At 41.1% G+C, this 117620-nt stretch overlaps 2 protein-coding genes across 7 annotated transcripts; both read right to left on the bottom strand.

The window, feature by feature from the left end:
• Positions 1 to 395: 395 nt before the first annotated feature.
• On the bottom strand, positions 396 to 18853 carry LOC118781745 (src substrate cortactin-like). Of its 4 annotated transcripts, XM_036534778.1 has the most exons (17): positions 18712 to 18853; positions 17042 to 17125; positions 16494 to 16567; positions 15685 to 15814; positions 13196 to 13306; positions 12629 to 12683; positions 11869 to 11979; positions 11063 to 11173; positions 9440 to 9550; positions 8287 to 8397; positions 7316 to 7371; positions 6813 to 6882; positions 5522 to 5670; positions 3546 to 3641; positions 2924 to 3104; positions 2713 to 2784; positions 396 to 2233 (listed from the first exon to the last, which is right to left on the bottom strand). In XM_036534778.1, exons 2-17 carry the CDS (start codon positions 17123 to 17125, stop codon positions 2097 to 2099), a joined length of 1659 nt encoding a protein of 552 aa, XP_036390671.1. In that variant the 5' UTR covers positions 18712 to 18853; the 3' UTR covers positions 396 to 2096. The 4 variants fall into 4 exon arrangements, with proteins under 4 accessions (XP_036390671.1, XP_036390667.1, XP_036390668.1 ...); XM_036534774.1 differs by lacking the exon at positions 8287 to 8397; XM_036534775.1 differs by lacking the exons at positions 8287 to 8397; positions 11869 to 11979.
• A 1266-nt stretch (positions 18854 to 20119) lies between these two features.
• On the bottom strand, positions 20120 to 69945 carry LOC118781616 (liprin-alpha-1-like). 3 transcript variants are annotated; one of them, XM_036534624.1, is made up of 32 exons: positions 68974 to 69945; positions 66150 to 66413; positions 48127 to 48228; positions 45978 to 46142; positions 45688 to 45762; positions 44708 to 44809; positions 41934 to 42155; positions 41503 to 41649; positions 39363 to 39497; positions 37407 to 37490; positions 36704 to 36835; positions 36544 to 36606; positions 35962 to 36044; positions 35719 to 35869; positions 35003 to 35226; positions 34039 to 34255; positions 32180 to 32209; positions 31340 to 31464; positions 30967 to 31139; positions 30395 to 30488; positions 28774 to 28855; positions 28156 to 28356; positions 27003 to 27065; positions 26315 to 26341; positions 24825 to 25000; positions 24004 to 24101; positions 23507 to 23682; positions 22703 to 22771; positions 22146 to 22311; positions 21654 to 21722; positions 21377 to 21422; positions 20120 to 20900 (listed from the first exon to the last, which is right to left on the bottom strand). In XM_036534624.1, exons 2-30 carry the CDS (start codon positions 66411 to 66413, stop codon positions 21664 to 21666), a joined length of 3705 nt encoding a protein of 1234 aa, XP_036390517.1. In that variant the 5' UTR covers positions 68974 to 69945; the 3' UTR covers positions 20120 to 20900; positions 21377 to 21422; positions 21654 to 21663. The 3 variants fall into 3 exon arrangements, with proteins under 3 accessions (XP_036390517.1, XP_036390515.1, XP_036390516.1); XM_036534622.1 differs by lacking the exons at positions 20120 to 20900; positions 26315 to 26341; positions 27003 to 27065; positions 32180 to 32209 and adding exons at positions 29829 to 29840; positions 35492 to 35497 and having other exon boundaries at positions 21216 to 21422; XM_036534623.1 differs by lacking the exons at positions 20120 to 20900; positions 26315 to 26341; positions 27003 to 27065; positions 32180 to 32209 and having other exon boundaries at positions 21216 to 21422.
• Positions 69946 to 117620: the final 47675 nt, after the last annotated feature.

Raw genomic sequence — 117620 nt, 5'->3', positions numbered from 1 at the left:
CAGGCTTTAAGGACTTAGATCAGATTAGCTCTGTCTCGCTACACCGACCTTGTGCTCAGCTTCAGCACTATCTGCTTGTATGACCTGTACACATCTTGCCCTTGTGCCTGTTTGCCTACTATATGCACTTTTGTATGTCGCTTTGGATAAAAGCATCTGCTTAATGAATAAATGTAAATGTAAGGACTATTCACAAGTTTGAATAATTTCTTCAAAGAAATTTCTTCACCATTGAATACACCTACAAAATGCTAAATATGTGAGTTTCTCTTCCACAGAAAAGAATAACCCTCTGCATATGCAGCATTCAGTCTTAATAAAAACAAATACATACATTCACACATATTGTTTACTGAAAACTTTATTTAATTACATAAAAAAGAAACAAGCAGGTAATGTGGTGAATTATGCAAGCTGATACAAAGATATCTGAAAAAAATAAGATATCTGAAAAGGTCACTTTATTATAAAACCCCAACCCAACAATTTAACAGCTACAATTTTCTCTGCGGACATATCAATACTATTACATCATGAGACAGGTGAGATTTTTAAGATTGTCTTCATCCAAAACCTCTCAAAGTAATCTGCATATTAATATTAACCATCCCCAGTTCCTCCTTTAAATGTTATGTTTTATTTATTTCTTAATACACAATGTTCATCATGATAATGACAGTTATGTGGCCCCAATTAGCACACCATGTTCCAAAAAAGATGAAATGCAATGAAATCAAAAAAGCCAGCATGGCATGCCCATGATCAAATATACATATTTTACTTTAACAAGGAACAGGAATTTTAGTGATACTTCTTAATATACATTTTGAATACACATCATGACAATGTATTTCATTTATATAATTTAATTCTAAAATTGGATTATTTTTATTTATTTATTTTTTTAACCAGTACAATGAAGGGGAGATTAAAGCCTAATGCAATGTTTAGCCACATGGATACCCAAAAACATATTTGTTTGAAAAATGTGTAAGTTGCAATAAGTGAAGAGTTAAATCCAATTCCAAAATACAGCCCCCTAAACCTACCTATAGGTCCTGTTATAAAGTAGGAGTGGCCCTCTCATTTAAAATGTATGATATAACCATCTTCAACTGCAAGACATGTCTCTCTTTTTCCCATTTGTCCCCTCCCAGTCTCCACAAGCAAAAATCCATTTTCATCAGCACCCAAATAAGCAATAATAAGAAACTAGCTGTAGCAAGCCACCAACATAAATACTCCATGATGCAGTGTGGCAACGTTACATGTGCAAGTAAATAAGCAAGCAGCAGTCCTCTCCCAGTGGCACAGGCCTTTTTAGACAAACACATGATGCTTCAAAGGTCTGCTCAGCTATCAGCCAAACTACCCTATGACTGCAATAACCACTGCACGTCGTGTTCATGCCAAACCACAGGCTTGAGATTGCACTCGTCTTTGGTGGTCCTAATTTCAGAACTAGCCGACAAGCAACAAGGTTTTAATGCCTGATTAATACCTTGGGGTTTATTAAGTCAGAGTATATGCACTTAGAAAAATAGAAAGGTGATCTTAAAACAATAAAGGAGGCGATACAAGGCGAGTAAAACACTAGAACCCACTGGGAATCATCTTCTGATTCTTTTGTTTGCAGAGAAACTCCACCTCATGTTGTATTAGTTTCACTCAAAGAAAAAAAATCAAAAAAAGAAACTTAAATCCTTTCAGAGGAAAAAGAGTCGGTTCATGATTTACAGTCTAAGCCAAAGAAAAGCCTGACAAGCCTGTTTCTATTTCATCTGCTCTCACTGAAGTAGATCAGGAAACACTTTACCCTTAATATAGCTAAACCTGTCTCCCTGTACGGGGAGTTAGGACTTAGAAGCAGCTTTCAAAAATCTTGCAATGGGGATCAGGGCCTTAAATCTTAAGGACAGAGTGGGGAAGACAAAGGTAAAGTAGAGCCGAAAGACCTGAGAATAGACATAAACTGGAAATACAAGTGGCACAATCAGGACAGACACAAAGGGGGGTGACCTCCTCTCTCCTTCCAGAGGGAAGGGGGGGCATGTGCGTGGGCGCGATTAAGGCAGGGCCAGTGATAAGTGGGAGTTTCACTGCCTGACCTCCACGTAGTTAGCAGGGAACAGCCCGTAGGCCCCTTTGCACACGCCCCTCCACCAGCCCTCATCGATCATTTCGATGTTGGTGATGATGTCATCAGGGTCAAAGGAGATCTCGTCATCACCGGCTGGAACATACAAGTGAACATTTTATAGGCGGTGCACTCTATTTCAATTTTGCTATAAAATTTGTTTTTGTTTTCCACTCATTTTCTCACCTGTATTTTTTGACTTGTAACTGACCAAACTAACCTTCAAGATGCACATAGGCATAGTATTCAAAAAATATGATGTTTTCTAGATACAAAACTGGGGAGCACAGAGAGAAGACAATGAGAAAAACCAAAGCACCCTATCTCTCTGTGGCAGTATGGCTCAGGGCCATGAGGCCAGTGGAATGTGCTGGAGCACTGCTGCCCGGGCAACTCTGCATGTGGATGCAGGGAGCTGACACATTGAGCACAAAACAGCCACACTCCTAATACAGCATACACTACAATACACCAGCAGCTCATACCCATCTTTCCAACATTTTCCTTCTCACACAGGGGCTGTCCGCCCCCACTGGGCCCAATGGCCCTGTTACAGGGATGACTCTTTCACTCACCGGCCTGGTAATCATACAGAGCCACTGCAGTCACGCCCAGGTCCTCCCCATACTCTGCATAGTTCTGGCCATCTGAAGAAAAACACATTAGAGTTGGGTGCTGTTTCTATAAATATCCAGCTGCGTAACAGGAGAATACTGTATGTGGAAATTAGTAGTATAGATTGCCCTGGATAAATAGGCCATGAATTGATATATGAGGCATTTTCACCTCCTTGGTACTGGGCATCATCGTCGGTGCTCTGGTAGAGTGGCTCTTCCTGGGCAGGCTGCTCTGGCTCCACCTCGTACACTTGGTCCTGGGCCTTTGGGACAGTGGGCTCTGCCTCATACAGATCAGCTCCGTTCTCCACTGCACCCTCATAGGTAGGCTCTTCATACACAGCAGTGTCCTGCAGGACAAGCATGCCATTCTCATGTTATAGAGTACCTATAGGGTGTGCAGAGCTCTGCTGCTTAGCTGGGGATTGGGTCCCAGGACAGACATAAGCTACCTTCTCATTCACCCTGGCAATTTTGAAGCATGTGTTATTATACTGTCTGTCAGGTCCCATATCAAACTGAGCATTAGTCCAGTTTTATTTGTCAACATTTACAGTATCTGTCATTCTGTGCCATTGAAAGGAAACCCAACACAGAATTGACCTTCATCTGCAACCTAAAACAACAACCATATGTGGCCAGAACCCCTTAAGAACTGCTGATGTTCCATGAACCTTCACTGCTACTATTTACCAGTTCCTCAAGTGGACTGTGACCCTGAAGAACCAGGGTTGCCAGTGGCTGAAGTTCACATCCATAGTATGATGTCACCTGCTTGGTTTGACGCTCACCTCATACACAGGGCTGGCGGGCTTCTCCTCTTGTGGGGGCTCAGCAGCTGCGGCTGCGGTGGGTTCTGGGGAGGGAGGCTTCGCTTTGGCCTGCTCCTGTGTCAAAGCAGAGAGACCATGACTTTCCAGAGAAACACACACAGCCTCAAAGGGCAAAATAGGTCTATGCTACCCATAAAATGAAAAACAGCCCTTCCTTCTGCCACATGCAGAAGGTGACACTCAGGCCTCTTTTCCACCAATGCGAACTACGTGCTAGTTCTGGGCTGGTGCTAGTGCCAGTTCAGAGTTGCTTCAACTCGCACACCTTCTAAGAACGGGTTTGCTTTTCCATGGGCTTTCCATGGGCCACGTCATTACGTCACTGTATATGTCTGTATACGTCTCCGCTGTCCCGCTTGCACCAAGCTAGCAGTGGTGGCTGGTGAGCTGGAAACAGCTTGGGAAAGCCCAAACACTACCTTTAAATCTATCATTACTTTCAAACTGTTCCCCTTTATCCTCCTTGATTAAGAATAAAACAAATAATTAACGGAATAATCGACACCAATGGCGTAATTGGAATAAATGATTATGCTCGCGAAACACCACAGATTGTTTGTGGTTTGTGCGCTTGCGAAAGCTACAACGTGAGATCGTTTAATTAACGAGGATGGCATTTATCATTTTAAATTACGTTAAATTCTCATGACACATCACAGCTTTTGTGAGGTCTGTGTTCTAAACGTTATTGTTCATTGCACCCAACCTAATCTAAAAGTTTATTCTCAGTAATTTAAATCGATCTAACTAAATTTAGCTCTGTTTTGTAATTTGAATTTTGTAACACAAGCAAGCTATAATGTGAAACATTTAAGAGAAAGCTTTGCGATTACTTGCCACTTAATTATTCAAATTCCCATCCTTGTTAATTTAAACAGTCTCATGCTGTAGTTTTCGCAATAGCACATAAATTTCAGACAATCTGCAGTGTTTCGTAATCATAGTGTTTCGCTAGCTTGCAGCTGCCATTGCAAGCTAGCGGGAACAAACAACAAAAGCAAGAGAACAGTGCTTTAAAAAACAAACTTGTCCACTACACTTTATACAATGTTAGCCTTTTGTGAAGCCAAATGTTAAGTGACGTTGGTAGGTGAGTCAATGGCAATGTTAAAAAGTAGCATGCTAACGTTAGCTACTGTTACCAAGGTTATGGTAGCTGGCTAGCAAGCTGTTGGTCAGCTAACATTACCCAAGCAAGCAAAGCTACCAATTTCTCACATCAATGATACAAACGTCGAACATAACATTGATGTGAGAAATTAGTAGCTATGCTTGCTTGGGTAATGTTAGCTGACCAACAGCTAGCTAGCTAGCCATCAATGTTACCTTCATAACATTGATGTGAGAAATTAGTAACTCGGTAAACAGCTAAGAAATACACAGTTGGGTCGCAACAAGGTGAAACATTTGAAAAAGAAAACTGGTTTTTCTTCTTCTTTTTAGGCAGACTAGACGCTACACTAGCTCTGATTTTTTTAAAAAATGGCGGTCACAAAGTTTTATTTGGTCTTATTGATCACGATAATCCCACCCCCAGCCCCTGAAGTAGCCGTTCTTTGTTCTAGACCAGCAAAGTGTTGGTGCCACTCTCGAACCAGTTTTCCTGGCCGAGAGCCGGTTCTTTGGCTGTCGAAATGCGAAGAACTGGTTCAAGATTAGGCACTGGCTCCGAGGCGGCCCTCGAACTGCCTTGGTGGAAAAGGGGGATCAAAAGAAAACACCAACTCTCATTATCAACTCTTTATTGTAATGCAAATGCCTCATTCACAGTTTGCAAGTTCACAGACCAACCTACCTTGTAATACCAGTTTCAACCATCTGAGAGAACTGCCTCAATTTTAACCCATGGTCTTGGGGAGAGGGGACACATATCCCACTGGTACAGTGACATCCAAGTGACAGTGGAGTTTAGGGGGCATTCCCTTTCCCTGTACCTCTATCTTTCTGCGGGCGTCCTCCTGCTCCTCCTTCTCCTTGGCTTGTCTGCGCAGCCTCTGCTCCTCTGCTCTCTTGCGATCCTCCTCCTCCTTCTGCTTGGCAATGTTCTCAAACCGTGCCTTAATACTGCCAGTGCTGGTGCCCGCTACATGGGATCCAATCAGAGGAGAATGCCCAATTAGATAATCAATGCCAAGTCAGATAACACTGAAAGGAGACCGTCCTCTACTGTTTACCTTTCCATTATCATATACAGATTGCAGTTCTAAGTGCATCTTAAAATGGCTTTCAAGGTTTCATTTTGTGGAAAACACCCCAAGTAATTTCATGTTACAATGAAAATTAATCAATGCGTCGAATGTCCAACCAAATACTTTTCTTTTAGGACCCTAAGTGAAATTACATGCCCTTGACATCATATAAACTTGAAAAACTTAAAACCATTTTTTGGGCTCCTGGAGCTTCGGTAGTAATCATCAGCGAATATACGAAGCTTCGGCCCGGGGGGGGGGGGGGGGGGCGCTGAGCATGACTCGGGAAGGACTCAGGCAGACATTTCTCCGTTCTCGGCTCAGATGGACGGCATTGCGCTGCAACACGTGTCTTTCGGTTTAATTAAAGGCTAGGGGTTGGTTGAAACCATTATGCCCTCTGTTTGAGTCCCAAAGTAGGAACCAGGCGATCACCGGCTCCTTTTCATTTCCCATCACCGTCTCTGCTGATGGAGCTGTGATATTTGAAAATGGTCTCAAGCCCCTCCGGAAGCAAAGAGAAGCATGGCATCGCTGCAGCTAGCATCCTTCCAGGGTGACAAACTTAGCTAGGGGTTGGTGGAAACACTTAGACCCTCCGTTCGAGTCCCAAAGCATGAGCTCGGCGATCGCCGGCTACTTTCTCATCACAGTGATGTTCACTGCTGTGAGTGAGTGGGATGTCAGGTGCCCAAGCTGAGGTGGTATATATTTCCACATTTTAATAGTGCAATTAAAAAGTATAAATATAGTACAAGAATGTGCTGACAAAATGTATTTTGCATTTCACCTTTATTGATAGCCTAAAAAAAATGAATATCTGAATCCCAAAATTGAAAACCGAACAGCTACCCAACGAATATCCGAATAGTCAAATATTCGGGTCCAGCCCTATTTGATAACTATGCAAATTCAAAATTTTCTGTGTGAGAGTATCTGACAAGCAAGTACATAATGTAATGCAATATCATGCAATGTAATGATCACTGGTATTCTTGCCATTATTTGAGGACACTGAACAATGTGTGTAACCTACCTGCTTCTACAGGTTTAGTTCTCTGATAAGCAGGGCTTGGCTTTTCAACCTCTTCAAAAGTACCTGCACTCTGCAAAGCAAACAGAAGAAATAAGCTTAACTAAGAACAACTGAAACAAAGTAACTGAAGTTATTTCTGAGCGTCTTCCTTAACAAAGTTGCATAAACAGTTTATACCAATGAAGTATAAATGTATTACCAATGCTTTATAGTTATAAAATGTAATTGTAATATCACAGTCCATATAAATTCATTAAAGCATCTTCAAAACCTTTAGTCACAATTTCGAAACATTTACTAAAACAAGTAAATGTAATTTTATCAGCTAACTGAACACGTGCTGTCTTTATGCAAAAATTCCAAAAAAGGTAATTATGCTGAAAATGTCCCTTGATTAAATCTTCATTCATTTCCAATAACAATGCTTTAAGTTACCAACATGCATTATATTTAAGATCAAAGGGAGCCTGGGGGATCAAATTAAGTAGAACACATTTAAGTACCTTATCCATTCTGTCTTTCTGGATTCCGTATTTTCCGCCAAACCCTTTGGAGTAGTCTAAAACAGCACACAATTTCACCATTATCACCAGGAAGAAGACATGTACATTCTCTCAATAAAAGGTAGAAAGATAATGAGCAACTCATGCAAATCTTAAAGAGCCGAGCCAAAAAAATATTGAGTAAAAACAAATTGTAACAAAGTACAATTCTAACAAAACAGACAAATGAACATTTCCTGCTGCCTGCTAAATGGCTCATGGCACCATTGTGGCTCAAGCAATGCATCAGAAGCCTTGTTTTGCAGACAGGCAACTGGCAGGATGTGACTATGCAAGCATGCATATGGCATTCTTATAGCATGGTCCAGAAGCAGATGAGGGCTGTAATAAGGTCATGAGTCATCACATTCAAAAAGGCAGGGACAAGAGAAAGGGGGAGAAAGTAAAATGAAGAAGGAGACTTCCAAATCTGCAGCCCTCTGCTAGCACAGACTGGGACACTTACAATCTCTACAGACAAAGAGCCAAAAAATTCGGGACTACAAAATTCCAAGAATGTCTATGATGGCAGACAAATTATTGTTTTTTTTTTTTTTACTGGAATCTGTACATTTCTTTTCATAATGTGTTGCTAACAATACATGACATGTTTAACAACATCATAAAGCACAAGACAGTATGTAAACATGTGTCACTATATGGAATGTAATGCAGAGACAATCTAATAGTGGAATTGTGAACCACTGTCAAGAGTATCACACATACTGTACACTTGCCAGTAGTAACACCCACTGGCCAGCTGGTGGCTGTAAACCCAGGGCTCAAGGTGATTTAAATGTGTCTGTGTGGAGTAAGGATGATGTTTCTGTTACATCTGTGATATGAATGTGTTTGTGGGCAAGGGTAGGCCTTAGCCCTGGCTCTGTGCTGTAGAGAGCTGCAGGTCTGCCTTGTAGTGAGTGGGACTGTGCCTTGCTGAGACTGGTGTTTGGCCAGTTTCTCCTTGTGCTCAAAGCCCAGGGCACATTTGTCCTGCTTCTCCACCTCTACCCCGTATTTCCCTCCGAACCCCCGCTTATAATCTGAAAAAGTCCATGGAGCCACAGGGGAGGGGAGAAGAACATCAAACTCCGACAAACACACACATAACACAGGACAAACTAAACAGTGTTAACCAACAGGTAGTTAGGACAGCACACACTTATGTATTAACAGCCATTTCCCTTCCATGAGAATTTCTCTGATAGTGTGAAACAATGGAGAGGGAAAATTGAATACACAAGCTTATGTATGTAACCCTGTATAAAATACTGCTTCAACACTTTCTGACAAGGCAGTTAACCTAAATTGCCCTTGCTGTAGAAATGGGTACAGCATTTACCGTGAAGTGAGTGAAGGGATGCTATGTAATGGCCATAGCCACCTCACCTTGTTAATAACATACTGGTACTGGAAAAGCATTTGCCTTTGATCAAATCTTAAAAATAGTTTTCATCCAATTTTGTGAGAACACAGCACAGCAGCTTGTACAAAACATACATATCTGGCCTTTGATCTTAATACTCCTGAAATATCAACAAAGAATTATGCTTAAAGTAACAACTGTTGTGTACCAAACAGTCAGCAAGCTTTTATTAGACATCTTTAAGGAGAATGAGATTTCCTCTGTTGCTGCCACGCTTTTAACTGTGAGACCTTGTAGCATCGGAGTACTTTCATGGAAGTGAAACTATAGCAAAACATCACACAGAACCTTTTCACCTATTTATACCAAATCACATTCTCAGTTCTCCAAACCTTTCAATGACCAAAACCACCAGTGGACATCAAAACAGTTATACTATAAAGGTGCTCCACACATTCTTTGAGCGTGGGCAAGAAACACAAACGCAGACATGAGGGACAGTCTGAATGTATACACAGGTCCTGAAGAGCCACCAACAGGACTCCATGTCATCCTTGATCCACTGCAACTCTCAGCAAAGAAATTAACTCAGATTAATGACTTGACCAAGGTGGATCTGTTTGGCATGAACAAACCAGGGCCATGACCATGACCGTGCTTCATGTGCTCATATGTAGAGCCTGTGTATTTGGGGAGGAGTGACAGATGGACTCTGGTACCTTTCTGGGACTCGTGAAGCTGCAGTTTCTCCTGGTGGTCCCAGCCCATGGCCGATTTGTCCTGTCTGTCAGTCTGCACTCCAAACTTCCCTCCAAAGCCCTTCACATAATCTGAACACACACACACACACATTATAATGATACAACAACACTGGTTCATACACTAATTATAAAGTGGGCTGCTATTAATCACATTCGACAATGAAAAAATAAAGAACGCCAATGTGGGAATTCATAGGTGCCATGTGCCAATGGAGGATGTTACAAAGGAAAAACAAGGAAACCCTCAATGTCCTACAAAACTCTATACCCTGGTGGAACAAGGCCAATTTGTTCCACCACTATGGACTCTCAAAAATCACTGGCAGATGACATAGCTGGCTTCCAAACTGGGCCATAGGGCTCAGCATGTACCTGAGACAAGTACTTTTACTGGCTGAGCTACTCAGGAGCCCCAGTTACCCTTTTTAAAGAAACATGATATTCCCAAAAGAAAGAAACATGATATTCCCAAAAAAAATATACATTTTAAAAATGTCCTATACTCGAGGATAAGTCAAAATTGCTAATGCTAATGATGCGGTATAAAGGGTGGGGGTGAGGGTCAAATTAAGCCATAGAGCAACAGGCAAATGGGTGACCCTACTTGATGTGACAATGTTGAAAAAAGTGGATCAAATGCTGGGCAGGTATCCAAGGGACTGAGATGAAGCTGTAAGGCCAATTTTAAGGTCATGACAGCTAATGCGTCCAAAGTACCAAGCAATTGCCATTCTGCTAAAAACTGTCAGTGAATATAATGTGGTAAGGTGATGCAGGCAAATAAAATACACTCTCCAGAAGAAATCAATTTTCAGGCCTAAATGAGATTTGATTTACAGAGATGGATTCACATTATAGAAAGAAAATGAGAGGATACCAACTACCAAGGTAATAATGTTAAATCCTTACAACTGGATTACAAAAATAAGCTTTACCAGAATGCTGACAGCCTTTTTGGAAAGGAAGAAAAAAATACTCCTCTTTAAGAGGAGGTGGCAATCCACTTATAATTAGAACTACCTTAGATTTGGGCCAATACGATGCCCAATGGTAGAGGTCTCTTACAAGTGCATGCACCCCCAACCAACTCAGAGTCTCTTGACCTGTGTTGGTTGAGGGTGCAGGGGGTAAAGGTAACTACCTTACTAATAAAGCACTTCAGTACACAGTTTCTGACCATGTGACCAAGCCTAAGAAACACAGCATCACTGCATCATGGGATATGCAAAAAAACACACTCTCCTAATATCACCTAACAATGTCAACTTCTCTTCCTCTTACAAATACTGAAGTGGAGAAGCTACTCCATTATACATCTGTCAAACCGTTTTCATTGAAATCTTCTGAAGGAATGCTCTTGCCTCACAGACATGCCTGGACAACACAAAGAATGAGCTGATTGCATTCTTCTGATACTTAACACACACCCAGGCAATCCTATGATTTTCTACAAAAATAACAATTGAGAAAAACAAAAAAATGCAGGAATGGATATTAATCCTACTGATTGTCTGACTGACAAAAAGTCCCCGTTAAAAGCCATTTCCCTTTAGCTGAGCAGAAGTGAAATGGTTGACAAACCTTTCTGGGACTCGTGCTTTTCCGTTTTCCCCTGGTACTCAAAGCCCACTGCACTCTTGTCCACCTTGTCTGTTTCCACGCCGAACTTTCCACCAAAACCTTTCGCATAATCTAATAAACCAGAAGAAAGTAAGTCACACAGAGCAGGCCATGATGCTAGTAATCCACAGAAGAATGGCATTACAATTAAGACTGCAGACTGACGAAACTAACATGCTGGCTAACATAATTTTTCCTTAAATGAACTGAGTTTCCTGAATTGAGTGATATTTCTGTTGTGAAGCTGTCACATAAATACAAATTAGGGTGTCGTTACAGTAGCCAGGAGAAGCTCAGCAAACCTCCGATGGGGAAATAATGCACAAAAATTGAGACTGTGATAACTTTCCACCAAAGCAGAGAACTGAAAATTATTCTATCTACTAATGCATGAAACAAAAATGTACTGTTTGGAGCATCGTGTATGAAACTGGAACTTTATTATTTACAGTAAATCAATTAAAATGGTTCAGTAATCAACAAATGCAAAACATGCATTAAGTAGACAGCATTAATAAGTGCAAAACTGTGGAGATTCTCCTGATATTGAAACAGCACCTGTGGTGCTACCTTTTTCACACTCCTGAAAATGCAATATAGCACCACCTGAGAGAATAAAATGATGGAGCAAATGACTTTTGCAATTAAAGACACGCTTGCTCAGGCAGGAAACATGTAAAGCAAAAAAATCTTACACTGTTCTTGCATAAGCTTGAACCAACCTGGAAGGGGAAGGTTTTAAACCACTGCAAAAAAGGGAAACAAACCTTTCTGGGACTCGTGTTTTTCTGTTTTGCCCTGGTAATCGAAGCCTACTGCACTCTGGTCAACGCGGTCCGCTTGGACCCCGTATCTCCCCCCAAACCCTGTAGTGTAGTCTATGTGATTTGAAACAGTGAAAGCGATCAAGCAGGTGGCAGCTACAGCAACTGCAAAGCCACACAGTGGTGCAGTCTGCATGGGAGACATCAATGGGCGACAGTTTAATCACAGCAAAAGAAATCAAGAACATGGTTTCAAGCAGAAAACAAAAGGGATGGAGAGGCATTTGCAGTGTTAAGGTCCAGCTCCAGGTTCAAAGAAACTTTAGGGAAAAATATGAGAAACTTCTGCACAGTACCTGGTACAGATTTAGCAGTGCTGGAAAACTAGAAACTATTTAGCAGTTATGAAGCCTGCCTTCTCAATGAAAAAAACACAGCTGAATCAAAGGTGTAGCATTTTAGCAAAGTGTGACATAATACAAAAATGCCAACCTGCAACACATTGAGCAACATAAGCTGAAAGACAGGGTGGCATGTCTGCTAGATGAGCTGCTCTAGTTACTGCAGGGCAGCAGGCAGGTCAGCAGTGTCCCTTATGGTCAAGTAACATTTCAAACATTGATTACATTCATCCATGTTTGTCAACTTTGATTTTGACTCATTATAGATTTAGGTTTGTTTCCATAGGGGAGAGCTGCAGCAAAGGGAAATGCAGTCCTATCCCCTAACTACAATTGAGCTTTAGCGTAAGAATATGTGGCACCTTTCTGCGATGCATGTTTCTCAGTTTTGCCAGTGTACTCGAACCCCACCGCCGACTGCAAGAGGACAGGAAGGTGAAATATACTTGATTAGAAGAGTCATGACCTACAGCAAAGCAAACATTTAGCACTCAAAGTTCTAAGTTTGTTTTCCTGAAGGATATGCAGATAACAGTTAAGTGAGCTCACAAGATATGAATTTATATTCCTCACTTCCCAGAAAAGTGCTAATTAAAACACTACCTATCTTGTTCATATCACAAACAAATATTTCTAGAGACACTTCCTCTTCATAAACAGGTCTGATTGGATCATGTATTTTGTTACCTATTCACTCAATTATGGTCTGTTAATTACCGATATAACCTTCACATCTCCACAAAGGGGTACAAGTTCAACAAAAAATGCATAAATAATAAAGTAAAGATTAAGACCATATACTAACTCCATTAAGAGTTTGTTTTAAAGCATCCGAAACCCATAAACTGGTGGTCATCTCAGAATAAGAATGCAAACGTCATTTCCTTCTGTGTTCTTAGGGTTTTGTTAATGTGAATGTTTGACCTTACCTGGTCAACACGATCCGCCTGCACTCCGAACTTGCCCCCAAAGCCTTTTGAGGTGTCTGTCTGGGAGCAGTGCTTGGACAGTTTGCTCTGATACTCATGGCCTACAGCAGACTGAGAAGGGAGGCTTGGTCAGATAAGAGAGACAAAATGAGGTTCACATGCTGTCTGACAGCCTTCTAATATAGGAAAAAACAAACAACTTGAGCACTAGTACTCAGCTGATTTGATCCCATCTTTCCCTTCTTAGAAGAGACCTAATGGGCCACTCTTGCAAGCATGCAATTATACTCTTTCATGGCTTGATTCATTTCAGCAAAAGGAGGACAAGGAGGGATAAAGTGGTATTAAAAAGGGCTCAGAAAAAAGGGCATGTGGTGATAAATCCCAAACATGTTACCAACTGCACAAAACAACATAAAGCATCTGCTGAGTCCAACAATAAAATCCCAAACTGAGGTATTCTGTGTTGTGAACTGCAGGTGTGAAAAGCCTACTCCCTTTGAGCACACACTGATCGCCCGGTTTGAGGGTTGACCTATGGGCCACCGCAAAGCCACAGACCCTGACCACTAACACCACAGACGCACTGAACTGTGCGCTAATCCTTTCACGCTGCCACTGACCTGGAGGCCAGTACTATAATGTGTGCTCCCTCATTAGGATGGTGCTAGCTCATCACATTGGACTCTAACTGCAGGGGTGGTGACAGACGGGCCTGAACCCTAGCCTCACTGAGTGTGTGAACTGTGAAGTCCCCATGGGTGTTGTCCCCTTCATGCAGCAGACTGCCGGATGCCTCATTCTGTTGGTGTTGGCGGTGGCTTGCTGACCCAGGAGATCGGGTGGCGCGTGCACACACACATGGTGAAAGCAGGTGGATTGTTCCACCAGGAAATAACACCATAATTAATGAGTGTTAGAGGCAGGACAGTGCCAGCAACCAGGGAACATAATGGGCCTCAAACGGTGAGGATTACATCAGCTATGGCTGCCAGGAGTTCTGGCTTCACAGAGCAAGAGAGCCTGAGCTCATTTCCTGTTAGTCAGCGAGTGACGGACTCATTCATGCAGGCCAATAAATTCTAAGAGCATTAAACCGTAATCAGAACTGTAATACTTTGATGTTAAATTAAATATTGCACACTGGACTAATCCAAACCATTGACCCATCTCTGCAAACTTCAATGCTGCAATACTTTTTTATTTTGGAACAGTTTGATGTGATCAACATTGTGATCATTTCTATATGTTTTCAAATCTCTCACTTAACAAGGTGAGGAGAGTCACAGAGCCTGATAATTTGCCAGGCTGAAAACACAGTGGAGAATTCAAAAGGCAAAACATTTTAGAGAATTTCACTAAAGTGCTGATGGAAAATGAAACCCCAAGACAGTGCAAAAGTATCCCAGTTCCTCGGAAAAAGGACTTTACCTCTCATGAGTATCACTGCTGGACATCTGAGGTTCAAGCAAAACCCAGGTCTGAGACAAAAGTATATTGGCTTTTATCTAACTGTATGCTCAAAGCTAAACAAAACCATTTAAAACATTTTATATTACACTCAGCATGTTTAAAGAGGTCAGGCCACTGAGTCTTCAGAAAGGTCAGCGAGTGCATTGACAATGAATATTGTCTCTAAGCTGCTACCACAGAAGCCACTGTTGCCGATACCTGGATACCAATATGATGCTCTTTTCCCTGGCTGACACTTGATCATCAACTGTAAGGTTTTCTTTCTTTATGGACTTATTGCAGGAGCTCTATAGTATCTTCTGTTTTCCACTCTGTTAGTATGTAACAACTCATGCAGTATATGTGTATATGCCTCAGAGTGAAATATTTAAATGCAAAGTGTGGTGTTTGTAACTCCAGTTTTGTTCCAGAAAATAAAATTGTCAATATGCCACTGAATACTGCACACACTCTGCTGTCACTGTCAAGAAGTCAAGAAGCTGTGTATTTCAACTCCTCATTAAAGGATTTATCAACCTCCTCAACAATTCACTTGCTTGAAAGAAATCCAGACACAATCTAAGTCTAATGTTGCTCATCAGCATCAGTTCTATGGGTAAAAGTAGGTGTTTTTACCAGGGTTACATCACTCAAAATTCACTGTATACACATGTATAGACTGCAATAATAATAGTAACATAACAGAAGATGTCAGTTACCAGTGAAGAAAACTAGAAAGAATTTATGACTGTCCAGGTCCTTACATAATCATGTCTTCAGCTGTAATGTATTTGTGGAGTCATCTTTCCCCCAAAGTATAAGCTGAAAAACATCACTTAATTTCAAGCTGTGATCTATCATTATTGCTGAGGTTGCAATTGATTTGTTGTTTCTGCCAGGGTTTTCAGTAAGTGTTTGGCAAATCACGCAAGACATTCACATTGAATTTTATGGAAGTATTTCCTGACACTGACCACCATCAGGCATGCATTTTTCCAGAATGTTGTAGGGAAATACTCACATGACATAATGCTCACCTTGTCCATGCGGTCCTGCTGCACCCCAAACTTGCCCCCATATCCATGGGAGGCCTTGGGCATGTTCTCCAGCTCTTTCTGTTTCAGCTGGATGTGCTCCGTTGACACATTCTCACGCAGTTTGTGGATGCTGGGGAAAGGAAGCCACAGTCAATGTCTTGCAGTCAGCAGCCTCCCTCTACACGTAAATGGCACTGGAGCCATGGGGCATTTTGGAAACACACTTTACAACTGTACTTTGGCTGGCAGAGATTTGTTTTCTGTAGGGAAGCTATTTCAGTTTGATGTATGCCCCCTCCCATTTACGTTACATTTACACATTGTCATTTTAGCAGATGCTTTTATCCAGAGCAACTTCCAATGTGGCTTCCATTTAACAACTTCCATTTAACAAAACAGCACAAAATGTTGTACAAAATAAGGACATGTACATAATTCATCATGTAGAGTGCAATATTTCCATTATGATTAGATTGAAAAACAAAACTACAATATAATAAAATTATTTAAAAGTACATAAAAGGGGAACACAATGCTGAACGACACAAACACTAGCTCACCTGTCCATTTTAACAAGGCTAAGGATAAGTTTTCATATTATGACTGCAATGGTACTAGAGGTGTGTTTTATAGATGTGGTCTCACTACAGAGTTCCAAATTTTATTTGCCTTGCTCTGTCATTGCCCAGCTGAAATCAAACGTCAGCATAATTCTTGCAAATGTGTCATTAAATCTGTATCAAAGGGACGTACATTGAGGGGATGGTTTTACAATGAAAATAAGACCATGACAGCAAACAGTTACCCACTTTATGTGTTCCTGATGTCCTGAACCCTCCACAGTCTTGGCACCCCAACGCTGTTCCTTCTCTGTTATATCATTCTGTTTAAAACAGAGACGAAGTCATTCCAGCAGGAGAACATGTAAGTTGCGAATCCTGGTGTCAGTTTGTGGCATTATGAAACCAGAATTGAAAGAGGATTGTTCTAGTTGTGGCAATGTTTTTAGCCCCTGACAAGATCTCATTAACATGGTCTTCATGGCCTAAGGTTGCTGTCAGAGTGTAAAAAATAGCCTAAATGATTACCAGCCATTATTGACCATACATTTTTAGACATACAGATGGGACTCAATATAAACATCTAGAGATGGTCACAAATGTTAAGTCGCCAAGTTCTTCCTGACCTCCCCAAACCCTGTTGAACAAGACTGGAATGACAAAGACACTCACTATCCAAAAACCAAATAGGAAGCAATCAATATTGAAACTCTTCTCAACACTATAACATGTCAACTCAGCATAACACTGAATCAGCTTTAACATAGAACCTCTTGGGTGTCAAGCTTGTTCCTCACCTCAAAGTCTGGGTCTGTCTCCCAGTCATCTCCACCATCATTTTCTTGAAGGGTGACAGACTGGCCAGCTGCTGCTCTCCACATCTGAGGAAGCAAGTTGAAAACAGTGCAACTAGCCTTTCAACACAGCCACACCTGACTGGCGCATTTTATAGTTAACAAACTGACATTCAAACACAAACAAAACAACGATACAATTAGCTACTGTTGCATGTGTAGCTAATGTATTTTTTCCTTGCCTTACCATGTTACCAAGATACTGGTCAAAAACACCCTAAGCACCAGGTAACTAAACCTTACCCTGAAAAGCTCGCCTTTTAATTCCGTATGAATTAAATCAGTTTGAACGAATAATGCAGAAAAAAGAGAATTCACAGCACAGTGAGGTAAAAGAATTTGCGTGATAAGTTATCATCTGCTTTGGACAGTGCTGTGGCCCTGATCGGGCAGTGGATGACTACTCTCACTAAGTGAACACTTATCCCTTCATACAAGAGTGCTTCCTGACTCAGCGGGAACAACCCTGGCAATAAAAGTAGCATCCGTCTCCAATGCCCGGGCTGGGAGAGCTTCTACGTGGCCGCTCTTATCCCGTGGGGATGAAAAACCCACGCCGTTTTTTGGTCTGCCGCTCCCTCTGCTGTAGCGTAATGTTGCGGTATGTACCAAGGTCGGTGTTATGGGACACGAACACCTTCCGCCAAACAAAGTTGCTCAACACCACACCCTGTTCCAACTTGCTCTACACTGTGTCTCATTTCGGTACCAGATTAGAATGCTGCAACTGAGCAAAGAGTGTAAATACACACCCGCATCTGGGGTTAACGTTAGCTAACTTGCGAACAAGGGACCCAGACCAAAATGTGTTTGAGCTGATAGGAGATTTTTCTACCACTGTTCAATATAGAACTTACAAGGAAACAAAAACACTGTTCTTGAGCTATGACATCCACTTACAAATATACCTAGCGAACTAGCTATATAACTAGTTACATATAAAAGCGCGGCCTATTTAATTATGTAAATCTAATATATATTAGCTATATATTGGCGACAACCACTAACTGAATTAACGTAACAACCTATGTCAAAATGTTAAAAGTAGGCCATCAGGTTATATCAGTCATCGACTTGCAAATCTGATTACCGCAATGCAAATTGCATGTAAGTGTCACTTATTCAACTAACGTTAGCTAGTAGGCTAGCTAAATTATACAATAATCCAGATTCCATCAACACTGTCTATGCTATCGCGTTAAGAAACAGTGTTAAGAAAAAGTTAAGAAATTTATTGATGCATGTCATTCTTTCCCAGTCGTTTTGGTGGCTAGCTAGCTGTGGTTTACTGAATTCCACCCATTGCATACTCAACAGCATTATAAGGAAAAAGGCCATACACCATAGCAAGCCAACATCAGTTGAGACAACTGCCTTCCACAGGGCGATGGTCAGACATTCAAAAGGCGATCTTTAAACAAAGCTCTCACACACGAAATGCATAGAGAACATTCATCGACACATTTCCTGCTGGACATTCCATCCCCTCTCTCGCTCTTTCCCCTTCATGATACTGCTCAATGGAATTTTCTGGCTGCATATTCTATCGAAAAGCGCACGAACTCGTCAAGTGCAGGTTCTTGGCTCACGGCGGGACGACTGCACACACTTACGTTTTCAGCAGGTTCTCCTATTCAGAAATTTAGACAAAATTGTTGATAAAAAATACGTCAACGCAACCTCTGCTCCCTCTGTCTCTGAGGTGAAACGGGTATAGCTTTTTTCCTTACAACTACTCTTCCGGCTCTCCCAACATTCCAACTTCCTGCTTTAAACTCAACAGCACCACCTGGGATCGAAAAAGGGGAAGTGATTGTTGCTCATTGGAGCAGCACCAGTTACGTTTGGAGTAGCCCCGTTTACAAGCAGCACGTCACTAAACTGAATTGTCTAAATGCTTAAAACTAACAATGAGGGAATTCATACTATAAAGGTTCGCTAATATATATGTCCAGCATGTGCATAAAATAGTGTAAACTATTCAAGTAATTTAACGATTTAAACCATGCGTGTCTACTTTGTTTAAAATTGTAAGTATAAAATAATGTAATTTTAACTGAAGCATTCCCATGCATGTTATTCTCATACTGCTTTTCCGATGTTATAACATAGAAAATAATAGGCTGGAGAGGTGTATGCGTGTTCGTTACGACCGCTGACTCGCACCATGGAGCATGTTGATTGTTGTCCACAAAGACATTCAGACGCCCATATCAAATTTCAACACATCTGTTTTCAGCACTGGCTGCTCTAAGCCGAGCTATTGTGGGGTTAACGCGGCAGGCAGTTTGCAAACTTGCAAACGTCATGTCCTTAACTGGCGGCTGATTTTGCTGTGACTTCAGCTGCGCGGGTTTCGTGCCGAGCGAATTCTTTTACGTCATCGAATGTAGCAGAGCAGCAGAGTGGCTTCAGCAGTGACGTCACTCAATTAGACTTGGATAGCTAGCGCTGTTGCCGATGGAACAAAGGGGCAAATTGACTTTAGTTCAGCTGGTAACAATGTTGGACATTAGAATTTAGTTGTGCGATGAGAACAGAGGTTCGGATCTTCGGATCCCATTCAGTGGCCTATCTGGGCAGATTGTTTAAATCGCACACATTCGTTATCCTTGCCCATTGCTCTCTATGCAAGGAATCAAGAGGCATCCAAGTCTATTCTCCACAATGGCTCTGTTTGGTCTTACATGGCATGATGTACCTTAAATATAAGCTATTACAACACAACTCAAAGGAGCTAAGCTTACAAAAAACAAAAATTTTCAATAAAATCCTTTTGTTAGTTACTTTTGTGTAGGGTTTTACAGAATATTGAGGACAGATCGATTTTTATTGGGATAAAAGACAAATGCAGTAAGTTTTTACTAACAAAGACTTAATCTTTTTATTGGCAGTGGAAAATTTAAGTTTCAGTATTTTATTAAACACAGGCAATAAATAATACTGTGAAAAATAGTTCAAAAGTATAAGGAAGGCTTTACATAATTTGTGTTACAAAATTATGATTTAGGAGCAGAAAGGACAGAACATGACAGTAACAGAATCTGAATTGTGCATAAATGTCTAAATCACAAATTATTCAAACATTCAAAGAGGTAATATAATTGAGTACACAGGGGTTAAAAGCAACCTTTAGTTTAAACGTGTCTCTGATTTCTCAATACCATTCATTAACCTATACACTGAGAAATCTGTTTCATGACAACTGAATAAATTTCAGAGACACTCCAGCCGTCACGATGTGAGAAAATGGTAACTGCTATACAAATAATGTCATAGACAAAAATGAATAAATAAAACCAAAGCAAGGCTTTGACTAGGCTTTAACTAAGTCATCCAGCAATGCATTTGAAGGTTTCTGAAGAAATTCTGCCACCTTCTGACTCAACATTTGAAATGAGGCCACAGTGGGATTGGTCCTTCTAACAAAGAAAGCCATTGCATCAGCTCCTTTCCACATGTGTTTTCAATGAAGAGGGTACAAGGAATGGAGAGTTACTGTACAGCGTCTATGCTCACCAGAAATACTTTTCTCTTTGAGGACCTGGTAGCCCAACAGTGCATCCGAAAGGACTGATCATCCTCACTGTGTTTATGGCTTTTTCAAGGGTTTCTTTTGGTATTACAGTAAGAAAAGCAAATTTTACAGAGGTGCCAAGTTGACACAAATCTGGGGGGCCTAGTTGCGTCTGGTACTGTTTTAATTTTCCATTCTCACAATCTCCCCCCACATGCTCGCTCATGTGAAAAACTGTCAGTTAAAGGGATTCAATGGTTCTGATATGCAGGAAATGACATTGACCTAAAAAACAAAATTCATATAATTTAAAAACAAATGGATAAGGGAGTGAACAAAACACATTAAAGAACATGTTAAAAACACTTTTGCTGAATTTCCAAGATTACAGATAAAAGGGAAAATAATTATGTGGTCAATTCACAATCAGGAGTATAAAAACATTGATGCCTGTAGATAAATATACAAACCTCAGATTTGTAATACATTCAGTTACATACAATAAGGGCACAGGAGAATTTAAAAAGAAAAAACTGACAAAAAGATTCTTAATGAATAAACAGGCAAAATGATATACATTAGCTCTAAATAAATGAAATGTCCCATTTGTTTACATAAATATAACAAAATGTTCAATTGAAAATATTTTCTCTAGGGTATTTAAGAGAAATAACATTACTAATCAAACTCTGTAATAAAATATATAGTGTCCACATATGTCCAATATTCAGTCCAGACTCTGTGAAGGCTGAGTTCATCACCTGGATTTAAGTTGCATATATCACGTATAGAAATAGTCGGGGTAAACTGGAAACAGAGGAAAAAGGACAACCATTATTTTATGGATCTCACTGAAAAGACTAACACAGCTTCTTGGAGGTCAGTAGTTCCACCCGCAGTTTTAAACTAAGTTTTAAACTAACACATTCAATCATATTCATTAAACAGAGCTGTGATTCTGTGAGCTGTGAGTTCGTATTTGATACCAAAAGTCATCTACAGATACAGGAACTGAGATTTAGTTCACTTTAAACTTACCAGGGAAGGGTTAACAGGAGTAAGTCCTTACTGTAGCAGAGTCCAATCTTTGAGTCCCAGATACACTTCCTGTTTCACGGTATCCATAAAGACAACATGCACAACATGCAGTTAGTCAAATCCTACTGGTTAGTGAAACAAAGCAACACAGCTGATTAGTCCTCCACTGCTAAAAGCTGACAGTTTGCAATTCTCTAAGAAATACACAAGCAGTATGAGTAGTTTGGCTCAACAGTACCATCTTGCACTCAAACTCATTAGACACTGAGTATGTTCACAATGGCTGCATCCTACACTCTGCTCACTCTAATGATTTCTATGTAAAGAGATAGGAACTTGACTTAAAGATGAAGTGAGCAGGCTGCATTCTCAGGTTCTCCCCTCCTTCCCAAGTCTGGACTACTCTTGCAGGTTGCATCAGGGTAGTAAACACTTGATAACCAATGAGTTGTAACTCGTGCAGTTAGCCATTCTGGCACAAACTCATCTTACCGTCCATTTGCATGTTCTTTGGCTGCATACATGGCGAAGACATATTGTTTGTGACCCTGAAGTTGGCTGGAAGTGTTTCGGCGGACCCTGGTGACATCCCCCTCACATCTTTGGGTCGAAACTTCTTCCTCCAAGAGGGGGCCCTCCTGAGATTTTTGTCATCATCCTGAAAGTAAAGCGTATGGTCGCATCAACACATGCGAAAGGACAGTACTGGTCACAGCCTACTTAAAAAAAAATGTAAATGCTACAACCCATGCTAAACCAATCAAGTAAGCAAAGGGTAAACACCAAGCTACGAGGATGCTATGCTACAAAACACTAATGGCCTGTTCCATCTGAAAATATTTCAATTTCATATTTCAAGTCAATATTATGTACATCATAAGAGTTTAGGTCAGCTGTAAAGAATAATAACTGAAATAATGACTATGAATTAATGACTATGAACAATTGTGAATGCTGTGACTGTAAAAGACAAAGCCACCTAGGTTCTAGAAGCATATTCATAATAAGAAATGGTTCACCTTGAAGACAGGTCTATCTTTTAATCTCACCTCCTCTAGTCTCCTTTCTGTTCCTAGTGATAGAAGACAGTTGTACTCCTGCTCCAGAATGGCTCTTGCCTGCATTGGAGGAACAAGTTGAAATATGAAAGTTTATATTTCACTCTGCACTGGGGAACCTGAACTGCAACAGCTCTGTTCCATTCCACATGTCTGAGGCCAGGCAGAAATGTGGAATTGTGTTACTTCTCAGTTATCAAAAAGATCAATTCCCATGGCAGGCAGGGGAACATGGGAACCCAAAAACCCCGTTACCCAAAAACACCACAGTGAATACTGGATTTTATTCTGTATGACCAAACATTCAGTATCGCAAGGCTTGTAGTCATACTGAAACAAATGGGCTTTTTGCTTTGTCAGTGCAGAAGTGAACATATATTACTACAGAGGACTTTGGGGTTGGACTTCAGGGTTTAAACCCATCATTTCAGTGCCTATATTAGTTGGCTGGGCCACAGTGATCTTTTGCACAATAAGGCTAGATTGACTGTGACTACCAACAACTACACACCTTCAAAAGATGCACTACCTGGAATTCCAGAGCCCAAATATTGCCACCTGCTGGCTACAGAACTCTTCATTTATATGATAGCACTTTCTCTGGAGGACTTCAAAGGAAGTCAAAGGACTTCTCTGTCATCTTAAAACACATTATGGGTTGTTTTCTCTTATTTGTCCTGCACAACGGTTCACATTGTTGTCATCTGTAATAATACAGCAACCCACTGCCAAGGCTGCTGGAAGTGAAGTGCTGAACTGGGAAAGAGTGGATTACTATGCTTCATGTCTTTGTACCTGTGTGTTCTGGGTAGGGATTTGCAAGAGCAAGGCCAGTGCATTGTGGTCAAAGCTTTCATCTAAGGCAAGTAGGCCACCATGAACCCCACTCTCCAGCAGGCTGTTTGCATAGTCCTTCAGTCCAATGGACTGCACCCAGTTTATGACCCGCTCATTGCTCCACACCATTACATCTGAAATGACAAGGACAACCACACACTTTTTAAACCTTTTTAAACAGATTTAACAGAGTGCTCATCTGTCATAAACAGGGCAAAAAATCTGCCATGCTGTGGCTGAGGAGCTAACCTCTGAGCCCAGGGGCTCTAGGACACTACTGTTTCTTAGCAGCCAAACATGGATTATTTCAGAAAAAACACCAGTTTGTACCAGTGCATCAATGTCAACATTGTGTAAACACTGTTTTCCACATGACATACAGAGCTCCTCCTGTATCTTACAGTACAACATAGGCATTTTATCATCATCAAAAGCAAAAGGAACCAGTTTTCTACCTTTGACTTCCATCTGGGATTCCTCTCGCCTTCGCTCCAGCTCTTTTCTGTCGTAATTCAGACGTCGTAAACACATCACACCACACTGGAAACTATTTCTGTTGTGAAACAATACAACAGCAGATGATGTCTTCATAAATAGCACAAAGCTGTGTTTATACACCATTATCCAAGTCAGAATATTCATCTAAGGGGGGACTGGTACTGATTTTATTACCTAAACATTGTTTTGGTAGGTTACTTCTATTGATGCTTACATTGAATGAACTTATTACTATATTCCTCAAAGCAATCCCCTTATGCCTTCTGGGAACAGTACTCTAACAAAGGGGCTATCAGGATTCCAAGCCTCATCACAGTTTCAATTGACTTTTACTGTATGGGCTTTTTGTGTTGCCAAACAAGAAATGAACATAAAATACCTCAGAGGACTTTGGGGTTGGACTTCAGGTCTTAAAACCCTCTTTTCAGCACATATATTAGTTGGCTGGGGCCACAGTGGTCTTTGCCCAATAAAGCTAGATTTACTGTGACTACAGACAACTGCACACCTTCAAAAGGTGCACTATCTGGAATTACTGGCATTCCAGAGCCCACACACTGCCACCTACTGGCTACAGAACTCTTTGCTTGTCTGACAGCTCTTTTCAATGAGAAGGATTTCTAGTTGTAACTTTCTTATAAATTTTAGTGTTAAAACCCTCTCAAATTTATTTTTCTCCTCTAAATACGATACACGTTGGTTTGCTCATGGAAAAAAAGACAAAAAATTCCAGTAGTCCGTTTTGGAAAAAAGGATAACAATTTGCGAACTTGCTTACCTGTGAAAGCTATCGACCATTTTGAGCTGACCACGCAGATCCTTCTTGGTGAGGTGGTCCAGCATGCGGGCATCCACCAGGCACTCCATGAAGTAGCTGCGGTACTGAGGCAGGCCAAGACTGGGCAGCCATTCATTACCGATCCACTCATGGTTCATGTCTCCATACGCCAGTGTCTGCATACAGCCCATTGTCATGGAGGAATTCATATTACCATAATGTGCATCACTGCAATAATGTTTTATTTCACTACAGATATGACTACTATTCTTTTAAATAAGCATTTAACATCATAAGTGCTGCATTTTGTGGACCAAATGAGAAATTCTGGTGTGTAAATCAAAAACATCCTCATGAATAAAGATGACTAACAACTCATTTTTACAGTAAGATAAGCATGGAGAAAACACTTATGTGTAATGACAGGGTACGACTTTTAGATGTGCATTTTAACTGAGGAACAGTTAGTGGATGTAAACTGATGCGCCGATTTTCTGCATTTACTCTGACGCACTGCAAAAAATGCCTGTATATGCCGATTAGTCGCAAAGCAGAGGAATCTATTGACAGCTCTTCAAGGGAGCAAAGCAACCCCACGTAACAGGATCAGACAGAGTACTTCTGGGTTTTTAGGTATCAAGTGGTCCCAAAAAATAATATGGCAAGATTTTTTTGCCATTTTTGTGCTAATTAGCCTTGAAAACATATTTACAGCACTCTTAAGATGTTAAAAAGCAATGGCACAGATAATTTTAATGTAGAAATGACAATCACTGTAATGAGAAACACACTACCACGTTAGCCATACAGTGTCTTTGCCCCCTTTCTACACACTGTGGTATTCAGCATCTGCTGTGTTCAGATGGTGCTTTGGTTACTAGCCAGATCTCATGTATGGGCGCCGGGGTGGAGGCTGCAGCTCATGGGGAGGAATTGGCAGACCACTTACGGGCCTGTTCATCCATCACAAAGGAGCCAAACATTCCAACACTGTTGGCAAGAAGCCCAGGGAGCAGAGCATCTCCAGTATTGAGAAATCCCCTTCAGCCTCAGCAGATAAGAGCTTTAGAGAGGGCATCGCCAGGAGTGGAGAGAAAGCCAGCCTCTTGGGTGGAGTGCAGCGCATATGGACAGCAGCTCTCTCAGAAAACCACTCATCAGGTCTCTCTCATTACTGAAAAGTCAGGCTTTGGCTCAGAGTCTAGAGCAGGGGTCTCCTGAGCTTCCAACAACCAAAAATACTACTGTGATGGTCCCTGTATATTACTTGCTGTCAATGTAGAATTTGTTATGTTGGCACTTTTCAGGTGTTCAACAACCAAATCAGATATCAGATCCTTCGAAAACTCTAGTCACTCAGCACAATCCAACTCATATACATTTCATTGTATCAGGCTAAGCTTAGGGACACATGCACTTATCCTGGAGCCCTATGGTTATAACAGGGTTTCTGTTTATGGAGAAAAAGAGATAGAGAGAGAAGGTCAAACCTGGGCCCAGCTGCCCTCCTCATCCTCCTGATGTAAGCATGTGTTACAGGTACAAAGAGAAAAGAAACGTTAGTATCTGAGAAGTGGTTAGGGGGTACAGAGAGCATTGTGTTAGTTTCTGAGGCTATTTGCTGCAACTGGCCGATACCTTAGCAATCACACACACAAGTACACATACACAAACAATTCAACTAATTAAGAAGCAGGGGTCAAAGTTTCCTTTTGTAATAGCAGAAAGTTCAGGTCAATAAAGTACGTATCCGTGAAAACATATTTCTGGTATCTGAAGTCCACTTTCATATATTTTATCACACCCTTTCGTTAAATTTGGCTGCAGTATCAGTTACTTTGCTGTAGAGACTGTCAGTGAGATAAAGGCCTAGCTACAACAAACTCAGGGCTCATTCATGATTCAATCAGATTCGTGATTGTATGTGTGTATGTTCCTAAACTTAGGTGCAAACAGCAAAACACTTTCATTTTCAATTTAAAGGAAGTATCTCTAGTGGATCCATTAACTTAAGATACAAAGAAAATATGCATTGCCCACCTCATTTTCCAAGGCTGCATTGTACTGAGTCACTGTGACAGGGCATGAACAAGGGTGCACACAGAAACACACACATACGCAGATTACTAGAGAAGATTACTGGAGGCCACACTGGCAAGGTTCAAACAGGTGACTAACCATTTGAGGCGTGGCAGCGAGACTCTCCATCTCTTCGTGCGTGACCCACACATTGCCAGTGGACTAATCACATAACCCCCAGAGTGAGTGACAAAGCACAATCCAGTGTGAGTAGAATGGGGGAATAAAACAAAGGAAAGGTGGCAGAAAATCAAAGCACAAAGAAGTTACTGAGCAGCAAGCACTTGCAACCAGCAAAATCTGTGCACATCTTATTAGAAAAGACTTACATGTAACCATAGAATTAACCAATTGTGAGTTGCAGGCGTGTCATGCTGATTCGTGGTGGATTAAGTGCATTTCCCAATGTTAGTATGAAAAAGCATGCATTGATCAGGGAGTGAGAGCCCTAGGGCAGTGCTTTCAGATCAAAAAAAAATTAAAATGCATTTGCTGTAATTCAGATCAGATAAGACCTTATCTGTTGCCATGTATACATGTAATGCACTATCATTATAGTAGGTTAAATATGGACTACAAAATACCGATCTCGCTTATTATGAGGTTCAAATCCAAACTACTACCCTACATTGATAAAACTATCATTTAACAGAACAGAAGACGTTTCAGAAGGTAATCAGGTGGATCCTCACATCAGTAACTTGCCATCTGACATTAAAATGCAGACACACAGTCTGTTACCCAGGGGAAGACAGCCTTTCATTCAGTGGTTAAGTGAAAGATTGGGGGGCAAGATTTCTATAGATACACAGGTTCCTTCAGATACATACTACACCCATATGTGATACGTATATTGCTTAAACTGTGTTACCATGTGAGAATGAGGAACAGCCTGCAGCTGTAAAGTGGAGCATGACTGCTGTTAATGCTTACAAATGAGTGTTCTGAAAAACTAGGGATGAGTCAGAACTTGACATTCCTGAGCTGTTATCAAGAGATCTTAACAGGTGTGGGATAGATCAAAATCTAGCTGAGTACAGGAAAAATGACCATGAAAACCACCCATACTCTATCTAAGGCTAGAAATCAACAGCAACCACCCACAAACCATCAAGAATACGTAGCACAAACAGCCAAGATTTTGGCATTGTGGGGAGTCAAATATGCTAATTGCTGTTGTTATATATTCAGGTGGGTCTTAGCTTTGACATTATCTGGAATCCCTATGGGACTGCAACCACTGCAGGCATACCGTTCGCGAGGTGGGTGGGGCAGAGGGGCTGGTCAGAGACATGATCTCCTGGATGGCAAGCCGCAGTTTAAGCCGGTGCAGCGGGTTGCTGATGCCGATCTCCCGCTGGATCTCCGTGTCCGACAATGCCGACATGATGGCGCCGCTCTTCACGTTAGCTCGGCAGGCTGCTACGTACCAGGCCGGCATTCCCACCCACAGCTGACAGGAGAATAACACACAGTCCATTACTCACCAGCATACAACTGCAGTTTATAACAAATATATGACTGTGGCACCAGATGAGCCCCATCCTAATCATGGAGGGCTGTGATAGCTGCTGGGTCTGTTCAACTGAAGTACTGAACCACATACTTCAAAAGCAGTCTTTCCTACATCATTGCCATTTTACATCATTTCATTCACCCAATACTTATATGCATGAATGGAAAAAAGCACAGGACAGTAGTCTTCAGGAAAGCAAATGGTGGCTCATGATTTTACACACTGCACTTCCACGGATAAATATGTGATATGTCGTAACTACTCATGGTGATGCAACTTTTATGCGACTAGTCAGGTTACAATCTAGAGGAGCTACAGAGTGCTATGTAAGCTGTGATGTATGCACTGTCTTACCTCCAGCCAGACCACCACCGTAGGCCCGTCCCACTGAGCAAAGGGTAGACCCTGCCGCCGTGCCTCCTCCAGCAGCTCATGCCTGCCAAAACACGTCATTACCAGTGCTATCTCCACATGCACGCCCATGTACATTTGTACATATTCAGGTGCACACAAAAGTACTGCAATAGACATTAACATTGTTTAACACCTGACCACAGACAAAAGCCCTCAGCAAAAAAAAAACCTGTAAATATTTATAAAATATAGACAGACTCATGTTAATAAGGAGCAGGAACACAGTCTGATCTCAGTGGAAAGACAGAGAGGAATTAGTTAGCATCACATTTACAGGACTTGACTGAGCAAACCATTAAACTCAATGGAAAATGAAGCTTTCTCCTAAGCACAGCCATAAGGGGATTATTCAGAGCTGGTGTTAGTAGAGGTTAAGATACGTGTATATTACTTATGAGATACATTTATTTTACATGCATATGCCAAAGCCATTTTTGGGCCACATTTTTCAAGAAAATTCAAAACTTCACAGAGCTTTCAGCGAAATTCAGGCTGAAAAGTTACCACCAGATTTTTTTTCTTCAAATTTAAAATCACACTCTAAAGTGATATGTGTATGTTCAGACATATTCTCTTTGGTGAGATTTGGAATATTATGAATGTGTGGGGAAAAAAATGACAAATGGTACTGCCTCAGCAGAAGAACTAAAAACCATTAGAATAAACAGCACCCAATAATCTTAAGACAAACACAAAGCAGCTTGTTTTCATGTTATCCACCTGCCTTTTTAAAAGCATTTTTCCACTTCACCAAATTTCTTTCTCTGAACAACAAAGCAGAACGCTAAAAATGTGGTCCATTCACATTTAAGATTTAATATTAAAACCTACACAGAAATAGAAACATACTTGCTAGTTTCCACTAAAGATTGAAAAACTTATTCAGGCACTGAAAGCAGGTGAAGCAATGCATGGCCAAACAAAGACTAAGGCATACAGAACGGAGATGAGATGGAATGAATGTAGATCAAAGAAAAGGCAACGCATGAACTTACCCTGTTTTTGGACTACATGAAATGAGAAGGAAGGGGTGACACAAAAAGGAAAAAAAATCAGCAAAATAAAATGGGGAAAATGGCTCTAGCAAATTAGGCAGATTAGAACTAAAATGATTACATGAAGTGTTTTTGCTAAAACAATCAGTTTTCTTCTATGTCAAGATATATAGTAAAGCAGTCTATTGTCTAATAGTCTAAATAATTCAAACTGAAAAGGTAAAGGGATTAAAAGCATATGAAAAAAACAGTCAATGTTAAACTGATAAAATAAAAATGGAGTATTAAGTAGATTACAACATAAATCATCAGGTATCATTTGTTACAAAGAGTAAAAAGGTAAACAAAAAGAAGAAAAATTAAAGCAAGGTGAAAGAGGCTTGGTAAATTAATTAAAACTTCAGTTAAGTAGCAAGGTGAATCGTTCCTTATGCATACACACGCTTCCAAGAAAATTAATTCACTATTCAGCACTGGTAGCTGGCCAAAGGCCTAAACGTGCTCCACTCTGGTACTACACTTATGGTGTCTAAGGCATATTCCATGGCAGGAAGTTAAGCACTTACTTTTTCTGCAGCTTCCTGTTCTTTTCCCCTTGGCCTCCCAGTTTGCTGAGTCCTAAGGCATCCTGAGGGAAGTTCTCTGCTTCAGGAGTACCCACTGTGAGGGGACACAAATGTTAACTCAATACAACTGAGATATCAGGCACACCAGAAACAAAATGAGCATATTTACAGTAAATGATGGTCAGTGGTGAATAAAATTTCTTTGCTTAATGTTCAGATATGCCTTTGTCCTTCTATTATGAGAGAAATTACCCGACGATAACTGATTATTTTAAAAGAAGAAAGCCTAAAAGTTCATTATCAATTACATTCAAGGCATGTGCTTTCCCAGTTAAACCTACATCATGGTTTCTTTATTAAACTGCTTGATTAAAATAGTTACACCTTTTATATGATCTAGGCTTCCCACACAGTCCGGTTTTCGATATTTGAGACAGTCAGATGGCTGGACTGCTTCTCTCCAGGAAAAGGACTGGGCAGCCCTCCTTTAGATGTAGGCATGGGGTAGCCCACTCCGACCAAGCATATTATCCTTGTAAACATAAAAGGAGAGGAAGTCTGTATGAGCCCACCTTGACTGAAAGAGTCCTTGCCAGGGGGGCCAGGCCTCCCCTTCTCCTTCTTGCCGAAAAGCCTGCCAATGGAGGACTTGATGCTCTTCTTTTTGGCTGCCTTGTTCAGAGAGTCCTGGCTGCTGTTACTGCTGCTGGGGTTGCTGCCCTGGCCGTCCTGGAAGGCTGCATTGCTGTGCAGAGGTGGGGCACTCAAGGTCAGAGCTCTCTCTCACCTCCAACGCGGAGGCAGTTGCACAACCCATTTCCCCTCATTGCAAGACAGGTGACACCTAATTACAAAAATCTGAGTAGCTGCCGACCATCTGCAAACCTGTGCTTCCTTTGTGCATATGCACACAACCTTTGCCTACACAGCTGTGAGCTCACTTACCTCCTGATATCCCTGATATCTTCGTGACTCACTGCATGAACGGCGCCCTTGTTGAGCCGCATGGAACGTGGAGTCGTGGGAGGTGAAGTCTCACACTTTATTGTAGCTTTGTCGTCTTGTGGAGACTAAATGGGGAAAAGAGAGGGGACGGAAACATTAATTCAATGCCAGGGCACAGCCATTACATACGGCTTCTCACCAGAAACATTAATTCAACATTTTATCAAAGTGAATGCAACAAGCTTATTTTTGGTCATTTTTTTGTTGTATGGTTCTAAAAGCTGCCTTTTCACAAGCTCTCTTCACAATCTCAAATGCAAAGGCAATGTATTTCTAAGACTGTAATTTCAACCTTTCCTACCACACCTGGTCTAAAAGGTCACCTGGTCTATCACAAAATGTATAGCACACCTAATACCACAGTAACCTAAGCATGAGACCCGAAAAACTGATGAAGGAACAAAGTGATAATATGGCCCACAGTTCAGTATTTACATGGGTAGTGCAGTACTTATTATTCTTCACCAAAACCTTAAAACCACAAGGTGCTTTTTGAGTGACTAAAAATATTTTAAAAATACTTTTAAAAAGTCATAACATCACTGTAAAAGGTTAAGTACAATACAAATAAGAACCAAAGATTTACTGATTAATTGGACTTGGCATCTGCATCTCCATCCACACAATGCTAATCATAGACTTTTTATGTTTTGTGCTACTTATAAATACATGTAGCTGTAGGTTACACATAGAATTCAAACAACCCTGACCAGCTAAATTCCATCAAACTGGGATGGAAGCCTGTTGGTCTAGCCCTGACTGAACATCTCCAAAAATTACCTTCTTACGAAGCTTCCGTAAATCGCTAGGCTGTTGGAAGCATGAAAAGTAGGAAAGGGAAAAAGAAGCATTAGCTCATTTAAATACGAGGGGTCTGGCCAAGCCAACTCAAAGGAGAGAGAGAGAGGGAAAGAGGGGGACACACTCCATCAGTTTGCAATTTCAAGGCTGCAAAGTGGGTGATATTTTGAGTGCAGTAAATCTGGTTCGGTGCATCTGATATGTCATGCTAAGGCTGTAATGTAGAGTAATGTTGGTATGAAGAAGAGGGTGGTGGCACACAGAACACACAGTGAGAGAGGAGCAGCTTTATCTGAGATTAGCAACGGCTCCAACTCTGGTAACACATTCACACAGTGCTACAGTCAGGGTGGGTGCACTCAAACTGCAAAACTGCAAATGCACCACTGTTTGAAAAGCATCTAAAAATGATAAACATTCAAGGGAAAAAAATCCCCAATACACGTTTAGCCACTTTAGTCCTGGTATTTCCAATGTAAACGTTTGGGGTTGTGCCTTTTACAAGCTGCAAAGCGTAATTATGTGCTTCCGCTTTGACAAAAGATGAAGGCAGGAAAGCCTTGGGGATGAATGCCACAGACGTCTCTCAAGATTGAGAAATACAAGTTTACAATCTAGCAAGAATATGGGAGTGCATTTTTGTTATTTGGCAATACTGGGTTTGCAAACAACAGCCCAGCTCATGTCCAAGTCCAGCAAGGCCATGTTTGACTTTGATAGTCTGATAAGCAGGCAGATCCCTGAAATAGCCTCAGTGTGAATATGACCTCAGGACTGAGCATAGCATGCAGGGGTGGGCTGTACCTGGGTATAGCCCGGAGAATAGCTACATGGAGGAGTGGAGCTAGCAGAGGGGCATGATGAGTAAGCAAGTGTCTGATGAGATAGGGAGCTCTGCATAACAAAGGGGTCATACAGGGCGCGCTGAGGGACACAAACAGGCATAAAAACAAAATGGGCCCCAAAAAAGCAAACATTACAACAAAAACACGGATGCATCCATTCATAAGCATCACAGACCAGATGGCTACAAACTCTACAAAACAGAAACCAAAATGCATTTCAAGAGATATAATTCAACAAAATATTAACGGATAAGACAAATTAAAACAAGAGCACTACCATCCAAACATAGGGCTAGAACGGTGCAGACAATTCATGAGTTAAAAAATCATTTCAAGAACCAGTGTGAAGAACATTCACATGATGCATTTGTAACTGCTGATTGGTAAGCTGATAAAACTTTCAAACACATTCCAAGTGTTTTGACACTAACAGACCAATCAATTCTGGAAAAGTACAGGTTAACAACAGTAATTTTAATGCCAACTGGTTTTAATGGACTGTGATTGGGTGTCCAGACCACAACATGACCTTGTGCTCAATATAACTGATTTGCTTGGCCTTCTTTGTACATATTTCAATTAGATGTAAATTTTAATATTTATTTTTCACCTCATTCATGAAAGTCTCATATGCAGCATTACACAATACATACATTTATATACATACACACACCTGGATGTGATTACTTAAAGTCACTTAAGCCCCTATTACCTAAAGCCCACTAGTTCCGATAACAGGGCTGCCCAGACCTCACCATGGATGTCACGCAGACTCAGTAGGAGGGCCAGCCAAAACTGTTAATGTAGTATGCCCATTCTCAAAAAAATCTTTTTCCTTTAAGAACTTAGTGTCCACATGCTCTGGTTTTGGTGTCAGACACCAAGGTCTGGGCTCCATCACTGCTGCCACAGACAGAGGAAGAGAGAGAGAGAGAGACAGAGAGACAATGAAAGAAAGAGAGCCCTCCATAGGCCAAGGATTGGGGTGCTCACCAGAGTCATGACGCCCATGCGGTCCACTTCTCGGTTGGGGCTGCGGGGTACACGCCGGGGGGTGGAGTGGCCAGACCCGGGGGGTGAGGAACTAGCGTAGAAGGGAGGGATGGAGCTCATGGACAGGAAACGCCCACCTAGGCTATCCCCGCTGCCCACTCGGCTCTCAATCTCCTCTGCCCGCTGAGTTGTGCTCTCCTTCTCTTCCTGGATCATCCTAAAGGGGGCGCCAAATCGAACATGTCAAACACGAGCAACATTGTGATGAATGCCTCACAGATGAACCTGGCTGCTATGCATTTTAATACAAGCGTCCAAAAAGGTAACAATTTTACATAATATTTAAAGTTGAAAATCCACCCCGCTGAAGGAAAATGAACCGAAAATAAAAGTGTTGTCAGTTGACCATTTGCTACAGTTGCTCTTTAAATGAACTGCCACTTTCCATTTTTCACTTTCAAGTTTTAACTATTAATATTTGCTGGATGCACTTCCCCTGATGATTACAACTGATCCCAAACCCTGAGTTTAGAATTATGTTTGCAGAAATGACACCACATACATTGTAAGATCGGGGCAACAGTGTAGCATAACGGTACAGAGCAGTGCTTGTAAATATCCAGCTGTATAAATGGATAACATTGTAAAGAACTGTAACCTATGTAAGTCACTTTGGATAAAAGCGTCTGCTAAATGAATAAATGTAAATGTAAATGTAAATGAAAGGCTTATGGCTCAATTCTCTGCTGAGGCACTGCTGCTGTACCCTTGAGCCAGGTACTCAACCCACAATTGCCTCAGTAAATATGTGTAAAAATGTCACCTATAAGTCACTCTGGATAAGAGCGTCTGCTAAATGCCAATAATGTAATGTAATGTAATGTAAAAGTCAGTGCAAGTAAAAGTTAGTACTGTAAAATGACAGTAGACCCTTGTCAGTGAAGCACAATGCCACAAGCCCTGCCTGATCTCATTGTTGATAGCGTCCAGCTGCTCCTGTAGCATCATGGCCAGGGTCTGGGCATCTGCCTGGCCAGCAGGCGACAGCAGGTCCACTGAGCTGAAGATGGTCTCCCGATCATCTTCCATGTCTGACATATCCACGTCACTCTCAAAGGCATGTGCCACGTTAGCCAACACATTGGCTTGTTGTACACGCTCCCACTCCTGCTCATTCAGCGTCTGAACCTGGCAGTGACCAGAGGGTTCAAGGATTTAGTGTGGAGCAGGTCATTCTAGCAGGTCTCTAAATCTGGACTGCTCCAGTATACATGTGTCACAATGATAAGCAATTAAAGCTGTCTTCTAAGCAAATTATACTGCAATACAAAGCAGCAGAGATGCAGCTCCAGTGACTGCTCTTTCATAACACTAGCCTGAAAAGTATGAAGCATGTGCCTTCACTATTACATCAATCAGTGATGTCCAGGTGTAACATCTCACACTGACTTACATGTTTCTGATGTCCCGTGATGAGGCAAGAAAAGAGGAGACAGGAGAGTGAAAATCAGACACTAGCTTAGCTTCAGCTTATGTTGTGAGACAACCCAAATAACTGAGGTGCTAACGGTCTGTAATTCACACCAAGATACTGTTTTTCTAACAAGATTATTTAACATGCCTTTAAACATCCAGAAGAATTCAAGATAAGTTTAAAAAAAGGCAAGGGCAGTCCTTCACCTTGGAGGGTTCCTCTCGGAGTGCGGCAACCCGCCCTCTCTGTGGCCTCCTCAGAACCAGCGCACTGTTGTAGTGGTCCGGGTGGCTGTCCATCACTGAGGACGCTGAGACTGGGTACCTGAAGTCTGGGGTGCTGCCCAGATGGGAGCGCCTAGAACAGAGCAATCACAGAGACCAATGACAACAGACCAAGGGGGGTTCACTAAGCCACAGAATAACAAAACAACTTGAATAGCCACTTACCCATGATGCAGCATTGAATTGCTTCTGCTCCTTCCCTGTTCGTTCTCTGCCCTCAATGTCTCAATCTCAATAAGAAGTTGTTCCTATAGAATGAAAAAATTCACTAAGTATTGAAATTTTATCTTTCAACCCTTCCCTTGAACATCCTACAAAATACGTGAAGTTGCAGCACAGAAAATGGGCTTAGGAACTTGGCTTAATCACAAGGCTGCAAGTGTGAATCCACAATGGGGTGCTGTATCAAGCAAAGACTGGTACTTGCATTTACATTTAATTGCTTAGCAGACGTTCTTACTCACGACTTACATAGGATACAATTCTTCTATATTATATATTTATACAGCAGGTTATTTACTGAGACAATTCTTTGCTACCTCACAAAAGGGAACAACAGCAATTACTTAACCATAGCTATTTCAGAAAATATCCATTTGACTATATATATCAAATGTAATCTCTATAAATCACCCTGGAAAGAGCACTCCCTATGATGAATTAATATTTAAATTTGTTCACGCTATATCAAAGTTTGATCATAAATATAAACATCTATAAGAAGAAAGAAAGAACAGGAACACTGACCTTCTCATGGTGAGCTTCTTCGATGAGCTTCTTTGTGTGCTCCAGATCTCGGATTAGGGCATTCTTTTTAGAAATTAGAATAGATGTTTACTGCAGTGAAAAGGCACTGTTGATAACATGCATCTAGGCTTCATGGATTTACAATTTAGCAGATTCTTACCTTGTCCTCTAGTGCAGCCATTCTCTCCTTTAGGTGGAGCTGTAGCCTCTCATTGGACTCAGAGAGCAGTTTGTCTACTGTCTCTGAGAGCCGCTTGTTGTGCTCCTCATTCATCTTCTCCCGCTGCCGCACCTTTGAAACATCACCAAGCTTTTAATTCATACTATCCCAGCCAGGAGAATGCACAAGTTCACCATAGCTGCACTCTCACGGATTGTGCTTTCACAATATGGACTGGGTGAACTGTATACATTACAGAAGTGTATCCATTCAAGTTATATGAGCAACATTGCCCGACCTGGTTAACAGCACTCTCAGACCAGCGAGCGAATGCACAACACCATTCAAGCATCAACACAAGTTAACCTATGCTAGTCTGAAACCAAGACAAGCAAGAAACTGTCGAAAGTCATCAAAAACATACAATAGTATAAATCACACATAATGTAAATAAATTTCAATATTTTATTAACTCATGGTAATAATACATAGGGCAGCAAAATAATGGGGAAAGACCTGTTTACCAGAAATACAATGAAAAAACCGTCTTGTGGCAGAATAAAGAGTACAGAGGGGTATTAAAGCTGACTGTCTATCACACACCTGACCAATTGCTCAAACAGACTGATCTATAAGGCAACAGACCAACAGACTGGATGACAGGCCACTTGATTGGATGATGGACTGACAGCTAAGCCCTCACCCTCTGCAGCTCCTGATTCTTCTCTTCTAGCTGAGCCTCCATCTGCCGCAGTCGCTCCTCAATGTTGCCATGCCTCTCCTCTGCCTGTGGGGAGACCAGTGCTGTCAGACACCTCAGCTGCCCCCACTCTCACCCCTTACACCCATGCCTACAAACTTAACTGCAACAGCATGTGCCAAGAAGCAGGACTTGATGCTGCAACACAATGAAGAAGCACACAATATGAAGCGCAATGGGGCTGGCTCCAGACAACACAGGACTACAGACTGAGAGGAGCTTGGGACATTGAGTTTTAGAAGACACAGACGTACTGTGAAACATGGAACAGAGGTAAAGGAAGACTGAATCTTTCTGGTCCGATAATTCATGGAAAGTTTCACTGAACTGACAGGTGCCTGTTCAGCTAATTGTCTATTCCTTGCCAAGCCAGCTGGCTCAACTTAATTCTGAGCAAAAACAGAAAAATTCCCTTAGATGCCTTGAAACAACTTTAGCTGTTTTGTACCCCATACATGGGAAGCCATTTCCTGGACCTCTGTGTAAACACACTTCCTGTTTTGGATGGGTTACAAACATTGGGAGGGCAAAAAAAAGAGAGAACACGAAGAAAATGGAACTATTAGCAGCAAGCAGGAGATAGGCATGGCACTGGTATTGGCATTCTTGGCTGTGAACTACCTTCCTCAGGCTGGAGTGGATGTACACAGAGCGCTCAGTCTACAGTGACCAGGGAGGCGCACCGGACAAGTGATGCACAGGAGAGAGTGCAGGGAGAGGAGTTTAGTTGCATTACAGCTAGGCACAGGGCCAAGAGAAGGTGGGTGGGGATGGCCCCACAAAAATCCAACCGCTGGACTGCTTGTTCTTCAGTTTTTATGCAAGGTGTCATGGGACTGAAGTAGGTTTGAGGGAAATGGGTAAAAGGCTGACAATGTCCTGTATGGAAACTATACACTTATTAAAATTAATGGTGTTTTTCTAGTGATTCATGATAGTAACCCCTGGGGGTAACCGCTGCAAAACCCAGTGCATACGGACAGAGAGAGCGGTGTGGAGCACTCTTTGAAGATGACTTTAACTGGCAAATACCAGATGGACTGTGCTCAAAAAAATATACATCACATATTGTAATTAAAGAAAAACAACCGTAGCTCAGACGCTTCTTGCCAAAGGCCAGTCTGAATCAGCAGTCTCATTCAGCAGACGGAATAATAAATGTTTAATAAGGAAACCAGAAGCGTTACTGTTTTACTAGTAGAGCATTTTTACTGTTTGCTTCCTCCATCAGCAGTCAGGCTGCAATTGGGTGCAGTATAAGGAAGTGATCCCTCTGACATGTGTGCTGACTCTGAAGCAAGATGCTGTCTGTGTTTGGTATTTATGTTTTGCTTCAAGTCAACACTGCGAGTGCCAGACAGCCAATTGAGGAGGCAGAATAAAGAGATTCAAAATGGGATGGGAAATGTTTCAGACCATAATGCTCATTTCACTCTTTGGATAGCAAGTGAATAATGTTAAAAATTGAGCACTGAAAGACTTGAACTAATGACTGCTCCATTCTTTGTAGTGTACAAAATGTTCAGTTTTGTTGCACTTCCTCTTTCAAGAGCATTCATCCAATGAGTGGCTACTGTATATATCTGATTATGCTTAGCACAACAGCCTGTGTATGTTTAATTTTGATTGTTGCAGAAAAAAAATGTTGCTTAGTATGTCATTTATGGCGGTATTCTGAGCTTTGTCAACTCAGAATACAGAACAAACATGAGGTTTTTTGGATGCAGTGACTATTCCACTTCAATTGTGACGATACTTAAGTCAGTCTGAACATAATGAAAGAATACGAATGAATGTGTGCTGTCATCATAAAGATAAGTGGTTGTAATGGGAGTGGAAAGCATGAATCACGGTCCCTCCAGAGAAGGAGGGGCTGAGTGGAAGAACAGGTGCGCTCACCTTGGTAAGCGCTGCCACTCTCTGAGCCAGCTGGGCCTCCACCTCGGGCAGAGTCTCCGCTTTCCTCATGGTCTGCTGCAGCTTCTGCTCTGCCATCTCCAGCCTCTCCTGCAGCTGCCGGTTCTTCTCTTCAGTCTGTCAGAGGGATGCAACAGTTCACCATGCTGGAAATTTATCTCATAGTAAGGGCATGCTTTTCTACACTTTTTCTGAACTGCCAAGGCTGCCTACTTACCTCTGGTAACCTATGCGGCTGAGCCGGCTGATCAGAAGCAAGCATGCAGTGTGTGTAAGGAGAAAGCAATTCTTTCAATCTCCAGACACACACATACACACAGACACACCTCAACTGTAAACCACCCATGAGAAATGACAAGGCTACAGTGAAGTACTTTTTCAGGGGCATAAATTAAATTTCAAGACTAAACTGGCCCAGACCCAGCCAGGTCCTGTCTGAGTGCAGGCAGAAATCAACCTGCATAGTCTTCGTAATCAAACTGACCCAACAACAGAGAGAGATCATATTATGACTCTGTTAATACAATGACTGCTGAATAACTCATATTTATTCTAACAACTCTTCATTCTTCCCAGTACAATATGTTTTAGAACAAATCATGCCCTCTGTCAGTCTTTCCAACAGCATATAACCATCTACTCTTGTTTAAGACAATTACGTATTGTGAAAAAAGAATAATGTTGAGAGAGATGGACCTCATTTTTAACAGTGCAGTGACAACAGCAACAAAGCTCTTCAAAAACCTTTGCCATATTCAGTTTGTAATGCAGCATTTTTTTTAACATGGTTTTGTTTCAGAAGTGAATGTGCACTGGATGCAGTTATGGATCTCTAAAACAGGTTTGTGCTTCAGCCAGAATTGACTGGTGTTAATTTTTCCCAGGATAAGTAAACCAATCAAATTCAAAACCAATCATACAATAGCAGACTGGTGTGATTAGCCCTTTCGCGCATATGGTCAAACCGGTGTGATTAGAATACTAGATTGGAAAAATTCTAGTTAACGTTAGCTTTGAGGAAACAGTGATTTAACATTACAAAGAATAGCAAATGCGGCAGTGAAAACTATGAGAAGCTTAATAACGCTAATGAAATCATAATGAACTATGTAACGCACACTAGATGGCATAAAATAAATCATGTACGAAGGGGTTAACAGTGGTCTTTGCCACAGTTCTAGAGTGGAGCAGTGGTTGCACTGTGGAAGGTAATCGTTTCATTTCACAATGCAACTCTAGGACCCATTTAAACTGGGATTTATCAAAAGAAATCACTCACACTAAACAATGGAGAGGGCACTGGTGGGTAAGCACCGGTATCAGCCACACAAAAATAACATTCACACAAAGCCAGCTGTTTGATTCAAATCAACTGCTGTTTTTTTTTTTTACTGACCAACGTGTTTGAATGCAAAACATATTTTCACAGCAGGATGCTGCTCTGTTTATTGTCTTTTTTGGTTGAAAACAGAAAGACAATATTTTCTTAAGATTTTTTGTCAAGAAAATGCTGCTCACAATGCCCTCTTTACTGCAAGTGAGGGGGGAAAGGACCACACAGCTCTGTGGTCCAGGCGACAGCGACTTCGAGCATGTCTTGAAAAACAAGCATGGCTTTGAGCTGTCCCATTAAGGCATGCTGCTTTCATGGCTGTTGTGAGGCTGTGTGGATCCATTAAATGGGCTTGGACATGCAGTGCTACCGCCAAAGCACAGCAGGCTCTTCCTGCTGTTAAAAGAAACTGTCACACAATCTTCCATGGCCCTGGCACCACTTTCCTACCACTGAGGAAGGACAACACAGATTTACCACTGAAGGGAAAAAAGGATATGATCCAACAGAACAGTTGCCTTTGCTCGTGAAAGCAAAACCACACAAATCACTTTTTGGGACAAACCTCCACAACGTACACATCACCCCTTAGTCTGTTTTCATGTGAGAACATGAAAGATCATTCAGCTCCACAGGACTGGGCTCAACAGACACATGTTAAGCAGTGTTTTCTAACAATGCAGACACTAGATCATGACTTTGGAAGCCATCTGCATCTCTGAAAAATAACTGAAATCCCCCAAGAGCAGCGAGAAAGAGGAAAGAGGAGAGGGTAAAGACAATGCTGACCTGTCTAAACATGGCCTCTTTGTTGGCAATTTCATTTTCAAGTTTGTCGTTGAGATCATGTACAGACGTGGCTTCACGCTGTGCGGCAAGATAACGTTTTTCAAGGGTGGTGATCCTCTCCTCCATGTCATCTTTCTGGGCCATGGACTGGGGGACATTAAAAAAGCACATTACACCCAAAACACACTTCTACACAGCAAAAAGAGAGAACACCTTGAACAGCAACATATTCAAGACATCACAATGTGGTGACACATTTCAGTAACAAGCTTTTAGAGTGCTCAATAGGTTTTACATCTCAGGTTTTATCAAGAACACATTATCTTAAGGGGAACCCCTCTTCTCAAATGAAAGCTTGTAGTGACAAACATCCCCAGATATGAGATGAACAAGTATGAGCATGTCCAACTGTGTTTCAAGGCATACCATACCTCCCGGAGGTCCCTCTGGAGGCGGGTGTTCATGTCCTCGGACTTGATAAGGTCCTTGCGTGCGGTGTCCAGGTCCTCCTCCAGCTCTGCCACACGACTGGACAGCGTGCCCAGGCGCTCTTTCATCTGACCTAGGTCCTTGTTCTGGTGGTCTATGACCTCCTGTAGCTCTAGCACTTTTGTTACGTCCTCCTCATGGCTCAGAGACCCATCCGACAACCGCTGGAGGATGACAAAGCAGGCATCCCGGATGTGAGCTCTCCATTATATTAGGCAGAGGGCTGGATGCATTTGTTTTTTCTGCTTTTTTCCATAATTTAACATATTTGAGGATTTTGTATGTTATTCAGTGAGAGTAGATTTGAACAATCACTGACTGCTGACTGAAGCCAGCTGCTCATTTAGCTACCAACAAAATCAAAACCATTCAGGAACCATTTTTTATAACAGAATACAGTGTCCATCCCTCCACCTCTGAGTTATGGGCCATTCCTTCTTTCTCTGAGCCATCACCTTTACGTCATTCTAGGCTCTGCGATACAGTTTAATGTAAAGTAGAAAGAAGAATTCAAACTGTCCATCCAAGAAGCTCACATATACACAAAACTGAAGTCTTGGCACAGGAGCTGGCAATGCAATGTTGAAGTCTGAAAAGTCTGAAAAAGTGTACTAGTAACTGCATGTATTACACACCCGGAAAACCTGCCAGATCCCAGAATGCTCCTTGACTAAAAATGTAGATTTCATGACTGCACTGCCTCCACTAGGTGGAGTCATGCATAAATTAGGCCTTCTTGGACAAACAACAAGTACATGTTCTCTTCAGGATGCTATGTGCTTAGACTTGAGGGCTCTTTTTCAGCACAAATAGTAAAAATCCTATTGTGTAATGTATAGCGTATTTCTGCTCTTCAAGCCTGGCCTAAAGGCTTCAATTAACACTTCTATCTACTTTGGTTCTTCAAAATTAAACAACATCTAATGAGCAAAGACAAACTGAAAGGTACATGAAAAGGAGTTATGATGACATGCTCTGTGATACAAAAGGGACTAGATCGAAGTAGCTTAAAAGACCCCACTGAGAGATAACCTACAGTAGACATGAATTGCAGTGCAATTTTTTTCTGAGGCATGTAGCGCTCTGCAAGAAGTCAAAAAGCAACCAAGCCCAATTACTCATTTCTTCCTAAATCTCTGCTGTGGAGCCTCATAGCAGAACATGATTTTGTCAGCACTGATAAATTTGTACAGCCAGCGAACCAAAAATCACAGGACAGTAACCTACATTAAGAGTTTTCTGTAACCAAAGAGGCTGGGTTCTCCACCCATTCCATTTACCTCATATGGATTACAGTTTATAGAGGGCAGCCTGTGGCTTTTCACAGTCGGCTGGCTAATCACACTCAGTGTCCATCACACAGTTATTGCCTGAATGGCAGCACACGTGTAGGGTGCCTGTACTTGTTGCTGTATTCAGCTCAATTTGAACCATCCAACCCCTGCAGGTTTTAAGACCTTCCTGGGCATGGTGCCTTTCAAATGTTCACATCCTCCAAGAAAAATGCAAAATCAGCATCGCAAAATTAAGTATTTACTTTTTATAGGTACTGTATAAAACCAGAATAAAACAATAAATGTTTCAACAAATACAGCTTTTGTGTACTGAATAACATTTGCTTTGCTTTCCTGAGAACAAGAGCTAGCTTGCTACCCGTACAGTGCTGGGGCCTTACAATTACAGGATTTTAGTGAGAGTGAAGGTAGTGTATTCTGACCATTCAAGTAATACATAACTATGCATTCCCACAGCTCAAGGAAATGCCTTAATTTCCTGTTTGCCATTTTTCATCATTTTTAAAAGGTCTCTATTCTGCATAAAAAAAGAGTGGCCTTATAATCTAGGAACTTCATATTGGGACCAATATGATACTCTATTAACTTATAGGTTAAACTCTGTCATTAACATTTAAATTTTTGTCAGTGTCATTGTTGAAGCCAAGATATGATGCTGCCTTGTTATAAATATTCAGGCGGGATGAAAACCTAGTCAAAGGTGGCATCCCTAGCTACAGCATCACACCAGCACGGATAGCACCAGAGCTCCCATTACCAACTACAGCAATGCAGACATACATAAAAAAACTCATCACTCATCTATCACTCCACTTTCCATATAACGGTTATATAATAAATTCTAGTTTTGTCATTCTTTCAGGTTTAACAAGAATACAAAACAAGGTATCCTATTGCTTTATTTTCAACATTGCTGAAATAACGTGAAAATGAAATAAGTGAAAGATACTAATCAGTTGATTTTAGCACATTTATACTTCGGGAAGCATGTGTGTCTAATCAATTGATTAACACAATTTATGTTATTATTCCTAATCTCAGGATCATCAAACATATGTATAAAAGCATCACGAGACAAGATTTTTCAGTGGATGCTAACAGGATATCTCTCAGGGAAACTCGAGTCAGCCTCCGAGGAGGCCCACCCTGAAAGGCCTACCACCCACAGACCAAAAACATTTCACCTCACTGAATGCACAGGAATAAGCTATATATTCACTAAAATAAAAGCTAAAATATTCACACTGTTACAAAAAGGACCAATCCAACCATTCATCCAGGTAGATAGTGAGGTAAAGCAAAACTCAGGATTTGGGGGCGTTCAGTCTGCTTTAGACACTGTTGTGATTTACAAAGCAGCTGAAAAGTGCAAAAATGTGTTAGAAAACAACCAACTGCTGAGCAGAGTGTGATGCTCCCACCTTGCCATTAGTACTTGGTGCATTTTCAGAGTTGTGGTTGATTTCAACTGTTCCATCAACAGGTACCTTTTTTTGGTTGTTTTGCTCTCTCAAAAATGTCAGCTGCAATGAGAATAAAAAACAAACAAGAAAGTGCATTTAGCTTAAAAAATCAGGTAGAGTACATTGTTTCTAAAGATCAACATAGAAATGTATGATGTTTTCATGTCAAATGTTTCACTATTTCAATGTCTAGCTGCATTGCCATAAAACATCCACTACAAAAAATGTTAAGTTTCTTAAAACAGTCAATGGATGTCCACAGCTATACTTGTGACGCCATTGCACAAATCATTATTAAACCTCGACCAGCAGCACGATCTCCTCTTGGCAGAGTTCCACGGCAGAGGGATGGCACTGACTCTGATACTGTGGCTTTGCCTGTGGCTCCACAACACATATAATCCAGCTCAGAGCAACTGCTAGCGTGAGCCTCTTTCCAACTTATCTCCATCTCTGTATTGACAAAGGAATCTGGAACATCACACAATCTGCCTCTGATCTTCTGATCCCCTGTCAGTCTAAATCCCATCGCTGGTCAGTGACTTCCATAACATGAGGGTGTTTGTAGTGTTTGACTATACCAATTCCATACATTTTTTCCCTTCTGATTCTGTCTTGTAAACTAACCCGAGAACTCTTCATGGAGAGAAACTGACAACTGGCAGAATTTACTACTTAAAGCTTAATGCATACTTTGCTGAATTTAAATTTCCCATATCTTTATCAAAGCATAATTCCGTTGAATCTGAAGATTCCCTAAACTGAAAAGATACAATTTCCTTGTCATTCAAGGATGTTTATGAACTTTAAAGACAGCACTCATCAACCAGTTTATAAATACCTAGGAAAGACAACAATCATTGTTCCTTCCAAGAGGTGACAGAGGAGAGACGCTGACAGATCACACAAGAAGCAAGGGATGCTGGGATAGCACAAACCTCTTTATGAGAAGACGTGAGCTGCTCCTCCAGTGCACTGCACCGTTCCAGGGCAACCCGCAGTCTCTCTCTCACCTGAGACAGCAAGAAGGGTGATGCCATGGTTAAATGTGTTAATTAATGTGCATAATTTATGGAATGCACAGAAGTAGTGTTACTATTGTAAATATCATAACTATTTCATCATTAATAGTTATTGTACACATCCCAATTTACCAAAACAAGGAAGATGTACAAGATTTATATCACACTGCATAGAAAGGGCGGCACTTGATGTTCTGGCACATTACCTTTTCATCCAGGGCTTTGTGGTGCTCAAATAAAGACTTGAGTGCTTTGAGGACTTCCACCTCACTAGACACACCGGCTGGAGACTGTGCCTGCCTCTTCACCACTGTCATGCGCAGCGAGCGTTCATGCCTGGAGACCAGACACTCCAAGTGCTCCAAGAGCAGCTGTACATACACACAAAGGGCAGACAGGGGCCACCGTGAATGCACATTCATACTGCAAGAGGGAGTGCATACTGCAGTGGCATGCTGGTACCAAAGCTTCCATTAAAACTACCTCTTGAAGCACAGGGTGGGGGAAAGAGTGAAAGTAACTGGGGAATAAAGGCAAAATGAAAATGAGGAAATGAGATGAAAACCACAGAACTGTGAATGAAACTCTATTGCAACATATTGGTTATACACTATATGGACAAAAGTATTTGGCCACACCTGTTTTTCAGGGTTTGGGCTAGGCCCCTTATCACCAGTGAAGGGAAATCTTAATGCTTCAGCATACCAAGACATTCTGGACAATGCTATGCTTCCAACTTTGTGGCAACAGTTTGGGAAGGCCCTTTTCTATTCCAACATGACTGTGCCCCAGTGCACAAAGCAAGGACTATAAAGACATGGTTTGATGAGTTCGGTGTGGAAGAACTTGACTGGCCAGCACAGAGCCCTGACCTCAACCCCATCGAGCACCTTTGGGATGAACTGGAACGGAGATTGCGAGCCAGGCCTTCTTGTCCAACATCAGTGCCTGACCTCATAAATCCTCTACAGAATGAATGGGCACAAATTCCCACAGAAACACACAGAAATCTTGTGGAAAGCCTTCCAAGAAGCCTTCTAAGAAGAGTAGAAGCTGTTACAGCTGCAAAAGGGGGACCAACTCCATATTAAAGAATATATATTTGAATACAATGTCATTAAAATGTAATGGTCAGGCGTCCGAATACTTTTGTCCATACAGTGTATATAAGACCATGACTGGCTCAATCCAATTTTTTCATGCAGCTCAATAAGATCCCAAAGATCAGGGCTGGCAAAGTCCAACCTCTTCCTCCTTAGGTCTACACTAATCCCCCAAAACCTGAACTCTTAACAGCTACTCCCCAATTAGCCAACCCCTGACATGCTGCCCCATAGAACTAGCTTGTTAGGGTGAAGGAGATGGGAAGACCAGGAGAGAGTAGTCACCCACCCCAGGAAGTTTGAGCAGCACAGGGATTAACACCTTACAACTTCTGACGTCTCTCTGACACCTTCTTATAAAGAAAACAGCCTGATTGTCAGCAAATCAGAGAAGGCTTTGAGTGCCAAACTCTAAATCAAACAGCTCAAAACATTAATACAACACAAATAGAAGGCAGAATCAATGCCCTAAAGAGTACTTAATAATGCAACAGCTAATCATTGCTGTTTGAAGTAAGCATGTTAAATACTACCGATAAATGCATTTTGAAGATGGCCTCATTGTTGCATTTCACCTAAATGATGAGCAAATGATGTACATTTCACTAGTAGTCATTGAAAACATGACCCATAATAAATGATACAATTACCCAATGTGCTATTAAGCGGAGCTAAGGAAAACAACACTATGAAGTGAACAACCCTGGCGTTATCCATGTTCTCAGTCATGCTTCAAGGATGTGCCTATTTTCTGAGGGTAGGCACAAGCACAAAAGGGGGTATGAGCGACAGTTCACATGAATTTGCATCAGAAGACTTTTTCCAGCATTAGATATATAAAACAGGACAATGAAATGAAGTGTGACCTTGTGAACGATGATGAGCACATATTTGCCCTGACAGATCAGGTATATGAGTGAAAATATAAAATGTTAACATTCTAACAAAGGCAATAATTTCACCTAAATGAGGTAAACCAATCAAGGTGCTACTTCAAACAGCACAGGGCTCTTAGAGTAGTTTAAATTAAACCTAAAGTAGATAAAAGACTTAAGTAGATACAACTTAACTGTGCAGTGCTGTACCTGCTTGTCTATCAATAGATTTTAGAGTGGCATTCACTGCTTATTTTAAATTTCTATAACCAACTCCTTTCCAGAGTTGACTGCAGTGATCTGTGATGATCTCAGGATATGAGGGTGTAACGTTTCTGTTGGAGAAACAAGGTTTCACTGTGGTTCAGCACCCTCACCCTTGTGTTGTTCCTCTCTGCCTTCAGCTCGGCGATCTCCTCCTCTCGCTCCAGCAGCTGCTCTCTGCATAAGTTGACTTCTTTAGTAAGAGCTGCAAACTCCTGTAGAGAGAAAACAGTAAGAAAGATGTTGAGTGAAACCTGTTCTACATGGGGTCCTTGTGCCGCATAATCATAAAGCCCTCTTTCTAACACCAGGAAGCCTAATCTTTGTTGCTAGTCCAACCAATTTGTCCTTCAAAATCTCTCAACTACCCTTACCAATGCTATTATGTTCCAATGTAAACTATGCCCACCTGAGGTGACAAGAGGACTTCTACTTCAGCACTAGGCAGGCGAAACAAAAAAAGTCATAAAATGTCTTCTCTCTCACACACACACACACACACACACACAGCGTTGTCTACACACCTCATATCTAAATCCCCTACTACCAATAACATTAGACAGGACCACATGGACACATTCAGAATCGCCAGGGGATGACAGACCTACCAGGGGTTGTTAAAAGCCAGATAAGAACGTTTCAAGGGTTACTACAATAAAAACCATCTCAGTGAGAGCACCTCTCACTGGGGAAAATACAGAGAGCAGTCTAATCTTTCAGACATTTTCCCAGCTGGCACCAAGGTACCCAGATGTCCAAGGCGACTTCAAATTTAATTCACCTCTGCTTTTTAATTTATTTTCTGGAGAAATACAGGTTAAACATTGTATGAGTGTTGTGTCTTGTTTTAATTTCATTTAACAGAGATATCCAGTTTCAAAAATATGACCCCCTACGTTGTCAATGTCATGAATTATTAAGAGGCCACTTAGTAAACACATTTTTACATTACCATGGGCTACAGTCTGTAAAGTAGATGCATACTTTTTTTCAAAATCTCATAATTAAGTAGGCGGGTCATTTGGAATGGTTTGAAATTAAAGAGTGAGCCTCTGCCATTCCTGAAATACATGGCAGCTACCTGCACCTGCAGTTTTATTCAGCTGACAGCCAATAACCCCTCTGTATGCTGGAAGAGATTATATTCAATTTTTCCCCTACACACAGCAAAGTCCAAGTAGCACGGACAAAAGCAGAACAGAGGGTGATGCATGTGTGTCAGTACATCCACATCAGGGCCCATTGCAGCAGAGACCTGCAGGGCCCCATCCTGAGTTCAACAGAGATTACATCTACATTCTTCTAGTTTCTGATGTGGTGTATTTAATGTATTAATACCATACCCTTCTTTTAAGTCACTCTGGATAAGAATGTCTTTCAGAAAAAATAACAAAAATCACTTAATTGAAAACCCACTGAAGTTCTGGCCACTACCATCAATGCTGAATTCTTCAGTACAATGTGCAATGTCCTTTCACACCTAAAACCTGCTTAATACATACACAGGGACTGACAGACAGAAATTTGTACCTTGATACACTCCAGAAACCTCTCCTAAGAGCCAATGTTCCTACAAAACTGTAATTGTTCTTCAGTACCCATTAGGTCATCTTACGCTGTAGACAAAATGAATAATAAAGACCAAAGCATTACATAAAAGCCTATTTTTGATGTTAACGTGAGAGTTGCACATCACAGAGGGAAATCATTGGCAACTCAGATCACCTTTTCTGTCCTGAGGATTCTTAAGGATAGCCGAAAAGGAACTGACCTTTTGTGTACCAGTGATTGCAGTTAGGAAGATTACAGAATTTGACATCAATTTGCGAGCACTGTACTGATGGGTACATCACTCAATGAAAGGCTGAAAATTTATCTGAAATAGTTATACATTTCATATATCCATATTTAGATCTGAACTTTCATTGAATCAGAGCTACATTCTTCTGAGCTAATACCAGCAATGATGTTATACAGATTAAGCCAACCGTTCACTGGTACAGAACCAGATGCGGATGGATGATGGAATGACTTCCATTGCTTTAGAGATCACAAATTGACAAGATTAGGTGCAGGTTGAATAGGAAAATAAAGAACAGGAAAAATCCAATCTATGGCAGATCCATGTGTGTTATGTGCATGAATCCAATGTGGCATTCTATATCGAGGAATGCATTTAATCTCATTGGGGAGATGTGTGGCTCCCACAGTCCAGGATTATGGTAATTACTGAGCTGTAATGAGGAGGAATCTGTGGGAGCGGACTGAGGGACAGTGAAGACAGCGGGGCAGTTCACACCGCATTTCTGGGCCCACGCCAACAGGGCGGGGGGAAACTGAACAACTATTCATGGCATCTCCTAGTGTAAACGTGGCTGCTTTTTAAGATGAACAGCAAAAACCCTGGGGACATTTCAAAGGTGGGCCACAGTCATCCCAGAACTGGAAAACAGTTTCTGGATTAAATAGTAAAAAAGAATAATTCTTTCTTCTTGATCCTTTTTCTGGCCCTCATGTAATGAAGTTATTTACATGAACAATAGAACTTTAAACAATGTTCAGTCAGAAGAAAACTGTAAGACATACTTGTTCCTGCAATGTTTTCTGTTCCCTCATAATAAGAGGGATGAACACATACAGACAACACTGCATTTACACAAACAGGCATATATAAATAGAGGCTGAGACCAGGGCTTGAAAGCAAAGTTGAATTTCAGTATTAACTCAACTAATCTAGCTTGTGCAGCACCTACTCCATAAACCCAAGGTGTTACACTTGTGTCAACAATTAAAGTCCTTTTCATTAGTTCTGCTAACATATTCGCTGAAATCAGACACCGTTTGCCTGTTAACACCTCGTCTTTGTTCTGTCTCGGTGGTAGTAAGAGACTCATTTACAGGGCACGGCTTAAACTCATTAAAGATGGCTATGGCTTTCACCTCGGCTTAATTGGGAAATCCGGTCAGATGCCTCCACACAACCATGAGAATGAAGAAAAAAGGGAGGGAGGGGCCCGGTCCTGAAATAATTAATAATGAATCAGTCACGCAAGCTAAGATGATGGGTCATGGAAAATTTAATGACATCAGGCAAAAGCAGGTGATGGGAGAGTGTATTTATTTAAACAGAGACAGCAAACTCTACCTACTTAATGCTGCTGCACTGAATGACTCACTTCTGTGTGATTTTTATAGCCAGACAGACGCTTTTCTGATCATTACAAAGCACCAAGAAATGCTCAACACAATATTACTGAAATTCAATCACTTTGTCATGCAATTTGCATAAAACACCACACTGCACCTAAACCCATTGCTGCCTGTACCCAAAGTTTTCAACTCAACTTGTAGATAAATCCCTCTCTCAAACACAGTGCTGCTAAAATTGCAGCCAGTCAGTCAGAGGTAATGTCCACAGACAGATGACCATGGTGAAGCAGGATTTTACACTGTCCCTTCTGAGTGGATTGAGTTCACAGCTGTGTGCAGACAGATGTCACCCTGCTTGATGCTCCATTTCCCTGGGGGTGCACAGATCCCTTTCAGGTGCCTGGGGTAGGTTCGGTGTCCCCCCCCCCCATCACCACCTATATCCATCAAATCCTTTCACCCAGGTCTCCACCGCCTACTCTTCCCTACATGTGTATGCTCACTCATCATCGTACTGCATTGCTGGCGAACAGGTATAGAGTGACTTTGGTTTTATTTAGTAACTGTGAATAGAACGCATCTAAAAGATAGATGAATTATAATAGCTCACCCCAGCTTTGGCTATCTTCCCGGGTATCTCTGACCATCATACTGTGAAGGGCATACAACAGAACACAGAGGTCCCTCATGAAATATGCAATACAGTGCATAAAGGGTTGCCGACATGTGTTTGTGCTGTTTCCCTGCACGCTTTGCAGATGTTGCACAGATCTGGCTTACCCATGTTCTGCATGCCTGACAGTTTGGCCTCTCACCTGGGGTCACACTGCAATTATGGGTTTCCAGCAACAGGACATGGCAAAAGTGGAGCTACACATAACTTTGTTTATGGAAAGAGATTGTATTCTGGGTGTAATCGGTTGTCACTGGCATTCAGTTAGTTACTCAACTCAGTGTTGATACCTGGTGGATTGATATAAATGGAGATTAATATATTAAGGCATCTAAGCAGCCAGAGGCTGCCTGAGTGAACACAGGTATGCTTAGGTAGGACCTACTGCTGGCACATGTTTCAGAATCCCACTCTCAGGCCTCTGAGGGGAGTGTGGCTGCCACCACATGCATCTGCTTCCTTTTAAGCCAGATATTTAAATACAAATCTGCCACTGGACAGCACTGAAACTGCTGGGCCACCTGGAACAAGCTAGTCTTCGTCTCCTCCTGTATGTTTAAGTGAAATTCTGCAGTTCTTTTAATGCAAATCCTGCCAGTTTAGAAAAATTACTATGCAAAATAATTTTTCCATATAAGTGAACATAGATAGGCAAAAAAATGTCAGCGCTAAGTCTGAATGATAGGTCTAATTGCATTTCAAATTTGGCATTCCATCATAATTGCATTCAAAACAGGGGGCAAAACAGAGGGGGTACTTTGATTGGAAGCCTGGAATGTGTGCAGTCTGAGGGGTGGAGAGAATTACAGTTGAATTACAAAGAATTATAGTATTTATTAAGGTCTCTGTTCCCTGCCATCAATTAAATCTAATAGGGCCAGCCTCTGTAATTAGTTAAAATCAGTTACAGCTCATGCATAGTCTAGCATGTAGGTATACACCTGATAAATCAACAGATAAGAGTAACTATGTGATCATGTATGTTAAACACACACATATATGCAAACAAAGCAGGACATGTGGAAAAGAAACATTAACTGAAATAATCACATCCAGCATTAGCAAAGTACATAATGCCCTAAATAAAACTGTGCTAATGTTGACTGGCCCAAACTGCCATTGCAGCCTAATTTGTATAATACTGAACATGTACAAAAAAAATCTACATAATTGAGGTGATTATGTGGCAACTCTTTGTACCTTTCATAGTAGCTGGGATACCATGAAGAGAGAGCACTTAAGCCTTTACACTTATGGTGTACTCACACTAGGCAATCCGTACCGTGCCTGAGCATGTTTGACCCCCAAAGTGTGCTTCGTTTGACTAGTGTGATCGCTGCGAACAGGGCCCGGGCACGGTTCAGCATACCATGTCCGGGCATGGTTCGCAGCGACGAGGTGGGCTCAAGTAGGGATGTCACGAGAACCGATACTTCGGTACCAAGTCGATGCCAAAATTCTGAAAACGTGACGCTACTTGTTTTTCTACAGTACTGTAGGTATCGGGGATGTTACTTGTTGCTTTTATTACTCATTTTACTTAGTGATGTATTTGTATGGAGCACTACCATACAAAAAAATTCCTTGTTGGGGCAACCTACTTGGCAATAAACTAAATTCTGAAGTGCTCTAGTCTGCCGTTAAAATGCCAAAGGAAGAACACTTGGAAGATGATGACAAGTGCAGTCGCAGCGACAGCAACAGTAAGAGTCGTGTATGGAAGTACTTCGCGTTCGAGGCGGATCATCATGGATTAATAATAAATTCGCAAAACCAGTATGCAAACGGTGACATCGAACTTTTCAGACGAAAGGAGGAAGCACTTCCAACTTAGCGAAGCACCTCAAAGGCAGGCATCCAGATTTATTCAAAGAATTCAAGGTGAGTCAGTTTCAATTCATGTTAACGTTACATTAACGTTATCCAAAGTGTTGTCCTTGCTATCCTGAAATATACGTTACCATTATTTTTGTTGAGACCGCTGGCATTGCTGTGTAGCCAGCTATGTTCTATACGACGTTTGCAATGGCTAAACGCTAAGGCCAACGTAATGTAGCCTAACCATAGCTTGTAATAGTAGGCTACCGTCCTTACCGTCCAGTCTGTGTCATCTGTCATCAAAATATAACGTTAGCGTTTTAAATAAATATTTCTGGACTAATGGTCTGTCACCATGTCCGTAAATTTAAACTACTGCTTGCACTCTGAGTATATAGAGAGGTGTGTGTGTGTGTTTCTGGTATCTGGTTTCTGGTATCGTGAGATGCCTAGGCTCGGGCATGGTTCAGTTGGACATGGGCACAGTACGTATCAGTGTGATCGCTAACCGTGCCCGAGCACGGAACTCAAACAAGACGTCAATTATGCGACTTTCCCATTTAAGAAATATATCAGTTATAGCAGCAGTTAGCTGGATATCGGTTAGTTACATGCCCAGTCATAATAATTCCTTTAAACCATCATTTGATTAGCCAGCTGACTTCCTTAAATATAACAAGCTGGCAACCTCCAAAATTCGATTGGTTAGTTCTGCAGATCTCTACCTAAAAATAACTCTGTGGATCCCCACATTAGCTTGATTACTAGCAAGCGAAATAAAACTAACCATACTTTACGTGGCGATGTAAGCATTGCTGTTATCAGGGGCTTAGAGTATCACAAAGGACGCAACCTGTTTAAGTAGCTAGTCTTCAACAATCATTCAGATAGGTAGCCTGTTAGCTAACTAGCTACGTTTGTCAAATCTATCGCTAGATAGCTATACGTTAACTCCTCAGCCAGCTAGCATCGATTATGCAACGCAGAAATTTTCAGTTAATCGTGCTGCACGTATAAGAAGATTTTTACGGAGGCAGCTTACATTGAGGGAGGGATTTGGAGATGCTTTACTCGCAGACTACAATTCACGGTGATACAATACAAGGTGAGAACCAGGCCCGTTATTAACCCAAATATTCTCGAATGAATTGAAAAGTGTACTATCCAAGCAGTAATAGAAGATGCTTGTTGTTGTAATGATGACAGTAGCGCACACACAAGTAGTAGCCCTAACTGGTTAACATTAGCTAACATTATCGTGATTAGGCTACTGTAATCTGACACAAAATATCAGTCTGTCCCTTAGCATAATGACTGAAATGTCTCCATAAAAATCTTCTAATACGTGCATCACGATTAAATGAAAATCGCTGCGTTACATAATCGATAAATCTATAAGGCATGTGAGAGGGCCGTGGGTCATTCCAAATAAGCCACAAAGTAAGTGTGCTGTGCGAGAGCGCTTTTCTTCAACACAAAAAAATTGCATCTTGATGACGTAAGCATGCTCGGGCCCGGAACGTTAAGCGCAATGTGAGCGCAGGCCAGCGGGGGAGTGGGGAGGGGGGACAATCGTGCTCGGGCGCGGTACAAGGCAACCGGGCCTAGTGTGAGTACGCCCTTAAAGTAAAGTAACTGGCTTTACTATCCTTTAGACGGCAAGAGTAAACACAAGTACAGACCAGGGTTTCCGTTACCCGGTAATTACCGGTTTTTGCCTGATAAAATTTATTTTAAAAAAAAACCGATAAATTGAAAACTTGCCGGTCAAAATGTCTGGTAATAATGCTCATACAAAACGTAGCCATAATGAAGGCTATCCCTAAACAGGACATTTGCGTTTTGACAGCGAGTGATGACGGCGCTCCACGGTTGTGGGGGTTTAACTTTTGCAACAGCTTGCAAAGTGCTTATTTATGAGTTCAGTGAGCTGTACCCCGACTGGGCTACACTGGCTAAAATTGCCTGTGTTCTGCCCTTGTCAAACGTGCCAGCAGAGAAGGGCTTCTCTCTGCAGAACTGAATTAAGGCAGCACTGCGAAGTCATCTGGAGGAGGAGAGAGTGACGCGGTTTATGCCCAATGCAAGCTGCAAAGACACATTGGACACATTTGATTTCAAGTCGGCAGCAGAGGACATTGCTGCAATAAAAAAAGGAGAAAATAAAATGATACCTGGTAGCCTATAGGCTACATTCGATGCCATGTAGGCCTAGCCTTTTTTTAAACAGGATACAGATGTTACAGGTTACAGATGTTTCGTAATAGCCAACATCTTAGCAGCTAATGTTGAGGTTTTGCTCAGTCGTTACTGTTTGTTTTGCTTGATTGTTACTGTTCATTAAATAGTCAAACTGATTTTAGGTCATTGCCATTCTTTCGTCAACCAAGGTATACATTATATTTGCGTTTGTAACTGTTATTGAAACGTGACCAGTGTCCGGTAAAATAAATTCTTTCTGGACACCGGACTGGCAAGAAAAAATCCTAGTGGAAACTTATCCATTGCAATCTGGTGAAAGATCAAAATGAATCAGTGCAATCGCTTTGACTTTCCAGCCCACTGCCTCATACAGTCCATCTGTCCCTATATGGCTATGGGGATAATGAGAAAAACATGAGCAGGCCATGGAAAAAGCACTGCTCTCTCCTCTTCTGCTGCCAGTTTGGGCAGCCGCATTTCATCGAGAGCGAACTCAGAGAACTGAGCATATACAGCCTGCCAGTACAGCCCAGGTTGGACAGTGCAGCCAGACATCCTTTAAGAGCAGACATCAGTAGAGCAACAGAATGCTTCCAGGGATGTGCTGCTTCGCAGAATGCAAAGCAGATCCCACTGCTTTAACTGTCAGAGACCCTGTTCACACCTGGCATTAACATGTGTCTTGGGTGATCCAATCACAAGTGGACAGCTCTAAATACTTCAGTTTACACCTGGCATTAGAATGTGCCTCCACATGCGTCTCGAGTGACCATCAGATCTCACTTCCCTGTTTTATATGCAAATAAATACATACATCATTTCCATTTGCAGATGTAAGTTTACGCACCATTTAAAGGTCTGTTTGAACGAATCTTGTTATGACTGTCACTATGAAATAATGCGTGTTGTATCTGTAAATGAAAACCTAGTTGACTAGCAAGCTAGATTCCGTTCATCACTGAAATTAAATACCCTTAACTCAGCTGCAGCTGATCTTTTGTTCAATTCTGTTTATCGTTGGAAAAAGCAGAAACACTAGATTAGAACATTTTGAACTTCACCGTATTTGTCTGACACCTTGCCAGTATGGTTGAAAATTAAATAGGCTAAGCAAGATATTATGTTTTCAAAGTTTCTTACGTTATTCACTGCAATGAAAATGTTTCATAATGTAGTTTAATATCAAAAGGGTGTTTGCTGGATTGCTAGTATTGTGAATACATTTATGAATTACTTTTCTAAAACTGAAGTGTGCTTGTTATGGAAAAACATATTCGAAGAAAGAAGTGCATGCATTACCTAAAGAGCGACCTGTTCAGAGTTAAGAGTCTACATAACCAGATATTCATGATATCTTATGACTCCCATAATAGTCTACTCACATTTATTTGTAGAACTACAACACTTCACATATTATTCATAATACCATTTTTCCATGTAATATATTGCATTACACGTTTGGGGCTTGGAAATATTTGAGGTAGCTTGCGAACTCTAGTTGTTGTTGTTGCCTGTTGTGGCACTTTAATATGACACCATTGGTACACGAATGAGTATGTACTTCCACTTGTGGACGTCAGTTGAGTAGGCAGTACTTCAATGTGGCCCAGGACACATTCGCGTACACACTGCTAAAAGAATGTGGCCATATGCAGTCCAGACCACCTCCGAATGTGGTCTGAGCATTCGGATCTCAATGCATCTTGGGTGCGTTCATACCTGTACTTAGAGCTGTCCACTTGTGATTGGATCACCCAAGATACGATGATCCATGTTAATGCCAGGTGTGAACAGGGCCAGAGTTGCCACCCATAGCCCCCTACCGGGTTAGGCTACAGCCCCCTCACCTCATTATTGCAAAAGGGCTTTCACCATTTAACTACTTGGCCTCAGAATGATGTCCAACGATTTTACAAAGAAAAAAATGTGAAAGAAAATGAAAAATGTGAAAGAAAATGTTCTGAGCTTCACTGATTATCCAACTACCACAAACTGTATGGTAGCTTAACAATAGTATTCATGACCTTTGCTGCTATTATGCAATGTGTTTTCCAACACTTTATTTGAAGTATACTTCAAGCAGATGTCTGGGACAGGAACCTCTATCCTTACCACCAAGTTACCAGAAATCATGCCCTGAGAACATGGAAGGAGCTCACCCGAACACTTCATTTATCAGAAGATTTGCACATTTGAGGCAGAGGGTGATGAAACACACTCAGGGTTTGTCTTATCATCATAGTTACTCATAAGTGGTGAAAATGCTCTATTAAGTACGGTTATTAGTTTTTCAGCCAAAGAACAGCTACCTCCAAAGGAAGTTCAGATAGTTAGGTTTCAGATCAGCTTTCCATTTCTCACTGCCCAGACTTCCAAACCCCAACCAATTATTCAGGTGGACATCTCAAAAGGCAGAACAACCATTTCTTTTGATTCACCTATAATAATGCTCATACTAATAAGACTGTCAACAAGACAGCTGCTGAAGAGGAGCAGGATTGGTGAAGTATGGCTGTAGATGATTTATACATGCTTTCTCTTTGAAAAGAAATGTGCATCCTCTACATAAAAAGAACTACTTAAAGTTCTAAAAGGGACTCTATTTACAGCACACAGCTGTTGAGTTGAGAAGTAGTCCACATATTCAGCTGATTAACAGGGGCTCAGCTGGAACACAAGACTGGAATATTACATAGAGAAGGGGCAGCAGGACACAAGGTTGCAAAGTCTCTGAGTTCCACCAGACCCATACTGTCTTCACCATGTCCCAAAAGAAAGAGGAACTTCAGACTTTCCATGACATATAAAGAGTGAATCAACACACGTTACCTCTCAAGCTCACACTAAAAGGTTCCTTACAATCATAGATACACACTTCAGAAAAATTCTGATTAAATTAAGGCAAGTGAAAAAATTCAAGCTGGAACATTAAGGGGAGAGTAAGTGGAAGAGCTGGGGGGGGGGGGGGGGGGGGGGGGTTTACTCAATGGGATCTATCTGAAAAACTCTTTTTCCCTTCCTAAGCCCCTCAGTCTTCTTCAGTTCGCATGACAAGACCAATAAGCCTGTTCCCTCTTCTGATTAAAAAACGAGGGGGGTGCATGAAACAGGCTGCATTTTCCCACCAGCACAAAGTGCCCACTGTACTGCAGAAATATAAATGCCATAAAACTCGTCACTAAGCCAAGATGGGGTTCCATTCAGTACTGTAATAGCTGGGAACCAGGGAGATTTGACACTAGAGGCTTCAGCTTATGATAAACCAAACCAAAAGCAGAGCTTAAGTGGCCAACTTACAACAGGCATGCAACTACAATGTTGGTGAAAAAATTCACTTTGTGATGAAAGCACAGCAATACCATTCTGTAGACTTGAAATGTGTTTTGGTTGTTTTGTTTTAAACACAACATAGAGACCACCATGCATTTTATGAATGAGGTACAGCTCAAAAAGGACTAAGACTCAAATGCCAGTGTGGCACGCCTCCTCAAAACCTTTAGTGCATTCTGCGCATGGAGCACTCACTCAAAGGAGAGGGAGACCAGGAGGAACGGAAAGAGGTCATTGTGTGCTTTTAAGGAGGGTGGGTGGGCCCAGTGGCAACACTCTCAGAGGAGAGGGTGATAAAGTTATCTATTTAAAAGCTCTTATAGCAGGAAGGAAGGAGGGGATGGAGGGAGTTTGCTGGTTTCCTCTATTACCTCAGACATTACCAGACCACTGCAGGGGCAAGCTCTTCTACATACCACAGGCCACAGCTAGATAGAAGCTCATCTGAGAGCAAAGCAGTATGGCAGCAGCTAGGGATGTGGAAGGCTGTGATATGAAGGACAAGACCAAACTAAACCAGACTATGAAAAATGTTCAAAGAATGAGATCCTTATCTTCAGACAAAAATAAATGTTTCTCACAGCTCTGGAAACCTTCAAACCATGTAAGTGCAAAATGAGATAAACATTCACAGTTTGCCAACCTCTGAGCCAGACTGCTCACAAATGCATACAAACACAGCATGGCAGGGGAGAATATTAGACTTTTTGAACCTGCCATACCTGCCACAAAAGTAAAAGGGAAGAGAGTATACATCATTAAAGTTTTTCCCGTTGATGTGGTGTATTCCTTTTTGCAATATATCTATTGCATAAATATTGCCCACCAGTAGTACGAGGAAGAGCTGTTTGTTGAGACCTCACTTTTAAGATAGAGACTGTCGACACTGATGGAAACCACATAGCAGAGATGGATCCTGGGGACTGCACACTTCCCTGCTACATTTACAACATGTGTGCGGTGCCAACTGTTGGCCTGACCTTCCAGGTAACACAGACAACTACAAGCAGCTTCAATACACGTCGAGGAAATTCTCAAGGGGTCACTCTGCCAGCCTCATCATCCAGTGGCCATGCACTCCTGCACAGACCCAGAGCACTTTGGTACTAAATTTATTAGTCTGAGCACAGGACTTCCTGTCCCCTGAGAATCGATGAGCAATTAAAGCGATGCAGTTCACATTTGGAAAGGAGTGGGCCAGCCCACATAAACCATGGCACAGTGTGAATGGCTCCATGGATAAATCATATTGTCTTAATATTCTAAATCATTAGTCTTCCACCACAGACATTGCTTGAACACACCCCTTTCAGTCCAATGGTGTGGAATAAAACAAAACACAACCAAACAAATCTACTTAAAAACATGCTTAACACCAAATGATACAGTAATGGATGGAGCCCCACTGTTACAAGCTAATTAATATTTGAATATGAAACGGGTGTCGCATTTTGGGATTGCTTGTAACCACGACTTTAATTACATTTCAGTGTACTTCAAAATGAGAAACACATTAAACTGATTCTTTCACATAATAGAGACATGAAGTGAGAAAAAAACCCAATAATGTCTTGTTTTAAGAGCAGCTGCTAGACAGATCATAATTTGTATGGTGTGTATCCTTTTGCCTCAGGTGATTCCAAGAGGTGAGTTTCATGGTTAACAGTCTTAACTGTAGAATACAGTCTCAGGGCAGATATTACACACATCTGTGTACTTTCACAGGGAGCAGTATGTCCTTTAAATAGCTTTCACCAGTGTCATTTCAATAAGCATTTCAATTACACTTGTGCATCATGATATTAAATGGGTGTAGGATCTCAAACGTCATTCACAAAGAGCAAATCTCCAAACATCAAACACTGATGTTGGAGATTTTGTTGAAGCTGCTTACTGTCGCATCAATGAAACAGGCTAATGAGTCATTGCCCTTTTCATTCCAAAACAGCCAGCCTTTCCTACTTAAACATCCACTACCACACAATTTTACAGGGCTATTGTTTTAGCAATGGTGTTAAATAAAAAAAAATTCTACACATTTCACATTTCTATTTGCAAGAGTGAAATTAAACAGCTACAGCTGAAAATGTGCACTTTAAGTGATTCATGATGCTGACTACTTCTCCTATACAGTACATACAGAGAGGTTCTATATCATATCACAGAAAGGCATTCTATTACTGAATCAAATTAATTGAACACTGTCTTGAACCAATAATAATGGCTAATTTCATTTCTAATATGTAGCTGCACTCATAATTTGGCAAAAAATATTTACAAGCAAAGGAGGATACATACATCTGTGTGATAAACCTACATCTTATTTTCAGAGGGTATCTACATGCGATCTACTTTCATACATGACTGACAGTAGGGAATCAGGTCTACAGTGTCCGTGCTTAGACTAAGAATGGATAACACAATGTTGTAAAAAATGGTCAACAATGTGAAATGTCTTCTGTTTTCACAGTGGAAATTTACAGAGGTCACAAGCACACCATCTGAAAAGGCATCCAGCACTGGTGGCAACATTCTTACATGTTGTCCCTCTGCAGTGAAGCAGCACACACAACAGGCTTGTCAGACACCTGTTCTTTTCTAGAAGAAAATTCCACTCCATGCATTAACAATATGGGAAGCAAGTTTTGTATATATTCAGATAAACCTCCATTTCTTGTTTGGCTCAGTTGTGCTTCTCTGACACATTTGTAGTGAAGAGTGAGAACAGTCACCCCACCTCGCCTCAAACCTGGGTCTATGGGATACCAAACTGCAGCCATGACGGCGACACCAAAGAGCCAGGCTCATTGGTATGGCAGTCAGAGCGCATACTCAATAGTGACAGCACTACTAGCATTATTATTTTTGTGCCCCATTTTTGTGCTTTTCTGCCAAAGATAATAAATATTGACATAGACCTATAAATAACATTATTTTAAGCCCATATCACCTCTACACACTAGATGCACTTGCTGTTATTTTCACCTCATATACAGTACTTTCAACTGTACCTGTGGTTGGGGGTACACCGGTCTCTGACAGTTCACTTTCTGGTATGATACTCAGCATGGTCAAAGCAGGCCAAATGGAAGTAGGCTTTTTTTGTGATTTTGTCAAACCTTAGTGTAAACATATTCCACTTGCTCAGTCTTTTCCAATCCTTTAATAAGTCGATGGGATAGTGTGAACTCCAAAAATAGTTTCTATGAATGTCCATAAAATGAAAAAACTTGCACGCTATGGCACATACAGAAACAATTCCTATGTCTGTGGTATTTTATGTTCACCATACAGGAAACCAATGAGAGATCCTTATGAATCAGATAACTATTACCATTACAAATCTCAGTTAGGTTATCTACAGCAGTAAAGGCAACTCATCCATTAGAAGTGTATGCTTTAAAAATTAGAGGAATAGCTGTTATAACAATAGCCATGCTCATTTCCATATTTAGTAGTTGCATGTACTCAAGTAGTTTCTTTTTTGAGAACAAAATGTGAAAACCCAACTGTTATGCAGTATCAGCTGGCATAGAGGGGCAAGACACTTGCTCTGATTCAGCAAAAACCCCAAGAACGACTGAATGATTCCAAGCTTACATGGTGCCTACCACATACATTTGAACATGGCTAGTAAGAACATGGCTAGAACACAGTCTAGAGGCAGGTGTGATGGAAGAATTTACTACTGTAGCCTGAAGTATACTCTCACTAATAGGTAGCTGTTATTATTAATTTAAAATGTCAGTTTCAACAATACTTTTCATTCTGCTATCAGGCTATGAAACACAGACACAAACTTATAAACAATCATCAGTATCTCTAAGATATGGTAGCAATCATAGTGGTTGGGACTGATAAGGCTTTACATGCTGTCTGAGGGCTGACATTACACTTGAACCACAATCCAATGCTCTTCACTGAGATGTATTCAATGTGACAGGTCTACAAAATACATAAATATGAATCTTTAAAGTTCTGTCATGGACAACCCTCTTTAGCCCTCAGGTTGTTAAGTGAAACTGCAAAGCAGCTAACTTTAATTGTTACAGAGCTACTCTTCTCAAAACTTTTTCCTCTTTTTCACTCTACTTTTGGAATCACCGTTTGTACACAGTGAGCTTGCCTCACCAAAACATCCTCTACATTAGTGCAGGAGCACTGAAGCACAACAAGTGTATTCCTAAAAAAGAAAACACAGTTAACCCTTGGCCAATATTCCACTAGTCCCAGAGTTCACCATAGAAGGGCAAGTTCCAAATGGAGGATAAGCACACACACCCCTCCACTCATTTCATATGCATAACACACAGGTCGCTCATGACTCACTGAAGGGGCAGAACAGAGCTGATCACATTTCATCACCGCAGATAATGTCTAATTCCAGAGCCCAGACTCAGAAATGGACTTACTCTGTAGTGCTCAGTCTAAGCTTGTCGATGGGGCTATCCTTGCCTATATTAGCTAACTAACCAAGCAAGCTAGTGATCCACAGTACTAACTAGGAAATACAAAAATACTTCCATGAAAAGTAATGGATTATGGTGGCGGAGTCACATGTATCCTGACATTTACATTTACCATTTACAGCTGGACACCTCTCTCACTGTGGTACTACTTTCCCTCCAGGGGGCCCTAATTGCAATCCTTTAGTGACAGACCAAGCCCAATGAATCTCTTTGTGTGCATGGCGTACCTTTAATTACTGCATTTCTGCTGCGTTGCCCCTGTTAACCAGCTTGGGCCCAGGCAGAGGCCTTCTATGGGGCACCTTCCCTTACAAAAAGCCAGCTTATACAAGCCAATTCAAGAGTCACTGCTATAAGGCTTGCTAACTCACTAGCCAGCAACCACCACTGTTTCTGGGCCCTTTACCAATCCTTACTCTTCACTATAGCTTGTATAGAATGTGACAGGCTATATTTGGGAGACTTATACCATTGACTCTAGCCAAAGGAAACAGCAGGCCTTCCAAACCACAATCATCCTCAAGAAAGAGACATTTTTGCAGCATGAAAGCACTTGTCTCCCCAATTGCATCCAGACTGTCCAGTACATGAAAGGCTATCCATTACATAAGGAGGCTAAAGTTGCTGATTTCATAAGATTATTTTAATGAATATGGAAACATATTTTGTAGCGCATCTCCAGCCCATAACCAATAGTACATTTTAGTATTAAAGAGCTTTGCACTGAGAACTGAAGTTTTCATGCTTCATTTATCTGACATTTGATTCTGCATGAACTGGTAGAGATAACCTCTGCCTCTATCATATTACCTTACCAAAACCTAGTAACATTAGTACATCCACCAACCACTCTGTGTCTTACAATGGCACTCATAGTGATGTTAAACATGAATTTTGTAACCCAAAGCAATATTTGGGGTCAACTGTACAAATGACCAGTGCCATTACCAACCCAACTGTTACACCCTAACTCTTTACTGAGGCCCTCAGAACTTCTCTCACCTTTGATTACATAACTGGCTCCATTTATCTTCTAACATGTCATCCCACACGAGGGGCCTTCAAAGAGCAGACATGCCTGCCTGTATGGTCATGCAGGCAGGACCATCACCCAACAGACAAGGAGGACATACTTCCAGGCCCACACACACAGACAGGGGAGGGGGCATCATACTTCTACATGCAATACTAGTAAACTTCACACAACACAAAACCAAAAGCAGAGCTGCTTCAAGGTATCTGGGTATAATATAGTTCTTCCAAAAAAAAGAAATTTTCAAATAAAAAATAAAAAAATGAAATTTCTTGCTCTCCATCAAAAACAGATTGAAGCAAGTAAACAAAGAAAACATTCTGAGCACCGAGCTAAAAGCCCTTTATCTATTTTTTCACTGAATAAAATAAAAACACATCTAAAATGAAGTTTGGATTATGAAAATATTTACGTTTGGATTTAAGCCATGCAAATGTTAAACATTAAAGTCAAACTGATCACCAAATTCATAAAATACGCTGACAGAGAAAACAAATTCCCTCTAAAAAGTAGGTAAGATTTTTTTTTCCTTTTAGCTGGGGCTAAGATTGGCTATGAAATTATTATAAGTAGGGGCTGCTCACCATCCCTCACATTCTGAACTGTCCAGATGAAGACATAATTCTTCACTGGTTACTGTTAAGAAATGAAATGGCACTTGACTGTGACAGTCAAAGCTAGAATGCCCCTCATCATATTGAACAGGACATAGGGCTAATCTAATCCACACAGTTAAGGCCCTTTGTTATTCTCTTAGGTCATTTGTCAAGGGGAATATACTTAATATTTCAGTAGACAATTTGTGAGATGACAATTTAAACCTCAAAATAAAGTCTTGTTCAACCTTAGGGAACACTGTATAAAGCATGACAGCCAATAAAAACCAAACTTCACAATCAATGCTTGTGTTAACAGTTCTAAAAAAACATGAAGTTTACTACCATCCTGCAGTGCATCAATTTTAACATAGATGGGACTGAAATACTCAAATGTTTCAGCATTTTGCCTTTAATTAATATTGTTCTTTTTAAATACTTTTTAAAAAACACTAATATACCACTACAGGTACACAAGGTAAGAGAGAAATTACCAAGAGTTGCTCTCAATATTACCTGAACTCTTGACAACAAAGCCATAAAAGCAGACTAAAATCATGAGAAATAAATTGACTAAGGTCATTTTCAGCCTTAAGTCAAAACAGTGGTGCCACCTGGCTAAAAAAAAGATTCAAAGACCAAATCATGAAAATCATTATGTTTTTTCAATGAATCTCCCAGCCTTGTCTTTATTACAAAAATCATTAAATGCAAGTCTTTTTCATGAAACATCTTGAATTTTCTGAATTTATGTACCTGTGTTTTTACTTTAAGACTTATAACAACAGCACAATCCATTTACCAATATCCTAATAAGATAGGCTGATCAGCTTGATTTCAACAATATACACTGAGGCTCATTTACCTGGGGCAAGGCAGTGTTGAGCTGTCTCTGCAGGGAGTCTCGCTCGTGGCTGACTTCGTGGAGCTTGCTCTGTGTCAAGCCCAGGTTCTCCTGTGTCTCTCTCAGTGTATCCAACAGGCGGTCACGCTCCTCCAGCATGGACACCATCAGTGACTCAAAGTGGCCATCTGAGTCCGACTGCAGCGGGGAGCCCGAGCCCCGCTGCCCATTGCCCCCAGATGGGATCTCCGCCTCGCTGATCGTCGGCATCACCTCGCACATCATCTGGGGAGAAGAAACACCAATGCTCATAAATAAATAATGTGAATAAACAACAATTAAAAGCTACATATACATATGCCTCAAACTGTCCACAAGGGAAGATTATAATTAGTTAAACCTTGAGACTGGATAAACAAAACATCAGACCTGTGCATTTTAATTCTGACATCAGTTTTTTATAACTTAAGTAACTTCAGAATTTAACAGTGTTGTAGTGACATTTTGCAAATTCATGTAACTACAGGGTTTTTAGAGCTTTAAATTACAGGTTTAAAGCTCACTGTAAATTAAATATTAATGCAACTACTACACAACTTCAAAATGTATAGAATTCTTTCAGACTAGAATAGGTCAGACTTTAATTAAACACTGACGTTTCATGCCCTGTCACTGTCTAAATAACTACAACACTTCCTACATGTTAAATCTGAACACCAAAGGTGAGATTAAAGTCTGCTTGAGGCAATATTAATGTCACATTGTCCTTTCTGCTAAGAACAACATATAGGTAATCAAACACAAGTGAAGTATTTAATGCCAAATGAAAACAGTTCCATGCCCAACTTAGCTTTTACTTGCCCTTTTGAATCAGCTGTCCTTTCTATCTCCTTCGGACAATGTTAATTTTCACCCACTTCTGTCCAGTGTTGAGTTTAACAAGCAGTAAGGCACTGCCAAGAGCCAATGACAAATAATCATTCAACAATGCAGTGCCAATGAAAAGGAGCAACTTTCTTAAACTGTGAGTGTTTCCAGTAGATCCACAGGGAAAAACACACCAAGAGCTATGGAATAAGGCAGACAGAAGGAAAAAGTGTGTGGCCAAAAAAAGTCTGGAATACATGTCCACTGAGGGTAAACAAATGCTTTCCAATTCATTAAAAAATGCTACTCATTTTTTTGTAGAACTTCTTTAAATTTGGGTTCCTTCACCAAATTCACTCTGAACATTTACTTGATTTTATATTTTATCAGATTGCAATGCAGAATCTAGACCTGCCTGACAGTAAATTTGTACTACTGTTACAGTGTGGGGTTTTTCTGTTTGTCTACTCACTTCAAAGGTTTCTCTCTGAGAAAATCCTATAATTGATATTTTTAAAAAAGTAAATAAATAAACACATTACCACTTTATACATATGTGAATGCTACTCCAAGTAGCATTTTTCAGATAAAAAAAAATTACTTTAAGTCTTCAGATGATGGAAACTCGGGAAGAATAATCTGCAAAGGCAGAAATGTGATATATATCTTGTCAGTAGATATTTTATTTATTAATATATGTGTCATTATTGGCATTCTTCTGGTTTTCATACTGAAACCGAGCCATGTGGAATAGATGGGAACTAAAGGAACACCAGAGGAACAGGACCTTTCGACGGACAGTTTTTACTACAAGTTTTATGCGCATGTCTAATGTAAATGCGTCAGTAGCAGTTTTGACATAGTATAATAAGGTCAGTCGGAAAGAATTTTACAATGTAATTTGACGGGAAGGCCACTTTCCTGGGGACGAGAAAAAGTGACAGATGGCACACCTCTCTTCCATGCGCCTCTACTGTAAACAATAACGCTTTTCGTCACGTAAAAGCAGGTACTACGACGGCTTTTCATATTTACCTATACTTCTTCTGCAAAGGGTTGAACACAATTTAAGAAAAAAAATTCATGGCCAAAGGTGACATCAACGTGTAATCCATTACAATGGAGGTCTTTATCTGTAATGTGGAAAAATACGAAAACTAGAAAACCTGACAGTGGAGAAACGAGGAGAATCTTAGCTCGCGGAAACACATTTCATATGAAAAAAAAACCTCCAATGATTTGTATATCAGCTAGCTTGTTGCTTAAGCGGCAAAATGCAATTTCTTGCGATATGAAGACTCATACACGTTCATGTACGAGCCAATTTCAATGGTTGGTGATAGTTATAAATCAAGCAGGATGCACTTAACATTATGCCATGGATCTATTAATCTAAAATAACTACAAGAGATCATTTAATTTGCTCAAATAGCTACGGTGAATATAAGACAAAATGCGCCCTTCGCTATGGTGTTGGCTACATCTAACTTCAGCTAGCAAAGTGTCGGCAACTCACTCAGCTAGACAGCTACTCATTAACCTTAGTTCCATTTTGAGTTGGGGCCCAGCAGGTAACACTAACTAACCTGGGCAACTGGCTAGCAGGCCAGTCAGCTAGCTAAATTTTCCAGTGCCAAGCTTGGTGCTCTATGGCTTTGTGCAACAGCTTCGTGGTCGTACACTTTCCATTTATGTTCCTGCGAGTACTAGACTAATTAATATTTGTTGAACTAACCTACAGAAAGTTCAGTTAAAATTGTTTTACGTTATATTAGTTACCCAGCATTTGCATGCTTTCTATACTTGACTAGTGATCAAACAACAGTTAATCAGGCACTAGGAAACAAAGAACTAAAACTAAGACCCAGAAGAGTTTTCGATTTTGTGAGCTACAGTTAACTGGGTACATATATACTAGAAACACTGCTACGAATAACGACATCTCCACAATAATAAAAGAAAGGGTTTAGCAATTCACCTTGCCAGTAGAGACAGAACCTCTTCGTCAGGTCCACTTTGTTCCTTTTTCTAGTTAGTTAACGTGATCTTCAATTGAACCCTTTTATCCAATTTATCAACTTTGATCTTTATGTCAAAGTGTATGACAGCGGTGTATATTCCGAGCCATCAATCCAGTGCTTAATAAAAATTAATCAAATGTATCCAAAAGTTGGAAAAACAATCCCAAGGCCGCAACACGGCGCGCAGGAGGACAATTTTCGGACACTGTTCTTCGCTGCCTTCTCTGCTCGCTATCCAGTCTAGCTAGCTACATAAACATACAGCTAACTACTATAACCAAATGTAATTAACGTTTGTCTGCTAGCTCATGCGATTAGTTATACTGCAGCAAACAGTCATGATCAATAAAGGTAGGTCGGTAGCTAGTACCAACTAAATAACCCACAATATCTTTAGCTGCTGGGTAATGGTAGCTAAGGAAAGCCCTATATTAAATACTTAGCTAGCTAGCTCTGTAGCTAGCTAGCTTGGTTCTGAAACGTTTGATATTCATGTCGGACACCTGGTAACATTAAGTATGTAAGACATTTATAAACCACTTTTACGGTGAAATGATCATTCCCTCGCAAATAAATAAAAATTAACTACTATACCGTATTTCCTCTAACTACATAGCTAGCCATAAACTTATTCGTTGTTGAGGATCTAGCGTTAGCTAACTAGCTAGTTCAGCCGCGTCACCACACCAGTCAAGCAGCAGAAGAAAAGACAGACTCCGTCCCAAGAGAAGCCCAACGATAATCCAAGGCGAAGTGAAAAATTTACTGATTTAAAAATGTGGTTGTCCTAAATCATTTGGATACTGTGTTGCTTTGGGCCAAATAAATCCAGTTTCCATCCGTATGTGAAGTTTTCAGTCCCGGTTCATGGTAGTTTGGCTCACTACTCCTTAACACCCAACGCAGCAGCCTCAGCTTCTGCGAGCCCGGTTTCCCACTATCCCAATAAATCGTTAAATCTCTGCGTCCTGATGACGTCGACACGTGCACCACAAGGAAGCTCAGAGCGGGGAGTATAGCGCCCTCCCGAGGAATCATCATCGCATAATTACCTCTTTAGTCACACCATATTGTTGGGAATGGGGAAATGCATCACGAGCGAATGTAAAAAACATGTAACCTATCAGTCTCTCTATTATATATATATATATATATATATATATATATATATATATATATATATATATATATATATATGTATACACACACGTAAGTCAAATGCCTTCTCGTATTCGATGAAGTTGACGTAAAGGGGCGAGTTCTACTCCAGCGACTGCTCCAGGATGATGCACAGTGTTGAGATCTGGTCGATGCAGGATTTGTCCAGAGGTCAACAGCATCTTTCATCCTGTTCCGGAGGACTGAGTTAAAGACCTTATCTGGGATGGACAGAAGTGTTAACCCCCTGTAGTTGGAACAGGAGCTGTTCCAACTGTTTTAATTAGTTACATGTTATTTGCAGCTAAATGCATTAATGATTTTTTTATCTGCAATTTGCAATAGTTGAGCTTATTTCAATTAATTGCATTGCAAACAATAGATTGTCATTGTCTCCCTAATCAAGTGTCTGATAGTGGAAAAAATCCTACCTGCCTGATTGAAGGCTAATTAGAAACAGATATATGGCTAGAGAGAGGAGTCACTTTCTTTAGCAGTTTGTTTGCTGTTGCTGTGAAACAACTCCACAACCTTTTAAATATTTTCACCAGCGCCTGCTGTGCAGTAGTGAAGATGCATAGTCTCTTCACTCCACTGGCTCCCTGTAGCTGCCCGCATCATGTTCAAGGCCTTGATGCTCACATACAGGGTGACCAACAAAACTGCACCTTCCCACCTGAACTCTCTGCTCTAACCCTATGTTCCCTCCTGACCACTACCCTCAGTCACCAAAGGCCGCCTGCTGGTCCTGTCGCATCGCAGTGTAAAATCACTATCCAGGACTTTCTCCGCTGTTGTCCCCCGATGGTGGAGTGAACCTCCACACTCATCCATTCTGCTGAGTCCCTTTATGCCTCCAAGAAACATCTGAAGACACAGCTCTTCCACTCTCACCTGAGCACCTGAAACACTACCCCTAAAGGAACTTCTCATGACTCAAACTGTCTCCTACTAGATTATAAAATAAAATTATAAAAAAGTAATCTAGTTTAATGCACTTGTTAGCTTTACCAGCTAGTTTGTACCTTGCTTGGCCAACCATTGAAACCTGGTCATGCAGCGCTTTTAATATTGTTAATATTGTTAATATTTAATATTGTTGACTCCGTATGGTTTTTTTTCTTATGTTGTATTGTACCCCACTTGTAAGTCGCTTTGGATAAAAGCATCTGGCAAATGAATAAATGTAAATGAGTGTAAATGCATAGCTCTTGCAACGTTGTCACTTTCTCAGTACAGTTTTACCTTTAGATTTTTCCCACAATTACCATAGATTGCAAAAATTTACCCAGGTTTCTACTTGATATTTTAAAGTACAAGGGGCAGATATTATTGGCAATGCTAATGATTAAAATCAACACTATTTAATGAGCTTCTAAAGTGACACGAGAGATATAACAGACTTTGAAAGAGGTCAAATAGTTGGTGCATGTAAAGCAGATGCATCAGTGACAGCAATTGCAAAATTATTTAATGTGTCAAGTTTAACAGCACTGAAAATCATAATGGCATACACCAAACAAAGAACTGCATCAGGAAAGACAAGCAGTCATCACAAGTGGAAGCTCACCACCAGGAACAGATGGACACTTCATGGGGTAATTACAAAAAACACAAATCAATTGTCTTAATAAAGCCTATAGAATCTGAATCTACATCTCTATGACCCAGTATCAACAAAAACTGTGCAGTGTTAGCATGACAAAGCTGATATTTTTGGCAGGGCTATCACTGGCCAATGGCCACAAAACCTGGATGTCTCAGCACTGGTAGAAAGTAATATGGTCTGATGAATCATCTTTTACTGTGTTACTTAATCTGAATGGGTTTGTGTTTGGAGGAAGCCAAAGGAACCCTCAAGCCATATTGTCCATTCCAAACTGTTACACATGGCAGTGGATCTATTACGGTATGGGCAGCACTTTCATGGGAGTCTTTCGGACCAATTATTACTGTGCATTGAAGAATTCTGGCCAAGCAATACGAAGCCATTTTTGGTGACCAAGAGCGAACATTGTTTCCTAAAGATGTTCCTGTTTCCTTAGATCAGGGGTCGGCAACCCACAGCTCCAGAGCTGCATGCAACTCTTTAGCCCCTCTCTAGTGGCCCTAGCTTTGTCAAAAAATAAATAAATAAAAAAAAAAAATATATATATATATATATAACTTTTGTAAGTTAGCAAACAACAAAAAATGTAATGTGGAAAGACATTTCTAGAACAAGCACACTGCATTTGCTGAAAAGTATCTGGCTGGGGATGAAAGAAAGAGAGCGGTTTTGGAACTGCTGTGGAAAGCAGAGCGGAGCAAAGGTAGTTTTAAGAAATGGATCAAATCCCCAAGCACCAAATAATCATAAATAGCCTACCGCAGCCACCTTGTGGTAAAACATATGAATGAATGCTCATTTAGACCTAGTAGCAATGTTGATAGGCCAATTTAGACTAATAGGCTGTGTTACCTGCATTTAAAGGGCTCAAATATTTTTTGCGCCAGTTTCACCCGTAACTGGGTTCAGGCTAAATTGCTGTCACAGTGGGGTGTTGGTCAGGACACAGGAGTCAGGTTCCGGATTCAGAGGTTTATTGGGGATTTTGGAATGTGTGGGAGTGTTGTTTGGGGTGTGTGTGTGTGGGTTCCATGTGTTGTGAGGGTGTGTGTGGTTTCTTTGGCACAGACGCACACAACAACAGCACAATGCTTGGTCCCCAAGGCCTTGGTCTCCCCAGTTCTTCACTCTGTGGGTGTTGGCGTGGTACTCAGGTAGGGGAGGTCACCACCACCTTGATATTGTCCTGTATCCTTGGCCCTGTTGAGGCTCCGATTGGTGGCCGAAGGATACGGGCAGGTCAGAGGGCAAATGGTGACCTGGGGGCCGTCCTTGGGGGTGCGCCTGTGCCTCGGGTTACCTGCGGAGGTCCTGCTGATAAGGGGAGCAGCAGGACCGGTTTGGGCAGGTTTCAACTGGGTTGTAAACAAAGTGCCTGTGAGAGGTGGGGGTGGTGTGTAAAACAAAGACACAGACAAAGACAAAAACATGTGGCCCTTCTCTACAGGCTCCAGACAGATATATATATTTTTCTTTCTGGCAAAAAATTGCTCTTTAGATAGTAAAGGTTGCCAACCCCTGCCCTAGATGATGATGGTCTTAAGGAAAGCATGCTGTCCTGGTTAAAGTCATGCTTATCTGACAGATTCCAGTCCGTACATCTAAATGAAGATATTTATTTTCTTTCCAAGGTAAGTATGGTGTCCCATAAGGCTCAAGGTCCCGGACCCTTGCTCTTCTGTCTTTATATGTTGCTGTTTATCTCTGCCCATGCTACATAATGTCACACTGCTCCATAAGTTACAGATCCTAATTCCCTGGTCATCTCAGTCTAACTGCACATTCTGTTTAGTTCACTAGTTAATTCTACTTTGGTGCTGCAAAGATATTGTACAACTACAAGATAATCGGCTTTCTCATCTGATCACCGGCGTCATTGCTTTAGCGTGGGTTGAGTGAATGATCTTGTCGTTACTACAAAATCTTTAGCCTACTTAACACTTTGGTTCTTTGATTAGGTCAACAAACCGGACAGACAGCTGAATCCACCAAAGCGTGTTACAGGTAACCAGAGAATTTTATTAGCGGACTGCTTGTAGTTCAATGCCACTCATCCCCAGTAGTGATGTTCAAAACGATTCTTTTTAGTGATTCGGTTCCTTTCGTTCAGTTCAATAAAATGATTCGAATCTTTGACTCACTGATTCGTTCATTTCTATATCCGGTCGGGCGCCAATCTGTAAATAGTTGTATTGCATTTTAAAAGTTAATATACATTGTTCCAAACATCATGTCCATTATTAGCCTGCTCTGCGGCAAAACAGCACGTGTGAAACCAAATGTCAACGAAATTAAATTGTAATATTCATTACGTGAAACTGCACCATGCTATTCAAACAATCATGCAACCGCAAAAGGTAATAGAAGCTCACATTTTAACTCCTATAATAGCCTAAGTACATGTCATTTGCTAAAACTAAATGAAGCACTGAGTAAAAAAGAGCCACGCTTATATCCGAAGCGAATAACTTCGTTTTACAAATTGTATTTTTCGTATTTTTATTTGTTGTTTACGTAGGCATAGTACGCTACAAATGTGATGTATAGCCTTATGCATCACATTTCTGTTTTGTTTTGCAGCCTACTATGTTGATTTGTCAGTATTTATTAATAAGGACTTTATTCACATTAAAAGGAAATGTGACGTCAACATTAAATAAATTGTAGCCTATGTAAAATTGCAGTTGTGATAAACAAGAACTGCGATACGTTGTGCGCACCTAAAATATGCTACTGCTAAAAATATAAATATAAAATAATATTCCAGGTAGATGAGCAAAATAATATTTAATAATATTTTTTATTCCTATAATAATGTCACGGAAGCGCTCTGATTCCTTTTGCATCACCACAGTCAATGGAGGATGTAGCCCAAGCTGTTATACTGAGAACTAGCGATACTGGCAACACGTAGTCACCAGGTCTTCACAGTCAGTGAATCTTTGTCCGAGTCCGAACGAACTGGTGAACTGAGGAGTCACAGTTCCTTTGAGCCCAAACGAACTGAGGACTCACAGTTCCTTTGAGTCCGAACGAACTGGTGAACTGAGGAACTTGACAACAGTACATCAGGTCAGTAGGTGGAGTTTAGAATCTTCATAGTCACCGGATCTTTTGCATTGTCCCACATCGTCAGCTGTGCCTAGATGGCCAGTGGGAGGTGCTTCGAGAGTTTTAGTATTTCAGCCATTGGCTAGTTGTTGTCATGAACGTACTGCTGATACAGTTTTGTGATAGACTGCTTCGTGGACAGACCGCATATCTCATATCCACTGGAGGGAGAGTTAGAGCTGCTATGCCAGGTAATCTGCGCGCATGTTTGCAAAGACGAAGGAACGAATCTTTTAGACTAGGGATTCAGTACACTCAGTTCACCTCAAAGATTCGTTCAAAAGGATTCGTTCGTTCACGAACTGCACATCACCAGTCTCTAACAATCAGTCCACTTAGCAAGCTCGATGGGTGATGATATGGTAACCTGACGTTGCTAGCTAGCTAGCTGGTTAGCTATGCTACCTAATCTATGTGGCCTACAATCATTGACGTCCTGTACATCTATCCCTCATGGTTGCCTTGACCAAACCAGTGATATGGCCCTCAAAACAACTGAATTCCTCCACATGCCCTGATTTATAATGGTTTTCGCCCCGCTGAAAACTTCGGCTCTCATCCTTAAAGAAGAGGAGAATACAGCTAAGCGACACCATTGCTGCTAACGATGAGCTTGCTGTTGCTGATAGTTTTTATTACAACGTTGGTCGGATGTTGTGATGAATTCGTTGTAATAAATATTTCAGCATTAAGAGAGACAGTGTGGAGGAGTTCCTCCTATTTTTTCTAATTGTGCTTTCCTCCAACAGCACCTGTCACTCATTCAGTTGTGCAGAGATTTTTTTTTTTTTTCAAGATAAACCCAACCATGACTTTATAATACTGTTTTGCTTTGAAAAAAGCCTAATGTCACACAGCCAACGTGGCTGAGTTCAGAAAATAAATTTTAAAAATTATATTTAAATATAATATAATACATATAATAAAATGATATGAATTGAGCTAAATAAAATGAGTAGGCAAGCTTATATTTATTTTCACGACCTTGATGCCTTTTTTATTTAAGCATGCACTGCAGCTGCTAGCATACAGATTCATTTTTATATGCAAATTCATGGTTTTTGTAATAGATGGAGATGTTTTTTTTACTTGACTTGTATCTTGACTTGCAATTATGAAGAATTAAGACTGGCCTTTCAACTTGTCTCAAGTGACTTGAGACTTGACTTTGACTGGCACTAAGACTTAAAAACAGCTCTGTCCTTTACACTACATTTTTTAAACTTGTCCTTTCTGACGTTTTCCACAGAAAAATGGTATTCCACTCTGAGACATTGTTCAATAAGAAAGAAATTTCCTGTGCCTTTACAAACATGGTTTATCTGTGTTGTAATGATGATGTAGTGGACCGTTGCATAGATTGAAGCTCTTTTGCTGATTAAAGTCAACAAAGTCTTTCCAGTTGTTCACACAGTTTTCTGTTTTTGTTTGTTCTTAGTGTGACTGAAGTGTCTAAATGGACTGTCAATGATGTCATGCAGTGGCTTGAGATTAATGGATTGGAGGATCACCAATCAACATTCCAAGGTTTTTAGAAGAAATCATGCCAACTTCATTTAAATGTCCTATATGCAACAAAATCGTCTTTTTACTAATAAAACAAATAAGGCACATTGGGCTGAATCACCAAAATGAGCTTTTTTTATTAAAGTGGTCTAAATGGATGTTTGAAATCCTGCCTTTGCTCTGCCTCATATCGAACCTGAATGCTTCATGGATTATACTGAAGAGGATGATACAGCTGATCCTGCTGGAAATGTTGCTTATGAGCTGCCTAAACACAATGTTGTTGGAAACACAGGGAGTGTAATTGACGTGTGATGGAGAGGGAAGGATCTTTCATGGTACCATAGCTACCGTTTCAGCAGACAACTTGTCAGCACAAGCAGTTGCTGGACTGACTAAAACATTTAGCTCAGGGAGAATCTGTCAGTTCTGTAACACCACCAAGCAGGACATTTCCAAGAAATTCACTGAATATGAATTCATCATGCGAAACTCTGCAAATTATAGCCACCAATTAGAGGCAGTGGAAGCAAATCCAGAGAATACTGTCATTTGTGGAATTAGGAATGCATGCTGCTTCTCAAAGTTGAAGTTTGTGCCTTCTCCCATTGTTTATTTGTTTCCACCAGATATAATGCATGATTTCCTCGAAGGTATTATCCCTGCCATTCTCATTTTAGTGTTACAACAACTGGTGAGGGAGAAACAAATCAGATTGGACCAGCTCAACAGATACAACATTTCCCTTATGGAGTGAATGACCCAAAAACCGATTGAGTGTCAAAACCCGATTTAGGGGGATCTGTTTGCAGAATATGACAGAAATTTATTATAATATTCATAATTATGTTTTCATTAGTGTATAATCACCTGAAAACAAGAATTGTTGTGTTGTTGTTACCTTATAATGAGCCCTTTATATCTACAGAGGGAGCGGGGCCTCTTCCACGGAGTCCGCCATGTTACACCTCCATGTTTCTACAGTAGCCCAGAACGGACAAATCAAATGCTGGCTATAGAGAGGGCCTTTTGTGTTTTTAGTGGCCACCGTAGGTTCTCCTAAGGCTAGGGATATGCAGTTGGTTGTAGTCTGCAGCTTCACTGCTAGATGCCACTAAGTCCTACACAGTGGTCCTTTAAAAGCACACTCTTCACACTGAACGGCTACACTTCTATTGGCATATTGCTTAATGTGATGTCTGTAAGACCAACACCATTTGCTGTGAATTTCCTTGTAATTTCCTTGTATACACTGCAAAAACTAACAAAAGGTAGTAGTGGTGTTTAAACCCTCTAGTGACCACTACTACCTTGGAACTACCAATTGTTGTAATTCAGGCAAAAAAAATGCAGTCATCAAAAAGGAGATCCTGTCCTATCAAAATAATGAAAAAAAAAACTAATATAATCGCATCTCATGCAGCCATTACAACTTCTTGCCCTTGTTCAACAACTTCTCCTCCATCTTGCTTTGTATTTTCCACTTCCACTGCTACATTATCTGTGACTACCTCTGCTGTGTTTCCCTGATCCCTCCTTTTTGGGTGGAAGAAACTAGTGATGTCACCCTTTCTCTTCATTTTTCATGCCTCTGAAATATTATGCAAATGCGCATTTAACATTACTGTTACAGTAAAACTGCAATGCATTGGCCTACACTGCTAAACAGATGAAAGGTTCAGCTTTTTGATGATAACTGCATTGTCTGTCTACTCAACATAGGCATTAGCAAGATAATGTTACATTCAAATGATGCACATCACCTGACAGGATTTGTTTAGGAACATCAGGTCAGAAATCATTAACGTTAACGCTAACATTATTTGGTTAAAGAAAAGAGGATAATTTGCACTTTGTTTTTCATGATTCAGTAATTAGGCTACACTTCACTGATTACACTTACCTTTTGTTGATTTTCACAGCTTTATAATCAACAGTCCGTGTTGAGTACTGACATGCCCGCGCAATTTCACAGTGCAGAAATCCCCAGTTAGCACAGAGATGTACATTCAAGATACAGTTGTCCACCAATCATAGGTTGGAGCATTAAGTCAAAGGATCTTCCTTAGAAAGCACCAGATAATCCATTTATACTAAAACAAGACCAACTAGATTTGGAATCTAAATATAAGATTATTACACTTGGTTAGATCTGCAGTTTTTGTAGTGAAAATGGTAGATCATCATATCATATCAGCATTGTGAGTTGTGAGTTAATGTACAAAACTTTCACTTTTAATAAGTTACTCTTAAGTTACTCTTCCAAACCAATTTGTAATGTATAGAAATACTCATCTTTTAGAGTTTCTCTGAAATTGAGCACATCTATAAAGTTGATGTGGACAAGAAGTTGATGTGGAAAAGTAGCAGACAAAATTGTTGCAGAGACCAAAAGGAGGAGCCTGGGCAAGGAGATTCTACTCCAGTATCAGAGGGCACTCAGTCAGGAATGTGAGGAGACTCAAAAAAGTATTTAGAACTTTATTTGACATTCTTCAAATAAATTATGCCATCATTGCTATAAAAACTGATCCAAGTTATTTTTATTCCCTTTGAGACACACCATCTGTGCTGCAATACTGTTGCTCCCCTACCTGTTCCATGAAAGACCAGACAGGCTCTATGTAATTGACAAGGTAAGAGCACCACCAGTCATTCATAGTCATTCATAGGTAGGGCTCTTGTATGCCTGTCGTGTTTTGTTTGTTTTAATGGAACTCTGGAGTGTATTGCTCCTTTGGTGTGGTTCATTTCGATAGGTGAGTACAGGAATACATTAGTCCCACTCCCATCATGCGAGATTTTCTTTTGCTTATAGCAGTCTTGAAAAGAAATGATTTCTCATTTACTTTTTTTGCATATAATTGGGTGAATAATGTAACTTATGATCAGGTAACTTCCAAATCAGATGCGCTGATTTATTTCTTATGAGCTGAGATTTGAAAATTGCACAACATCGTAACCTTTTGAAAACTGCATTGCAAAATTGGTGCTTGAACACTTAGATGGCTTTCTCCCTTAAAAAAAATTTGGAGTGTCTACATTTTCCTGTATCAAAAGGGACTCCTGAAGCCGACAGAGTGAGAGCTTCAGGGGGAGGGAGGCTGCGTGCTGTGTGCATGGCAGTGCTTGACACTGCGTCAGAAACTCTTCCCGGCTCTGATTGGTTGTTTTCATTCAGGCGTGGTGGATTCTTGCAATGGCATTAGGAGCACTAAGAGGAACCAGAGGAACTGGTTTTTTCCTGTCCTTCTGTTAGGACATAGTGACAGTTTCAGCAAATATGTTATTTTATATAAGTTGTTTTTATAAAAGTTACCAACTGAACCTTTAAACTGCAAAATAATGTCATTGTTTAGAACTTCAATCAATGCCTTATTAACCTACACAAGATTAATATGCGATAGAAACAGCATTTAAGCTGCCACTGCAGACAGTTAAATAAAACGGAGAGTGCTTGAACACCACATTGTAAATATCATATATTCATGTCAGATACTGTATTTGTTGTGTGCTTTTCATAGGTGGCAATGGCTCCTACACCTGTGCTGCTGGTGAGTGGGAATCCCTTCAGTGCCGAATGTGAAATTTCTCTTCACATGGATGGAGTTGACATTGCGAAGCCAGATGACATCTCAGTGGGAGTTGGTGCCCTACTGAGGATCCATTTCATCTTTGGAATTAAATATGCAGAGAATGTACAGAAGATTCTAATTTTTATGCAACGCATGGTTGGTATGAAGTTAAATGATAAAGTTCCAATAGGAGTATATTAAAATGGCAAATGTCTTGCTCTAAATGTCGCAAATGAGAAATGAACTGAAATGAAATGAAATTAATTAAAAATGAACTGAAATTATACCAATATTGATACACAGCCATTTTTTCAGCTGCCTGCCTGTGATTATTTTGAGACAATATATTGTACATGCACATATTTTTTGAATTGAATTGTTGGATTAATATATTTATTGACATTATACAGTTATATACTAACTGGCTGAACCATCTCCCACAGTGGGCTTGTGAGTGAGCCTCTGCAATGATGTTATTCTCATCGTTTGTTTGAATGTTTTTGAAAAAACTGGAAATGCAAGGAACTTGATGTAAAATATCTGCTTCCCTTGCTTATTTTTCTTTTCTTAGCCTTTGTTTAGCTGCTCCAGTGTCCAAATAGAGTAGCCTAAAGATCCTGTGGGGACCTTAATTCAAATGACTTGAACAAGTTTTCATACTAAGGAATCCCAAAAGTTCTTGCAGGCACCTCTAAGAGCATTGAGGAAAGTTTGAATTCTTTGAGGAGCCCCTAGGTTCTTGGAGTAAGCTAGAGGTTCTTCAAGGAGCTACTCTTTTTTTTACAGTGTAGTTCAACAGCAGAAATGTGACGGACAGCTAGTTAACTACACAGCAAGCCAGCTGAGCCAGGTGATCTACGTAAACAAGGACACATTCATGAAAATCTTAGGACTAACCGTTTAACTAGTTAGTCAAATAAACCTAACGTTAGTAATATTACAACACTGTTATTAGCACTGCGTGGTAACTGGACAGGAGAAAGGTTAATCATTTCCTCACCTGGAACTCTTCATTTGATGCCACACTGTAGCAAAGATAGCCCGTAAAGGGGTTCAGGTCGCCCCAAAACACAAACTGGCTCTGCCGCATATAGCACTTTGGTGCAAGGTTTTATTTACAATGCCAAAGTCCACAATCCCAACCAAAGTGCCAAATAGAAAAAGAATGCTGTCAAATTGTACAGTGCGATAAGTTTTATTTACACAAAAAGTACAAAACAAAAATCCCAACATCAACCAAAAACAAAGAAAAGAACCAACCACAACCACTCATAATTTTCACAGCTACACTCTGTCAGTACAGCACCTTCTCCCTCACCCTCCCCAACAACTGACCCCCCCCCCCCTCCTTTTCAAGAATAAGCCCCTCCCCCTGGAACAAACCAGCTGCTCCCTGGAAATCCACACTGTTACTAGGGTTCACAATAACTTAGAATGACAGTCACAATCTCAAATACATATTCCTTCTGCACATTTATACAATCATTACAGTACATTTCCCCCGTAGTTTCCGCAAATCACGAAATTTACGACTGAAACCCATTTGCCAGTGGTGTGGGCCTTTCCCATGCCACACCACACTGGTGCAACTCGGGTCGGCACAGATAAACTAGCCAGAGTTAGTGCGCCTCTGGTCCTCCCTCCCCTGCTCCGGAAGTGTTACTGCGTTGTCACATTTTCCAACAAGCAAACAAACATCAAAGACAGAGAGAAACGGCGACAACTAACAAGACAGAACATTACAACACCAGAAAGAGCACTCTAACATACGATTATCACAATGATGATAACACATATTTAATCGTATTTGGGGTGTTTTTGTGATGCTAGCTAGTGTGCACGACTGCTGGGTAGTGATTACGGATTGGAGATGTTTGTGTGTATGTAACCGGGTAGCCTGCTGCTTGCTCCAGGTGTGCACCCCCAAAGCTAACGTGCTATTTTAGTGAAATGGGTGCGGTAGTGGAGTGTATGCAAAATGTATCAGAACGGAGCACAAACCACCAAGCACCGTATTCCTATTTGGTACGGCTGGTGTGGGGGTATGAGAGGCGCTTGCAGCTCACCGATCACAGCCTGGGACAGAGCCCTGGCTCTTTGGTGTTGCGGTTCGCTACACGGTGCGCTCTCGCCCTTTGCTACACACACTGAAACATCATCTCGAGACAGCACCAAAAAATGCCAAATACATAGGACCAAGGATTCAAAATGGACTAATAGCATGCTGTGAACCTGAGATTCAGGAGAACATAAATAAAAAAGCCTGGTTTTTCACAGTTCTTGCAGATGAATCAATGGATGTGAGTGGGACAGAACAACTGTCTATCTGCATTCACTACATAAACCATGACAATGGAGCTGAAATATGTGAAGAGTTCTTGGGTTTCTGTCCTCTTGCCAAACAAGATGCTGCATCTATTACAGAAGTCATCCTCTCTCAAGTGGGGTCTGGAAATTGAATATCTCAGAGGGCAGAGCTATGATGGTGCCAGCACAATGAGTGGGAATGTGAGTGGAGTACAACAACACATTAGAGAGCTTCAACCAGGGGCACTATTCACACATTGCCAAAGCCACGCACTCAATCCTGTGGTAGTCCATGGAAGTTCTGACATCTCCCTCATCAGGAACACCATGACTACCATTGAGAATGTTGCAGCTCTTCTCAGTTGCAGTTTTTCTCTGTGTCTGCTGTTAGGAAGAACATGTTACAAGAGCAAATAATAATAATAATACATTTTATTTGTAATGCACTTTACATTTGAGGCAAATCTCAAAGTGCTACAGAATAAAAACATCACAGCAGTCCATCATGAATCATAGGATATCAAGTAAAAAAATTAAAAATTTAATTTGAAAAATTATAGGTTCTACTAAAAATAAATGTTTTGAGTCCTTTTTTGAAACTGTCAATGGTCTGCGGTGCCGTGAGATGGTCGGGGAGGGCATTCCAGAGACGAGGGGTGGCGGAGCAGAAGGCCTGGTCGCCCATAGTACTGAGCTTTGTTCTGGGGAGCAGGAGACGATTGGTATTTGCAGAGCGAAAGGAGCGAGATGAGATTTGTGGAATGAGTAGTTCTTACAGGTAGGAAGGGGCGTTGCTGTAGATGCACTGGTGAGTGAGGAGGGAGACCTTATATTCAATCCTGGCCAAAATGGGAAGCCAGTGAAGTGAGCGGAGAATGGGTGTAATATGTTCATATTTGGGCACTCTCATGAGGATCCTTGCAGCACTGTTTTTGTATATACTGTAGTTTCTGCAGATTCTTGTTATGGATCCCAAAGAGGAGAGCATTACAGGAGGAGAGCAAGAGGAGAGCAGTCCAGTCTGGAGGAGACAAAGGCGTGGACCAACTTCTCTGCATCCGATAAGGTGAGAGAGGGACAAAGCTTGGCAATATTTCTAAGGTGATGGAAGGAGGTCTTGCAGAGGTGTTTGATATGGGCTTCAAAAGTGAGTTGAGGGTCAAATTTTATGCCAAGATTGGTGACTACTGAAGAGAGGGTAATGTCATGGCCAGAGAAAGTGATGCTGGTTATGGAGGAAGACTGGATCTGATGGGGTGTGCCAACCAGGATGGCTACTGTTTTGGAGCTATTCAACTGGAGGAAGTTCTGTTTCATCCACAGCTTTATCTCCTCCAGGCAGGCAGTTAGAGTTGAGAGAGTAGTTGGTGAGGCTGATGATCCTGAGGAAGCTGAAGCTGAAGAGGTGTATGCATCCGTTTTCATGTACAATTGTGTGTCATCAGCATAGCAGTGGGAAGAAATTCCAAAGCGAGTGATGACACGGCCAAGGGGAAGCATGTATAAAGTGAAATGGATGGGGCCCAGCAAAGAGCAACCACAAGGAAGCAAGAAAACACAGGCAAGTGACAAAAGAAAAACAGGAGGCATCCCACTCATGTTGGACACACGCTGGGGCTCCAGAGGGAAGACAGTGGGTGCTTTTCTGGATCACTTTAATGCAGTCCACTCTGCACTCACAGAAATTTAATCAGGAACATCATCATACTCCAACAAGGCTAGCAACCTAAGTCATTTGTCACTGCTGTCACAAACAAAATTCTAGGCTACATCCAGTCATTGAGTAAAGAGTTACAGTCACCAAATATCAACCTTATGACTGCCTACAAAGAGGCCAGAGAGGTGGCTCAGGTCATAACTATGCTAAGGAATGAGGAGGGCTTCAGTGAATTTTATGAAAAGTCAACAGATCTTGCCAGCACCATTGACGTGGTTCCAGTAAAAAAGTGTGTGACCAATATTCAGCAAAACAGAGAGAACACACCCTCATAGTCAATAGAAAAACATTACAGACTCAATCTGTTCTACCCTTTTACTGACCACGTGACAAGCCAACTAAACACCAGGTTAGTGGAAAACTCTGAGCCAGCTATGCTTGCTACATACCTAATGCCTTCAGCTTTGTCCAAACTCACAAAAGAAAAGCAAGAAATGATGGTGTCATGGTACAGAGAAGACCTCCCTAAGCCAGACTCCATCAACCATGGCTACGCTCGAGCATGGGAAATGACAGGCTATCAGGACTTGCAATGATGCATGTGCATAGGAACAGAACACTGGAACACTGCCCCGGAACCACCCAAGCAAGCTCAGTTTTTGGACCTCGGTATTTCTAAAACCCTGCGTATGGCCATGTTTGGTGGTGTCCTCATTGCAATAGACTCTCGCCATTCATTTGATGAGTGAGCAGGGCTGGAACCAGAGTTTTAAATGCCAAATCGCAGTCTACGCCCATAGGAGGTTTAGGGATGCAAGTTATAGTTAGACCTGAGCGTTTTAGTGACTAAATACAATGTTACATAAAATGGATTGTAAAAAGTTTACCCCTTGTGAGAGGATAAACGGAAAAATGGTGGGTGTATTAAATAATAAATATTACAAATGTATGTAAAATGTATTTCAAAAACGTCTAAAATAATGTGAGGTGATATGTTTGCGGTGCCTATCCTCCAGGTTTGGGCCAGAGGGACCAAGGGCCTTCCTCCACACTTCGGTGCCTTCTGGAAATAAATAAGAGTTCTTACAGAGTCTGATGTAATTAAGCTTTTGGTTTATTGCATATGGTGATCAGTCATACACAGCAAACCGGATTGGTCCGTGGAGCAACAGGTTACAATGAATTTGCAAGCATATCCCCACGCATTCTGCCCTCCCCTCAGCCTGCATCCATCCTTTATGCTTTTTCTCACTCCTCCTATCTCAGACCCCAACTTCCATTTAATACACCATTATTTAATTTTTAAGCTGTTACATTTACCCCTAGAAAATCCCATAAACACCATAGTCATCAATTGTATATTATTTTTAAACATAACACTTATGAAATTTCCCATTAATTCCACTCCACACCTATATGATTTTTAAACATAATTAAATAATACAGAGTTCATTTTATTTTTAAGCATATATGCCTGGAATATCACCATTATTTCCAGGCCCACGTTTAAATAATAAAAAAGGGTTAAATAACTCAGTTAGCCAGACAGCGGTGCTGCAGACTGTAAGAAGGCACACAAATATCTAAAGCCATAAGCTACAAGGTTAGGCCTTAAAACAAAGGGTTAATGTAAGAACTAGGCCCCGTCTGGAAATGCCCAGGAGATGGGCCACGGGAACAAGACAAAGAAGAACTAAACCCTGCAAAGGGGGGCCATTAGCTCAGCACTACTATGATGGGCAACTATGACAAATTGCAGTAAATCCACATACAGTTTGCAAGCATTTGTCAGTAGATGTCAGCTAGGCCAATGCAGGCAATCAGCTGTTTCTAGCTGTATGACTCATAAAAGAAAATATAAAACTAAAATGGGATGCATATGTTAAAAGGGGCAAAAACAGGCTGACAGGGGCATGTCAGGGGGAGGAGATACAATAAGTGAAGGTGGCATGACTATGAGTCAGAGGAAGAAGATACAATAAGCGTGACTGTAAAACAATAGGAGAAGTGAAGGGAGAGAAGATACAATAAGTGTAGACCATGAACCAATAGGAGAAGTGTAGCGGGAGAAGATACAATAAGCGTAGACTATGAACCAATAGAAGTGAAGGGAGAGAAGATACAATAAGCGTAGACCATGAACCAATAGGAGAAGTGTAGGGAGAGAAGATACAATAAGAGTAGACTATGAACCAATAGAAGTGAAGGGAGAGAAGATACAATAAACGTAGACTATGAACCAATAGGAGAAGGTGGCATGACTATGGAACAACAACATAGCGCACAAAGGTTCTGGGGTGACGTCCAAGGAGGGGCAATGCTGAAGGCAGTGTTCCTTCTTCAAGGTTGCATATCCTGACATCAACTGTCCTGCAATAGCTTTCAAATACTTATAACCTAGAATAAACCCTGGCCTTACCCAAACCCATAATCACACAGAATCACAGCATATTAATAACAGTACTTAATGCTTTTCCAATAGCGGCACTTTAATCAATACTATCATTAAATGCTTATTAATTTTAGTACTTAATATAATGCCTTTCATTAATAACAGTGCTTTAGTGCATACTAGTGCTTTAGGCCTCACATAAGGCCTCACATTCTCCACCACATGTTCCTGTGTGGTTATTGGTGCCCTCCCAGATAGCAAAGACACATTGAATCGACATCGATTTTTGGTTATATTGGTTATATAGTGTCCATCGGGTGACCTAAATTCAATGTTGAATCGACAACATGCATGGTTGTTCTCTCAATGCTGTGGAATGTCGAAAACACGATATTGAGTCAACGTTGCTTTGCGATTGTTTTTTCATCATTGTCCAAACAAGACGTGGAAGCAATGTTGAATGGTAGTTGTAACTTCAACGCATCTAAAAGATCACGTGATCAGGACTTCTAAGGTGAACATAGCTCAGAAAGGGCACACGAATTTAAAATAATAAATGCAGAAGTTGCCCTAGATTTCAATTGTAGCATAGTGTTTTGTTTCAATAAACTCACAGCTTCTTAAGAAACTTGCATAAATTCTGATGCCCCATATTGGCCATCATTGCAGGAGCCAGTGTAACCGGCTCAATTTGTACTCTGCGATGTATTTTAAAGACGGAGACCCACGACGACGTAGCTGCATTCACATTTATTGCCAGTCATCTGCATAAGAGTGCATGTAACAGAAAAGAAGAGGATCCACGATGTGGAATGAACGTTTCCACCTCGATCATCAGAGCGTACAGTAAAAGGGGGCGCCGTACAGCGCAACGACGGGGCAGCGCAGGTGGCTAACACATACACCCACGTGGACCAGATACATAATAATGATACGTATCGCCTTAAACAAAGCTATGTGACCGCCATATCTTTATACTTTCCAAAATAAAGTATACAGAAACACAATGTTTGTAAAAGTAAAGAAAATCAATGCATACCCGCAAAAGAGTGCATGTAACAGAAAAGAAGAGGATCCACGACGTGGAATGAACGTTTCCACCTGTCAATAAACCATCGCAGCAATCACTCTCAATAGCCCCGACGACACAACCATCAAACACTCGATTCGACAATAACTTTTTTTTTATAATGGAACATCCATGTTACCAAACTCATGTTTGACTTTGACAAGCCAGGAAAATTTTAGCAAGCTAGCTGATTGACAGCCTGCAGCTTGCAGTTAGCTTGTCAATCATTTAGCATGTGATGTCGGTATACGATCGAATGTATTAAAAATAATAAGTAAAAATCAAAATTTGCACTCAATACACAGATAATAAAACCATACAGAACCTATGTGAGACAGGGGATTATACATGTTGATTGTGGATGGATATTATCAACTTTTATAAAGAAGTTGTACATGGAGCACATGTCACACTGACCTCGATCATCAGAGCGTACAGTAAAAGGGGAGAAATATGGATGCGCAGGGGACTTAACCCTTTGTTAGCCTCACCCCTTCGGGATTAATAAAGTATTTCTTATTCTTAAGTGACCTCCCATGAATCACTAAAATCCCAAAATGCCTCAACACAGGAAGAACACCAAAACAATTCAACAAAATAAAAGCAGACAGGCGACCACAAAGAATTGAATAACTAAAAAAATAGATAATCCCAGCAACATGGATATGAAATACTAGTGAAATAATGTCAATATTAATCCTGCTACACCAACACATTTACGTAGAATATAGGGCTATATCGACAATATCTAGACTTGGAGAGAGCATTTTTATGTGCACGATGTGAGTTTCCTTTTAGGCTAGGTCAGTTTTTTATGTGCGTGTGCGCAGTAACCGTTGCTAGGACCGCTTGATAGGTAGGACAAATTGACAGAACACCGGCGTCTCATGGATTGTGTAAAATTTATATTCCAAAAGTAGCAGTTATTTCTTTGCAGTTCGTTGGTGGCATCATGCTAGGTAAGTAAGGGCAATCTAATTTACTTGTGATATTTAAAGAGACATAACTACTTTGGTAGACCTTATTATACTAACATAATAATTTGTTAATCATGATCTGCTGCATGACAGTGATGTAAGGTACATATGAAAGTAACGTTAAACTTAACCATTTACGGTAACCAGCAAACTAAGTTACTGTTGATATAAACGTTAACAGCTACTGTCAACATTAGCTAAATTTGTCGACTGCTGGCTGAGGATAATGTAACTTAACGTTAACCTACTTTTAACATAACTTATCCTTAGTGGTTTTATCAGTTTGACCTGCTGGTCAATACAATAATGTTAACGTTAAGTAAGTTGTCTGGTAACATTAACATTAAGTTACAAGACAGCTTGTCTTTTTTCTTGTTAACTTTAGCTAACTTATTTAATTTGTATCAAGGTAACCACTGACTTGTATCTGAGCTAACATTAACGCTGAACATATCCTAGATATATACTTTATCCAACGTTAGCAGTCAAGATCAAACTGTTGAACGCTGACAACAGTTAACTCTAACATTGTCCGCATAATCTAACTTTATCCTAGCTAATGTTAACTATTTAAGTTAAGTTAAGTCTGCTGGCTATGGGACGGTAGAAATCTTGTAACGTGAACACAATAACGAATACAATGGGGAAACAAATAGAGTACCAAGGTACCTACATCACACTGGTGTCGGAAGTGAAATTCCCCACTCATTTTAGTCATAGACATTTTTTAAAACACACTTTTAAAGTACTTCTAGTGATTTGTGGCTTACCTTTGATTACCAGATTATATATTGTGATCCCAATTTGTGACTTATATTGTTCATTTTAATTGTTTTGAGCTAAATTTTACGTTATTATTTTTTTTTTTTAACTTATATGCTAGTATAACCACAGGCTAAAAACTATACTTCCCATGAAACCACAGAGTTTTCTCATTCCCGCTCTCTGGCCTTGCTAGCTAGAGTGTGGCTAATCATCGCTATCAGCTATCGCTATAGCAGCTAACTTGCAAGCTCGTCTTCAGCAGTCATCACTATCAGCAACAGCAAGCTCATCGTTAGCAGCAATGGTGTCGCTTAGCTGTATTCTCCTCTTCTTTAAGGATGAGAGCCGAAGTTTTCAGCGGGGCGAAAACCATTATAAATCAGGGCATGTGGAGGAATTCAGTTGTTTTGAGGGCCATATCGCCGAGCCATATCAGGCGAGCATGAGGGATAGATGTACAGGATGTCAATGAGTTTCTCACGTAATGCCTTTCTCACGTAAAGATGGCGAACTTCCAGTCTGAGCCAACAGGGGGTATCTTTACTTCCGGTTAGCCATCTTCCCTATTACTAGCGAATCGACAATGGCACAGTCGAGATGCAAGAGGTGGTGTTGTGTACGTCTGTGTACAAACAACAAACAAAAACAGCCCTATTTAAGCTTTCACACATTTCCCCGTGATGAGGACCGCAAGAGAGTATGGAAGAAAGCCATCAAGAGAGAGGAAGGTCTGCTGTTTAACGTCTATGATGACACAGTTGTTTGTAGCATGCACTTTCGCAGCAATGACCCGTTTACAACAGCTAGTGGTCTAAACAGAATTTAAAAAGATGCGGTGCCTAGCTAGCTCGCTAGTTTAAGACTCCTTACTGCTGCTTTAATATATTGTTAGTGTGGCACGTAGGCTTTTATGTGCATTGGAATATTTGTGTCTATGTGGTGCATTCACGATTACCCCTCCTTGATCGTACGTTATGGTTGTCTGTGTCTCTGCCATTATTGTGTCTGTCTGCCGTCCACACGCTGTGGATTGGCAGCGGGTGCAGTTGGGGAGCTCGGGCTGGGTTCTTGAGTTGGCCGTTGGAGACGAGACCACTGAAGTTCCAGCCCAGCTCACCGCTGAAACATTTGTTTTCTTGTTTCAGGTGAGGGATGTCATATCCCAAATGTTACTCCCAAATGTGGTAGTGTATTCGATAATCATAACTAAGATGTTGTAATGCCTGGTAATTGTCTGTTTATATTTAATGAATTATTTTGTTTAATTAGCTAGCATCCTAGCGGTAGCTCAAAGCCGTTAGCCTGTTCGCTAGCGAGTGAATGCTGTTAAAGTTTTGTGTTATTGTTTAAAAGATATTTAATAATTTTAAATGTAAAATAGTTTGACTTCCATGGTACTCAGGTGAACGTACGTATATATATATATGTTACCTTTGTAGGTGTAACGGAGTGATAGGTGAATATTTTGTAATCGTTTGGGTTACAAAGTATTAGACCGATTTAATACTGTTGAACGAGTGACCGGTTAACAATTCAGCTTCGGAGTGTTTACATCACCATGGAAACAGTGAGTGGTCCTTCGGTGACGTATGTGACGGAGAATGTAAATAAGGAAGTGAAACGTACAGTGGATCAGTTCTATCAGACGTAGTTGTAAAGGTGATGTGAGTGAATGGAAAGGTAATAATTACTGTAAAGATAACATTATAATAATATAGGAAAATAGAATAATATATTTGGATATTCTGATATTGTCAAGATACTGTCCCTGTTATTTTGTGATTGTTTATGAGAATTTGTTGCACTCAGTGTGTATTAAGTAATCAGTTTAATAATGTAATTAGATACTGTTCTTGAGTTGGCCGTTGGGAGACGAGACCACTGAAGTTCCAGCCCAGCTCACCGCTGAAACGTTTGTTTTCTTGTTTCAGATTTACATCCAACATTAAATGTGTTGCACCAGTTTGAGCTTTGAGATTCTTTCTGTGCCTGTAACATATTTTGGCGAGCCAGCCCAGGAGGGGGCAGTAAAGAGACAAGGCAACCCCCTTTAATTAGAGACGAGCCTGGATCAATTATGGATGACAGCCAGCCTCTCCGTGACAGAGTGAGTGCAGCCCTGTGGCAATTGAGCGTGGATTCTCTTCTTGATGTCTGCAGGCATCTGAAGTGTGATGGCCTGGACAGTGGAGAGCCCCGCAGCAGATCCCGGAGGGTGCTCATCAACATGACTGAAAGAATGCTGGATGAGATTGAGGAGAACCAGGATAAGGACGAGTTTAGTAAATCCCTTGCTGACCTGTTGTCTTTCATGTTTGAGTTGGAGCATGGACATCCAGACAGGAATTCAACTGCTGAGGAGCCCACCCGGACAAGGTGGCCAGAGGATAAGTATTTCCTGTCACGACAGACACAGGAGGAAACTGAGAAAACTAAATGGTGGTACACCGCTACCAACACCAGAGACAGAGGCAGGTTTGAATCCACAAACAAATTGCCTGAAGTGACTCTGCGAAGAGAATTTAGGATTAGTGGACAAATTGGAGAGAGTGGACAAAAAGACAGACTGTCTTATCCCAGTTTAGTACGTCAGATTGAAGTCGGGTTAGAAAAAGGACACTCAGAGACTGAGATTATTGAAGCGGTGATCAGAGCTGTTAGCCCAGGGCTACCACTGAGAGACATGTTAGAGATCAAGCATGGACTCACACTGTCAACACTTTTCACCATTCTTAAAGGTCACTACAAGGTTGACAGTGCTACTGACCTTTACCATCAGTTAATCAACATCTCTCAGGAGCCTAAGGAGACAGCCTTGAACTTTGTCTTCCGAGCAATGGAGCTGAAGGAGAAACTTCTTTGGAAGGCCTTGAATGAGGATACTGACGAGCAGTACAGCAAAGCCACCATCCAGCGTAAGTTCCTCCGCTCAATTGAAACAGGGCTGCTCAGTGACTCTGTTAAGTTCCAAATCCTGCCCTATTTGAATAACATTAGGACAACAGATGAGGCGCTGATTGAGAGGGTGAACGAGGCAGCAAAGGTGGAGGGAGAGAGGCAAGAGAAGAGAAGAAGGCTCACCACCAGCAAAGGTCCCAGAGTCCAGGAGCTCCACACAGAGATCGAAAGAGACCCCTCGCCTTCCCAGGCCTCCCAGTCACGTCAACAGCCTGGGTCTACCACCGTGGTCAAAATGGTAAAAGGGAAAGAGACCAAAGTGGAAAGTCAAATTACACAACAGATTGTGGAAGAATTGCGAGCAGAAATGAAACAGATGTTCCTTACTGCCATGGAGGCCAGAACACAACCATCAAGACCTAGACAAGAGAGAGGCTGCCAGAAGTGTAGGGAACAACAGATGGGGCAAAATTGTTCACACTGCTTCAAATGTGGGCAGGAGGGCCACTTCTCTTGTGGATGCAGAGCCCAGAGCAGCCAGTCGGGAAACGGGCAGGGACTGCTGAGGCGGGACCCTCAGTAGTCTACCAGAAAGTGTCCCAACCCCAGCGGCAGTTATCCAGTGATGACAGGACAGACGTGAGTGGGAGGGAGCACAGCTCAAACGATCTGTTTACCCAGCTAACTCCAGTGACTGAAGAGATAGCAGCAGATGTTTCAGCGAGTATGAACTCTGTTCAGTACCTACCCCCTCAGCAACAGGCACGACTAGTTGACCTTGTAGGGAAAAGATGTATGGTTAGCTGTTACCTCGACAATTGTCCTGTAGCTGTATTGTGGGACACGGGGGCACAGTCCAGCATAGTAAATGAGCCCTGGCGACAGAAGCACCTCCCTCACACAGTCATCTGACCCATTGGAGAGATCCTGGGAGAAGAATCTCTGACAGTTTTGGCTGCCAATGACACACCCATACCCTTCATTGGTTGGATCGAGGTGAGCTTCAGGTTAGACAACGACTCTCAGAGAACAACTGAGCTGCGTGTGCCAATGCTAGTGTCCAGTGACCCAGCTGTTGCTGCCAATCGTATAATAGGTTACAATGTCATTGAAGCAGTCATAAACAGGTCTGAGGGCAGAACCAGAGAGTGGAGGAAGCGACTGGCATACAAAGTGAGCAAAGCCTTGGCCATAACAGTTGAAACTACTCAGACAGTGATGAGGCTGGTGCAAAACACAGATCCTGTCCAGGAGACTGGTGTAGTCAGAACAGGATGGAAGAGCGTGCCCTTACCGGCTAAGCAAGTCACTACAGTACACATCAGGGCACATGTTACTTCACAGTTCAGGGGCCAAGACATGCTCTTCTCACCAGATGTGCTACACCCACTGCAAGAAGGTCTCGTCCTTAATGAAGTGTTGGTGCGTATCCCCGAAAGGAAGGTGATGTATGTGCCCATCCCCATAACAAACACCACTGACCACAATATTTACCTGGAATGGAGCAGTGTTGTTGGCCGCCTAGAGTCAGCGAAAGCTGTGTACTCAGCAGCTGTCCGGCCCGTAGAGAACAAGCCAGCACCTGATGCAGTAGTGAGCAGTGAGCCAAAGCCCAGAGAGACACCACCACTCTGTAAGAATGACAGAACGCCACAAGTGTGGGACCCACCTGTGAATCTAGATCACCTCACAGAGGTCCAACAGGGAGCCGTAAGGAAAATCCTGAGAGAAGAGTGCCAAGCCTTTGCATTTGATGATAATGATGTGGACTGTATCCCATCCCTCAAGATGCACATAACACTTCATGATAAAAGTCCAGTGCAAAAGATTTACATGTCGGTGCCAAAGCCTCTCCACAAGGAGGTGAAGGAGTACTTACAAGATCTGTTGAATAGGGGGTGGGTAACACCGTCTCATTCACCATACTCCTCACCAGTTGTCTGTGTTCGTAAGAAGGATGGAAGCTTACGTCTGTGCTGTGACTACCGAGAGCTGAATCAGAAGTCAGTCCCTGACCGCCACCCCATACCAAGAATACAGGACATGCTGGATGCAGTGGGAGGGAGCTCCTGGTTCTCCGTGTTAGATCAAGGTGAGGCGTACCACCAGGGTTTCCTTGATGAAGAAAGCCAGCCACTGACAGCATTCATAACCCCTTGGGGTCTCTACCAGTGGGTGCGCATACCCTTTGGCCTGAGCTCTGCCCCTGCAGAATTCCAACGGAGCATGGAGCACTGCCTAGCGGGCTTGAGGGACTCTATCTGCTTGCCATACTTAGATGACAACTTGGTACACAGTGGCAACTTTGAGGATCACCTGGAACATATCCGCGCAGTGCTCCAGCAGTACAAGGAACATGGAGTGAAGCTCACCCCAAAGAAATGTGAGCTGTTCAAGCGCCAGGTGAGGTTCCTTGTTAAGATGGTGTCCGGGGAAGGGTACGCTATGGACCCAGCAGAGATTGCTCCTGTGAAGGCCTTAAAAGACAGAACACCAGCAACAGTCGGTGACCTGCGCCGGATGTTAGGATTCCTCTCATACTACCGGTCTTTCATCCCCAATTTCTCCCGAGTGGCTCATCCACTGTACAAGTTACTGACCCTCCCTCACGGTGACACTACCACACCAAAAATGAACACTAGAAGGCAAAAGAAGACTGGGGAAGCAAAGAAGGGGCACCTATCATCACGCACTCCCATACAGTGGACCACCTCACACCAAGAAGTGTTGAATCAGCTCATTGACACCCTCATGAAGCCACCAGTCCTGGGCTACCCCGACTTCACACAGCCATTTGTGTTGCACTGTGATGCATCCCAGGAAGGATTAGGGGCGGTGCTGTATCAGCGCCAAGAAGGTAAAATGAGAGTGATAGCGTATGGCTCCCGCACCTTGAGTCAGAGAAGAATTACCATCTTCACTCTGGGAAGCTGGAGTTTTTAGCATTGAAATGTGCCATCTGTGAGCGCTTCCGCGACTACTTATATCACGCTCCATCCTTTGTAGTGTACACTGATAACAACCCGTTGACATACGTGCTCACCACGGCAAAGCTCAATGCTACGGGACACAGATGGGTAGCAGAGTTAGCTGATTACAACTTCACCATATGTTATCGTCCCGGAAGGAACAATGCTGATGCTGATGGTCTCTCTAGGATGCCCCTGGACATAGAGAGCTACATGCAGAACTGCACTGAGAAGGTGTGTCAGGAAGTCATAAGTGCATCTATGGAAGGTGTGATTGTGGAGAGGAAAAGCCCACGCCAAGGGGCAGGAGTTGTCTACATCGACGCCCTAAGTTTAGTGAAAGACCATGCCAGTGGTAACTCTGGCCAGCCCTTCACCCCAGCACAGATCTGTAAAGCTCAGGAGGAAGATGAGACCCTTGCCAGAGTCTTGTGGTACAAACGACAGAACAAGAGACCAAACGGAACAGAACTCAAAGCAGAGCACCCTGCAGTAGCCGCATTGTTGAAACAGTGGTTGAAAATTCACATTGACAAAGATGGTGTCTTGCGTCGCAGAACCTTCAGACAAGAGCAGCTGATCATTCCCAGAGCTTACCACTCCCTGGTCTTCAAAGAGCTACACCAAGACATGGGGCACCTGGGGGTTGAAAGAACGCTTAGTCTCATTCGAGATCGGTTCTATTGGCCGCAAATGTACAAAGACATAGAACACTTCGTCACCAATGTATGCGACTGCCTGAAGAAAAAGAAGCCCAGCAAGCAAACTCGAGCACCTTTGACACCAATTCATACCACCTACCCATTCGAAATGGTCTCGATAGACTTTCTTCATTTGGACAAGTGCAAACATGGATATGAGTACATATTGGTGGTCATAGATCATTTTACCAGGTTTGCACAGGCATATGCTACAAGAAATAAGTCTGCAAAAACCGTTGCCGACAAGCTCTTCAACGATTTTGCACTCAAGTTTGGGTTTCCAAGCAAGTTGCATCATGACATGGGCAGAGAGTTTGAGAACAGACTGATGGCAAGGCTAAAAGACCTCTCAGGCATCCAGGGATCACACACGACACCCTACCACCCACAGGGAAATGGGCAGGTAGAGAGATTTAACCGTACCCTGCTGTCCATGCTGCAGACCCTGGCAGATGAAGAGAAAGATGACTGGAAGGATTCCCTGGCTAAAGTCGTCCATGCATACAATTGCACACGTAATGAAGCAACAGGGTACTCACCTTATTATCTTCTCTTTGGACGATCACCTCGCCTACCGATTGATCTACTGTTCAACCTGAGAACAGACAAGGCTTCTGAGAACTACCAGGACTATGTGACCCACTGGAGAAAGAGAATGGAATATGCATACCAGATTGCAGCCAGGACAGCTGTCAAGGGAGCAGCTCGGGGAAAAGCCCATTATGATAAGAAGGTAAAGGGGAGAGACCTCCAGCCTGGCAACAGGGTTCTCATTCGCAACCTCACCCCGAGAGGAGGGCCCGGAAAGATCCAGTCATACTGGGAGGATCAGGTGTACAAAGTAAAGGAGCGGAAAGGTGACAACAGTCCGGTTTATGAAGTGAGACCAGAGAATGGCAAAGGGAGGAACAGAGTTGTCCACAGGAACCTCCTGTTGCCTGTGATCACCTACCACTTGAGGAACCTGCAGACCTGACCTCCCAACCGAAGAGCAGACTGGCAGACCCGACCTCCCAGCCAAAGAAAGGCAGGGCCCCCTTAAATGATAAGACTGCGTCACCTAAGGACCAGTTTCCTAGCCCGAGCTCCCTAACTGCACCCTGTTAATTTGTGATTGTTTATGAGAATTTGTTACACTCAGTGTGTATTAAGTAATCAGTTTAATAATGTAATTAGATACTGTTCTTGAGTTGGCCGTTGGAGACGAGACCGCTGAAGTTCCAGCCCAGCTCACCGTTGAAACGTTTGTTTTCTTGTTTCAGATTTACATCCAACATTACATGTGTTGCACCAGATTGAGCTTTGAGATTCTTTCTGTGCCTGTAACATTAGTTTAGTCCACACAGGAAGGTGCGTTTGTTATTAACACTGAAAGATGCACAAAAAATCACCCAGGTTATTCAGAGATTGTTACTGTTACTAAGAAGATGTCATCTGACAGTCATCTAGTACTGTATGAAATCAGTGGTGTTTGGCACTAACGAAACGGTATGTAGCATTCATTTGTTGATTATTGGTGCATTCTCTGGACAACATAATTTTGTTGACAAACCATAGCCATTTGTTGTGTGCCTTTTCAATATTATTTTAGCCAAAGCACCTCCTTCTACAGACTGACGTGAACAATAATTTATTCTGCGCTATTGTTCCTTTTGCCCCCTAATAGATTCAATGTTATCTTCACTACACCTCCAGTTTGTGTGGCTCCTGATTCTTTTTAAGTAATCTGTAGCGCTGTGCTCATATTACGACAATACCGTCTACTACATCGGACACTATACCAACATGAACAAACATGAATGAATATTAAACTATCATGATATATGTTATAACAATGAACAGTTGGATAATTTCATTACACAGCTTTATTGAAGTGCATTTACAAGCTGCTAGGTGGCTTGATCTAACGTTAGCCATCTCTCCGTAGCTAGATGACATTACCCCCATAATTAAAGATAAGCTGTTCATGGAACGGTTTATGTCCACATAAACCTGTTTGTATCATTTTGTTTTGCAATTGCTATTCGGACGCCTGACCAATACATATACTTTAATATAGAGTTGGTCCCCCTTTTGCAGCTATAACAGCTTCCACTCTTCTTGGAACGCTTTCCACAAGATTTTGAAGTGTTTCTGTGGGAATTTGTGCCCATTCATTCTGTGGAGCATTTATGAGGTCAGGCACTGATGTTGGATGAGAAGGCCTGGCTCGCAATCTCCGTTCCAGTTCATCCCAAAGGTGCTCGATGGGGTTGAGGTCAGGGCTCTGTGCGGGCCAGTCAAGTTCTTCCACACCGATCTCATCAAACCATGTCTTTATAGTCTTTGCTTTGTGCACTGGGGCACAGTCATGTTGGAATAGAAAAGGGCCTTCCCCAAACTGTTGCCACAAAGTTAGAAGCATAGCATTGTCCAAAATGTCTTGGTATGCTGAAGCATTAAGATTGCTCTTCACTGGAGATAAGAGGCCTAGCCCAAACTCTGAAAAACAGGTGTGGCCAAATACTTTTGTCCATATAATGTATATCCACCGTATCAGCAACCTGTGAGAGCTGGAATTTTGGCAGATTTGCCAAAGATCTGGAGAACATCAGAGAGACTCACACATCTTTGCCGAAGGCAGCTGTTGTTGACCAGAAGTAACTTTACCCCCTGTTGCTTTCCAATATGGCAGCGTGAAAAAGTCCTATCATCGATATCAGCTATCACTGTAGCAGCTAACTTGCCAGCTCGTCTTTAGCAGTCACCGCTATCGGCAATTAGCAAGCTCATCGTTAGCAGCAATGGTGTGGCTTAGCCAGAGTCTCCTCTTCTTTAAGGATGAAAGCCAAAGTTTTTAGTGGGGCTAGAGGTTGCAATCTACCTCAAATGCTTCCAAGCCCCAAGGGTGTAATACAATATATGTAGCAATTAAACAAACTGATAAGAATTAACATCTTATTACTTGAACAGTCTCTTCAGCACCTCTCGTGGAAGCAGTCAGTACTGCAAGTATTCCCATAGACTCCCATTATATTTTGAGTTCATATTTTATAGAATTTTTTACGGAGGGGGGCTTTGCCCCCCACATCTGCAAACTTTATGACAGAAGTGCATACACACAAACCTACCAGGTTTGGTGTGAAGAGCTCTTACCGTTTTGGAGTTATAGCCGTGGGAAAAGTCTGTTTTTAGGATTTTATAGCACAGGTAGGCTTTTGATCCAGGTAACTTCCAAATTAAAGCAGATATCCATAAACCCCATGCAATATGATTAATAGACCCCTTGGGCTACGTCCAGGACCAGATTTCACATTCCATAGACTTATGCCCTAGGAGGCTTATCGTGTAGAAAAACACCTTAAAAAATGAGGTTTCTTGAAAATATCTGGGTGCCCCCCCCCAAAAGTTTCCATGTACAAGTTCATATAACAGACATTCATACCAAATTTGGTGTAAATCGGACTTATATTTCTATACATTTGGCCTGGGAGAAAAACAGAAGGGAAAAAAAAAAACAGAACGAAAACAATACGCTTCCCAGCCCATGGGCTTGGAAGCATAATCAGGGCTGGGAAGCGTATTGTTTTCATTCTTTTTTTTTAGCATGAGGGATAAGACCTACAGGGTGTCGGTGAGTGTAGGCCAGTGTAACGTTGGGTAGCATAGCTAACCAGCTAGCTAGCTAGCAAAGTCTGGTAACTACATCACCCATCGAGCTTGCTAAATAGACTGGGTGTTAGCCCACAATTTTGAATGATGAAAAACACCCGAAGCCTTTGAGACATATCTACAGAGTCAGAAACACCTTGATGTTTAAGCAAAAAAGATAATTCTGCTTACATGTGTAGATTTGGGCACTGGACTTGAGTGAAAATGCACATTCAGTTAGCTACATTTGATAGATGTCTCTCTCATGGTGTGCTTACAGAGATAACCTTCACAGTTCCCATGATGTAAAACTAGTTTTGTTTATATTATACATACAAATTTTGTTGCAGATGCATGTGGATATAAAATTATGCAGCTCCTAAAGACTTAAAATTATTTTTGGAAGCTGAAAAAATATAAATGACTCATTTCAAATTTATTAAAAAGGACTCAAAGTTAACTTGATCTTTTTTTATTTACAGGCACTAGAATGATAATGAGTGTGTGCATGTGTAGCAGGATTAACAGGACCATTTTGCTGGTATTGTCTATTGTTCGCTATCCATTTCTCTGAGACCGCCTATCTGCTTTTATTTTGTTGGATTGTTTTGGTGTTCTTCCTGTGTTGTGGCATTTTGGGATTTTAGTGATTCAGGGGAGGTCAGTTGGAAAGGGGGTGTGTCTAACAAAGCTTTAAGTCACCTGCGCATCCATATTTCTCGCTTTTGATTTAGTAATTTTAATACATTCGAGTGTAAACTGATGTGATATGCTAAATTATTGACAAGGTAATCTGCAAGCTGCAGGCTGTCAATATGCTAACTTTTCCTGGCTTGTGCAGGTTTAAACATGGGTTTTGTAATATGGATGTCCCAATATGGAAATGCACTACCGAAACGAGTATTTGATGGTTGTGCCATCGGGGCCATTGGGACTGATTTGTTGCGATGGTCTATTGACAGGTAGAGAAGTTAGTTCCACGTTGTAAATCATCGCCTTTTCTTTTTCAAATGCACTCTTATGCAGATGGCTGGAAATAAATACCTATGTAGCTACGTTGTTGTTGGTCTCCTACTTTTAAACACAAAAAAAAAAAAAAAAAAAAAAACCCCCCACACACACACACAACATTACCTGTACAAGACTACACTTAAATAGCCTACCTCTATAACAGGGTCAATAACATTCATTTAAAAATGACACGAGAAATTAACAATTGAAGATAGTTGCCTGTCAGGACACAGGCACGGACCACGAGTGCTCCAATTCCAGGCGTTTAATAACAGAATCGTCAAACAAGCAGGCAGTCCAAAACAGGCAGGGTCAAAATACCAGGTAGGCAGTCCAAGGGCAAAACAAGGATCAAAACAGCAACAGGCAGGGTCAAACCGTGAAGGCAGGCAAATCAGGCAATCAGGACAGAAGGGCAGGCAAAAAACGATGTCGAGGAACAGGCGAGGCAAAAACCAGCAAAAATCCAAACAGGGAAACAGGCGTGAAATGAGACAAGCAGAAACACTGAAACGATCTGGCAAACAACACAGAGACAAGCAGGGTAGATATTGGGCTGGGCTGATGAGGTGATGGGAAGCAGGTGTGCAGGCAGGCAGGTGGAGACAATCAGGTGGGCGGAGACAGGGCGGAGAGCGGGGCAGGGCTAGAACACAAGGAAAAACAAAAAGCACATGGACAGGGAAAAACAAAAACACAACAGCTAGGGGGCGGGGGCCCTGACAGTTGCCATTAATCACCGTATCGAAATGGTCGATTTATAGGCCTACATATTTGGATTATTTTAGAGCGATCTACTGATGCAGATCAACTTAAGAAAATAAAACAAAATATGTTTGTTGTCTTCTTATCTTCGAGTCCCCGCTCTTCCGCACCAACACAGCGGGCTGAATGGGGAGCACATCCATTTACAAAAAAGTGCGCATCAGGCCACGTTTCAAAAGTGATTCTTAATTACATGAAATGGCCAGATATATTTGGGTTATTCCACGAAATCGGTGTCGTTTCAACTTTGAAAAGTTAAAAACCACTTTTTCAATAGCCAGGGAGTAAAGACTTAAAATGACAAGAAATTTTATTGTGCCATCTCAGGCTGTATAATTTCATATTTTATGACTTTTTCTCCTAAATGTTTTGATAGTTTTGTCAACCCTGTTATAGACATAAGCATTGCTATACACTATATTTCTAATTAGAAATATGTAATAGATTGTACATATATGAGCAGTACTTTAGTCCCTCCTTTCACTGAGATTATTTTCAGATTTTGGATTTTTTTTTTCCAATATGATATTTTTCATTCAGATGATCCTAATTTTGGATGGCGATCACATGTCTATTAAGAAAAAAATATTTTCAGAAGAGAAATCTTGAAAGAATGGCCCAGTCCAAAATATAATATAGTTTATATTATAATTATTAGAGTTGAAAGGGCATTTGAATTGTAATTTTTTAAATTTTTATGAAATTAATGACAACAACAGGATTGACGTTATGGTAACAGGACTGACCAGAGTAACAGGGATGACGAGACACACATTCTACTGCATACACTGCACATCTTTGTCTACACACTACTGTGAAGTTTTACCTCCGAAGTTACATAATTTTGTTTTCCACCTGTTCGGCAGTGTTGTATTAGTGAAGAACATTACATTTCTAAGAGGTCTAGTGTTTTTTTGTCATTGCAGTTCCATGCATGCATTATTGACAAGCGTTTTGGAAGAAAAATGACTTTTATTGAGACTGATTATTTTCATATTGGTCATTAACATATTAAAACCAACTGAGTCATGTTATAATGTATATAAGTGATTTTATTTTAAGAGGTTTTAACAGCATTTCATTTAACATAGTAACCATATAAAAAGATTTTTGTAGCGGTTAAAAGAGACCGAGAACAGCCAGGCCATACAAACGTATCACATATCAAAGGCCTCATTTTCACATTGAAGGAGGTAACAAATTTCATCAAAGGCAATGAGGTAAAAAATGTACATAGTAACCACATAACAACATTTTTGTAGCAGTTAAAAGAGACTGAGAACAGCCATACAAACTTATCATCACATATCAAAGTGAAAAGCCTCATTTTAACAGTGAAGGAGGTAACAAATTTAAGCAAAGGCAATAATATATTTCAAGTGAAGGCTATATCATTTTACTGAATGAGATCCAACCATATGTTTCTCTGGATTTCCATATGGCAGGCAATGACTGGCAGGGGGCATGGATGAAACAAACTATATCATCATAGACATACCAGAGTACATCCTCTCGAACAGGCCAAAAAAAATTATTTTCCCCCTTCCCCTATTCCCCCCCCTTATCTCCAGTGAAGGGCAATCTTAATGCTTCAGCATACCAAGACATTTTGGACAATGCTATGCTTCCAACTTTGTGGCAACAGTTTGGGGAAGGCCCTTTTCTATTCCAACATGACTGTGCCCCAGTGCACAAAGCAAGGACTATAAAGACATGGTTTGATGAGTTTGGTGTGGAAGAACTTGACTGGCCCGCACAGAGCCCTGACCTCAACCCCATCAAGCACCTTTGGGATGAACTGGGATGGCGATTGCGAGCCAGGCCTTCTCGTCCAACATCAGTGCCTGACCTCATAAATGCTCCACAGAATGAATGGGCACAAATTCCCACAGAAACACACAGAAATCTTGTGGAAAGCCTTCCAAGAAGAGTGGAAGCTGTTATAGCTTCAAAAGGGGGACCAACTCCATATTAAAGTATATGCATTTGAATATAATGTCATTACAATGTAATGGTCAAGCGTCCGACTACTTTTGTCCATATAGTGTATATCAACTGAATAAAAATGGTGTGTGATAAATGATGAAAACAGATCTTGGCAGTGGACTTAAGTCTTTTGGACCCCACAGTAAATAACATAAGATTACCAAATAATGTAACTATATAACATTTCTACACCATTATGTGTACTACCAGGATGCATTGAGGCCCGGTTCAACAGCCGTCATGCCAAGGCAAGGTGCGTTATTGGGCGCACGTTTGGCATGCTGAAATCCCGCTGGAGGGCCATCTCCCTGAGGGCTCTGGAGATTCGTCCACTGTTTGTCCCCAAGGTGGTCGCTGCCTGCTGCATCCTCCACAACCTCTGTCTGCCATGGACCGCATCTTGGAGGCGGAGGACCATCTGCAGCATGAAGGAGAAGAGGATGGCAATGCAGAGCATTGCGCAGACGAGCAAGAGGTGTCTGGTAACAACCTAGACTGGGACCACATCTGTCGGCTCCTGCAGAACTCCAGGCATGTCTGCAGGAGCATGACTGCATTTAGGGGAGAAAACCACAAGATACTTTCAGCTTTTCACCATTTCTATTATTTGGTTTGCTTTGAATTCAATATACATATTTAATTATTGTTATTTATTGTTTCTTTATATTAATGTTTGTAAACTTGTTTACTGTGCCTTGGCAACACAGTGTTATATGTTATGCCAATAAAGCTCCATTTGAATTTAATTGAATTTTTCAGCATTTGTATTATTTGGTTTATAATTTCCATATGTGTTTCTTTTGCATTTACATGATCTCAAATTAAAGTTCTGACCCTTGGCATTGCAGTGGCAACACTCTTGACCACCAGGAGCAACTGCATCAACCAGCTGTCTTCCTTCATGCCGCTCAAAGTCTTGGAAGTGCTCCAACTCATCACAGACCACCATGCCACAACCTGCCCTCTGGACCCCATCCCCTCTACCCTGCTCCAATCCATATCTGGGGAGATCGCCCCATTTCTTTCCTCATTTATCAATTCCTCACTAACCTCTGGTACTGTCCCCAAGGACTTCAAGAAAGCTCTGGTCACACCACTCCTCAAGAAACCATCCACCGACCCATCCGATGTTACAAACTACCGACCGGTATCTCTCCTCTCATTTCTATCTAAAACCCTGGAACGTGCAGTACTTAACCAACTATCCCCTTTTCTTCTCAGGAACAACCTCTTGGACCCCCATCAGTCAGGTTTCAGAGCTGGAAACTCAACAGAAACCGCACTCCTGGCCGTGACAGAGGCTCTCCACACTGCTAGAGCCTCCGGCTTGTCATCTGTCCTCATCCTCCTCGACCTCTCTGCTGCTTTCGACACAGTCAACCACCAGACACTAATATCAAAGCTGTCTGAGATGGGCATCTCTGGAACCGCCCTCTTCTGGTTCACGTCCTACCTGACTGGTAGATCCCCCCAGATCTACTGGAAAGGCTCCACCTCTGCACCCACCCCCCTCACTACAGGAGTTCCACAGGGTTCAGTACTGGGACCCCTACTCTTCTCAATTTATATCAACTCTCTTGGCTCAGTTATCAAATCACATGGCTTCTCCTATCACTGCTATGCTGACGACATCCAACTCTTTTTCTCTTTCCCTCCCTCTACCTCCCAGGTCAACGAAAGAATCTCTGCATGCTTGGCTGACATCTCCAAATGGATGTCATCCTACCATCTAAAGCTGAACCTCAGTAAAATGGAACTGCTCTTCATCCAAGCCAGCCCATCCCCCCTGCATGACCTCTCCATCACCGTCGATGGCACCACAATACCATCCTCTCAGTCAGCAAAGAGCTTGGGCGTCATCCTCGACAGCAACCTGGTCTTCAAGGAGTACATTGCTTGCACGTCACGAGCCTGCCGATTCCTCCTCCACAACATCAGGAGGATTAGTCCGTTCCTGACAACATACGCGACGCAGCTCCTTATTCAGGCCACAGTTCTCCCTCGACTGGACTACTGCAACGCTCTCCTTGCAGGCCTCCCAGCCTGTACCACCCAGCCTCTCCAGCTCATCCAGAATACAGCTGCCCGACTGATCTTCAACCTCCCCAAATTCTCCCATGTTACTCCCCTGCTGAAATCCCTCCACTGGCTTCCTGTCGCTGCCAGGATCAGATTCAAGACCCTGACCCTCGCCTTCTCTGCAATCAACAGGACAGCCCCTGCCTACCTCCAAGAACTCATCCAGCCCTACACACCAGCCCGACCCCTGCGCTCAGCAGCAACTGGACGCCTTGCTCCCTGCATGGTCAAGGCAGGAGGTGCTCGTTCTGCCAGACATCGGCGTTTCACATACATCGCTCCCCAGTGGTGGAACGAACTCCCTGTCTCGCTACGGACAGCTTCTTCACCCCATTCCTTCAGACGGGGCCTGAAGACACACCTCTTTAGACTCTACCTGGACTGACCCAGCACACAATTGCTGCCCCCCCTCAATCAGTGCTGTTGTAAATTGTTGTGCTTTTTAAATTGTTTCTTGTTGCCGCCTTTACCCTGACGCTCATTGCGCCGTTTGAAGTTGTTGAAGTTTACCGTTTGAAAGTGTATCGTATTAGTTGCCCTATAGGCTGTAATTGTACAAATCTAATAGTACTGTGTCCTCAAACAGACCTTGCTCTCAGCTGAGAACTGTCTCATTGTGGAACTGTACACATCCTGTCCCCGTACTGTCGCTATACTTGCTGTATGCACTTTTGTAACTTTGGATAAAAGCGTCTGCTAAATAAATAAATGTAAATGTAAATGCAGTGGTGTTCCTTTCTCTGCAATCCCACTAAATGTCCTGTCAATCCTGAACGTAGGGGTTTATCAGCTCTCTAGTATATTAATCACAAAATTTACTAATTTGGTTAGCTTTATAAAGGGTAGCTACTGCTTGTGTTATTAGCCATGACTTGCCATAGTATAACATTATTTTAAGTCTGCATTTCTTTTATGTCAACTGACCACAATGCTTTAAAAACCACAAACATTTATTAAACTGGATAAAGCCTTTAACAATCCCCCCAAATCCATAATTCATTTATTAAATGTTGTCCATCAGTCTTTCAAACAGTTTAAGATATTTCTCAGCCCTGGTAGCTGCTGCTCTCTCTCTCTCTCCTCTTCCCCTTCAAGTGCCTGCCTTTGTCTCTCCTCTTCCTTCTCTTCCTGCACCTTTAAATAGTCCAGGAGTTCACCTGCCCTCTTTTTTGCTGCTGGCCTGGCTCTCTCCGTGGCAGGGGCAGGGGTAGAGGATGGGGAGGCCACAACAGCACCTACAGCGGATGTAATGTTTGCAGCAGCTACCAGGGGTGGACTAATAGAGTGCTGCATCCATCATGGCGTACCACTGCCAGGTGGCAGCAGTGACCCCTCCTGCCTCCACCCCTTTCCCTGATGGTGGGTCCCTCAGCTCCTTAAGGCAAAGGTCCAACTTTCCAACTTTAAGTTGCAGAGTTGCTAGGACCTTAGAAATTTGTGTATATAATTTTGATTATCAAATCATGATGGTTTTGCATTAAACAAAAACCTCATGAAAGCACTAGTCTTGTCACAAATTGCCTAATCTATGAAAGTGCTGGGACAACTGGTGTTGGGAACTGTACGACACCATAACAAGCAAATCACATTACATCTGACTTAACAATTATTGAGGGTGTAGCTATTACAGCAAATAAGCATTATTTTTTTAAAAAAATGTATTAAATTACCTTGTATTTTTCTTTTAAATTTTTTTTTTTTTTTTTTTGCTTGTTTTGCACTTATGGCGAAGTCAACCTGATTCATGATGACTGGGAAAAACACAAAGTGGAAGTCATATCAGTACAGTGTAAATTCAAATGACGACTATTAAGGGAACCTGATAAGTATTAAGCAAATCCATCTCTAATTTGCATGCTATTTTATTTATTTGCACAGAGAGAAAACTAATATTCTACATAAAATGCCATGCAAGCAAGAAATAAGTTAAAACTACACTTTACTGGTGGAGTACATCACAAGCTACTGCAAAAGTGATGCATTTGGCTGGCAGCAGGTGCCTATTTCCCAACCTGCTACCACAATGTACATCATACCTCAACTATCATGGCTAGGATGACTTATTTGTATTTAAGTGATTGAAAACCTGTAATATTTGCCAAAGTTACAATCTTTATAATCTCTACTCACTCCCATCCAATTTTTGAGGAATTCCTCTTCCCTGTGAAGAGGGCCTCATTTGCCCCCCTCCACTCTATGAGGGTTTTAATCTCCTCAGCAGTCCCTGAATAAAATATTTATGTGAAGATGACTTCGCCTTATTCATATGATCGATATGACGTTTGAAAAGTGTGATCAACTACAAAGCTAAAAAGCCGTCCCTCAAGTTACGTTTTCTGTAGCCCATGCTAACTTAGCTAACGTTAACTACCGTCTCCACTGAACTGAATAACGCTAGCTAACTGAAGCCTACTCCCCATGAAAGTCGGAACAAACTTACAAATTAGCCATTTCTTATATAAAATAAGCTAATATTCTACAACTATACTGCCCATTTCCCATCACATTTTTTTTCCAGAGGCTGATTTAAAGGTACCATTTACTTGAATTAAGAAAAGTAAAAACTTAAAATAAGCAACCTTGTAGACAAACTCTGCAGTGAAGAGAGGCGGAAATTTAAATGTAGACTTGCCACAAGCGGAGAATAACAATTGGCCTTGACATATGGACAGAAAATGGAGCAACAGCGTCATTTCTTGCCATAAGTGCCTGCTACTTTTGTGTTAAGCAGGGTTGGGGAGTAACGGAATACATGTAACGGCGTTACGTATTTAAAATACAAAATATGAGTAACTGTATTCCGTTACAGTTACCATTTAAATTGATGGTAATTAAATTAGTTAACTTTCTTATAAAATATTTAGATTAATTAGATTAGATACTTATTAATATTTTGATTACTGCAGGGATTACATTGGATTTTTTCCATTGAATTTTTTTTTCATTTAATGTTTATTAAACGAAAAATTTAATAAAATTAAATTTTAATTGTAGCAATCATTTGAAATTTCTTTGCTGTCCTCAGGAGGGATGAGTGATTTAAATTGGATAAATTCACAATTTTTGTGTTATTTACAGTAAGGCTAGACTTCTTTTAAAATAACACAAGTGTAGGGTGCCAATTCTGTCTATTCATTTGCATTGTTGAGGAGGCTACTGTCACTGCTGTGCCTGACCCCATTGGTAAAAAGTGAGCATGATGGTTAACTCACTGTTGAGGGTAAAGGTTTGTTTGAATCTTTTGAAGAAGCTCTGCAGGTGACAACATTAATGTAATTCAGCTCTCCTCTTTCATTAGTTTTGAGCCACAGTTTTTTAAAAAATTTTTCAGGATCATCCATTTTATATTTCATTATTGTCATTTAGCACTGGTTTATTTAAATATGGAAAAAATAGTTTAGTTTTTTCCATATTTTGGGTTGCCAAGAGGGGCACATAGGCAACACAAAAAGGTTGCAGAAATCTCTTGATTGGTGTAATTTGGTGCCTCTTGGCACAGCTGTTTGTGCCAACTCATGTACCATTGGCTTAGCTTTGTCTGGCAGCTTTTACACAAGTTGATGTGAGATACACCTATTACACCTACTCAAACACATTGAAGCAGTTTTTATATTACAGTAATGCAAATCATACCTTCAAATATCCTGATGTCTTTTTAAAAAAAAAGAAGGACAAGATATTTTTAAAATGCAAGCAACTCTTAAGATACATAATATCACAGACAGTGACTTGGGGCTCTTTTACTGTGTCACACACAATGGAGCAAAGTTTTCAATGGGAAATAAAATACAAGTCTTGTAAAAAGGTCAGTGGTTACTCTGTTAGCATCAGTCTTATTGTGTTTTATTGGTTATTGTGCTGCTTTGTGTGTGTGCAACCTGTTAATATGGAAGCCCTGAAATGTAACATAAAGAAAAAATTCTGGATTCTTCAGCATCTCAGAACATACTGTGTATGTACAAAATACTGTACAATCTTATTGGTACTTACGTCCTTATAAGTCCCGCAGATGTGTTTCACTTACGTAATGTTGTGCAAAAACACCAAAGATTTTGCTCAAATGCTCTACTTTGAATATGAAATTAATTTTCTAAATATGGGAGAAGGATATGGTGCAAGTATACAATAACAACAGCAGCAGCAAGAATAATAGAAATAACTTACAATAGTAATAATAATTATTGACATCATAATTAGCATCATGATTTATTTCAATTTTTGTATCTATTTAAATCTGTTGCTGAAATTGCTGTGTCACCATCAGATGACAACCCTGTGGAGCTGACTTTTATGATCATCGTTTTTGCTGCCCACCCTCTGGCTACACTGCTCTCCGTCTGTGCTGTCTGTTTGTCACAAAACCCAGGTAATACACTGCAAACTATATAGCTGCCTTATGGAGAACTATACTGTACGATTAGATGAATGATGCAGAGCATTGCAATGCAAAATTACTGTTGTGTGTGATGGTGTATGTAACTGAATGTAACACCGTGTAAGCTTCTGTCAGGGCTCAGACAGGGACTCAGGCGCAGACAGCGGAATAGGGTGCGCAAAGTGAAGTTTAATAAAGCCAACACGGGGAATCCAGGAAACGTAGTCAAAACAGGCGAAGTCGGAAAACCAGAAAAGCACGGCTAACAATACCAAAAATCGGATCCAAAAACGTGGTCAAGAAAACGGGCAAGAGTACAGATAAACAGCAGGCAGGCAGAACAGGAACAAACGGCTTGTAGCGACACAGACGAACTGAGATGAACTCACAATGAGACAAGAAACAAACAAGGAATATATAGGGCAAGGCAGATGACAAGATGGGGTTCAGGTGTGCAGGTAGGCGGGTGGAGCCAGTCAGGTGACCAGGTGGGCGGAGAGCAGGGCAGGGCTGGAACACAGGGAAAAAACAAAAGCACATGGACAGGGAAAACAAAAACAAAAACAAACCCGGCTAGGGAGCCGCAGTCCTGACAGCTTCCTACATTTTCAGATACATGAGAGTATAGTTGGGGTAATGTTGCCCTTCATCAAAAAGCAGTGAACAAGGCAATCTGTCAAAAATTAAAGCAATCAGGTTCACAGTACATTTTTTTTGTTTATTTCATTTTTATATTGCATATTTCAGAGACTTACTGGTGATTAGTCTGTCAGAAAGCGCTTTTTGTCAAAGGTATTATTTTCAAAGTGTAAGATTTACCTTTCATTTTGCAAAGATCATACCTTCTACATCAGTGTTTGCTATGGAAGAATTTAAAAGCAAAATGCAATGTTAAAGCTAATATTGAAGTAGGTTAATAGTAAAGATTACTGAATACTGAAGACTGGCCATGTCCTGAAGTTTAAATTTTCTTGGTGATTTCCTTGATGCATTAAAACAGTTCATCTCTGTGGAGTCACTGTGGATGTTCTGGAGACTGCAAGCCACATGCAGTCATTTCCTATACAAACAGTTCAGTTGTTTCAAGTGTAGACCACCTCCATTCCCTATCACTCCTCCTGCATGTGCAGCTTCTGTAATCCTCCCCTTCTTGTTCTTAGCTCATTTTCTCCCACATACTCTTACCTTAGAGATCTATGAAGACCTCTCCTTACTACCAGGCAAAATAAACCCACTTACAACAATCTAGAAAATAGTGTAACTCCACTTCTCACAGTAGAACCACAGTGACAGACAGCTCTGCACATTGGTCCAATACCTTTGAACGGGACACCAACCAGTCAAGATAATCAGAAGAGCAACTAATAAAAATCCCACAGACCAGTATTTTGTTTGACCTGTTTATACCTTCTCACCTGTGAAAGGTATTTGAATTAGTTTTCCACATATTTAATAAATTTCTTCATCCTTCATAATTGACTTCTGTGTGTTATACTTTACAAGTGGAAGGTACCAAAATCATTAATATGCACAGAAATTGTTAACCCTCTATGCTGAAAGAGACTCATTTAATTCTATTGAGAGAAATAGATGACATTTACATAGAACTGCACAGCCCTGACCTATGTGCACTTTTACAATGCTTGTGTTGCCCTTCTAAACCTTACCACGAGAGGGAGCCCTCTACTCATTTCATAACATGTATTTCAGCGTTGAAATACATTATGAAACACATAAACGCAACACTAGAGTTATTCTTAAGGTTTATTGGCAAGACTCTATATTAATGTACAAGAAAATACAGCTATTATATATAGCTATTTCAAGTCATTAATGCAACTTCAAAGTCAGTATATTCAGTCATTTACATACATTTTTAATTCTGCAGATACCGTAGGTATGTAGTGATAGAAAAAGCAAGGAAATTATATTCATATTCATATTATCTCATCCTATGTATTAAAAAGTGCTCTGGATAAGAGCAGATGCTCTTATCCAGAGCTTCTTCTAAGTTACAAAATGTCAATGTATAATTCCATTTATTCTGTCTCAGTGTATTGCAGTATTGTTGTACAGCAACATGCTTAAAGTCATTCTGAGAGTGATATACACAATTTTGACACATTGTTTCTAATGGAGAACGAAGCAGTAACAGCAGGGGTACCAAATCAACCGAGAGAAAAGGTATGCATTACAGTTCCAGAACAAAATTTAGTAAGAAAACCAATCTGCTTTATAAATATATTGTGACAAACTGTTTTCTTTTACTGCTTTAAAAAGCATAACATTGTTCTATAACCAAAGCATAGGCCTACTTTGCAGTGACTTCACTAACCAAGCTGAGAAGCATCAATACGTGAAATTCAGTCTGGAATAAAAGTGCTAATGTTTGGATTTATTGACTTCAAAGTTGCACATAACTGTATTACTTGTATTGTAAATTCATACGGCCTATATTCTCTGTTGCAAAATACACATGTGAGACAGATTCATAGGCTTAAGTAAATGTATTGGCTGTGTGCTGGAGCTTTTACAAAACTTGTCAAAGGACAATTGGAATTGTCTCATTCAGTGGCAAGTTATATCCAAAAACTGACGGTATTCTTTTATGAATCAAGTGTTTGAGAATTTAGATCCATTACAGCCAAGGCTGCATGTGTTGTGCTTTAGGAGTGCAACATCTGCTCTCAGGGAAGTTGCCACAGGGCAATAATCTGGTTAAACTGTCTTGTTAACAGAGGTAGACAAAGTACACAACTCCATTACTTGAGTCAAAGTACAGATACTCCTGGTCAAATATTACTCCAATACAAGTGAAAGTTGTTCAGTCAAATTTTTTACTTGAGTTAAAGTACTGGAGTACTTGCTTTTAAAAATACTCAAGTATTCAAAAGTACATTTTCTTTTTAATTTTAACGGATTGTTGTATTGTTGCCACAATGCATTAACAGAACCTAATGACTCTGAAACAACCTACTGAATGCACTGACTTGCTTGTAGAACCTGTAGAATAAAAAGCTTGTAGAATATGCTACAAAGCGTATATAAATGCCTATAGAAACACAACTGAATCAACAAAAAGACAGCCATTGTCGTTTTTATTTTTATACACATAGATAGCTAGTGTGTTAATGTCAAGCCAGTCATAAAACTGAACTGGCTAGCTAACGCATGGATGTCAACCTATACGGTTTGCCCGTATAAAATACCGGGATTGTACATATTAGTGATGGGGGTTCCGGACCTGCGTGAAGTTGGCACCCCAAGTATTTAAAAAGTTCGAAATTGTATTACTGTTCGTTTGTGCCGTAAAAAATTTCGTTTGTGCTGCTATGTTTTTTTAGATATAACAAATTATATTGTATGTGCTGTGACGTCACCCAGCACCCGAACCTCCTCCGAATTGCTCCAAAATGGTCTCGTTCGTTTGTGCTACGTTTGTGCCGTAAAAATTTTCGTTTGTGCTGCTATGGATTTGTAGATATAAACATTATATTTTTGGTTGATGACGTCACCCAGCACCCCAACCTTGTCCGAAATGGTCACGTTAGTTTCTGCTACGTTTGTGCTAACATTAACCAGATAATTAGCAAATGCAACTCAGGCCTTGTAAGTAATTAGCTGGCTTAAAAAATAGCTACAAGTGCTTGTCATTTTTAAGTGTTGGATATTTCCAAATAGCGCTGCAACGTAAGTTTACTGGGATCCCATGTAATGTTATTGCTCCTGGCATTGAAGCGCTCTTTGTAGGCCTATCAGGAAATAATGTAATGCCAAAGTTTTTTTCAGGGCACCGACCAGCAAAACGTTCGTTATGGAGAAAGCAGCGTTCTGGAAGTTGTCACAGAATTTTTGCCATGAAGTACAGTGTTTATCCAAAGCATGACCGCACACACGAAAATTATCATGGCACAAACCAGCACAAACGTAGCAGAAACTAACGTGACCATTTTGGAGCAATTCGGAGGAGGTTGGGGTGCTGGGTGACGTCATCGCCCAAAAAATGCAATGTTTATATCTTCAAATCCATAGCAGCACAAACGAAAATTTTTACGGCACAAACCGGCACAAACGTAGCACAAACGAACGAGACCATTTTGGAGCAATTCGGAGGAGGTTGGGGTGCTGGGTGACGTCATCGCCCAAAAATGCAATGTTTATATCTTCAAATCCATAGCAGCACAAACGAAAATTTTTACGGCACAAACCGGCACAAACGTAGCACAAACGAACGAGACCATTTTGGAGCAATTCGGAGAAGCTTGGGGTGCTGGGTGACCTCATCGCCTAAAAACATAATGTTTATATCTAAAAAACCATAGCAGCACAAACGAACAGTAATACCATTTCGAACGTTTTAAATACTTGGGGTGCCAACTTCACGCAGGCGAATTCCGGCTCTTTCGGCTCTTCATTTAATAGGCCTACCACTTCTGGCTTTTATAATTCAGCCAAATGTAGCAATTATCTAGGATTGGTATGTGTGCACGTGTATCACTTAAATTATTCAATGTAATTATACTAAACGTAATAATTTCCAGAAAACCATTATTTTACATTGTTTGGTATAAAAACATTAATGTAAAAGCATCAAACACTATTACACATATGTAGGCTATTGAATGTTTTATTTATATTGAACGCTGTAAATTAGCGTTTCGCTACAAACACTATACAGTGCATCTGGTCCTCGTGCATAAATGTATGTTACAATTCTAACATTCAGTCGGTGCATGGAGTACCTGTGGCTGAGCAGTGTGGCGAAAAGATCATCCTATTATTCTGTCTTGTATTAATTAACAAAAAAACAAAGAAAAGATATCGGCTCTCAGACGGGAGCTGGCTCCTGTCGTTCACGTAAAGGAGCCGGGTCATAGAGCCGACTAGTTCGCGACCAACACATCACGATATAGCTGTGTAGTAATAGGCCTACAGGTTTCCCCAATAGAAACAAAAACAAAAACCTGTAAATGGAAAATTAAGCGGCAATATAAATTAACAGGCTGTAAACCATCTGAAAACAACGACCGGATGATGCAAATAGCATGCTAGCTCATATGCAGTGGTTCTGTGGCACGTCTGATTTGTTTGGTGCATACCTAGTTAGTTAAGTAGTAAACCTACCAAATTTTGCTAAACATTGTAGGGCGAAATGTTTCGCTGTGGCTGGACAGCTCAGCTAGAAAGGTTTGGCTACGATACAGTGATCAAGCTATTTCTTCCACAGCTAGCTAGCGTTATGATGTAGCCCACCAGTAGGCTAATGATTCTCCTACCAAAAAAAAAAAAGAAAAAAAAATGAGTGCAAGAATACACCATTGAATAATATAATCAGGGCATATTTTTGTCAAAATTTTCGTCGACGAAATTAACACTGAATTTTATGGCCATGGGTGCTCTGGTGAGGAATCGTCATCTTAGTCTGCTGTATCCATCATTACCACCACCAAGTTCAAATTGAACTGTTCAAAAAATGCAGCAAGCAAACAGCGTAGGAGCAATTTACTGTGATTGGTTTTCCTCCTGTGACGAACACAGCGTATGGCCTATAGCATTTTAGAAAAGAAAATTCGTCCGCTGACTTCAAAGCTATGCTTCAAAGTAACGAGTAACGGGAACCTTCATAGAAACGTACTGGAGTCGAAAGTACAAAATTTGTCTGTCAAATGTAGTGGAGTAAAAGTCATACGTTTTAAAAATAATACTAATAAATAAAACAATAATACTCAAGTAAAGTACAGATACTCGAAAAATGTACTTTAGTACAGTACTCAAGTAGGCTAAATGTACTTCGTTACTGTCCACCCCTGCTTGTTAACCCCCTCAACCCAATCAATCATAACATGGCCGATATATCTAATGTATCTATCTAACTCAGTCTTTGTATGAGATCTAATGCATTCAGTCAATAACCAAAAGAAAAAGACCAATAAATAATAATAAAAAAATCCCCACTAAAAAGGTCTCCCCCCAAGCATAATGTGAAAATACAGTCACAAAAACCAAATCAGCAATGCATTACAGCAAGAAAGGAAAAGCATTGATCTCACCCAAAACACTGTACAGGCTCCATGTTTGGTGTATAGATCTCATTTGGGCCCCTTAATGATTTAAAAAATGGTAAACCCTGCCCTACCCTGGGGTTATTCTCTTCAAATTGATACACTTTGATTGGAAAGCATGAGAACATAGATAATTATAGGAAATGATGCAGTTTGACTTGATTCAAGTAAGGGTTAACTGTGACTCCCTGATCAAGATATGCATGAAATTGGAAAAAACAAAACAAACAAAAAAACATGAACATCCTTACTGTGGGGTGCTGTCTGTACCCATTTGGCCAGAGATTTCAGAACCCCCCCCCCCCCCTCACATCAAACATTACTTTGTGACCTGAGGTAGGTAATTGTGGTATTGTGAGTTATTCAGTACACAGCTACAGCTGATATCCACAGGTATTGGATGATAAAAAATGCCTTCATCTGTGGTCAAAATGTGTTACTAAATAAACACCATCTCACCTCACTCAGCATGAATTTAGTCTGATGTCCCAAAATATACATCCAAACATCAAGTCTAGACTACATAAAAATCTTTTTACATTGTTTACTATTATATTCTTTACCATTTTTGAAACAATGAGGCTTTATCTTTATCTGATCTTGTGTTTATTGGTGTATGTGTGTCTTTCTAGTTCACAAGAGCCATCAGGTATGAGGGCATGGTCAAGTGAGATGAAATATTTTTCTGTATTTACATTGAGAAGGCTTTCCTCCCTGTTTCACTTCCTGATGACTCAGTCAAAATGTATCTGTGCTGTGTCAAGGTTATTCTATCTGACATAAAATGAGTGTCTTGCTACTGCAGAGAACCCCAAAACTGTGTGTGTTGGAGCAGGATTTCATAAACATTCCAAAAGTGATGTAGTCCAAGAGCAAAATAATTTCTGAACTAATGTGCAGAGTGAATGATAAACGGGTGGATGTTAGATGACATGTACGGAGTTATTAAAATGATTATTTTACTCTTGATTGAACTGCTCCAGCTTCATCCTCCTTTTCTTAAAGTCCATGCTTAGAGGTTAGAGAGTCCCTTTTTGTTAATAGGTGACAATTTCTATATAAAGCCTTTAAAAACCTAAACAGTAAAAATACAAAGCACTCACATTTTTGTACATTTTAACTTTATTTCTCATGATCAATTTTCCATCAAAAAAGAAAAGTAGAGCTTCTATACAATAACATCTGTATTAACGCAATACAAATACACTGCTATGACATTTTTTTTTTTTTTTTGCTATTTATGAAGAAAATAGTTAACATATAAAAGAGCTCCAGTTCTGTCCACTGGAGTGATGAAAGCAAAGATGGTGAAGGGTGTTTAACAAACACCAGATTTTAATTGTCAGTATATAGTGATAAATGTAAACATAATTAAGGTTTTAAATACAAAGATACTGTAACATTCCTCTACACATGTAATATTACATGCTTGTTAGAGAAAGCCCTAAAAGTACTAGGGTTGAGATCAGTGTGCACCTTCTCTACACAGAAAAATGTTTGAAACAGAGCAAAGTATACCTCAAAGCCTTGCAGTAATTCTATTGCATTATTTTGATATTTAGTAGACTTCATTCTCACTTTATCACTCACAGACTCCACTGTTGTTTCTCAGGATAAAGGATTAGAATCAGTATAACAACATCTCATCTACAGAGTAATTAACAGGCTTTTGACTAAATGGTTGTTGGTTTGTTGCTGTTGTTTTCTTCAGCAAGGTCCTTATACAGTAAGACTAGGTGTATATGTGTCTTATAGAAGGGGAAAGATTCAGAATTGCCTAAGATCATCTACAAAAGCAAGTAAACAACCTTTGTACACATGCTTTTTAGGGGACATATGTATGACAGAGATCCCAATGATCAGAGGAGAACACACACCTTGATTATAAATGGGTACTGATTTTTATAGGTGACAGAAGTTGTGATTGAGGCACGCATACACACATACACACATTACATGAAATGCTTTTTATCTAAATAAATTACAGCTAAGGTGAAACCAG

Source organism: Megalops cyprinoides, chromosome 8, assembly GCF_013368585.1.
Source record: "Megalops cyprinoides isolate fMegCyp1 chromosome 8, fMegCyp1.pri, whole genome shotgun sequence".
Classification (NCBI taxonomy): Eukaryota; Metazoa; Chordata; class Actinopteri; order Elopiformes; family Megalopidae; genus Megalops; species Megalops cyprinoides.
The sequence above is the reverse complement of the archived record's forward strand: the minus strand, read 5'-3'. Positions and strand labels throughout refer to the sequence as shown.

What these genes read in the sequence shown, in the direction of transcription:
- LOC118781745 (XM_036534778.1), bottom strand. Translation starts at nt 17,125, where the DNA reads ATGTGGAGAGCAGCAGCTGGCCAGTCTGTCACCCTTCAAGAAAATGAT. An exon ending in AAAACACGAGTCCCAGAAAG is followed by an intron (nt 11,174 to 11,868) that starts GTTTGTTTCCCT and finishes CTGGTTTATTAG; the next exon opens with ATTATGCGAAAGGTTTTGGT. An exon ending in TCTGTATGATTACCAGGCCG is followed by an intron (nt 2,234 to 2,712) that starts GTGAGTGAAAGA and finishes TGTATGTTCCAG; the next exon opens with CCGGTGATGACGAGATCTCC.
- LOC118781616 (XM_036534624.1), bottom strand. Translation starts at nt 66,413, where the DNA reads ATGATGTGCGAGGTGATGCCGACGATCAGCGAGGCGGAGATCCCATCT. An exon ending in AATTCAATGCTGCATCATGG is followed by an intron (nt 35,870 to 35,961) that starts GTAAGTGGCTAT and finishes GCTCTGTTCTAG; the next exon opens with GCGCTCCCATCTGGGCAGCA. An exon ending in CCCCACCCACCTCGCGAACG is followed by an intron (nt 27,066 to 28,155) that starts GTATGCCTGCAG and finishes TTATGTGATTAG; the next exon opens with TCCACTGGCAATGTGTGGGT.